We start from the raw sequence: 144179 nt of genomic DNA on the forward strand, positions 1-144179 counted from the left end.
GATCTCACGGTCATGAAATCTAACCCCCCATTGGACTCCATGCTGGGTGTGCAGCCTGCTTGGGATTCTCTCTCTCTCTCTCTCTCTCTCTCTCTCTTTCTTTCTATTTGCCCCTCCCTTGCTCTCATGCATGCTTGCTGTCTCTCAAAAAAAAAAAAAAAAAAAATAGGGAGATTATCCTGGATTATCTGAGTGGGCCTAAAGTAATCGCAAGAGTTCTTGAATATGGAAGAAGTCAGTGCCAGAGTGATGCAATGTAAGATTCAGTGGGCTCTTGCTGGCTTTGAGAAGGCACAGGGGCCACAAACCAAAGAGTGTGGGCAGCCTCTAGAAGCTGGAAAAGGCCAAAAACCTGATTCTCCCCTAGGATCTCCAGAAAGAACACAGTCCTGCCAACATCTTGATTTTAATCCAGCAAGACCCACATCAGGCCTCTGACCCACAAAACTGAAAAGTCAATGTGTGTTGTTTCAAGCCACTGAGTTTGTGCTACTTTGCTATAGGAACAATAGGAAACTCATTACAAGGAGATACTATTATTCCCCTGAATTTTAGATGAGAAATTTTGAGTCCCAACCAAGGGGCACTCATTACCTCAAAACAGAAATAATTTGTTGTAAGAGACCCTCACCATTTGGACCATGAAGAAGACAAAAAGTGAAACTTCTGTTTGTTTTCTTTAATCATATTATTCTTTCTGCCACCCCTCCCTAAAAATGGATGTGAATGACTGGTTGACTACATGTAATTGTCATATAACACAGGGTTTTAAAAACTAGAAAATTGGTCCGCACAGAATAAAGGAATGTGTCTGGAAAATCTTCTTCATCTCACCATCACAGGATGCATATTCCATATAACTCAGGTGGCAAAAGCATCCTGTTGGTTCTAGTACTATTTTCCATGCGAGAAGTCCAAGAACTAAAACAAACAAACAAACAAAGTCAGTAAAAAGGAGTTAGCCAAACAAAGACATCTATCAGAAAATGGCTTAAAACTGGGACCAGCATGTGGATGTTTTTAACTGAGCTAAGGTGATTTTTTTTGGGGGGGGCGGTCTGTGTATAAATCAAATAGTTGTGTCTCTTGAGGTGAACCACCTCATATTAGTGACTTTGGCATCACGTAGTGGAGCTTTAGTATTTGTGCCAAGTTCCTTAGGCATGTCGGACACATCACATGAGCCTATTTCATGATAAGCCCCGTGCCTGTTTTTACTAAATATTACTGTAAATCCTCACCTGCATACGTCTGAATAACATGTTTCTGTGGTAAATCCTTCACCAGGCGATAATCTATACCGAGACTAAAATCGCCTCAAGCACCTTCAGTTTTGGTATTTTGTTCCAGTGACTTTAATCTACAGCTTACTTCATGAGCAAAGTATACGCCAATATATCTAATGAGGCCTAAGCCCTAGTTGGCTTAAAATATCATTCTCTAGGGAAACGAGAGGTGGTTACTATGATGAAGTCAGCTAGTAACACAAAAAGTACAGTTTGGCAATTTATTAGTTTCATTTGTAAGGCTGCAGAGCTAAGAGCCGAGACAATTGCTTTAATCCTTTGTCCCTTATCCTATTTCTCCCTCTGACAGCATTCGCTTGGCTCCTGCAGCTAAGCTCAGGAGTCTGGCTGGGGAGCTGCTCTCACACTGGTGGGGCTCTCCTTCACCCTTCACCTGTTAGCTCTCCCCTGGTCATGCAAATCAACATGCGGGAACAGTTCTCACATGTGCTCGGGCCACATATTCAAGTCCCTTAGTCATGGCCCTTCATTTCTGACTTTCTGTCTTGTTGACTCAGAAAGAATTAAGATTAGGAAGAATATCTTTCTTCTTATGCACCTCTGGTAATTTTATGTGCACATGATGGCTATCTCAGTCAACTAGAGGCACAATACTGCTGCATAACAAATGATCCCTAAACTCGGTGGCTTACAGCAATAAGCGTTTATTCTTACACTTGCGGAAGATGTGGTCTGGCTAACCTAGCCTCTTTTCCGGGCTGTGGGCTGGCTGGCTTTGGTTCCCGGCTGCAGGTTCAGTTGAAGTCTATTCTAAGTGTCTGTGTGAGGAGGCTGGGCTGGCAGGGAAACAGCTCTCCAGGTAGAGCATGTTCTTCTCATGGGGGAAACTGGAGTACAAGAGGGCAGGCAGAACCATTCAGGTATGTTTCTGGTCTCTGCTTTTGTCACCACCATTGCATCACCAAAGCAGCTTACATGTCCAAGCCCAAAGTTGAAGAGTAGGAAAAACACACTTCACTCATATGGGAGCAATGCAAGGGAAGGAATGATATAAATCTGTCATGAGACGATAAAGAATTGAAACTCCAAATTCAGTCAACCACAATGGTCCATATGTATAGGATATGTTGAACTTCCTGGGGAAACATTTTCTAGCAAGACTGGGGTAGAGGAGGGTTAAAAAAGCAAACGTCCAGTGGGGCGTCTGGGTGGCTCAGTCAGTTGAGCGACCAACTCTTGATTTCGGTGCGGGTCATGATCTCCCAGTCTGTGAGTCTGAGCCCCACGTCAGGCTTTGCCCTGATAGCTCAGATCCTGCTTGGGATTCTCTCTCTCTCTCTGTCTCTCTCTCCCTTCCCCACTTCTCTCTGTCTCAAAATAAATAAGTAAACTTTAAAAAAAAAAAGCAAACTGGGGGCACCTAGGTGGCTCAGTTGGTTGAGCATCTGACTTTGGCTTAGGTCATGATCTTACCGTTCATTAAGTTCAAGCCCCCCATCAGGCTCACTGCTGCCAGCCTGTCAGTGCAGAGACCCCTTCAGATCTTCTGTCCCCCTCTCGTTCCCCCTACCCCACTTGTGCTTTCCCAATAAATAAATAAATACCCCTCTCGTTCCCCCTACCCCACTTGTGCTTTCCCAATGAATAAATAAATAAATAAATAAATAAATATTTGGAAAAAAAAAATAAAGCAAACTGCAGTGAGAATAGCAATAAAGCAAATCTGGCAGTTATAAAGTTATACATTTTATTTGCTAGCATCCCTAATTCTTGCATTTTTTGGATAATTACAAAAGATCCACAACTTCTACGGTTACTCTCCTTTTTCCTCCCTGTGTAGATATTCTGCTACTAGCACGGAAGTATTTAAAAACAACCCTAGCTCTGGAGTTTGAAAGACCTGAATTTTAATCATAGATCTACTGTGTAATTGCTAAGTATCCCTGAATGATTCCTTCTGCGTTTCTTGACCCAAGTTTTCTCATCGTTAAGTTATGATAGTATCTTCTGTGTTGCTTGTGTTTCTTGACCCAAGTTTTCTCATCATTAAGTTATGATAGTATCTGTGCTGCAGAGTTCTTATGAGGATCAGGCATAGAACGTGGCATGTAGTAGGGATCTAAAAAGGGGGAACTGGGGCACCTGGATGGCTCGGTCCATTAAGCATCCGACTTCGGCTCAGGTCATGATCTCACGGCTTGTGGGTTCGAACCCGCATCAGGCTCTATGCTGACAGCTCAGAGCCTGGAGCCTGCTTTAGATTCTGTACCTCACTTTTTCTCTCTCTCTACCTCTCCCCCGCTCATGCTCTGTCTCTCTCTGTCTCTCAAAAATAATAAATAAACGTTTAAAAAATTAAAAAAGAAAAAAGGAGCTGATGTTCTTATCATTTGTCCTTACTCTCGCCCCCTCTCTCTGTCCTATTATCCAGCATCTACCACAGAAATGTGTTTATTGGTTCAGAATGATCAGTGGACATTTGACCATTTGTCATAAGACAAATAACAATTTGGGACCATAACATGGTGGGGCGGGGGGTATTAGAAGCACACCACTTGGGGGTTGGTAAATGTCTGCTTTGCTCTCATTCCTGTGGTATATCTTGTGGATAATGTAAGCACGGAATTTCAGGCATGTCAGTGACTAATTGTACAATCAGTTTTCATCTAGGCTACAAAGAAAAACAGATTTTACCCCCTGGCCAGGTGCTTTAGGTAAATAGGGTTTAGAAGCTTTAAACACTTCTTTAGAAGAAAGGATCCCTTGAGATCCTATACTTCACCTCAAACTTAATGTTCAGCCCCACTTCAACTCCCTAATATGTATCATACTTATGACTCACTGATAAATTGTGCAACCAGTTGACTAATGCACAGTCTATTTCAAGAAGATATGGTTCATCTCTTTTTCACCACTGTATTCTTAGCACTTGGCACAGTAGATGCTCTATAAATACTTGTCAAATCAACAGATAAAAGAAGTAATGACTAAATCTGAATTTTAAACAAGGAGAAAGACTTCCTAATTAAGTACAAACCAAGCCCATTAATTTTATTTTTCAACAAAATGCATTTGTATTACTCGTTTCTGTATTGTCTTTAAACTGTTATTTCAAATCATTTTCAGTCCTAGGCCTTAATATTTGAATTATAATAAACTACTCTTTGAGATTTACTATGTAATAGCTCCATTTCCTACTTTGCATGCATGTAGCATTTAGGGGTTAAAGACGAGGTCATTATCACCTACCAAGGATATATTGGAATTTATGAAATGAATAATAATGTTAAAATAAAGCTCTCATTATCCCACAGTGCAATCTTTAAACAACTGGACTTTAACTTTTTCATTCTCATATAAGGATATAATTATACTCAGACTTATTTTTATTTATTGTACTCTCTTTAGAATAAAAACCAAATGCTTGGCAGTCATTTAAAGGAATTATCATCAAATCAAGGAATTCACTATTCTATGAAGTTATATGTGTGTGTATGTGTGTAAAACACAATATATGCAATATATTCTAACCTGGTAGGTGACATAAATACTATGTAACACAGAGCTATATATAATATTTTATTCCTATAGTTTTATATATAATGCAAAAAAAATATAGTTTCAAACAATGCACTAAATCTCAGTGTGTTCTTTTTGTGGAAAGGTTTCTAAGTAATGTGGCTTTTTATCATAATTAATTTAATTCGAAAAAGTTCATAAAACTATAAAGACAAAAATAAAATCATGCATAATGAGGATATTCCCATAATCTTCATTGGCACCATCCAGGAAAAGGGAAGCCCTATTAAATATTTGGTATATTTCTTTTCTTTTTCTTGTGAAGATATAGATAGAAAGATAGATTAGACAGATAGATAGATAGATGTAAAGGTGTGTGTGTGTGTGTGTATATATATATGGAGAGAGAGAGAGAGAGATGGGAGAGATTAACAAAATTGAAGTCATACAGCATAAACCGCTTTGCTCCCTGCTTCTTTCACTCAACAATACACCATATATAGTAAGCATCTTTCAAAGGTTTTTATTTGTATCATTTTAATGACTGTATAACATTCTATACTGCGTAAGTACCCAGTCCTCTAATATTAGACATTCAAGGTATTCTACATTTTCTAACATTATAAACGAGACAGCAATGATTTGCCGGCAATCACTTTATGCTACCCGGCAGCAGGTTTCAACCTAAGTAGTAATGCTTTTGATCAGGTTTGCAAACCAGGCTAACTAGTTGGTCAGTAATCACACAGTAGATCCGTAGTTCTTTAGCCAGGGACCCACCCCTGGTTGAACCAGCCAGGGTCAGCAGAGGTCATACGTTCAGTTCGCAAGTTAGATAATAATGCTATTCAAAGTATGGTGGCTGCAATGTTATTTAAAAGTAGGCGAAAAGCATAAGAGACTGTTAAAAACTGAGAACAAACTGAGGGTTGATGGGGGGTGGGAGGGAGAGGAGGGTGGGTGATGGGTATTGAGGAGGGCACCTTTTGGGATGAGCACTGGGTGTTGTATGGAAACCAATTTGACAATAAATTTCATATATTAAAAAAAAAAAGTAGGTGAGATGGGTTTAGGCGGTACAGAAACGCACGAGTAGTTATTTGTTTTTAATGAGTAATAAAGTAATATCAATAAGGTAACCTCTTGGCATAAATATTTAAGTCTGTTTTAGTGATGATTTACGCCTTCCATTCATTCATCAAACAAATGCTTCTTGAGAATCTCCCAGACCCCAGGCTGTGTTTCCACACATTGGGGATGCCACTATAAACAAGACAGGTAAGATTTCGACCCTCAAGAGGCTTATTCTAGCAAGAGAAACACATAATAAAAAAAAGTAAACATAAATATTTGAATTCAGGTAGTGATCAGTAATATGGAGGATATAAAGGAAAGTGAGAGAAGGAAGACAAGGAGGTCTAGGTATTGCTACTCACAGAAGCATTCATTTCTATGAAATGAGAAACTGAGCAGGTGTGAAGATACAGGGGCGCAGCATTCTCTGCAAAATGAACAAAAGTACATTCCACATACTGCATACTGCATTCTGCATACTACATACCGCAGAATGAACAAAATGAACGACCTGAAAGAGCAAGCTTCGTGCATTCCAGAAAGCAATGCCAGACCGTTTGACTTAAGCAGACCGAGCAAGGGGTACTGGTAAAGAGGTCAGGAAGGTGATTCAGAAGGCAGGTCACAGAGGGCCTTGTCAGACCCCGCAAGGATTTACCTTGCTCACAGTGGAGTGGCAAACACAGGATAGTTTTATCAGACAAATTTATGTTCCGGAAACATATTCTGCTGCTGTGTGGAGAACCAGTTGGTAAAAAGCAGGAGCAAAAATAGGAAGATGAGTTAGGAATTTAATTAATACCACAGTCAGGTGTAAGACTCCCTTGGACCAAAATAAGAGAGGTGGATGTGGTGAGAACTGTCAGATTCAACGTCATGTTTTGAAGGTGCCGCTGACAACACTTGGAGGAAGAGAAGTAAAGTGTGTGAAGATTTGGGATGACACCTACACATTTGACTGTGTGATTCAGGCAATGGTGATGCCCTATACTAAAAAAGAGAATCCGTGCAAAGGGCGGATTTGAGACGAAAAAAATTAATAATTTTGGTTTTAACGTGATGGTTTTCAAACCTGAAGCTTCGGGGGCAGGAGGGAAAAGGATTCTCACTGGATGCTATTTAAAGCCACGCGCCTGGATGGGATCAGCTAGGGAGCCTGTGAGGAGGGCGGGGCCCAGAGCTTGCAGCCGGAACTGGGAAGCAAAAGAGGTGAGGTGGGAGGATACCCAGGAGAGTATGTGCAGGTGTGCAGGGAGGACCCACAAGACCGTGCTTCCGAGGGGATATCTGTGCTCAGTCTGCCGCGAGGTTGCAGAACATGGAGATTGAAAATTGGCTGCTAGCGGTTGCCAGACGTGGAGGGGTGGGGGGGGGGGGGGGGCAACATGGGAGAAGGGGAGCTGGAGATCCAAGCTTCCAGTTATGGATTGAGCAAGTCACGGAATAAAAGGCACAGCACAGGGAATAGAGTCAATGATACTATACTAGTGCTGTGTGGCGACAGAAGGTGGCTATACTTGTGATCACAGCCTGACGTGGAGAGAAGTCAAACCACTATGTTGTGCATCTAACGTACTGCGGTGTGTCAACCATACTCAAATTTAAAGACCATAAAAAGCAGAAGAAAACCGCTGCTTTTAGCAACATGGAGATTGCTGGTGATTTTCACAGAGCAATTTCAGAGTAGTGAGGGCAAATCCCCGCTGAAGCGAGTCAGCGCGCTGCGCGAGGTGAGACAGTGCGACAGCGAACACAGTCAAGTCTGTTAAGTCTTGCCCAGAAGCTGAGTCAATGTGGGAGTAGGTCTAGGAAAGGCTTGCCTCTACTTTGCTGAGATGAAAAGTCTAATTGCATGCTGATATCCAGTGAGACCGAAGAGTGGAAGTGCCGGGGACGGGCTCAGGGTGGAGAGACTGTCCTTAGAGAGAGCAGGAGCTGCTCATCCTTTGTGACCAAAGGGAAGACATTGCATGAGGGTGTGGCGAAAGGAGGCTGGTAGATTTGGGACGGGGGAAAGGAAGCAATTCTCATCTGCTTGCTTTGTTGTTGTTGTTGTTGTTGTTGTTGTTGTTAATTATAAGCTGAGAGTGGTGACCGGGAGGAAGCATTGGAGGTTGGAAAAGAGAGACGATCTAGAACAGTCCTCTGAAAAAGTGGACAGGAAACTGAACAGAGAATTCGAGCAGAATTCTCCTGCAGTCTGGGCCCCCAGTTGAGATCTGTGGCAATGCATGTAAAGCAAATGTCTTTTCCTCACGTCCCATCCATCTGGCTGCTAGAATGCAGGTGTGGGATAGGCAGGGTTGAATTATCACCAGCGTTTGGGTTTTGTCAGGAACAGTACAATGGAAATAGAGGCAGACAAAAGAGTTGAGGGCGTGTCTAAGGACGTTGTAGTGACACTATGAAATCTAGGCTGGGTAAGGAAAGAAGTGAGCCAAGAGGAGAGAATTGGACAGGGAAGAGGTCATGGGGTGGATCCCTGATCTACCGGAATGGTGTCATTTTTGAGTGATATCACAGTGGAGATCACAAAGTGGGGTGACGGAAAACAAGATTTTGGAGCTTGCTGATAATAACAAGATCTAGGCTATCATTGTGGGAACAAGTGAGCATGATGGGGAGGTGGGTGGAGGGGAGATGTTGGAGTGAGATTGAGGAATTGGACTTGATGTCCCAAGTAAAGGGGTTCTGAATCCCGCCTGCATGTTCAGATCAACCTACGGGTTGAGAAAAAAAAATACCCAATGCCTGGATTTTATCTTGACCAATTAAATCAGCCTCTCTAGGGTTTGGGGAGGTGGGCCCAGGTAATCTTGAAAGACATCATCCTGTGATGCAAATGTGTAGGTAAATTTGGAGACCAACCATCTATATAGTGTTGAAGTCACCAAGAATGATATCAGGAGCAGTAACAGAAGGAAATGTAGTGAGCTGGTTGCTCAAATCTGCCATGCCTGAAGCAGAATGACTGGGTGGATAGGAAATAAAAGCAGTTTAGTGTCACCTCAAGGCAGCAGGGGTTTCTGAAAAAGAAGCACTGATGAGAAACAAGGAGAGCACCTGTTTTCCTATTCTCACCTCTAGGACCCAGAAATGTGGGACGGGGAAGCAAACACAGCCACCAACTGGAAGGGCTGCCGGTAAGCAGGATGCAGGGGGCAGATCCGGGTCTGAGGGCAAGAACGTGAAGGTATTCAGAAGAGAGTCTGGGAAGAGGATTCAGAGAAGAGCGTGAAGGTAAAAGAGGTGTTGCTATTCAAGCTCTGAGTTCCAAAGGCCACACTGGAAAGGACTGCAGTTTGGGAAGGAACGGGAGGGTGGCTCAAATAATGGGCTGCACAGCAACGTATGGACTAGAGTGCCTGTGTTGACCTGAGAGGCTTGGACTTGTGGTGACTAAGGCCATTGAGAGTGTGAGACATGAGGATTAGTCCCATGGCCTCTTAGGGAAAGGCGGAAATGAATTCTGAGTACAGCTTCCTTCCTGGGATAGGGGGCTAAGGTAGTAGGTGATGACGAAACAGGTGGAGGAATTAGGTTGGTGGAGTTGTGGAAGGAAGGCTGTGTGTCTCTAAAGCCTTTTATGTTGAACTGGAGACAGCGTCAAAGAGGGTGGGAGAGTGGCGTCTGGGTGACCCAGTCAGTTAAGCATCTAATAGCTGGGAACCTGCTTGGGATTCTCTCTTGCTCACTCTCTCTCTCTCTCTCTGCTCCTCCCCTGAGCTTCTCTCTCTTTCTCTCCCTCCTTCTCTCAAAAATAAACTTAAAATAAAACCAGGTAGGAGAATAATCCTACAAAGCGTAAAGTATCAACCTCTCTTAAAATCTTTGACATAAACAGCTAAATGCTCTGAACCTCAGGACTTGAATTATATTGCAATGATCTGTTTATGTGCCTGTCTACAAGTAGGCTTTAAATTGCCCCAGCAAGATCTTTTTCTTATTTATCTTTTTACCTCCAGCACCTTAGCATAGTGCCTAGTACAGAAGAGGTACTTAATAAATGTTTGATGTACCGAAATGAAACGCTTAAAAAGCCAAAGACCAGGTCTTTCTGTGTCTAGAGTCAAGTAATCAAGTGAGACACAATATTTTGTTAGAATTTCTGGTTTGTAACCTTACCAAACTGGACCTCTTGCTAAGTACACTTACTTGTTTTTTTAAGTTTGTTTATTTATTTTTTGAGAGAGAGGGTGAGCAGGGAAAGGGCAGAGAGAGAGAAAAAGAGAGAGAGAGAGAAAGACAGAGAATCCCAAGCAGGTTCCATGCTGTCAGCACAGAGCCCGTCGCGGTGCTTGAACTCACGAACGCTGAGATCATGACCTGAGCTGATGTCAAGAGTCAGATGTTTAACTGACCGAGCCACCCAGGCGTCCCAATACACTTATATTTCTAACCACAAACAGCACTTTTATTTTTTTACTCATTAAAAGAATTAAATTAAAGTAGTTTCTGCCAGGAATTGGTGTCATGAAATATGTGTTTAAGTATTACATTAAGAAATCAATATTTCTAGCTTGCACTAAGTACATTAAGCATCCCTTAATTCAGGAGCATGAGCAGTGTGTGCACTTAAGATTAATTTTATGAAAAGAGAAGATAAAGTAGATCAGCCAAGCCAAAGAGACAGTGAGTCCTCAACATGGTCTTTAGTACTCAACTTTTTGCTGTATTTGGGGCACGGGTTTCTCCCTTTGTTTGGAGTTTGTGTCTGGAATCAGGACAAGCTAACACAGAGCAAAAGCAAAGAGACTCTACTCAAAGAATTAGCTATCTGTTCTCAGCTTCTTGTAGAATCCTGTTGTATTTCTCCCTTACTTGTAATATTGTATCTCAGAAATACAAATACTAGCTGTTTCATATAATGTGGTAATTTACTCGAATGTTATTTTTTTCTTTCTTTTTTTTTAGAGAGAGAGAAAGAGAAAATGAACGGGGAGAGAGGGCAATAGGGAAAGAGAAAGAGAGAGAGAATCTTAAACTGAGCGTGGAGCCCGTGGTGGGGTTTGATCCCACGACCCTGGGATCATGACCTGAGGCAAAGTCAAGAGTCGGATGCTCAACCAACTGAGCCACCCACGTGTCCCTAGAATACCATTGTTTTAAAAATCTTTCTTATGCTGTATGTCAAAATAAATCCCAAAGAATTTATGTGTGAGGGGAAAAAAAAGAAGAAAAATAGAAGAACAAGATAATTCTATCTTGATGCAACCCAGATGCAATAAAAAAAGATTCAAAGGAGGTGCGCCTGAGTGGCTCAGTCAGTTAAGCGTCCAACTTCAGCTCAGGCCATGATTTCGTGGTTCATGAGTTCGAGCCCTGCATTGAGCTCTATGCTGACAGCTCAGAGCTTGGAGTCTGCTTTGGATTCTGTGTCTCCCTCTCTCTTTCTGGCCCTTCCCTGCTCATGCTGTGTATGTGTATGTGTGCGTTTCTCTCTCTCAAAAATAAATACATTTTTAAAAAAAATTTTAGAAAGATTCAAAGGAAAATATTCAAATATACAAAACTTTATGAAATCGCAAATATGTAAATCACAAAACAATAATAAAAAGGAAATTGTTTCTCATTAAATGTGAAGAAAAGAATTAATGTCCATATTCAAGCATATAAGAAAAATAATCCCAGCGTGCCTAAGTGGCTCAGTCAGTTGGGTATCTGACTTTTGATTTCTGCTCAGGTCATGATCCCAGGGTCATGGGATTGAGCCCCATGTCCTACTTTGCACTGAGCATACAGCCTGTTTAGGATTCTCTCTCTCTCTCTTTCTCTGTCTCTCTCCTCCCTCTACCCCTCTCCCCTGTTTGCATTCTCTCTCTCTAAAAAAAGAAAAGAAAAGAAGAGAAAATAATCCCAATAGTTAAGTGTTCAAAGGATACAAGCAATGACCACATAGTAAGAGATATAAATTCTAAAAAAATAAACAGAAGATAACAATAAAAATATTAGTTTAATCCTATCAAATGAGCCAAACTGGATTAATAACAATCCACATCTAGTGAAGATGTGATACAAAGCATTCATACAGCATTTGCAATATTGTAATTTAGGGCAACCATTTTGGAGAGTTATATTAAAATGTCGTTATTTTAGGGGCGCCTGGGTGGCTCACTTGGTCAAGCGTCCAAGTTTGGCTCAGGTCATGATCTCAACAGTTCATGAGCTACAGCCCCATGTCAGGCTCTATGCTGACAGCTCAGAACCTGGAGCCTGCTTCAGATTTTGCGTGCCTCTCTCTCTGCCCCTCCCCTACTCATGCTGTCTCAGTCTCTGTAAAAATAAATAAATAAACTTTAAAAATAAATAAATAAACACTTTTTAAAAAATATGTAGAATTTGGACTAAGATTAAAAAGGATGAATATTTTAATGTAATTATTTCCAAATTAATAATAATAGTGACTAATATTTACAAAAGACTTCTTGGTGCCAAACACTGTTCTAAGTGCTTTATATATATTCTATCTAACATAATCCTCAAACTGCTCAATTAAGTGAGTACTATCAATATCTCCATCTTATGGGTGAGGAATTTGAAGCAAAAGAGGCTTAATAACTTTTTTCAAGGTCAGTCATCTACAAAGGGACATGGTCAGAATTCAACTTGAGAATCTGGCCTCAGGATGACAAAACTATGAATTATTCTTCTTTTTCAAGTTGTCCTATACTATGGTTGAGATATTGCTTGTATGATTAACAGAGAAGGAGTTTTCCATAAACTTTTCCACCTAGAGAAAGCTAAAGGTATAGAAGGCAGATGTCTTTAGCTCTTTGCCAAACTCCATGGAGATTTCTCTCACTCTTTAATTATTATGTATTTAAAAGAAGCTGGGAAAACAAGGGCTCCATTCTTACTATCATTCCCAAAAGCCCAGTCTCTGTCCACTACAGCTTGATCCAGGGAGAGTTAATATAGCTGGCTCTCTGCTTTCTGGAACAATCAGCTCCCCTGTGCATGCTGGGGTAAAAATTACGTTCATGTGTTCGCATTTACTTTGAACACTGCACTCGATTACAGGTGAATGGTTCCATGCTGGAGAAAGGGCAGCAATTAAATGATAGAAAATCATGTTTCCTGTGTGAAGAAATGCAGAGGAACAGGCTAGGAAAAAAGAAAAAAAGCATTACAACAATCGGTAATTTTTTTTTCACTTATCATGAATAAAATCCTGCAGGAAATTCTGCCTTGAGCCTTTTTGCCAGATGTCATAGCATTCTCTTTCTGCTTTCACCCAACGACCAAAGGTAAATCTGAGTGCCATCCTGCACACATACAGTTTAGATTCTTTTTGAGTGTATAATCCAGTGATTCCCCTTGCATAGTGTGAGACATGCAGGATGCGGTGAATTTTCAGCAGATTCAAAGTATGGATTCATCACTCGAAACTAGTCCTCTTCTCCAGCTCATTCAATATGAATCAGTATTATTATTATTATTATTATTATTATTATTATTATTTACTTTTAATATATTAAGGCTTAAATATTTCAGGGATTTTTCCTACAAGTCTTGGGCAATAACGAAAGGGATCTGAGACAGAAGAAGAAGGAAACAACAAAGACATAAGATTAATTTTCAGCTAAAATAAGCTCCACTCAATTACCTTTGGGGCAGAAATTGCTTTTATTCTCTGGGAGTGCTTGCAGCTGTTTGAACTTTGCTGATTTTTTTCCCCTGAGATTCTCATCTCGGCTACCTGGATAGTGCACAACATGTTCAGCAAGTTGTTCAGTAGGTAGGAGGAAGTCACTGATCTATCCTTCCTACTTTCCCAACTACCAAGCAAATCCACTTCAAGGTGAGACTCCAGAAATACCTTCTGCATGAGTGACCAGCAGTTAGACAATGTGGCTTCTGGGATGGGATGATGTCACCAGCCAGGGTCTAAGCTTTGCAAATGCTTCTCAACTCTGCATAAGTCATTTCAACTATCGGTCTTGCTCTCTCCTAGTGGCCAGATGAGGGAAAAACAGTGATTAAAATCTACTCTGGGGCTTGATTGTAAACCATTTTAAGATTCTCCTAATGTAGAATCTTTTTTTTTTTTTTCCTACGGAGGGCAAAACACTTAATTACATTAACTACCTTTAATGCTATACTGAGGGGGAAATTTTTATATATATGAAAAACTTTTATGTATATGTATTTAAAGAGGCCTCGCTGTGTTGTGAGAGAAATGTATACGTAATATGCATGGCATATATTATTTGATGCTGGTTGAGACTTCCCTTAAAAATTGCATCTTAAACTTATTTTTTAAAAAGTAAGTCTCTTTAGAAAGGGCATAAAGAAAAGATTCATTGAGGTGGAAGATATTTTATTTAAAAAAGTGTGATTTGGTATAAAATATATAACTGAATTTGTTCAAAGGTATAGGGAGGATTTCACAGCCATCAGTTTTAACAGCTGAAAATGCATTTTCTTTCGTCAGTGTGTTTGTTTTTCTTTTAAATGATCACGAAGTGAAATGAATGAGTGTCTCCTGCCTGGCACAGGAATGAAAATTTGCTTCTTTCAAGCTATGAGAGTTTCGCTAGGATTTAATTTCTTTGTAAAGTCGAAGGTTAGAATGTATTCACCTCTAGCTTCTCCTGTCCAGCTGTAAGATTCTATTAGTATCTCTTTTCTAGGAATGATTTCAAGGGCATTCTCAAAGAAAATTTTGGGGGAAAATGTACTCTTAGTTCCTTCCTTTCAAAGACTTGATTGTTTGAACCTACCCACAAGTCAGAATTCATTGCTGCTGCTTCTGGGCTTGTCACTCTGCTCCGAATTACAGTCATTTACTTGCAGATTGATTTTCTCTACCAGGTTATAAACCTACTTGAAGGCCAAAACTTGTGTCTTATTCATTCAAGTGTCCCCTTCCTCCAAGTATTTACAACAGCAATAGACTCCCTAAAAGCAGAGTAGAATTAGCAAGAACCTTGCACCTAATGGGTTTCCTACATTTGTTCAGTGACTATTGGATGTAACTGAGAAGCTGCAACTCAGTTTCACAGAGCTGGGCATAACTCAGTAGCACAGTTTCCTTCTTGTCTCCAGCCCATGATACCCAGACCAGCCCGTGTCCTGGTGCGGCAGTCAGATTGTTGTCTTACCCATTTATTTTCTCAGCACTTCATGAGTGCCGGGTACACCATTATCATCATTAACACACATAGTTCTCACTGCATTCCTAGTGCTTTACAAGTACTAACTGGAACTCTCACCCCACCTGCTATTCTCTTCATTTTACAGCTAAGGAAACTGAGGCACAGAATGTGACAATATTCAAATATTCAACACCAAATAGTCTAGGGTCAGAGGCCACTTTTCTAGATCACAGTTCCTCCCACATGGAGTAGTGTTACTCTTTGGAAACAAAATTAAATCTAAGGGTCATTTCCTGGGTAATTGACCATTCTTCAGGATTCCTAATCCCTTTTGATGTATCTTTCAGTTGCTAATCAAATAGAAGAGCTCAGAGCCTGTTTTGCCAAGAAGGCAAAACGTTATTAAAACAGCGGTGTTCAAAGAATCTAAACCCGCCTAGCTTTCTGAATTCATTTTCCCTTGATTCAGCCTTGGTGAAAAACAGAGTGCAGCCTGACCCAGCGATAACCCCATTAGGGAGTTTCTTTCGGTGCAAACAACAATTTAAGCAAATATGCCCTTCTGTTTTTTTCTAGTGCTCTTTGTTATTGTAGTAAAATCCAAGTTGGGCTTCATGTGGAATCGCAAAGAGCCACAAGGGGACTTTTCATTATATGCAGAAATGCAACAGAATGGTTTTTATGCCCCTCCAAGCAGTTATTATTTATCTGCATGGCTAAGGATAGAAGATCTAAAAAGAAGCCAAGTGCTAGACGGGTCTCTGCTCCTTCACCCGATGGAAGTTTCAGGTCCTGTGTGCAGTGTCTGGGCAAGTGCAGTCACTCTCAAAGCCAGGGGATCTGCCATTTCCTTTGCAGTTCAAGTACTCCAACTACAGACATTCCTACTTTTAATCTGATTATTAAAAGCCAACTAAAGTAGTTAAATGTTTAAAAAGGGTGAAGACCTGATAATACGTAAGACGCTCTGAGTACTCTGTTGACACTTAAATACTGTAGCCAAGGACAACGCAGGAAGTCATTTACTGCTATTAATCAGTAATCTAAAAGCTTTGTGTAGGTGTGCAAGTGTCTCTCCCTTGGCTAACATCTGTGAATTGATCACTGAAAAATCTGATAAAGGAACATTCTAAAAGTACACAGTGAAATCCAAATGATTGCCATCAATTACAGCTTACCTTTTGTCAGTCTCAAACTTGACATTTTAAAACGTTTTCGTTATCACCTTGCTTCAAAACCAACAATGCACCTACGGTTAAAATTCTACCTTTCTTTCATCAAGACATTTGAGACCTATAAGACTTAAACTTCTATTTCATACTGACTTTACTTCTATAGTTTTTAAAATAAAGATTTCATGCCCTCTGTATGCTTCATTTTTTCCTCAAGATCTTGTTTCGTAATCCTGACCCATGAAAAGTACTGCCATCTGCTGGCCATTGGTATTTAACTCTGTATGAACAGTTTGGGGTCCTTGAAAGGACTGTGAAATAGCACACACCAACCCATTTGTGGGTACATTTGTGACTTTAAAGTTGACCTTTAAATGATGACACCTCTGTGTGTATCTGTGTGTTTCTCTCTTTCCCGTCCAAAGTGAGCGCGACAAATGTTAGACAATATTGACTGGCAAGGTTAAAAAAAAAAAAAAAAAAAAAAAAGGCTAAGTTTTGCTGCCCCCTGCTGTTCAAGTTTCTTAGCATATCTGAGCTTTCATTCTTGCTAAAACTAAAAACAGAATGTGTTTGTTCCTGCTTTTATTTATTCACATAGTTGTTCACTCAGTTATTTACTCAATGAATGAATACAAGCCGTACTACCTACCTATGAGCCATGCTGTACAAGGTGACTGAGACAAGGAAAGAAAACCTGAGACAAGGAAAGCAAAATGAAGAATTCCAAGGTAAAATGACATGAAAATCTGTTTTAAAATGCCCCTAGAGGGGCGCCTGGGTGGCTCGGTCGGTTAAGCGTCTGACTCTTCATTTCAGCTTGGGTAATTATCTCACAGTTGGTGGGGTTGAGCCCCACTTCAGGCTCTGCCTTGACTGAGCCGAGTCTGCTTGGAATTCTCTCCCTTTCTCTCGCTGTCCCTCACCTGCTTGTACTCTCTCTCTAAATTAATTAATTAATTAATTAAAATAATGTCCCTAGAGTCTATAAATTCAGTTGTATCAAATCAGTGATGTTTGCCTTAATAATAGTCTGAGGCAGAGTGGGGAAGAGAAGGGAAGGGGGCAGAAAGGGAGGACAGGCAAGGAGAAGGAGGGGAGGAGAGAGTGGACAGGACGGTGAACAGAGTGTAATCCAGTCATGGCAGCACCAGGAGGATAGCCACTTGTTTCCTTTTTACTTTAAGTCCATTTTAAGCATAAAACTTTTTTTTAATGTTTATTTATTTTTGAGACAGAGAGACAGAGCTTGAGTGGGGGAGCGGCAGAGAGAGAGGGAGACACAGAATGTGAAGCGGGCTCCAGGCTCTGAGCTGGCAGCACAGAGCCAGATTTGGGGCTCGAACACACAAACTAATGTTTTAATTTAATTCTGAAATATCTTGTCAGATGATCTAGAATAAAATATTGCATCTGGTATAAGATCTCTGGGGAGGCCTGTGGAATTCTCAGCAATACCGTGCTTCCTTTTACTAACCTTTGCTCCATTTGGCCAAAAAGCGATAATTTCCGTTTGATCAGAAGCTACCTCAGCGATGGCCAATCACTTACTCTTCAATTCAGCCTCTTGGAACCTATGGCAATACCACAGGAGTGCCATTTCTCCGTGAAATATCGCCCATTGGCTTGAAACTTGGCACCTACCTCCCCGCTTTACGTAGCTAACTAGGGGCTGTCTTTTAGGAGCCCCATCACATATCGCCACCTCTGGGAAGTTTTTCCTGATTCTTCCTGAGCTACCAGTCTGATTAAGAACTCCTCTCTCCCATTTTCCCTCAGCACTTTATAAATACATTTTCCACTGCACTCCGTGAAATGACTGTTTAATTATTAATAAGCTCCCCTACAACCTCACCCTCCTTCTCGATCACTCTTTCCACCTCCTTGCCTTTATTGAAGCCTAGTCAACCATTTCCCTCCACAACTTTCTCCAGGAGAGGCCAAATGTTCTAGCGTTCCTCATGCATCATGGGACTGCCAGTCCCTCAACTGCCAACTCCAGATTGGTTTGCTTCCTGATGTCTATAAAACTAATACTATATTGAGGTCTCTGACCAGCCTTGTAGTTCTCTCTTGCCAGCTTCTCCAGCATTTGGATCCTGGCTCCCTGCCTTCCCCTTTCCCCAAGTTCTGTTATAGACCATGGAGCTACAGTATGATCTCAGACCATGCACACAGACAATATCTTCTGTCCTATCTAATGATCTGATTTAGCTGTACACTTTTTGGATCTTGCCATAACCTGGGGTGACTATTTTTCTAAAACCTTGAGCTTCAATATCTCCCTTCAGGACCTCCCCTCCTTCCATCTTTCATACCCTTTCATCCTACCACCACTGCGCCGAGCCTTTTTTTGCGACCTTCAGTTCCTTTTACCATCACCCAGCTCCTTCTTGGCCTCTGCTCCCTAGAAGGTTGGACTCGCATGACTGATGATATAAACTCACCTTCCCAATTCCGCCCATTCCTTGAGACCCTAGCAAGTCAGACAATAGAGGCCTACGAGGGAAAATTATACACCATTGTAGATTGGTACCATTTCAAATTTATGGTCCTTAATCTGACATAGTCCCACAACCATGCCAAAAGTATGCCATTTATCTTCAAAGCCATTCTGCAACCTCATCTCTCACTTTGTTGAGAATATTAGGCCATCAGGAACCTTCTATTAAGTTTATCTCGAGCTCCCATTCTTACCTCCTTTTTCCAGACCCACAGCTCCTTCCTCTGATACAGGACCATTCTCTTCATCAGTACTTCTGATCCCATCCCTCTGGGAAACTCTGAGATCCTGCCCCATTAGCCATCCCTCTCTATCAGTATCTTCCATTTTTCCTTCTGTGTGAACTTCTTCCCCTCTGCTTACAAATGTATTCAAAACTCTTTCATCGTTAAAGGGAAAGAAAACCAACATTGACTTCCTCTCCTCTTATCGTGTTTCAGTGTCGCCTCCTTTCACTTCCAAACTTCAGGAGGGAGGTATCTCTTGTCTCTTCCTCACTTCCAGACCATTCCTTTTGCTCTTCAGTCTAGTCAGTTTCCACTCTTGGTGGAATAATCAATGTGAGGGCTTTGTTTTTATGTTTAATATTCTGGAGTCAGATGGAGTAGAGAGCTCTGCATATATATAAAGAAGTGTTCAAAACTATTTGGTTTTAACATTAATATTCAATTTATTAATTTATTAATTAAATATTTATTAACATTCAATTTATTAATTAAATAAAAAACAAGTTGTAAGTATTCCTTCAGTAATTACATTCAGTTTACAAATTGTCCTATTCTATTTTTACATTGGGTACAATGAGAAATATCTTCACTTTTTTACTGATTATTGTATTAACTATTATTGGTAACATTTCTATATTAAACAGAATAATTTTCCTCAGCTCTCTTTTGTCATTAGATTCAATTAAATATTTTAAATTTTTCAAAAATTTTACATATTTCACTTTATATTGAAGCATTTCACATTTCTAACAAGACACATTTAAGATACCTATAAGCAAAGCATTTCCAATAACTCAAATATTTTTTAAATGGAATTATTTATATGCTTATAGAATTACCTATAATACTCAGAAATATAGCAAATCAACTTTTTTGTTTTGGGGTTGGCTTTTTCTCTTTTCTTTTCTTTTCTTTTCTTTTCTTTTCTTTTCTTTTTTTACTCACAGCTTACTATTGTCAGGCCAGAAAGGAAATGCAAAGATTTCAATAACAGTAATTTCTTTTACACTCAGATATTTCCCAATTTTATATATCCATCCCATCAGAAAACTTATTATGTATGCACCATGAATAGTTGTAAGAACCACTGAGCTATTTCTAATTTATAACCAGCTAATCACAAAGGCTCATATGGCATTCTTTAAGTTTGTCCCAGGAAGAAAGTTAATCATGGCTAATCCTACTCGAGATTATTTCTTACGAAATCTGATTAGCTGATTAAGTTGTCAAAAATAGCATGGTCATTGTCACCACTGAAGAGTTTGGGCTCTCAACCAATTTAATGCAACAGCCCCAGGGTGATGCCAACACAAAGGGCAATCAACTTGGTTGTGATTGGAAAACCAAATATTTATGTAAAGCACTCTGTCAACATTTTGTGAAAACTGTGGAGTCTTGCCATTTGAATTGTAAATTACCACAGTTAAAGTTAAGGATCAAGTGATTTGGTCACTAGTTTATTGCTTAGATCTGGGCATGTCCAACCTACAAAACCTTTCTCTTAGGAGCCAATGACACTAAGACAGACTCAAGAAGTGACTTGGCGCTCCGTTCCTCTGATCATCACTCTCCTCCCCAAGTCCTGCTTATCAAGCTCCCCATCCCTGTATTGCAAACTCACTAGTCTGAAGTATATCACTTGGTAAAAAAAATTAAGAAGCATCAGAGAACGTTCAGGTTTTTCATGTAGGTATGAAGTCGAATTTCACCATTTTAAGAAGACACACTAAGGAATTTGAATGTTGAAAGTTGAAAATCCTAGCCCCATCATCATATATGTATACATATAAACATGTATATGTGTATGCATCATATGTATATACATGTATGCACATGTATATCATCATATATACGTATATATAAATCTTGTCATGTCCCAATGTCTCATCCTTGTAGAAGATGGATATTGACCTGACATTCCTTAATCCTGAGTTTTCCTCTTTCTAAAGTGGGAATAATAATTTCTATCTTATAGATTTTTTTAGGAGATTAAATTGTTAAATGTAATTGACATGTAACTGTAATATAATTGACATGTAGGTATTTTTTCAATAAATGTCCTTTCAGATAGCAAGTTTTCTTTTTAGTTCAAGTTAGAAAGTATAGCTGACTATTTCTGTAGAATTAGGACATAAAATTGGGGTTTAGAAAGAAAGTATTTATACATGTATCTATTTAATATATTTTTTAATTCAGGATATGGATCAAGACAAAACACTTGAAATGTGAATGGCTAATAATATATGAGAAAAAGCTCAGATGTACAAGGAGTTAAATACAAATTAACCACAAAATGGATTTATATTTATAAATATAATGCTTATTATTGGTGAGTATGTGGGAAACAATTTCATTTTCTTCCCAGGAGTGCAAGGTGGTGGTAGCTTTCTGTAAGATAATTGGACCCTATTGGGTGCTTGCAAAATGTTCATTCCTTTTGATTCTCCAGCCCCACTCCTAGAAATTTATCCTTAGGAAAAAAAATAATATTTAAACAAGTATTTGTAGGGGCAACGGAGTGGCTCAGTCAGTTAAGCATCCAACTCTTGATTTGGGCTCAGGTCATGCTCAAGATGTGATCTGGACAGCTATTAGCAACACCCTCTCAGTATGTTGTTGGCTGGGAGCTGGACGTTGGGAAGGTATGTATGAGGGATTACCCGAAAAAAGAAGAAGCTATTGAAATACCTGTACAGTGTCATGATCAGAATTGTTATAAGGTGACCTGGGTACTTCTTTAGAATTTCTTAGAAAAAAACAGGTGTACAGGTGAACAGAGAGAATTTATAGGGCAAGAACAGAAGGATAGAACAAGATGTTATTTTCACATACAGACTCTTGAGATACCTCTTGTGAATTCCCCATACCAATCAAAAAGAGAGACCACTAACTATTAAAAATGCTGCCCTCTGTTGATTTGAGGGCTTACTAAGGAAAAAAAAAAATATCTAAAACTTGGAAATAAGCCAAAAAGGTTACTGTCTGTCTTTTCAAAGACACATGAAGTCATTATCCAACAAGTCTGCCCAAGGGTCATCTGCTTCCAGGGGTGAATGGCAAACAATGGCCCTCACCCTTAGCCAAACCAGCTCTCTACCTGTTTTTACATAGATTCAAACTAAGAATGGTTTTTATAATCTTAAGTGGGAGATGAAAAACTCTAAAGAAGAGTTATAGTTTGTCATATGTAAACACTATATAAAATTCAAATTGTAGTGTCCATAAAGTTGTACTGGAATATAGCCATGCTCATTCAATTAGACATTGTCTACATTTTCAAGCTTCACATACTCCTTGATTTTTGCCTCTTAATAGGTAAGGTTTACAGACCTTACCTAAGGGGCTGTAACTTTGTTTTATTGTTTCTTATTGATAAGTGTTTAGACTCAGGTGGTAGATTTCTTGTTTGTTATGGTTGATAAGTTACTTTTTTTTTTTGGCAAAGCTGCAAATAGGATTGTTGGTAGATAAGAAAACTCCAAAGGCTACAGTTTTATTGTTTTGCAAAAACAGTTTTGTATCTAATTTTGCCATCTTCTAACATACTATTTTCTGCTGTTTCAGCTTCTTACTCTCCTCCTTTGAATCAGCTTTGCCACTCCACTAGATCCTTTACTAACGACTAAGAGATTTTTTAGAGACTAAGTACATCTCTGACATAGGCGGACTATATATTCATTTGAATATTATGTTTTTAATTATCTGAAAACTTATTTTGACACATTCTTCTAAAATTGGATTTTTATATTAAGAGAACCCTATAGTGGCTGCTGTGAGTTCAAATCACCTAGAGTTTGCCAGTCCAATCCTTCTCAGTATTTGCCTGCTTTTTTCTCATAATGCATTGTGATAAAAACTAATACAGTTCCCTTGGAAGGTGGGTCCATTTGTCTTGAACTACATGCCACACACACACACACACATAAATAGTGCATGACAATCAGCTGGGGGGGGGGGGCAGGGGAAGTGACTGGTTTCCTACAAGAGGTTAGAAAATTGCTTAAATTTTGTCTAGAAGTGCTAATTTCCTCCTATTGATGGTTTGTGAATTATATCACTCAAAAACCCAGACCAGATTTGGGACAATTTTCCCTTCACAGACATCACATGTTCAAGAGCACATGTTTGAAGATGTTGGTGAGGATGCGGACAAAGAGGATCTCTTTTGCACTGCTGGTGGGAATGCAAGCTGGTGCAGCCACTCTGGAAAACAGTATGGAGGTTCCTTGAAAAACTAAAAATAGAACTACCCTACCACCCAGCAATTGCATTACTAGGTATTTATCCAAGGGATACAGGTGTGCTGTTTGAAAGGGACACATGCACCCCAATGTTTATAGCAGCACTATCAACAATAGCCGAAGTCTGGAAAGAGCCCAATGTCCATCAATGGATGAATGGATACAGAAGATGTGGTATATATGTATACAATGGAGTATTACTTGGCAATCAACAAGAATGAAATTTTGCCATTTGCAACTACGTGGATGGAACTGGAGGCTATCATGCTAAGTGAAATTAGTCAGTCAGAGAAAGACAAATACCATATGACTTCACTCATATGAGGAGACAAAACAGATGAACATAGGGAAGGGAAACAAAAATAATATAAAAACAGGGAGGGGGACAAAACAGAAGAGACTCATAAATATGGAGAACAAACAGAGGGTTACTGGAGGGGTTGTGGGAGGGGGGATGGGCTAAATGGGTAAGGGGCACTAAGGAATCTACTCCTGAAATCATTGTTGCACTGCATGCTAATTTGGATGTAAATTTTTAAAAATATAAATAAAATTAAAAAATTTTTAAAAAGAGCACGTTTGAGCCCTGACCTGCAAGTTACAGTACAAAAGTCCAGAAGTCCAGTTTAACCCCTTCCAAGTTTCCAACTCTTTCTCTGAGAGTCTTCTAATGCTTACAGGATCCATTCTATTCACAGGGTCTAACTTTGGGCAGAGAGGCAGCACAGAACAGAAATTGGACTTGCTGGTCACATTAAAGCACAGAAGTTGGTCAAGATCCCCCAATTACAAAGCAATCATACCCAGGGTATCTTCCTTCCCACAATGGTTCCCTTCTGATCACTGGGCTTCCTGCTCCCCAGTAGAGAAATCAGCAGACTCCCAGAAAACTACATCTTTGAGGGACTCCCAGCCTTCTGCCTTTTCAAAGGAACACCCCCGTCTTCTACATTTATTCTTTAGCCATTTCATTTTATAACTTAAAATAAACAAACAACCTTTACATTGTAAGAAAGGGTAGACCTAGAGCAAAAAGTAACAAAGAGTGGAAGTCTTTACTATTTCAGTAAACAGCTTACATGGGCAGCACCCCCACAGTGATATTTTAAATGAAAGTGTACTTGTGTCTTGTTTCAGTGCTTTGCTGCTGTAGGGAAAGAGGAAAGTGTATTCTTTCACAGCCATCCTCCCAACCCCTAGGTTTATGTGCAGTATTTTTGTATCTCAGAACATTACTGCCACCCAGCATTTAGTTTAGGAGAGTTTAATCCATCAAGGGAGGTTCAAGTAGATTATCCCAGCAGGGAAGGGATGGGGACTTTGAGAGGAAAGGATCATCCCAGTGGAGGGCTGGTGCTCTGCCTTGGGGATGGTTGGGGAGGGGGGCATGCAGCAGGGGGATGCGGGAGTGGTCAGTCGGTGTCGAACAATGAAGACCATGAGTCTGGATTCTGAATCTCGGTGTATTGGACATTGGCTGGGGTGGGAGAGGTTAAAGATGGCCTTGGCCTGCATCAAGCCAAACTGGGGGTTGGCAGTGTCTCATCCCTTCAAAAGCCTCCCCTCAAATTTAAGATGAGTATAGTATGCACATCAGAAAGGTCATCCGGTAGCCGGTTACTCTGTTTATTTCCTTTTTGTTACCTCGGAGTCTTGCGTCAACCTCATCCCTACTTAGTCCTTCAGGAATTCAGGGACAGGAGCACACCCCCGATCGGGTCGCGGGAGTAGGAAGAGCAAGGCTCGGCAGCCGGGTGTTAGCAGTTGGGCAGAATGTCTGTGAACAGCCAGTTTCCTCCAGAGGAGTCTCCCTCCCGCGAGAACTTCTGGAACAGCGACCAGCCTGATTTTACAGAGGAGGCCGAGGTTGCAGCTACCAGTGGGCAGAGCAGGGAGTGGCGCTCTTCCTCGTAGGGATCTTGCGAAAGGTAACAGATCTGATTAAAGGGCAAAGGCACAGAATCTGGGGCAGTGCAACGGCTCAACTAACGGCCTCCATTATTATTATCATAACTGTGAACCCCTTACTTAGAACTGGGGTGAGAAAGAAACCGCGGAGAACCGGAAAGGTCTGCCAAAAGGACCGGACGCGAGAACCTCCAATTGAGGAGGGGGGTGGCGGGGGCGATTCCCACACCAGCAGCCAATCCAGCTGTCCCGGGGAGGAAGAGGAGGAGCCAGGGCCTCCCCCGGGACTCCGCACTGCTCCGCGCGGTGCCACCGCTACAACTCGCTCGGCTCCCGGACTCAGCGCGTCCGCCACCGCAGCAGCTTCCCCGCGCAGATATGGCCTCAGGTGCCACCCCCGCGGCGGTGAAGGTGAGATGAGCCGTCTCGGCGGCTGCAGTCCGCCCTGCTCCCGCTGGGTGGGTGGGGGACCGCGCCTTCGGGCCACGCGCCGGGCCTGTGCGCCCTAGCCACGGCCGGCAGGGTCTGGGGCCCGGCCCCGGGGGCGCTGGCCCAGCGGCGTGGGTTGGGGGAGAGAGAATGCTTGCAGTCTCGCTCCTCTCCCCCCACACCTTGGGCTCAGAGGCACCTGCGCCGCGCCAGGAGTGGGCAAGTGGAGAAGGGCGGTGGGTGGAGGCTGCGCTTGCTCCCCACACTCCCCCCCCCCCCCCCAACGCTTCCCCAGCTCCACTCCTTTCCGGCGGGCAGCTGCTGGACTAGCAGTGTGGGCGCCCGCAACTGCTGAGACCCGCCCCCGGTGCCGGCAGTACTCACGCTTCCGCTCCAACTCGGCTCGCTGCCCGCGGCCCACGTGGGAGAACTGGGTGCTTGAACTTGTGCGAGCTTCCGGTTTTTTTCTTATGCTTTCAAACGTAGGGCTTTTCTGTCCTGAAGTTTTCCCTGCAGCGCAATGCTTGGGGAATTTTGAGACTTTTTGACCTCACCGAAATGGAGTACCGGGCCGCTCCCTGTTTGGAGGCCTCTGGCTTTAAGCTGCTTTGTTTGCAACCTTGAAACAGTTAGAGATCGGTTTTCTTGTACCCTCGGACCTCACAGGTCTCCATACAAGGGATCTTTGTTCGGTGGAAGCTTTGGCCAGGGGAGGGCCCGAGTTCTGAAGGGTGCCTCGAGCTTCCCTGGGGCTTTTTAAACACATCCTGGTTGTAGTCTCGGGAGAAGAGTGTAGAATTACAGAGCAATGGAAATATTGATGATGAAACTTCAGATCTCTTCTAGGTTGTTTATGATTGGCTAAGAACTCAGTAAATTTGTTTGACTTTAGAAATTCTTGGCGGATGGGATAGGAAGGTCTGGGATAGATCCCTCTTCGGTTATCTCCTGATTCCCGCCTTTGTGTTCAGTTCTTTTGGGAGAAGGCAAATCTCTGCGGTGTGTATTCAGCCAGAGTGATGAGTTTATTAGCCCTTGAAGCTCTTAATGAGACACTTAGAATGAGAAGGGGTAGGGTAGAGAGTGTTGCATTCATACTCAGACATGAAACTCAGCTTTGACATTTTGAAAAGAATCTTGCGCTTAACAAACATTTGTAGAAGGCCTCTCCCTTGTCAGTAGCAGAGGACAAGCAGAAAATGTTTACCACGCTTATGAGCAAAGTAGGTGAGTTCTTTAGGTGTCCGTCTTTTAAGTGGGGATTTTCCTGCAGGGTTTGCTGGGATGGTGACAATTAATCTGTCTAGCACATGGTTGAAACTTATTAGATGTTAGTGCTTATTAGTGAGGGAGCTGAAATAAATTTTACAAGTCTTTTCTCCAACAGTTATTTTGCTAGGTCTTATTAGATGACAGCTTTCAGTGGCTAAGCAGCGGAAGTGATCACCTTTCCCTTATAGGAGTACACTTAAAGTGACATTAGGAGCAGAGAGGGATGGTTATGGAAACAGCCTCCCTTCAGTCTTGTTTGACATTCTCCAGTCACACAATCCCTGTGAAATTAGTGCAGTACACTTAAGTGCAGAACGGGCATTGACTAGAGCCCTGATGTAAATACTGAATGACGTATATCTTTGGTCTTGGCGAGCTGCTGAATATAAAATTAAGAGGGACAAATAGTGCTAGGCCTGCTGGCTGATTGCTCTTTGAGCTTAGAAGGGTGACTGCTGTGCTTTGAGAAACCATGATGGCAACGCCAAATCCCTCAGACTGCTGAGGCTACGTCCTATGCAGGAGACACAAGGTGCCAGCGTGCAGAGCAAAATGGGCTCCTAAAAACCATACCCTGTCTCCAGATTGTGAAATGTAGAGCTGGAACATTTCTTAAGACCACATAGCCACACAGACCCTTTTTGTGGACATAAAGCTGAGGCCTGGAAAGGTCGACTAAGGTGTCCAGGACTATACAGCTGGACCTAGATAGTGATAGAATTGGGCCCAGAGCCTGGTGTGCCCCCAGCTGGATGTGAGGCAGTTCCGAAATACGACATGTCCTGTTTTATTGTGTGAGTAGAGAGATCATGCAGCCTGCACCCCCCTCCCCATGCCCACTGGCTACTCTCCCATGTTATTAAGGATAGCTGTTGTCTGGGAGGACCTCAGGGAGACATCATCCTCCAACATCAGTCACGGGCAGGTGGTACGTATGACCATGCAGAGGGCTAAACTGGTTTTTGGCACCCGGACAGAACATTCTAAAGGGCTCTTTCAGCTGGCTATGGTTCCCCCAGGCAGCTGCTCTGGGGGATTAAAAATAAGCCTTATTAATCACGGTTGTTATCACAAGGAGGAAATACGGTTCCATCATAAGTGTGCAGTGAGCTGTCAACAAAATGGTATGGAGAGAGACAGGCAAGTCACGGAGTCTAGACTGTGATGAATGGGCCTTTTGAGCTCTCCTTGTGGCTGCCTGAGTGTGGCTGGCAGAGGCCTTCAGACTGAGAGTCCTTGAGCGACTCTCCGAAACCAGGCCTCAACTGGAAGCTGGAGGCCAGGGAGGCTTCATTTTTTGCCTGGGGTCACAGTGGCATTTTGGACAGGACGCTTCCTCCTTTTGTAGGGCTGCCCTGAGCATTGCCAGGCATATAGTGCATCCTGGACGCCTCCCCACAAAATGCCCGTGGCGCTCCTGCCCCCTTGTTGTGGCAGCCAGAAGTGTCCCCATGGGTTTCCCGACACTCCCAGGAGAGCCAGTACACGCTGGGTTGAGGGACCTGGGCCAGATCCCTGAGACAGAGACTACCTGGTGAGGAGATGCGGGAGCAGCCCAGTTTGCATTCCGACCAGCAGAGAAAGACCAAGCAATAGGGGGCTTTTTGTTGTTGCTTCGAGGGATGTTCATTTTTGTTTTGTTGTTGCTGGAAGTGGGAAGATATACAGAAACGGTGACAGATATTAATGCATTATTTCACTTGATTCTCATCATTCTATAAATTAAGGATCTCCTTTTCAGTACCGATGAGCAAACAGGTGATATAAATTTTTGTGTCCAATGGACTCTAATCCCTAATTGTGATTGTGATCATGGTATTCTATTTTTTAAATTTTTTTTAATGTTTATTTATTTTTGAGAGAGAGAAAGCGTGAGCAGGGGAGGGGCAGAGAGAGAGAGAGAGAGAGAGAGAGAGAGAGAGACACAGAATCTAAAGCAGGCTCCAGGCTCTGAGCTGTCAGCACAGAGCCCAGCGCGGGCCTCGAACCCTTGAACTGCGAGATCATGACCTGAGCCTAAGTCAGGACGCTTACTGACTGAACCACCCAGGTGCCCCATGATCATGGTATTCTAGTCTGTGCCTCAGAAACATCTAAAGCAATCGTTTCCAAAGTGTATGATGCATCTGCACCCACCTTGGGGATTTGTTAGAAAGGCACGTTATCAGGCCTACCCCAGGCCTGCGGAATCAGAACCTCTGGGGGTTGGGGGTGTCCAGCAATCTGGGTTTTAAACAGCCTCAGTGTATTCAGAAGCCCACTAGAGTGTGATAGCTGCTGACCCAGGGAGCTTTGAAAAGGCCAGGTTTCTGCACTCAGAACAAGCTCTTCAGATGCTTCTTGGTGTTCTAGTTTCCCATGGCTGCTATAACCATCACCACAGACTGGATGGCTTAAAACAATGCAGATGTATTTTCTCGCAGTTCTGGAGGTTAGAAGTGCAAGAATGAGTCCTAACTGGGCTAAAATGGGAGTGTCAGTAGAGTGGCTCCTCTTGGAAGAGCCAAGGGGGAGTCCCGGTCCCTTGCTTTTCCAGCATCTAGAGATCACCAGTGTTCCTTGGCTCATGGCCCCGGATCACGTCACCTTCTTTCCCATTTGACCGTCTTATAAGGACATTTAGGGCCTACCCAGATAATCCAGGATAATCTCCCTGTCTCGAGATTTGTAACTTAATCCAGTAAGGTAACATTCACAGGTTCTGGGGCTTAGGACACAGACAGGATCTCTTTCAGGAGCGTTATTTATTTAGCCTCAGCTAGTCCAGATTTTGGCAATTCGTGGTCTGGGCCATAGGGTGGGGGTGCTCATTTCTGGCTGCACATTAGAACTACCTGAGGAGCTTTAAGAACACAAACCTTGCCTTGCCTGGTTAATCAGAGTCTCTGGAATCTTGGACCTGAGCTTCAGTATTGAAAGTTCCCCACAGGATTCTCGTATCCCGGAGCTGACCCAGGGGGAACACCGGGAACATTCCTGCTGCTGTGCCACAAGGGAAGGAAAGCTCTACAGAATACAATTAGCATTGAGGAAAATCCTTCTCAAAAAAGAAAAAAAAGTTGGCCATTTCAGTAAAAGGCGAAAGATTTATGCGATCTGAAGAGAAACCAGAGTATAAAAAAATTGGCCATTTCAGGAGGTGAATTATATCTTCAAGGGGGGTGTCTACCCATTAGAATAAACATCCTGACTTTGCAAGAGGTGGTTGGTTAAGTAAAGCTACAGATGTTCTGAGCCCCAAGGTTATCTCTGATCAGAATATCACATGACCAGATTAGTTTCCCAGTGCCGCCATAGCAAAGTACCGCAAACTGTTACTTAGGCAACAGACATTTATTCTTTGTCTGGAGGCTGGGAGGCCAAGATCCAGGTGTCAGCACGGTTGGTTGCTTCTGAGGCCTCTCCTTGGCTTGCAGTCAGCCAGCTTCCTGTGCCTCACATGGTCTTCCCTCTGTGTGTTTGTGTTCCTAATCTTGTTTTATAGGGATACCAGTCATATTGGATTAGGGCCCTTCCTGTGACTTCATTTAACTTTAATTACCTCAACAAAGATCCTATTTCCGAAAAGAGTTGCATTCTGAGATATTAGATATTAGTGCTTCAAAATACGGATTTGGGGGGAACCAGTTCAGCCAATAACCATCACCTACAAGGGTGGCTTACGGAGAAGGGCATCTTGTCCGAGATGGAGCCACCAGCTATCTGGACCGTATTGCAGGTTTTCAACAGGCCACCCAGACTGAGACATTTGGCCACTCTGTCCCCATACAGCTGGGCTTCTGGGATTTTGCAAGGCCCTGGGAGGCTCAAAGCCAGGTTGGCTCAATTAAGGGAGAACTTTTGTCTCTTGTGCTTGCCAAATAGGTCAACGGCAGCCGGGGCTGCAGGACTGAAATGCTCAGATAAGGGATTGCTGCCAGCTTGAGCTCTGGCCTTCTTGCCTCCTTGTGAGCTTGAAGCGCTCAGAGGAAGCCCACCTCTCTGGCATGAGCTAGTCTCAACTGCTTGGGGTTACGGTGTTTTGAGAATGCCGTCGTGGAGTGCTAGGTTCCTTCAGGTAGTGTATCTGGGCCTCAGAGTGATGGTGAGTGGTTCTTGAAACCAAGTGGGATATGTGAAATCTCCTAGGTCTAGGTACCAGGGGAAAAGGACGCAGGATAGGGGGTTAGTGTGAGCCCTTTTAGCATTGCTGGAAATAACCATTGTGGCCAGGTAAGCCAACATTTAGATAAAATGCTTTTGCACTCTCAGGAAGTCAAACTCTCTTCTCTTTTGAAGGAAGTTGACTCGGTGGTCTGTCGGTGGGAAAGTATGGAATGAACCCAGTAGCTGTTATAATTTGGCAGTGACCATGACTGACCAGGTTGGGGGGGGGTCTCTATTTTAGAACTTTATCTGGTGTAAAGTGACCTAGGAATTCCATCCTTGTCTCCAAACATATTTATTTCTAGCAGTCTAGGGTTTCCTGGATGGAGGGCTGATGCTTCTGACCCAGAAGGCCTGGTAAGGTCCTGTCGTTGCTTCCTGAGTGTGGATGAAGTCACTGATGGAGAGTCCCCTCCCTTCTTAGGTGTTTGCGTAGATGCCAGAGTCATTATTTCTGTTCGCTCTGTGACCCCGGTCCAGAATCTGACCTCTCTGGACATCAGTTTCCTTAATACACGGAGACAGAAAAACTTTCCCAGTACGGTACGATGCTGTAAAGGACTCCAGGGGATATTGGAAGGTAGTAGTACATCGTTGTAGTTGAGCGTGAAAGACCTAGGTTCCTATTCCAGCTTTGCTCCTTACTTCTTGGACAAGTTTCTTAATCTGATGCTTTTTTTTTTTTTGTCTTTGGTAAAGTGACTGTGACACTGTGGGGCCTGTCTTGCAGGGTGGTTGTGAAGATCAGTTGAGGTAAGGCATCTGAAGCACTCAGCCTAGTGCCTGTGACTTGTAAGTACTCAGACACAATTACTTCATCACTAAGGCATTACCAAGGCAAGTACTAGATGGACTGTTGAATTGAGAGGCTCCACGTGACACCCTATTAGGTAGGCCATGGGTGCTTGAGAGAGTTCCCTCCTAGTTGTACTTTGCTGTGGAGCCAGCAGGTGGCAACATTGCCCCATTCTGGCACTGCTGGCCTCCCTCCACAGCAGAAAAATGGTTAGAGGTCTATTTCCCCGATATGGCAGTATGCAGTTTGCTACATGTGTTCTGTATCCCTTTTGAGATGTGGTTTTCCATGAACAATTGGAGCCGGTTAGATGACTGGATGTGTTCACCTATAGATAATTCCAGTGCCCGAGACCCTGTTCCAACCTTCTGGGGAGCGGTAGCAGCTCTTGCTTTCATGCCCAGTGAAACTACGTGTTCTTCTCTGAGGGCTGAGTTACCAGCTACCTAATGCAGTCATGCAGCCAGGGTGCTGCGGACTGAAGCTTGGGGCTGCTGATAGCGGGCCCAGGGGCTCCAGACTGCAGCAGGATCCCTGGTTGGCATTTCTTCATCGCTGCTGCGAGGCTGGGCTAGCTTCCCCCAAACCGAGGTGGTTTCACAACAAAGTCTGTGTTGTCTTGTATGTACAAGTCTGAGAATCCAGTATTGAATCCGGATGTGAGATGCCCTGGCCCAGCGAAAGGAAGGGTTAGGATTATATAAAACCAAATTAAAAAAAATTTTTTTCTATCAAAATTGTCATGGTTTAAATGTACTGACTTAAATGAACATTTCTGTTGATTTCAAAACTGCAATGTGGGTTTTGTCTTACGTGGTAGCAAGATACGAGAGAAATGTGGGGTCCGCATCGAATGTGTAACCTGCTGTGGTTTTAACATACCACAAGGTGGCACCAACTTCAAAAACTGGTTTAGCCACTTGAGGACGTTGGGGGGATATTTTTAAAGGTCTGAATCCTGTAACTAGCAGTTCTTCAGTAAAATCTCACTAAATTACCTGTGTTGTTTTATTCTGTTTGGTTTTCCTTCCAGAAAACCGCGGGCCAGAGAGGTGGCCATTTTCCCACATATTAAATAGAAGTCAACTTGTGTCACTTGATCTGAAAATCACTCAGATGTTCAGTTAATTCTTAACTCTGGAATTTTTTCTCAAGGAGCTGCTTTCTTTCATTTAGTAGAAATTTTACTCCAGTGACAATAGATTTAAAGCTTTTTGTTGAAAAAAAGGAAAACGTGCAGGTCACTTTCCATTCAGTTTCTAATAAAGTGTCCTCTCTTTTAACCTGTCATCAGTAATTTAAATCCTGTTTCTCTTTGAGGAACTGTCAGCCCAGGGAACCTGAATGATTTCAGTCATTGAAGTTTTAGTTAACTGTTCAGTTAATATTTAGTTGTCTTTGTAATTATTCTTGTTTGTGTTTCTTAGTCATCAAATTAACTCTGGAATTGCAGTATCAGGTTCCTGTAACTCCGATTAGCACCTGGAGACAAGGACTAATAAGTTCATCTCTGGAAAATGCAATACAACACTTGAACTTAAAAAATTTAGAACTTGTTGGGGTGCCTGGGTGGCCCAGTCAGTTAAGCGTCTGACTTCAGCTCAGGTCATGATCTCACAGTTTACAAGTTCGAGCCCCTCATCAGGCTCTGTGCTGACAGCTCAGAGACTGGAGCCTCCTTTGGATTCTGTATCTCCCTCTTTCTGTCCCTCCCCCTCTCTTTCTCTCTCAAAAATAAATAAACATTAAAAAAATTTTAGGGGCTCCTGGGTGGCTCAGTCAGTTAAGCGTCCAACTTCTGCTCAGGTCATGATCTCGCCAGTATTGAGTTTGAGCCCCGCATTGGGCTCTATGCTAACAGTTCGGGGCCTGGAGCCTCCTTCGGATTCTGTGTCTCCCCCTCTCTCTGCCCCTCCCATGTTCATGCTCTGTCTCTCTCTCTCTCTCTCTCTCTCAATAATAAATAAACGTTAAAAAAACTTTAAAAAATTTTTTTTAATTTAGAACTTGCATTACTTATTTATATTTACATATATATGAAGGATAGTTTGATTTTATAAATATACATGAAGCTAACTTTTTATGCTTTTTCAGACTCTTCTATCATGATCTCTTACAGCTCTGTGATTTCAGTGGCCTAGGAAAGAAAATCTTTCTTGTTTCTTTATCAAATGGCATAATGAAGAGAAATCATTTCTGGATGGGGATACAGAATATTTTCTGTCCTGGCCGTCTTTTGAGCATTTCTTACTCCATAACCCATTTAGTAGAGAAAACAAGATTGGTTAGAACCACATGCCTCATTTTTAGGTTTGCTTTTCTAAGTTAGGCTAGTTAAAGTATTTTTCTATGCTACCTTTGTTATTTCCATAGTCAGAAACAAATGTCATATAGTCCAAAATATGTCCCATGCATTGGTTATTTCTGGAATATAGAAGGCTCTCAAATGTGTATTGAATGAGTGATTGTTTTTCTGTGATGTTCAGTTGTTGTTTTTTTTAATTTTTTTTTTCAATGTTTATTTATTTTTGAGACAGAAAGAGACAGAGCATGAACGCGGGAGGGGCAGAGACAGGGAGACACAGAATCTGAAACAGGCTCCAGGGTCTGAGCTGTCAGCACAGAGCCCGACGTGGGGCTCGAACTCACGGACTGCGAGATCATGACCTGGGCCGAAGTCGGACGCTCAACCGACTGAGCCACCCAGGCGCCCCTGTGATGTTCAGTTTTTTAAAAATAACTAGGACTTAGCAGGAATGGTGAAGAGCATATATGTATGAATAAATGAACTTGCATGAAATAATGGTCTTGTTTACAATGAAAAATGACCAAATATGTTGTTTTCTTATTGTCTCCTTTAGATTGGAATAATTGGTGGAACAGGCCTGGATGATCCTGAGATCTTGGAAGGACGAACAGAAAAATACGTGGATACTCCATTTGGCAAGGTTCATATCCAGTTAGCAGAGACATACCAGCCTCTTCCTTTCTTCTTGCTGGCTAGGTTTTTAAGTTAAAAAGAACTTTTTTTAAATTGCTTTTGTCGTGGCAGCACAGGGCTCTCTGCCCCCGGCTGAGAGGGGCCAGTATTCCTGTCACTGGGCTCTGCCAGCTGAGACCGTGTCCCTAAGAGTGCCTTGGACTTCACACGATTGAGAACATGGCTTTTGAACGTGCACACACAACTTCTCAATTTTTATCTCTAGAAGCCAGACACTCATTTCAGAGACCGCAACTGCACTTCTTCAGATCTCTGCATTCAAATCAGCTTCTAATTGGGGCCTGTGTGTCTTCCATACTAATTTTGGAGACAGACTGATGACACACGGTAGCAAATAATGCAAAGTGGCCTCTTCTCAGTAAGCCCTGGCCCAAAGGGGGGATTTCCTGAGGATGCAGAACACAATAGCATAACTAAACTGGAAATAAAACACTCCTTTTCTGTTGCATGGAGGCTATTTGTTCTTCCAGCTCTTGTGTCAGCCAGCTAGGATGAGGTGTCTGCCTTCTAATTCCATAGTGTTGCTTCCAAACTCGATGGTTCTCCTGGTCCTGTAAGATCCCTGCATCTGGCAGTCTCAACCCAGTCCTCCTTTTCATCCAAGGCTATAGATTGACCTTGTGTTCTCTAAGTCCTGCTTTCGCCTTGGCTCACTTCACGGTCTCCTGTTTTCTTAACCCTCCCCACCCCCCCGCCCCCTTCAAGTTGTCGGGACCTTCCTCTCCATTATCTCAGGTCGTCCCATGACCATCTAAGACCTGGTTAACATGGCAAACTGTTCCAGTGCGGAGTCCTTAAATTCTGTGACAGTGAACTCCTTTCTGCACCTGTTCTTGTACCCGCCCAATACCCTTGACACATCTCTCTTTGATCAGTGTTAGTGACATCAGAATCCCCGGGGCGCTTGGCTACAAATAGTTCTTGCTAAGTGTGGTCTACCCCATGCACCCAGGGCAGCTCTCCAGGTCCTGTGACTTTCTGTGCTTGTAGAAGGCTCAGTATTAGTGACTAAGTTAATCAAATATAGACTCTTGTACTTCTTTAAAAGCATATCTTCCAAGTTCTCATGAATCCTTTTGTGGTTGAACAATGGAAGTGGCAGTTTTTAAATTGTTTATATATGAGTGTATCCACGTCACTGGGTTGTAACCATTTTTCATTATGTTCAGCCTTCTGATGCCTTAATTTTGGGGAAGATAAAGAATGTTGACTGCGTCCTCCTCGCAAGGTAAGATATTCTAAGCTTTTTGAATGTTGGTACCAAAGGAAGATTTAAATTTGACCTGAATTCTGGAGAGAGTAATGACACAGGAATGAGTTTTTATGTGCTGGTGGAGCCAGAGCTTCTCGGTCACCTTTATTTACTACTTATGGTTTTGGGGTAAATTATCTGGACTCTGGAGAACAGAGATCTCACCCCACCCCCCTTAGACTAGACAAGTGGTTAGAGTAATTAATGAGCAGTACAGCAAGTCCGACAAAAATTGAAGCTTCTGGTTTCAGTTCTAACTTCAAGAGGAGAGAGGCTTTCTCATGTCCGTTGTTTTTCTTCTTTTTTAAAAAATTTATTTTAGAGAGTAAGAGTGTATTTGTAAGCAGGGGAGAGGGGCAGAGGGAGCGGGGGGGGGAGAGAGAGAGAGAGAGAGAGAATATCTCAAGCAGGCTCCATGCTCAGCTTTGAGCCTGAGGCAGGACTTGATCCCACAACCCTGGGATCATGACCTGAGCTGAAATCAAAAGAGTTAGTCGCTCAACTGACTGAGCCACCCAGGCACCCCCATTGTTTTTCTTCTAATAAGGCAGACTGCTTCATTCACGACCCCTGGTGCAGTAACAGTTCTAGGTTTGCAGGGAATGGGTTCCCTTTGGTATCCACACTCTGTTTTCTTGACCAGGCTAGGACTATTCCATTATTACAGAGGGAGCAAATCATTTTTATCACAAGGTTGGAAATTAGACTACATAGATTAGTTTTCTGTTGCTGTAGAACAAATTAGCACAAATTTAGCAGCTTAAAACAATACACACTTTCTGAGCCCCAGGAGTGTGGGTGCAGCTTAGCTGACTCCTGTGTTCAGGGTCACACAAGGTCACACAAGGTACACTCAGGACTTGTTCTCATTTGGAGCTCCGGGTCCTCATTCAGGCTTAAGTGCTTGTTGGCAGAATTCAGTTCCGGGGGCGTAGGTCATAGGATAGCGGCCTGCTTCCTCAGGGCCAGAAGGAGGGGGTGCTCTAGTACATGCTGGCCAGGTGAAACCTAGTCAGGAGAGTGACCCCAACACCTCTGGTGTAGCCCATTGGCTGGAAGCAAATCTCACATCCACCTGCAGTGGAGGGAGGAGGGAATTAGATGGAGCGTGAAAACGGGGATCACCCTAGAGTCTGTTTGCCACACCCCTTTTTAAAAAAAATATTTTTAATGTTTATTTATTTTTGAGAGAGAGACCTTGAGAGCCAGGGAGGGGCAGAGAGAGAGAGACAGACAGACAGACACAGAATCCAAAACAGGCTCCAGGCTCTGAGCTCTCAGCACACAGCCAGCCCAATGAGGGGCTCAAACTCCCGAACCGTGAGATCATGACGTGAGCTGAAGTCAGACGCCCAACTGATTGAGCCACCCAGGTGCCCCTGTCTGCCACACCACATTTTTAAAACAGAAGTGACTTTGCTGAATTCAGTAAAACTAAATTTAGGTTTAGATGGTTACATGGGTTGATTTCAGGCAAAATTCTTTGTTGGTCTGTGGTCATTGCGGGAGGATTGATTAATTTTTTCCAGGCTCTAAGAGAAAACAGCTAGTGGTGTGGCCCCATGGTGAGGCTTTTATACTACTGCCAATTGAACTGAATTGTGTTGGACTGTGAACTATTTGTCCCTCTAATGTAGTGTTTCTTTTTTTTTTTTAAGATTTTATTTTATTTTATTTTACTTTTTTTAAATTTTTTTTTTTTTTCAACGTTTTTTTTTTTTTTATTTATTTTTGGGACAGAGAGAGACAGAGCATGAACGGGGGAGGGGCAGAGAGAGAGGGAGACACAGAATCGGAAACAGGCTCCAGGCTCCGAGCTGTCAGCACAGAGCCTGACGCGGGGCTCGAACTCACGGACCGCGAGATCGTGACCTGGCTGAAGTCGGACGCTTAACCGACTGCGCCACCCAGGCGCCCCTAAATTTTTTTTTTTTTAATTTGAGAGTGAGAGGGCACGAGTGAGCTAGGGGCAGAGAAAGAGAGAGAGAGAAGCAAGGCTCACCCAAAGCAGGGCTCAAGCTCACCTGATGTGGGGCTCAAACTCAAGAACCGTGAATCATGACCTGAGCCGAAGTCAGATGCTTAAGGACTGAGCCACCCAGGCACCCCTAACGATTTTACTTTTGAGTAATCCCTACATCCAACATGGGCTCGAACTCACAACCCTGAGATCAAGAGTTGTATGCTTACCAACTAAGCCACCCTCGTGCATGTCTAGTGCAGTGTTTCTTAACTGCTTTTTTTTTTTTTAAATGTTTATTCATTTTTGAGAGAGAGACAGAGAGACAGAGAGCAAGCGGGGGAGGGGCAGAGAAGGAAGACACAGAATCCGAAGCAGGTTCCAGGCTCAGAGCTGTCAGCACAGAGCCCCTATGTGGGGCTCGAACTCATGGACCATGAGATCATGACCTGACCCGAAATCAGACACTTAACTGACTGAGCCACCCACCCCTCTTGCCTACTTTTGGTTTTTGATTTTCTTTTGAAAATCTTTTTAGTGTTTTGAAGACCAGTCTTAGGAAAATGCATATACTTTCTGGGCATTCATGAACCTCTACCTTCTGAGAAGTCATCTGTCAACTCAGGATAAAAACCCTGATAAGCTAATCCCTGATAAGTCTGAAATTATGTACAGAGCATTTTGATGTTTTACATAATTCTGTTGGTAAAGATTAGAGTTTTTTTTTTTAATATAAATATGGGATGATACAAGGGATATTTAATAACAATCTATGGTGCAGTAATATCCATTTTACAGATGAAAAAAACTGGGCTGAGAGAGCTGAGTGGCTGTGATGAGATCACCCCAGTAGTAAATGGCAATGCTAGGATTTGGACCCAGGCAGTTTTACTCCAAAGCTCAAACTTAATCGTCATTCTAGAAAGAGATTTGTGTGTGTTCGGTTACTTCCTTGAAAGCTTACCTCTGTATTACCACATGTAAAGGACACTGGACTTGACACTTTGCCTTTCTGTGGTGGAACATTCCATGTAGTATTGGTAGTTTTTCAAGCAGCCCAGAATAATTTTAACTCTATGAAATACTGCTTCTATTCTGACAGTATTCGAGTGCCCTGCTCACTCATCTGCTGTATTCTTCCCACAGGCATGGGAGACAGCACAGCATCATGCCTTCCAAAGTCAACTACCAGGCGAACATCTGGGCTCTGAAGGAGGAGGGCTGTACACATGTCATAGTGACCACAGCTTGCGGTTCTTTGAGGGAAGAGATTCAACCTGGTGATATCGTCATTATCGATCAGTTCATCGACAGGTGAGCAGATCATTGAAGATGCTTTAGGCTCATGTAAGATCATTCCCAGCTCAAATGGACATTTGGTGGGTACCTGGGAGAGATGCGGAGGGCAGGCCCACAGACTTGCTCTAAGCTTTTCATTGTGGGAGTTTTAAACATCTGCAAAACAGAATAAGAATCTCTCCGGTTACCAGTTCCCAGCTTTGCCATATATCAGTTCACTACAGCCTGTAACTTGAAAAGATAAGGACTCTGTTAGAAACAAGCAAATCACTTAATATTTCCTTAGTATTAGCAGTCTAGACAGTGCTCCCCTCTTCTCTACCATCTTAGAGACTTTTGTTAAGTTGGTTTGTTCAAATACGGGTCCAGAGGGGGGGTCCACTCATACATGCAAGAGCTAATAATGTTTCATCCACCTCCTTTTTTCATTTTTCTTGTTATTCTGTAGTGTCCCCAGTCTGGATTTTACTGACTGCATCCTTAAGTGTCACTTAGGGTGTTCCCCTGTGTCCTGTGTTTGTTGTAAACCAGTGGGTAGCTCTGGAGGCCTGATAAGAACCAGGTTCAAATTCTTGGCAAGAACCCTCCCTTCCGCGTTGTACCAGCAGGCACGTGATATCTGCTTGTCTTTACACGGTGTTGATTGATCAGTTGGTTCAGGAACTACGGACTTCTTTGTTACTTAATTGCACAAGTAATTTATAACTGTCCTTTACCAAAAAAATTCAGTAGTAATAGACTGCCAAGCTCCTGGGCTTTTTCTGGACTTAGAAATAGTTAAAGAGGTCACAAGGGAGAATGGGTGGTCTCCTAGGGATTCCTGCCTGCTGCACCCTGCCCCCCTACAATTCGTGGTGAAAAGAACCACCTCCCAAGGTGTTTTGGATGGAGACAGGTGGCTGTGCTCTGCGCCTTGAGTCAATAATGGGGAGAAGTAGCAGAGTGGAAGCCACTTGGTGGCTCCTACTGGAGTCCCCAGACCATAACCTATGTCTGTCACTCCCTTCCCATCTGCTCTGTCTGAGTTTACTACACCCAGACACCTCTCATACCTCTTCTATGCAAGGAAAGTTTATTCAGTCTGGTTCTCTGTGCCTTCTGCCTGTCAGGGATCTGTTCTATTTAGAGTCCATCAGAAGCATTCTTGATTATTCCCTGATGGAGTGAAACTGTTAGGTTGAACTACATGAAATTGACCATTCTCTAGGTCAGAAATGGTTGAATATCAGCAGTTTCATGTGGCTCCACCTAACAAATAATGGGGGTAGACGAAAATCATTACATGACCTTCATGTATCATTTTTCCTACCATTTTTTCAGCACCTGACACCATATGTTTATTATTCATCTTTCCCTCTAGAATATAGGCCATGTGAGGGTAAAGACCCTATCTGCCACTTTATCCCTAACACTCACAACAGTGCATGGCCCGTAGTTGCTCCGTCAGTATTTATTTTTAAAGTTTCTTTTCTTTATTTTGAGAGAGAGAGCGAGAGCATGAGTGCATGAATAGGGGAGGGGCAGAGAGGGAGAGAGAATCTCAAGCAGGCTCCACTGTCAGCGCAGAGCTGGACACGGGGCTCGATATCACAAACTGTGAGATCATGACCTGAGTTGCAATCTAGAGTCGGACACTTAACCGGCTGAACCAGCCAGTCAGTATTGTTTAGCAATTGCATGAACGTGATCGTTCAAAGGAAGAGAGAGGTTGGAATTCTTGATCAAAATCTCTATGGTTGTCAAGAGTCCCTGTGCTTGGAGGTAATGACTTGAGAAAATGGCTGTAATATGCTTGTGTTTGATAAAGCAGAGTACATGGGATGCCTGACTAGCTCAGTCAGTAGAGAGCGCATGGAACTCTTGACTTCAGGGTGGTGAGTTCAAGTCCCACATTGGGTGTGGGGCCTACTTAAAAAAAAAAAGTATAGCAGAGTATAAAACTCCGTATTCAGACTAATCCAAATTTATTAAGTATCAAAGATGGTGCTGGAAAGAAATGTCTGACTTGGGCGTTAAGCCTTGGATTAATTTGTTACTTAGATGGTGTAACTGTGGTGTTTGCCAGATATTTTCCTTACATATATATAGCAAATGTAGATGTTTCCCATACTGGCTCTTTCAAGAAAGCAGTTGGGGTGATGGAGAAGAGAAAGAGAACAAGCGTTGCCCTTCTATGTGGTTTCATTCCGTCGTAGCACTCCTTAGCTGTGTAACCTTAACGCCTTCTGATACCTGTTTTCTTTTATGTGAAGTGGGGATAACCTGACTCCTTGCTCTTACCTTGGAAATTCAGAGTCTAGCAAGTGCCTTTTATCTAGCACGTACTACCTTCCCAGTACTTGGGTGCCATTATTGTGCTTGTGGCATGTTGGTTGGGTGGGTCTGTAGTTAACATTATTTGGTAACAATAGAAGAGACTTTCTCTTAAGGGAATATCATTTAGAAGAAATCTGAAGTTTTATGTTGATGACATATTGCAATGATGACATTTTGGATTTATTGGGCTAGATAAGATACTAAAGCTAATTTTACTTATTTCTTTTACTTTTTTTTAATGTGTTAGAAAACGTAAAATGACTAAGTGGCTTGTATTATACTGCTATTGGACAGTGTTTCTGAATAATGCTGCCACTAGCTGGGCCAGTTAACCAAGCTTGGGTATGTACCTGAGTCACTGTGAGTAGGTTTATGTCATAGGAGAGGAGAATCGGTACTTTTTACCTTATGAGTAATGGCCTTCGTGTATTTAAGGTAAACCTTGGTGTGTTCAGGCAGGCACCTGATGCGTTCTCTGGGTGATGGCCTCAGACACAGAATGGTGAGTGAGTGACTGTGCTGTTTGTAGCTTGAGGTTCCCATAGCCACCCACCCAGCCTCAGCTTGGGTGACAAAATTGCAACACTCTGCAAAGCCACCCAGTGGGTGATAGCCACGGGGACAGGAGCCCTGGATTATGAGGTTTTCTCTTGGCTCTGTTTATCCTCAGCCAAATCAGCAGCCCGTTGCCCTCTCTTAAATCCAGGTTGAGCCCCACCATTACTTAGGCTCTTTCTCTCTGCACTACATACGGATTCTTCTACAGGGACTGATCTAGAAACATATTTTTGCTTACTGCTGTCACTTTGTCGGCACATTATCTTAGAAAAAATATCCTTGTCCTAAAGTGGTCATCAGAGGATTAAGTAGGATTGTTTTAATATCCCTAACAGAAACTTGTGATAAAGAATCAGGAAGGAGTAGTGTGGCTATTCTTACTTAATAGATGGCAGAACTAAAACACGTCATTTTCTCTGCCGTCCATAGAAAAAGTGCCCAGCATAGAGAAAACCACCACCAGCCTGGCTTATCAGCCATGCCTACCTTAGAGGCCATTAAGGTTAAGAGTGACAGCAGGCTCTGATTTTATGGTGGTTTTTAAAATGTTAGATTTCTACCCTAAAAATGGAATACACCCTTAAAGGAGTATGATGGACTAGAAGCTCTTTTAAGAAAATAAGCTCATTGTCCTCTTTTTTTTTTTAAGTTTATTTATTTATTTTGAGAGAGACAGCATGAGTTAGGGAAGGGCAGAGAGAGAAGAAGAGAGAGAGAGAATCCCAAGCAGGCTCCACACTGTCACCGCAGAGCCCCGTGTGGGGGTTGAACTCACAAGCTGTGAGATTGTGACCTGAGCTGAAACCAAGAGTTGGACGCTTAACTGACCGAGCCACCCAGGTGCCCCAAGCTCATTGTCTTCTGAAAGTAATTTTTTTCTCTCCAGCTGTGTTCCAGCCTGTGAAAAGTTGAAAGCCTGGGCCTGAGAGAAGGGGAATCCTGGGTGTGGCTGACATGGAGAGAGCAGGACAGCAGACAGGTGGGGAGGGGAGTGGCTCCAAGTATTTTTGGGGTGTGTGCAGTCATGCATCTCTTTCTCAGACATGCAAAGAAATGCCTTAGCAAATATTTAAAGTGAAAATAATATCTTGTGCTTATGATTAGGGCAGCTGTGGAAAGCAAAATGGATGGTCTAGAATTTACATACCAGAAGAATGTGTTGGTTTTGTCATTTTCCTATTCTTCCTACACGGTGACAGGTTTCTTCACTCTTCCCTTGCCCTGGGTCCTGGGCTTCAGGCACAACGCTCTTCACAAACCAGTTACAAATGGCGTTCTACAAGTACTGAGAACTTGTGGGAGGTTCGTCCACAGTAAGTTTTTTCAGTGCCTCATGCCTTCTGATGGAACTGGGTTTGATTGATCCATTTCTTCTACCTTGATGGAGGTTCTTGTTGTCAGAGCCACAGGTCATTTGACAGTTCGGGATAAAACATGGTTAAGAATGGGACTTGTTTCACTCCTTGACGGTCATTCCGTGGTCCCTTTGAACTAGGGAAGGAATTTGATCTTTCTGTCTGTCTTAAGAGACTGTTGAGAGGCTGTTTATACTTTAAAAGGATCTCACAAGGGAGATGCTCCGAGATTCATAATTTGGGGGTTCTTCTGTGATGCAAACTCTTGTGTGTGTAGCGTATACCTGTCACCCCGAACTACTGACTCTCCATGTCGTGCCTGGTACACATGGGTAGAGGACTCCAACAGTTCCATACATGACTCTTCTCTTCACCATCAATCCTGATAGTTACTGAAAGGAATTGAATTCTCTATATGTGGGTACGCTATTTGGAAAGATGCCCACGTTCTATTAAGTTTTTGTTTGTTTTTTTGTTTGTTTGTTTTTTAAGATGCAGATTAGTAGGACCCATTAAACTGCTATAGCTATCGGAACTATCTCGAGCTGGGGCTAGCAAACATCTGTGAAGGACAAAGATGAGATTCTTACTTTCTAATAGTGGCTTTTATCAGGAATGTTATGCAGATAAGGATTTTTTTTTTTTAAACAATTAAGAAAAATACAATAAAAAATTTGAGATGAAAAACAGGGTGTGATTCCTACTGCCAGATGTTTTCTGCAAAATGCCGTTAACATGTTAGCCTGTTACGTTTGAGGCCCCCAGTTAGGTTCTGGTGGAGAATGCAGTGGGAGAAGCCCCGGCTTAGAAGTGAGAACGTCCAGAATTGTTCCCTGGCTTTGCCCCCAAACTCTTTTGTCACTGAGTGTCCTCATCTGCAAAATGAGGGTGCTGGATTGGTTCTTGAGTTGATAGCCTCCCTCTTCTTAGCGTTCTTTTTTCACTACGTCAGGGAAAGGTTTGAGTAATGTGGCTGTGATGCTTGCTTGCTTACTCATCAGGAAAGTCCCGCTGTAAACACAGTGGTAAGGGATTATGTCAGTTTATTTCCCCCTCCCAAAGCCCTGGGCTTCCCCCCTTGAGGTCATGGTGTAATATTGTTTGAACGGGCCCCTGCCAAGGACTGACCCGGAGGTTGAGGTGTGCTCTGCTGTCCATTATATCACCAGTCTTTGAACTTCTGGGGCATGGCGTGGATTTTTATCGGTACTAACGGGGCTTCTGGTAAAGGATTTCACAGGAAGCCCTCCCTTAGCCCTTTTTCCATGCCCGTGAGCAGCTATTTCAAACCCTGACTGCTTCCTGCCCCTCTCCTTCACTCTTAGTTGAGAGTATTACTTCTTTATGAAAAAAACAGAAGCTATTAGGCATAACTTACCATGTTCCTTCCCCCTCCCTCTCATCAGTTACTTGTGTGCCCAGCCTTTACCGTCTTCCTGCCCACCTGTCCAGGAAGCAGGGGCAGCTATACCCATGTTCCCGAGAGTTTCCTCATTCTGCTCCGCAACCTAGTTCCCTTATTACTGCCTCGCTTCATATCCCTTCTCTTATTAAAAATGCTGATAAGCTTCCAATTTGGGGGTTATTACCAAGTGCCACAAATCCCTTAATCCTGTTCATCACGTACAAGTGTAATTTTCTCAGTTTATGGTTGAAGAGACTTAAAACTCAAAGATATTGGTCATTACTCTCTAGTAAGTGGGATCCATGGAGTTTGAAGTCCAGTTAGCATCCAGAGCCTGTGACCTCACCCACCCTTCACACACAGACTTCCCAGCTGTGCCTTCCCCCTTCAGATCCCACTGGCCACTAGATACAGGACAGGGTCCCAGAGATACCTCACACTTTGTAATTCAAGATTAAATTACCCCCCTTGGATGTCTTCTAACCCCACACTCTCACCCCACCTCAGCTCTTCCTTCCCTGCTTGGAAAATTCCTAAGTTGATCATACCCATGGTACTGCCTCAACCTGGCAGTCAGTGCCATGGCTCTGGGTCACCCCTGCATGGAGAGTCCATCCTCAGGTCATACCTGTGTGTGCTTTGAACCACCCTCTGTTCTCTGTCAACCACTTCCCTCACATCCCTCCTTCTCTCCAGTGTGTCTCCTGCAAAGCTGGTTTCCAGACGACTCCCAGAAAATAGAACAGAAACAAAGACATGATCAGAAAAGTGCTGGAAACAAAGCATCCACTACTCTCTGGGAGCACTCGCTTAGGGTTGTCACACAGTGGTGATTAGTACCAGCTCAGACCCACAAGGCTGAGTTAACAATACAGCCTGGGGAGAAGGAATGTCCTAATAAGCTCTTTGTTTGGGAGGGGCCAAGATGGCAGAGCAGCATGGAAGGTTTTTTTGCCTCTCTCATCCCTGAAATGCAGCTAGATCAACACCAAACTATTTTGCACACCTAAAAACTGATCTGAGGATTAACACAACAGGCTGCACAACTTGAAGCACAGAACTTGGCAGTTGCATGGCACACAGAAGTGAACTAGGGGAGAGAGAAGCCGTAGAGGGTAGAGAGCTGATTTTGCTTGCGGAGAGATGATGGAGACTGGGGTGGGGGAGAGAATACAGGAAAAGCAGTCCCCCCGAAAGCAGCTGGAGAGAAAGAGAAAGAGTGGAAACACCTCTAAGGGGCTTAACAAGAAAGGGAGAAAGGAGAAAATACAAAGAAGAGGGTTTAAATACCGTTAAGACACTATAAACAGGGGAGTGCAGAGTCTGAAACTCCGCAGCTTGATACCTGTTGGAGCTGTAGTGGGAAAGGTGAATTCCTAGGAGCAGACAGCAGGGTCTGAGGGGTCCTCAGGCCACATGAGGAGAAGTGGTTCCCTTGTTGAGAGGACATTTGGTAGAGGTTGTGCGGCCTCCCCGCAGGCAAAGGTCCCAGTGGACCCCGGAGAACAGCTACATTTGCTGGTGTTGGAACAAGGATGTTAAAGGTGAAGCCTGGCACCGGATGTGTGTTGTGATTTACCATAATCCCTGGAATGCTGCTGCTACACGATCTGAAGTTTTTCTGGGGCAGGCTGGCACCTGGCCATTGCTCGGTGAGACCCTCCCCCAGAGGATTGGAGTGGGTCAAAGCCACAGGGCCCTCAGAAGTGAGGGGTTTGGAAACACAGCTCCATTTGAGATAAAGCTCAGGAGGGAGGTGCCACCTGGCAGGCTGATTGACGGCTTGGTCACGGACAGTGTAGAAGAGGGGAGTGGACGGAAGCTGGAGACAAAGGAGGGGCGCTTGATTGCCTGTTGGGGAGAGCACAGAGTTCTGATACTAGAGACTGGGTAGCTGGGTGACACCATTTTCACCCTTCCTGTGCATGCACCACAAATGATCCACCCTGGTAAACTCAGCACCATCTAGTGGAGAACAGAGCCATTATACCAAACCCCATCCAACTGTGCCAACTGTGCTCTAGAGGAACACCACACGTCTCTGCCTGCTTAGTTTAAGACCATAAAGTGCTTCATAGTTTGACTTCCAAGAGAAACTGGACATAATTCCAATCATATTTCATTCTGTTGGTCCGTCTATTGAATTTTTTTCTTCTCTTGTTCTTGAATACATAAAGAGAAAAATTTATTTTTATTTTCCATATTAATAAAAATTTTTCTTTAATTTTTTCTACTATACTTTTACTTTTTTGTAAATTTTTTACTTCTATTTTACTTCGTCATTCCATTTTATTCTTTTTTATTGTATTTATGTTTTTAAATTTTCAAACGTTTTCCTTTTTTCCTTTTTTTTCTTTTCCTCCCTTTTTTCTCTATTCTGTCCAGCTTCTTTCAACAACTAGACCAAAACACACCTAGGATCTTCAGTTCTTTATTTGATTTTGTGGTGTTTTTAATTTTTCAATTTTTATTTTATTAATTCTTTTTCTTCCTCCAAAATGACAAAATTCACCCCAAAAGAAAGACCAGGAAGAAATGACAGTCAGGGACTTAATCAGCACAGATACAAGCAAGATGTCTGAACCAGAATTTAGAATCATAATAATAAGAATGCTAGCTAGGGTTGAAAAAAGCATAGAATCCCTTTCTGCAGAGACAAAAGAAGTAACATCTAGTCAGGACAAAATTAGAAATGCTATAACTGAGATGCAATCTCGAATTGATGTCACAAGGGCAAGGATGAAAGAAGCAGAACAGCGTATCAGCGATATAGAAGACAAATTTATGTAGAATAATGAAGCAGAACAAAAGAGGGAAACTAAGGCAAAAGAGCATGATATAAGAATTAGAGAACTCAGTGACTCATTAAAAAGGAGTAACATCCAAATCATAGGGGTACTAGAAGATGAAGAGAGAGAAAAAGGGGTAGAAGGCTTATGTGAGCAAATCATAGCAGAAAACTTTACTAACCTGGGGAAAGACATAGACATCCAAATCCAGGAAGCACAGAGAACCCCCTTTAGATTCAACAAAACCCAATCATCAACAAGGCATATCATAGTCAAATTCACAAAATACACAGACAAGGAAAGAATCATGAAAGCAGCAAGGGAAAAAGAGTCCTTAACCTACAAGGAAAGACAGATCAGATTTGTAACGGACCTATCTACAGAACTTGGCAGGCCATAAAGGAGTGGCAGGATATATTTATTGTGCTGAATCAGAAAAATATGTAGCCAAGAATTCTTTATCCATCAAGGCTGTCATTCAAAATAGAAGGAGAGATAAAAAAAAATTCCCAAACAAAAACTAAAGGAGTTTGTTACCACTAAACCGGCCCTGTAAGAAATTTTAGGGGGGAACTCTCTGAGGGGAGAAAAGATGAAACAAAACAAAACAAAAAAGCAACAAAGACTAGAAATGACCTGAGATCACCACCAGAAACTCCCAACTCTACAGGCAACATAATGGCAATAAATTCATATCTTTCAGTACTCACTCTAAATATCAATGGACTGAATGCTCCAATCAAAAGACATAGGGTAACAGAATGGATAAGAAAAGAAAATCCATCTATATGTTGTTTATAAGCAACCCATTTTAGACCTAAAGACACCTGCAGATTGAAAGTAAGGGGATGGAGAATCATCTATCATGCTAGTGGTTGCCGAAAGAAAGCCATAGTAGCCATACTTATATCAGACAATCTAGATTTTAAAATGAAGACTAACAAGATAAAGAAGGGCATTTTATCATGATTAAGGAGTCTATCCACCAAGAAGATCTAACCACTGTAAACATTTGTGCTCCAAATGTTGGAGCCCCCAAATTTATAAATCAGTTAATCAGAAACATACAGAAACTCATTGATAATAATACCATAATAGTAGGGGACTTCAATACCCTACTTACAGCAACGGACAGATCACCTAAACAGAAAATCAGCAAGGAAGCAACAGCTTTGAATGACACACTGGACCAGATGGACTTAGCAGATATTATTCAGAACATTGCATCCTGAAGCAGCAGAATATACATTCTTCTCGAGTATTCTCCAGAATATGTCACATATTAGAACACAAATCAGCCCTCAACAAGTACAAAAAGACTGAGATCATACCATGCATATTTTAGACCACAACACTATGAAACTTGAAATCAACCACAAGAAAAAATCTGGAAGACAACAAATACTTGGAGACTAAAGAACATCCTAGTAAAGAATGAATGGGCTAACCAAGAAGTTCAAAAGGAAATTAAAAAGTACATGGAAGCCAATGAAAATGATAACACCACAACTCAAAACCTGTGGGATGCAGCAAAGGCAGTCATAAGAGGGAAGTATATCCAGGAAGCAATCCAGGCCTTCCTAAAGAAGGAAGAAGGGTGTCAGATACACAAGTTAACCTTAAACCTTGAAGAGCTGGAAAAAGAACAGCTAATAAAACCCCAAACCAGCAGAAGATGGGAAATAATAAAGATTAGAACAGAAATCAATGCTAACAAAACCAAAAGAAACCGTAGAACAGGTCAGTGAAACCAGGAGCTGGTTCTTTGAGAGAATTAAAAAAATTGATAACCCCCTAGCCACTTTGATCAAAAAGAAAAAAGGACCCAAATAAATGAAATCAAGAATGAAAGAGGAGATATCACAACCAACACCGCAGAAATACAAACAATAAGAGAATATTGTGAGCAATTATACATCAAGAAATTGGGCAATGTGAAAGAAATGAACAAATTCCTAGAAACATAAGCTACCAAAACTGAAACAAGAAGAAATAGAAAATTTGAACAGACCCGTAACCAGTAAAGAAATCAAATTAGTAATCAAAAGTTTTCCAAAAACAAGAGTCCACGTCTTTCCAGGGGAATTCTCCCAAACATTTAAAGAAGAGTTAACACCTATTTTTTTGAAGTTGTTCCACAAAATAGAAATGGAAGGAAAACTTCCAAACTCATTCTATGAAGCCATCATTACCTTGATTCCAAAACCAAACAAAGATTCCACTAAAAAGTAGAACTACAGACTAATTTCCCTGATGAAGCATGGATGCAAAAATTCTCAACAAGATACTAGCCAACCAGATCCAACAATACATTAAAAAAATTATTCATCATGAGCAAGTGGGATTTATACCTGAGATGCAGGGCTGTTTCAATATCTGCAAAACAAGCAATGTGATATATCCTATCAATAAAAGGACAAGAACAATATAATCCTCTCAATAGATGCAGAGATAGCATTTGACAAAGTGTAGCATCCTTTCTTGATAAAAAAAACCTCAGGAAGGTAGGGATAAAGGGATCATACCTCAAGATCTTAAAAGCCATATATGAAAGACCCACCACTAATATCATTCTCAATGGGGAAAAACTGAGCACTTTCCCCCTAAGGTCAGAGAAGGACAGATATGTCCACTCTCACCACTGTTATTCAACATAGTATTTGGAAGTCCTAGCCTCAACAATCAGACAACACAAAAGAATAAAAGGCATCTGATACAGCAAGGAGGAAGTCAAACTTTCACTCTTTGCAGACAACATAATACTCTATATGGAAAACCCAAAAGATTCCACCAAAAACTGCTAGAACTGATCCATGAATTCAGCAGTCGCAGGATATAAAATCAATGCACAGAAATTGGTTTCATTTCTATACATCAATAATGAAGCAACAAAAAGAAATTAAGGAATCAATCCCATTTACAATTGCACCAAAACCCATAAAATACCTAGAAATAAACCTAACCAAGGAGGTAAAAAATCTATACACTGAAAACTATAGCAAGCTTATGAAAGAAATTGAAGACACAAAAAAATGGAAAAATATTCCATGCTTATGGATTGGAAGAACAAATAGTGTTAAAATATCAATACTATCCAAAGCAATCTACATATTTAACACAATTGCTATCAAAATAACACTGGCATTCTTCACAGAGCTAGAACAATCTTAAAATTTGTATGGAACCAGAAAAGTCCCTGAATAGCCAAAGCAATCCTGAAAACCAAAGCTGGAGGCATCACAATCCCGCACTTCAAGATGTATTACAAAGCTGTAATCATCAAGACAGTATGGTACTGGCACAAAAACAGACACTCAGATCAATAGAACAGAATAGAGAACGCAGAAGTGGACCCACAGATGTGTATGGCTGCCTAATCTTTGACAAAGCAGAAATAATATTCAGTGGAATGTAGACAGTCTCTTCAGCAAGTGGTGCTGGGAAAACTGGACAGTGACATGTAGAAAAATGAACCTGGACCACTTTCTTACACCATACACAAAAATTAACTCAAAATGGATGAAAGACCTAAACGTAAGACAGGAAGCCATCAAAATCCTTGAAGAAACCAGGCAAAAACCTCTGACCTTGGCTGCAGCAACTTCTTACTTAACACGTCTCTGGAGGCAAGGGGAACAAAAGCAAAAATGAACTATTGGGACCTCATCAAGATAAAAAGCTTCTGCACAGGGAAGGAAACAATCAGCAAAACTAAAAGGCAACCAAGGGAATGGGAGAAGATATTTACAAATGACATATCAGATAAAGGGTTAGTATCCAAAATCTCCAAAGAATTGATCCCAACTCAAAACCCAAGAAATAATCCAGTGAAGAAATGGGCAAAAGACATGAATAGACACTTTTCCAAAGAAGATATCCAGATGGCTAAGAGACACATGAAAAAATGCTCAACATCACTCATCATCAAGGAAATACAAATTAAAACTACAATGAGATACCACCTCACACCAGTCAGAATGGCTAATATTAACAACCCAGGCAACAACACATGTTGGCGAGGACCTGGAGAAAGAGGAACCCTTTTGTACTGCTGGTGGGAATGCAAACTGGTACAGCCTCTCTGGAAAAGAGTAAGGATGTTCCTCAAAAAATTAAAGATAGGGGCACCTGGGTGGCTCAGTCGGTTAAGTGTCTGACTTCGGCTCAGGTCATGATCTCGCTGTCTGTGAGTTCTAGCCCCGCGTCAGGCTCTGTGCTGACAGCTCAGAGCCCAGAACCTCCTTCAGATTCTGTCTCCTCCTCTCGCTGCCCCTCCCATGCTCATGCTCTCTGTCTCTCAAATGTTAAAAAAAATTAAAAAAAAATTAAAGATAGAACTACCCTATGACCCAGCATTACACTACTAGGTATTTATCCAAAGGATACAGTTGTGCTATTTTGAAGGGGCCACATGTGCCCCCAAAGTTTATAGCAGCACTTTTGACAATAGCCAAAGTATGCAAAGAGCCCAAATGTCCTTTGACAGATGAATGGATAAAGAAGAAGTGGTATATATGTACAATGGAGTATTACTTGGCAGTCAAAAAGAATGAAATCTTGCCGTTTGCAGTTACACGGATCGAACTAGAGGGTATTATGCTAAGTGAAGTCATAGAAAGACAAATATATGATTCTGCTCATATGTGGAATTTAAGATACAGAACAGATGAACATAAGGGAAGGGAAGCAAAAATAATGTAAAAATAGGGAGAGGGACAAAGAGACTGTTATATACAGAGAACAAACTGAAGGTTGCCAGAGGGGCTGTGGGTCAGGGAATGGGCTAAATGGGCAAGGGGCATTAAGGATGACATTTGTGATGAGCACTGGGTGTTATACATAGGGGATGAATCACTGGAATCTACTCCTGATATCATTATTGCACTATATGCTAACTAACTTGGATGTAAATTAAAAAAAAATAAATAAAATTAAAAAAAAAAAAAAAGCTCTTGTAGAAGACCTCAGCTCTTCCTGTAATTTGATGTAATTTTTTCCTAGTTCCTTTTGTCATCGATGCCAATGATCTTTGACATATATCTGGTCACCTTTGTGGTAGTTTCTTCCATTGCCTTTGTGCTTAGTATCCCTGCCCATTTCCCTCTCCCCAGTGAGTTATTACACTTGATCTTAGCCAAAAGGCCAAGAAGCGATTCCCCAGTGAGTTATTAATGTTTATAAATGATTATAAACATGAAGTTGTTATTTCTGTGTAATTCTGAAGTGAAATAAAATATTAAGCTCCTCCCACATGTTAGGTGCTGTTAGGTCCTGGATAATTAACTCACATAGTTATTGCTGGTAGAGATTGTTAGAACTCTTCTTAAAAGGCAGTCTGACTTCTTATTAAGGTTTAAAGTATGCATGTCTTTCCAACCAGCCTTTCCCTTTTGCAGTTTGCAGTCCTAAGAATAAAAGCACCAAATTTTTCTAGACACATACCAGGATATATGTATATTGTTTCCTGAGTGAGCAGCCTAAAGCAGTGGTTGACAGCCATCCTGTGGAATGTCGTGAAGTTGCAAACAGGATCTTGTAAAGCTACATACGTTGACCTAGAGTGGTGTCCATGATACTTTACAGCAAAACAAAGCTGCTTTTATAGTCGTAACATGTTCCTAGTATTGCTAATTATCACAGCACTGGAAAGCATCTCATACAGATGAGAAAACTGAGACCCAAAGAGATTGTTACTCACCACCTGTGTCGGAGTCGAGATTTTGTTCTTGGGCTACTGCTCTGCATCCTCTGTTTAGCAAGACCTCATGAAAAGTCCAGAATAAGAAGGGAAACTGTTAGCTATTTATTGAGCAGTATTGCCTCCTCATTGGGATATAAACATCATTGGGTTTTCTCCTTTTCTGTAGCACCATAAGCACTCATTAGATCAGAGCAATGGTGGGATCTTAATGACCTTTGTCCAAATTTAGAAGGTTTCAGTTTCTTTTGATTAATAGAGCAGACTCCGTCGTGGCATAATTTGTTGCCATTCACATCAGAATTTCCTCTACTTCTACCCACTGCAGTTTTAAATACTATCTTGCTTTCCCCGTGTGCCCTACCTTTCTTTTCCAGATAAGAACCCTTGACCCAAGTCTTCTAGGATTTGATCCTTCACTTATAAACATGCTCATGACAGTGCTGTTCACAAATATGTGTGTGTACACCTACACACATATATACTCCTAGAAATTTAGAAGGTTCATTCTTAATCCTGTTGATCTTAAAATTATGCATGTTTCCTAGGATATAAATAACCCTTCTGATTTAATCAGTTGGTGACTTGGCCCTTTTTTTTTTTTTTTTTTTTTTTTTTGCCATCTTCACCTGTTTGTATACTTTTCAGATTTTTAATTTAAATTGTCTCTGGTGTTGTAATATGTGCTAAAACTAAAATGCTATCCAACAGTCTTGTGTTTTAAAGCATTTAAAGAGTAATGCATGTTTGTAATGGAATAAAATGAAAATGGTGGAGGAGAGCATATGGTAGAAAGTGACACCCTCCTATGTTTCCAGTGGGTGTATGCCTTGCTATAGCCCTTTGAAAAGCAGATCTATTGTTGTTGTTATCTTGGTAAGATCTATTAAACTTCAAAAGTGCGTGGCCTTTGACCGAAACAGTTCCTTTTCTTGTTTTTTTGAGAACTGTGTACAAGGTAGCTCATGCAGAGATACTGGTTGTACCCTTTTTAATTACCCATTTTTTGTATAATAAATATACTGGCCTACCTGTGGCTTTCTATTTAGCACTTTAAACAAATAGATTTTTATGTCCTGATCTAGAAAAATCGTCGAGATGTACCATTAACTAAAAAAAAGAGATATTATTAACTAAATCAAGCATTTTGTGAGTCCATATTATATACATTTATATATTCTTTAACACAAAGAAAATACGTTTGTATGACTGTAGGAATTCTAGAAAAAGAACAGTTTTTCTTTTTATTCTATTCTAGTTCACAACATGCGGTTTTCCCTTTTCACCATCTCTCTCTTAGCTTTCCATACGTGTAGTCAGATACCATCACTTTCTTCCTAACAGCTATACGCTCTTCCATTGTTGGGTATGTGATTTATTTAAGTTGCCTTCTAAGTGAGAAATTTGTTTTCAGTTTCCTGTTTGTATTAACTGGTTCAGTTAACACTGGTGTGTCCAGTTGTCTTTGTATTTGTGTGAACATCCCTGTAGGATAAATTGCTAGCACAGCTTCTGGGCGTCAAGGTGGCTGTGACAGACCTACATAGAACACCTCCACTTTCCCTCAGAGCCCAGGCTGTAATGAAAAGAGGGACTGGGAGGTTTTTTTGTTTGAATTTGGTTTCTCAGAAACTGAGTTTGTCTCTTCCCATGCACATTATTGTTTGGATATCTTTTAAGTTATGTGGGTGGAATCATTTCCCCAAAGCCATGCTCCTTATGAGTAGCCGTTGGCCCTGCTTTGCCAGTATATTCATTGACTCATGTTCCTGCATGCTGAGGCCTGTTGGGGACATGTGCCTCCTCAGAGATGTGCAGTTAGGTTTGCTTCTGCTGTAGGACAAGTTGTTTGCAACTCAGCGTTTCTTCAAAAGAAAATTAACAAATGACTGTCCTACGGCTGATTTAAGAGTCTTGATTCAGAAACAACCTACCAGTCCATCTTTTTCTAGGCTTTTCCCTATTCTGTGTGTGAAAGTGCCTTGGCAGTCTTGAAGTCATTTTTCTTGCCAGTACACAACACAATTTTGCCTCCTTCACTCTACCATGGGCAGTTTTTTGTTTGTATGTACACATAACGTCTCTTAGCATGTATTCGGGTTTGATAGCCTCACACAGTTTTTTGTGCACCTTTGCCTTGAGGTCCACACACACGTCAGGCTCTGAGGTTGGCACGTGGCAAGTACAGAAGTAGATTTTCCCTGAACAGTAGTTGCTAGTGCTGAGCACTTGCTTCATGTGTCTCATTCAGTCTTCACATCAACCTTGGAAGGCAGGTTGTATTACTTACTTCTCATTCTGAATATGAGAAAACAGATAAAAACTGAGGTGCATAGACATCAGATTGACTTTCCTAGAGGCATAGAGTTCTTGAGTAAGCGGTAAAGCCAGCCAGATCAGTCACTTCAAGAGTCTTTCTGCCAGGTGGGGTCCTAAGCTAGTGGGGAAGTGAAATGATAATCCTCTTGCCTAGCTGGGAAGGTTTGCTAACTGTAGCAAGAGTTGGGACAGCCTTCAGCGTCATTTCTTTATTACTTGCAGAAACCAGAACTCAGTTGACTGTATCTTAAACCATGTGAGCATATGTATTAGTGTCCTGTTGATGCTGTAACAAATTACAGTTGACCCTTAAACAACATGGGGGCTAGGAGTGCTGACTCCTGTTGAGTTGAAAGCCCATGTATAATTTTTAACCTCCCCAAAACTTAACTACTAATAGTCTACTGTTGACCAGAAGCCTTTGATAACAGTCATTTAACGTGAATTTTATCTGGTATATGTATTATGTACTATAGTCTTACCATAAAGTAAGCTACAGAAAAGAAGGTGTCATTAAGAAAATTCTAAGGAAGGGGCGCCTGGGTGGCTTAGTCTGTTGAGGATCTGACTCTTGATTGTGGCTCAGGTCATGATCTCACAGTTTACAAGCGTAAGCCCCATGTGCTTATAGCGTGGAGCCTGCTTAGGATTCTCTGTCGCGCGCGTGCACATTCTCTCTCTCTCTCTCTCTCTCTCTCTCTCTCTGTCAAAAATAAATAAATAAAAACATTTAAAAAAAAGAAAATCATAAAGAAAATACACTTATATACTTTACTGTACTTATCAAAGAAAATGTACTCCACTCTTGTCCCCTATGATTGTAAACCCCCATTGCCCTTGGTCAGCATTTCCTTCAGCATTAATCATGCCTTATTTTATGCTGGACAGGAGTATTGCTATTTATAGCAATTGAAGTTTAGGTCATTAAATGTTTCATTGAATGTACTGACACTTAAGTTATATGAAACACCACGGATAGGTGGGCAGGTGTGTGAAGCAAGGTATTTCTCATTTGCTCCTTTCTTTGCTGGATCTCGACAGCCTAGCCCTGAAACCATTGGAAATATTAGTATTAAAGTCTTCATTGCCTCCTCAGGGCTGTCCCCTTCACTTGCCCCTGCAGGCTTGAGTGCTCTGAGGCTCCAGCCTCAACCACAGCTTCTCCTTGGTGCTGGCTCTCTGTTCCATCTCCAGCCCAGACCTCACTTCCGAGCTGCTGGCATTTGTCTGGACATCTTGATTGACTTAATCCTCATAATACCTGTATAAATGGGTGGATAAACTACATTTTATGATTGGAAATGGAAAATCAAAAAGATACGGCAGTTTGCTCTAAGCCATATAGCTAGTGGTTAAAGAGCTTTATTTAAAGTGAAAAATGTAAAATCTTCCACTTGACAGAGGAAATGAAAACTATAGTTAATAATATCACATGTATATGACATAACATAAAGCATAACTAATACATGTTTTGTCTTAAGATAGAAGTTCAGAACAGAGAGGAGTGATTAGGCAAAGAAGGGGTAGAAATAGAAGAGAGGGGGACAGAGATACGGTGTGGGTTCTATTGCGTGGACATTGGGGTATAGCTGCTAGAGGTTTTTGTGGCCCTGTTTTTGTACTCGATCATGGTTGTAAATGGGGATATTGCTAATACTTGACTCATGGAAGGCAGATACCAAGCCAGAGCTGGAGTACGTGGCACCATTTTATTGGTTAGTTTTACAAAAAGAGAAAAGCCTCTGCTTATATGGGCTGGAACAGTCATTTGACCTGTTCTTCAACCCCATCTGGAATTGCTTTGGAGTTAACTTAGCCTTCCCCTGAGACACATGACAAAAGGTTGGGAGGAGTACAGGCTAGGTTTTCATCCCTGCAAAGCACGGAGGCCTCCTTACTGAGCCAGGTGGCTTTGGTGCCAGCTAGTGTCCCTGTTTGGTATGTGACAGGATGAAAGTAACATTAATTTTGGTAGGCGGATCCACCAGCTGTATAAACTGAACTAGTATATTCTCCATGCCGTTTCCTTCTCTCCCGTCCCCGGAAGTAGACATTAAGTGATCTACCTTCCCCTGTTTTCCCTTGGTCTGGCCCTCTCCAGCCCTCCCCTCTGTAGGAAAGATGAAGAGTCTCTTTCCTGTATTACTCATGAGTTCAAGTTGAGAACAATATAAAGGACATAGAAAGTGCTTTATTCTGAAAACTTTGGGTGAAAATTGCAGGGTGATTTGGCTCTGGCTCTGGGTTAATTTTAACCTCTTCTTTGTGGATTCAAAAATGTTTTACCAAAAAGTTGAACTAAGAGAGTTCAGAACTAATTATGATGGGTAGAGCAACAAGCTAAATGGGGTGGCAAAGAGATTCCCAAAAGTGGAGCAGGACAAATGGCTGCTTTTTCAGTGGGCCAAAGGCATGAAAAAATAAGATTGGGGGTAGAGGGCAGAAATTACTTTCATTAGAGACAGGTCAATCAAATGCAAGTTTAGGACCTCATCTGGAACTTGAAACTAAAAAAGCATTTGTTTAAAAAAAAAAAAAAAGGGCCTGGGTGGCGCAGTCGGTTAGGCGTCCGACTTCGGCCGGGTCACGATCTCGCGGTCCGTGAGTTCGAGCCCCGCGTCGGGCTCTGGGCTGATGGCTCGGAGCCTGGAGCCTGTTTCCGATTCTGTGTCTCTCTCTCTCTCTGCCCCTCCCCCGTTCATGCTCTGTCTCTCTCTGTCCCAAAAATAAATAAAAAACGTTGGAAAAAAAAAATTAAAAAAAAAAAAGGGACATTTTTGAGGGCATCAAGGAAATTTGCATGTGGTCTGTGTATTAGTTGGTGCTGAGGAATTAATTTTAATCAGATGTGATAATGACATTGCAGTGAAAAGTACACATATTTTGGTCCATCTAATGAGGGGTAAAATGACAAAGTCTGAGATTTGCAATCATGGAAAAGCTAACAGATGAGGCAAGCTTGACAACATTTGAATTGTTGAATCCAGGTGATGGATATATATGGGGTTCACTGTACAGTCCTCTACATCTATAATGATTGGGGATTTTATAGTGACTTCTTAAGTGGTTTACCCAGCCTCCTGAGCCCAAAGTTGAGCTGTGCCTACAGTCCACTTTGGTTGTCCTGTCATAGTCACCAGACCTGGTGGGAAGCATTTTGCCACCAACCCAGAGCCAAAAAAGCCAAATACCATTCCAGAGTGGCTTTTCCAATAGTTGCCTTCACCATATCCAGAGCTATTGATTCTGGAGCAGGCACCAAGATGCTGACCTAGATAAAGTTGATTCACCAGCCGCCAGAGGATGGAGTGATGGCTTTTAAAAAAGATTTTTTTTCACTTTATTTTATAGGACCACCATAAGGCCTCAGACCTTCTATGATGGAAGTCACTCCTGTGCCAGAGGAGTATGCCATATTCCCATGGCTGAGCCGTTCTGCCCCAAAACGAGAGAGGTTTGTAGTCTTTCTAGAAGGTGCGCTAAAATAAGTTGTAAGGGCTTGGGGTGGCATCTAGAGTTAGACTAATTGGCTAAGCACATGGTCCCTCTTCCACCTCTCAAGCTTGCTTCTTGGGCAAGGTTTCACGAAGAGTTTCTCTGTGTCAGTAATGCCTCTCAGTCATTTATAAGCTGAATCACTCAAAGTTGTAAGCTACTTTTTATAGGACTTGATTTTGCTGTCAGAAAACCTTTTTTTAAGTTTATTTTGAGAGAGAGGGTGCATGTGCACACAAGCAGGGAAGAAGCAGAAAGAGGGAGAGAGAGAATCCCAAGCAGGCCCTGAGCTGTCCGCATGGAGCCCGACTCAGGGCATGACCCCATGAACCATGAGATCATGACCTGAGCTGAAACCATGAGTCGGATACTTAACTGACTGAGCCACCCTGGTGGCCCAGAATACCTTTTAAATAATTTAGTGTAGGACAGCGTATTAGTCAAGGATGTATAGTCTAGAACAAGATTACCTTGGTTCTGGGATCAAACCTCTGCTCTTCTGCTTAGTTGTGTTTTGTTGGACAACTTCTTAATGCCTCTGAGCCTCAGTTTCCCCACTTGGAAAATGAAGATAATGATAACATGTACCTGATAGAAATGTGTGAGGGATAGATAGGTTATCACTCATAAAGTGCTTTGAACTATACCTGTTATGAGACATCCAATGAGTGGTAACTGCTTTTATGAATTAAGTTATTAGTGATAATCTGTAAATTTTCAGAATGGCATCATTGACTTTTAAGATGAGTTTGGCTATTACTGTCCAGCCTCCTTTCCAGGATTGTAGTAAAATCTCAGAACTACGGGGATAGCCCTACAAATGCCAGTGGAAGTACCTAACCATGCCACTCATTCAGATAATTTCAACACCTACATACGGAAAGTAAAAGAACTTTTATGTTCAACCCTGCATAATTGTGTAAAAATAGGTTCCGTGTGGTTAACAGCAAGGGCATCTTAACCTCACTGTGATCTCAAAATTCTAGAATCTGAAACCAGGAGTTGCGGGGGATCGGGGGGCAGGGAAGCCATTTCAGATATACCACTGCTTGTTGGTTCCCTCTGATTTCTGTGAAAGTAATTTTTTATTTGTTTTTAAAAAATGGAAGGTTAAGTTTGTATTTTTGTATTTGGATGTATATGTTTCTGGGTAGTTAGCAGCAGAATATATCAAAATGTTGGTGCTAGTCTTCCCTCTGAAACACAGATCTGTCCACATAATGAATTTGTTTTCCAGGGTTAATTAGATGTATATAAAATTCTCATCCATTTCCAAATGGGGGCAGCTTGGGAAGAAATAGACTAGGGAGAGATACGCTTGAGATCTTGTCCCATAGAGAAAACACTGATTTACAGTACTAGGAGTAGAGGTGTAGGGTAAGGGAAATACTAATGATGTCTTCAGAACTCATGCAAATGTGGTGGCTTGGTGATAGTTTCCAGTAACAGAGTTTGGCCTCCCTTGAGACCACATTAACTCAGCAGTTATTGGTCTAGCCAAGTCAAGGGACCCCCCCAACATTTAGAGTGCTAGGAAAGGCAGTTTAAGAAAATGGGAAAGGGGTGCCTAGGTGGTTCAGGCAGATGAGCGTCCAATTCTTCATTTCAACTCAGGTCATGATCCCAGAGTTGTGGGATGGAGCCCCCACGTTAGGCTCCACACTGAATGTTGAGCCTGCTTGGGATATTCTCTCTCTCCCTCTGTCCCACTCTCTCCCTCTCCCCATTCCCAACCCCCTCCTCCTCTTGTGTGTGTTCTCTAACTAAAAAAAAGAAAAAAGAAAAATAAACCTTTGGAATATAACTTTATTCCTACATACTCTGAGAGATTTGTAAATATTGTCCAGAAATGTAAAGAGTAGATGGTGCTGCCCCTTGGTAATTATTACTTTAACTTTGAACATTCACATGACTTTTCATGTACTGATGAGGAAGAATTGTCAAGTGGCAAACAAGGTGTGGACAATGGTTGTACTGCTCTACCACTTGTGTTATATATAAAGAGGTAAATATGAAAATATTTACATGCAAATAGAGTCTTTTTGGAAAACTGACCCAAAAAACTGGTGATTTCCCTTGGGGAGGTGAATTGGTTCACTAGGACATGGGTGGAAAAAATACTCGTCACAGAATAATATCCTTTTGTAGTGTTTATCTTTTGTCCCATGTCACTTGTACCCCCAAAATATTTTCACTTCATGTCGTTTTAGGAGGTAATCTGAAGACACAGTCTTTGCAAGTTCTAACACATAAAATATATTTAGCTTGGTGATCTAATATTGCTGATAATATTTGAAGGATGGTGGTAGGTTCAGGAATTCCATCATGATTGCTCAAAACATGTAAATGAAAGCATCTTGACCTCAGACCCAGAGATCTCTCAGTCAGCCTGTGGTTTGTATCTCTGGTACATAGTGTTGAAGTTCTCTGTTCTTGTGGGGGGTGCAAAGTGACGAGACCCCAGGGTCTGTCACTGTAGCTGGTCCACACCCAAAGAAGCCTTCTCTTCTTCCTCCTCACCATCATGCACCCACCTCCCAGAGTGACGTGAGAACTTAACACGCCATAATCCAGTGTACCAAGTGGTTGTGCTATTCCTTCACTCATCTCTAGAGGTGCTCAAGTTTGGCCAGACATACAGCTTAGTTATTCAGGATTTTAAAAGACATTTAATGAAGACAGGACTGGGCTGGCTATATCTTTTAAAAACAATTTTTTAAATGTTCATTCATTTTTGAGAGAGACACAGAGCACCAGCGGGGGAGGGACAGAGAGAGAGAGAGAAAAACAGAATCTGAAGCAGCCTCCAGTCTCTGAGCTGTCAGCACAGAGCCTGACGCAGGGCTTGAATTCACGAACTGGGAGATCATGACCTGAGCCGAAGTTGGATGCTCAACCAACAGAGCCACCCAGGCACCCCTAGGCTGGGTATATTCTTAATTTGGAGGTGGCGGGGGTAGGTAGGGGAAAGAGGAGTGATTTAGGCCTTTGAATTTATAACCTGTACTCTAGGGAAAAGTTTTTATTAAGCATACTCTTATTTTCAACATAATCTGGGATAAATAAACATGATATAACATCAACTGTTCACTGTCCTATGACTTGTCACGCTTCTAAATTTGGAGTTGCCAAGGCTCTTGCCAAAATTATTTAAGAAATAGGTTAATTTGCTTATGTGGTTCCGACACATGCAGGCTAGACATACTTTGGCCTAAATTGGAGACTTTATTGACATTGAGTCTCTCATTTTATATTTAAAGCACCCCAGGAACCTTTGTCAATTATTTGGCAAACGTGTGTAGAAGGTGCCAAAATTAACAATTGTTAGAAGACCGGTTTGGCTTTTTACACAGTGTTTACAATATGCCCAACACAGTTCTGTAATGTATACTCCTTAGCTCCTTTAACCTGCACAACACTTCTATAATACAATCTTATTACCATTTTACAGATGAGAAAACAACATACAAAGATTAAGTGAATTTCTGGCAGTGCTTAAGTAGGTTAACAGTTAAGTTTAAAAGACTTAATTTTTTTTTTTTAGGACTTCATTTTTGTTTTTAATTAAAAAGGAATGTTGAAGCACAGGCTAGAAATTAATAACCTAAAGGTTAGATGTGCATTATTAATTAGATACTGGAAAAACTGATCAGGCTTTTAAATAATGTTTTTAGGGGCGCCTGGGTGGCTCAGTCGGTTAAGCGGTCGACTTCGGCTCAGGTCATGATCTCACAGTCCGTGGGTTTGAGCCCCGCGTGGGGCTCTGTGCTGACAGCTCAGAGCCTGGAGCCTGTTTCCGATTCTGTGTCTCCCTCTCTCTGACCCTCCCCCGTTCATGCTCTATCTCTCTCTGTCTCAAAAATAAATAAACGTTAAAAATAAATAATGTTTTTAAAATCCATGCATAGCCTTACCATTGAAAGAGATGCCATGATAAATTTATCCCTAGAGAGAAAAAACCTGCACAGCCTCATTCTGTTTCTGTATGTTTGTGGAAGAGGCAACAGGCAAAAGAGATTATGAAGAAATCATCTTCTAGCCAAGAAAAGCTTTTACAATGGTCTTTAGATTGTGTATGAAAGACCTTTCAGGAGCTTGGAAACTGTTCCTAGCATGTCTTTGAGATGTGACTAGAATCAGAACCTTAGCTCAGCCTCTGGGGTGAAGAGCTCAGACTCAAATCCATATTCACAACCCAGCTTAGTCTCTTCAAGCTGTTAATAAATGAAATTAAAGTATAAAAACAAATGCCTAGTGTATAGAAAAAGCTCACTGTTTGCTTTTGTTGCTGTAAGCCATATGTGCAAGGCGCTGGGAACAGGATTATGTAAGGAAGGTGAGGATCCAGGAAACACATTTCCGTGATCTCCCAGGCTCTGTTTGAGGGCCTCCAGGTACTAGCCATTTATAGAAAAATACTTAAGTAATTAACTTGTTCAACATTGGGGGGAAAAAAACCAATATTAAACTGTTACTTACATTTGTATGTTTTGAGTTTGTGACTCTGTGTTTTCTAGGTCCTCATAGAGACTGCTAAAAAGTTAGGGCTCCGGTGCCACTCAAAAGGGACAATGGTCACAATTGAGGGACCTCGCTTTAGCTCCCGGGCAGAAAGCTTCATGTTCCGCACCTGGGGGGCGGATGTTATCAACATGACCACGGTTCCCGAGGTGGTTCTTGCTAAGGAGGCTGGAATTTGCTATGCAAGTATCGCCATGGCGACAGATTATGATTGCTGGAAGGAGCATGAGGAAGCGGTAGGTGGAATTTCCTTCTGAATATATACGACCTGGGTTTCCGGGTGCCACGAGAGCCATTGAGAGGGTGCCTTAACCATTTGTTTCTACTGTATTAGTTCCAGAAAGCACCTTTCTACCAGGTCTTAAAGTCAGCTTTTTATATATGGTCAAATATTTTCTATATAGTTCTCATTGGAAGATACAAAATAGGTCTCCAGAGAGAAGAACAAGACACTTCTTTCCAAGGATCAACAGTAAACAGTACATTGTAGACATGTAGGTGCAGTGGGAATTCATTTTGAGACTTGTGCCTTATTTTTTATTTTTTTAATGTTTATTTTTGAGAGAGAGAATACAAGCAGGGGAGGGGCAGAAAGAGAGACACAGAATCCGGAGCAGGCTCTAGGCTCTGAACAGTCAGCACAGAGCCCGACCCAGAGCTCAAACCCACGAACCATGAGATCATGACCTGAGCAGAAGTCAGACGCTTACCCAACTGAGCCACCCAGGCACCCTGAGACTTGGGCCTTATTTTAAAGATGAAAGTGTGTTTTGGTTGTAATTTCCTTATCCTGCGCTACAGGTTGTTTGTTTTCAAAGGGAAAGACCTATTACCTCTTCCTGGTAAGAGGACTCTGTGTTCATATCTGTTTAACCTGCCATGACTGGATGGATGATGCTTGGTGCAGGAATATGACAGCAGACAGTCAAGCCTGTAAGGGTCTAACATTCTGAGTTTTTTGGGGGCTTAGGGAGGAAGTACAGAGGTTAAGCAGACCAATGTAAGAAAGCTCAGGCTTATAAAGAAATAGTATGGTGAGAAGTATATATCCAGTTGACTCAACCAAGCATTTGAAGTCTGGGAAGCCTTTCTGGTGTATGTGCGGTGGGAAAGGCAGGCATGCGTGGGTGGAGTGGAGAGGAGGGAGGGAGGCAGGCAGCGCCATGTAGGCTATATAAGGATTTCAGCGGGGAGGTTAGTAAGGAGTTCTAGGCAGGAAAGACGGCAAGGTCCAACTGGTATCTGAAGACACTGGACCACTTCAGTCAGGCTTCCAAAATAAATATTCTCATTGTGAAAAACTTCAAACAGCTACAAAAGTAGAGAGTCTAGTATAATGAACCCCCGGTTACCCATCACCCACCTTTCCAGTTACCAGCTATGGCCAGTCTTGGGTCATATAAATATACCCCTACCCGCTTCTCTCTCCCCTGCCCTCATTATTTTGAGTAAATATTTTTCGAAAAGGAGTCTCTTTTATTTTTTTAAATAAAATAACAAAATAACCACAATACCATTATTGTACCCCAAAATACTGATATGAATTCCTAGTGTAATCAAATATCTAGACTGTTTACATTTTCCTTCCAGTCTTCTACAACCATTCACATCAGGGTCCCTTATAACCCATACATTGCATTTGAATGATATGCCTTTTTTTGTTTTGTTTTGTTTTGTTTTGTTTTGAGAGAGAGCATGCAAGCTTGTGTGGGAAGGGCAAAGGGAGAGGGAGAGAGAATCTTAAGTAGACTCCACACTCAGCACAGAGCCCAACACGGGGCTCGATCTCACAACCGTGAGATCATGTGCTGAGCTGAAATCAAGAGTCAGACACTTAACCAACTGAGCCACCCGGGTGCCCCTGGAATGATACACCTCTTATATCTCTTTCAATCTAATATTCCCCTGTCTTTTCACTCCTTGGATTTTACTTGAAGAAACTGGATCATTTGTCTTGTCCTCTATCTCATTTTAAAATAGAGAAAGGGAGTGCTTGCTTCAGCAGCACATAGACTAAAATAGAGAAAGGGACAAAAGTACAGTCAAGGAGTTTTGAAGTAAAGAACAAGTACAGGGCTGGCTGTTCTGAGCACATGTAGGGGAACTGACATCTTCTCCAAGGTGACCCTTCCCACTACGTCAGAACTGCTTGTTTCACCGTCCATTTTCATACAAAACCGAATAAGATATTCTTGCTGTCTGTCCATCTGTGTATATGGGGTTTGGGTTATACTTGAACACAGGTTCCTTGTTTTGCATCAGTAGCTTGGTGTGTAAGAGACTTCCAGATCCTGACACAGCATAATCTCTGACTTGGCAGCTCTGGTCACCTAAGGGACAGCTCAGACTTGTGGTGTTGAGAAGCTGCCTCCAATTAGCAGGAGGCTCCAGCCCCTGCCACTACCCAAGAGCAGATTGCTTCCTGCCTGTGGCTTTCTGCTCAGTCTGGTAATATCGGTCTCCTCTGCAGAGCAAATGGTGCTTTCCTTTACTACATGAGGTTTGGAAAGCAGTCAGTTGGAGTCGCTTGAGTTGAAAGCAGAGAAACTGAGCTGGGTGTAAGTGGTAAGGCATGAAGGCAGATAATGCTGAATGCCACAAGAAAAGCATAGATGAAGTTCGCCGCATCGTCAACCAGCCATGTGTGTCACTGTGCTTTAGACCAGATGTGCAGCCTGGCGTGGTGTGAAGATCTGGGAGTTGCCTAAACCTGCTGTCAAATTCCTGTTGCTCCATTTACTTGTAAGATGGGGCAGGTTATTTGATCCATTTACTCTTCTTTTTTTTTTTTTTTTTTTTTTTTCAACGTTTTTTTATTTATTTTTGGGACAGAGAGAGACAGAGCATGAACGGGGGAGGGGCAGAGAGAGAGGGAGACACAGAATCGGAAACAGGCTCCAGGCTCTGAGCCATCAGCCCAGAGCCTGACGCGGGGCTCGAACTCACGGACCGCGAGATCGTGACCTGGCTGAAGTCGGACGCTTAACCGACTGCGCCACCCAGGCGCCCCGATCCATTTACTCTTCTGTGGGATGGAGCCAAAGGTGAGAGGGAGGCGTATATAGTTTTGACCTTGCAGGATTTCTGGGAGAATTAAACCAAATGATATATGTTGAGCAAGTACCATAGTGCTGGCTCCTATGCAGGGGTGGTCATCGGATGGCAGCTATGACGGAGGGGGGTGCAGAAGTGTGAAGAAAACTTGACATTTGAGCTAGACATTAAACAGAGGATTTAGAGGGGCGCCTGGGTGGCTCAGTCGGTTAAGCATCTGACTTCGGCTCAGGTTGTGATCTCATGGTTCATAAGATCGAACCCCACATTGGGCTTTGCAGGGCCTGTTTGGGATCCTCTCTTTCTCTCCCTCTCTGCCCCTCCCTTGCTCTAGCTCTCACTTGCTCTTTCTCAAAAATAAATAATAAACTTTAAACAGAGGGTTAGATTTTATTATGAGGAGGTTAGTAGAGTGGGCATTTTAGGTAGAACCCAACATTAGGAACAAAGAAAAGAGAGGTCAGAGTCTATATAGAAATATCAGTCAAAAGGAAAAGCGTAAGGAAAAAAAAAGCAAATATAAGGTAAATCCCTTGGGTGCTTCATGAGCCTGCCCTGGAAGACTCTGCTTAAAATATGCCTCTCCATGTACCTGGCAGCACCCAGCCCGTCACTGCTTCGTATCCCCGCAGTGAACGGTGCCCATCATTTTTTTCCAAAACACACCTCAGTGTTTGTGGGAGGGATTTGGACTTTATATAAACACCAGGAAATAAGTAGTAAAGTATTACAGTCCTTGTGTCCCTGAACCTCAGATACGTTCTGAAGTATAGTGAGGTGTGACAAATATTCCACCTCTAATTATCCATTTTACATTCACAGTTTTCAACTTCCTTATGAAGCAATTTCAGTCATATACAAAAGTAGATAATAGTATGAGCTTTTGTAAATCAACACCCAGCTTCATCTGTGAACATACCAACTTAATGGCCAACCATATTTCATCTGTACTCTGATCCATAATTTTATCCATAGACACCTAACATACATTATCATCACTTTCCAACAATAATTCCTTAACCTATCGAGGCAGAGTTCACGTTTCTAGTGATCTCTAATACCACAGTTTTTTACTTCCAAGTGTTCTGAGAAGAAACCAGGTCTTTTGACCTATAGAGTTTCCCACCAGAGTTTCCCACCATCTGGATCACTGAAATCATCTCCTTGGGGTAGTTTGAAAGATTTCTCTGTCTGCTGTATTATTTTCTGTAAATTGACAGCTGGTTCTAAAGATTTTTTGATCCAGTTCAGGCCTCAGATGTAGTGTTTAGTTTTCCCATCAGGAAGCTCATTAAAGTGGACTATTTGTTTGGTTTGGGATTTTTTTGTTGTTGTTTCTGTGATATTAGCAGCTCATCCATTAATTCATTGGGAGCTATAAAAATGATGAGACTCTGATTCGTCTTGAAGACGTCTCTAAAGGGAAACGTGCTGGAGCATCTGGGTGGCTCAGTCTGTTAAATGTCAGACTCAGGTCATGATCTTGCAGTTCATGGGTTTGAGCCCCTGCATCAGGCCCTCTGCTGACAGCCTGGAGTCTACTTCAGATTCTGTGTCTCCCTTGCTCTCTACCCCTCCCCCACTCATGCACTCGCTCTCTCTCAAAAAATGAATAAACATTAAAAAAGATTTTTTTTTTTTAAATTTACATCCAAGTTAGTTAGCATATAGTGCAACAGTGATTTCAGGAGTAGATTCCTTAAAGCCCCTTACCCATTTAGCCCATCCCCCCTCCCATAACCCCTCCAGTAACCCTCTGTTTGTTCTCCATATTCAAGAGTCTCTTATGTTTTATCCCTCTCCCTGTTTTTATATTATTTTTGCTTCCCTTGTGTTCATCTGTTCTGTGTCTTAAAGTCCTCGTATGAGTGAAGTCCTATGATATTTGTCTTTCTCTGACTAATTTAGCATAATACTCTCTAGTTCCATCCACATAGTTGCGAATGGCAAGATTTCATTCTTTTTGATTGCCGAGTAATAAATACTCCATTGTATATATATACCACATCTTCTTTATCCATTCATCCATCGATGGACATTTGGGCTCTTTCCATACTTTGGCTATTGTTGATAGTGCTGCTATAAACATTGGGGGGCATGTGCCCCTTCGAAACAGCATGTATCCCTTGGATAAATACCTGATAGTGCAATTGCTGGATCATAAGGTAGTTCTATTAAAAAAAAAAAATTTTTTTAAGAGAAATGTGCTCATCTTCTGATTGGTTAGCCAGTGTAGCAATGGTTTTAAGACTGGGATCCATTTTACTGTGGATGTGAGGAGAATTAGCCACATCTTTCTAGACCATGCTAACACATACTTCTGAGATGGTTTCTCAGACATTATATTGAGAACCAGTGGTGCTTTTCAGAGATGTCATTAGGTTTCTCCAAGACCTTCCCCCTGGAAGCAAGACTGCCTTGAAAAATGCAGAGCTGGTGCTCAGGGGATTGGAATTGGAGTAAACTGACTTCACAGATGAGGTAGAAACTCAGGAAAATGGTCTGCGAAAAGCAGTGGAATTCTAAATTGCTAGTAACATCCTGTGCTGTTGTTTCTCTAGGTTTCAGTGGACCGGGTCTTAAAGACCCTGAAAGAAAATGCCAATAAAGCCAAAAGTTTACTCCTCACTACCATACCTCAGATAGGGTCCATGGAATGGTCAGAAACCCTCCAGAACCTGAAGGTAAGTATCCTTAGCTATCTTCAAGCAGACCCTTCCATAGACCTTCAGCTGCCTTTTTCTCTTATTTTCACTTCACCTTGATTTAGCCCGTCATGTATTTTATACTAGTCTAGAATTTCTCTACAAGTTTTCATGCTCTTTACTATCATACTAAAATTGAGTAGTTTTATATTTTGGCTAATAATGCAAGACTGTTGAAAGTCGAGGTGGTGAGAGTTTTATTACCTAGTCCGCCAGGTTCTTAACATTGTCATGCTTTGCAAGGTATCACTAAGTCATACTTTAAAGAAGATTGATTGTGCTTATTGTGCACATGGCTTACATTGTTGACAAAGCTATTTGCTGTTTGGCAGATCCATGCAAAATTTAAAGCCAAAACACTTAAGATAGCAATACCAAAACGGTGCCAAGGAATGTCTACCTAGGGCTGATGTTGTATCAAATTAAGACAGTGATTAATTATAAACATGGGATGGGTTGTAGATTGGTAGCTTTTCAACTCTAGTAGTCATTCCCAGAATATAATTTAAACAGACTGCTAAACTCAGAGACTCATGATTTTTACTTGGACATTTTGTGACTCTCATGATTAACCCCATTGGATAAGGAATTGCCTCAAATTGATTGGATATTATATTCCCCTACTATCCAGAGAAGATAACTAGCATGTTCTAAGGTCTAGAACACACCTGTACTCTTGGATCTTATGACAGGTAGTTGAGAGAGGATTTGAAAAGTTGGTAAAAGCCCTCCCTACCTGAACTGCTACTACCAAGGAGCCCTGGAATGAGAGCCACGATTTCAGTGTGATGAAGACACCGTGTGGTGGTCAGTGATGGACAACTGCTGGGCTTAGAGGAACCATGATTTGGAGTGGATGCTGACTGCATGGTGTAAATGCTCCAGCACAGCTGATTTCAAGCTGTCCACACAAAGCCATTGATAGATACACAGAGCTGGTTCTTGCAAACTGATATAGCAGGCTGCAGCACACCCTATAACAAGATGTCTGTCAGCCTTAAGGACTGGCAAAGTCAAGAATATTGGAATTTGTATTCTGTTTTCCCACTAGACTTCAAGTCCATAAGGGACAGGAAATACATGTGTTGGTTTCAACCTGTATACCTAGGAGATACATGTTCTTAAGTAAGTAAACGATAGCCCTTTTCCCCCATCATAATTGAATGCAGGCAATCCTTACTATAATTGAGAAGGAAAGGGAAACAATAATTTCTAAGAATAGGGAGTGTTATAACCAGAAACCGTTATATTTCCCTGAGTGTGGTGCAGTAGGAGCAGCATAACGTTAGCTTGTCTAAACAAGCACACTATTGATTGTGGGAAATATGACTCATACCTTTGCAGCTGCTGAGGCTAATGTCACCTGCAAAATATGATGGGTTGTTTTTTTTTTTTAGGTTTTCCAACTGACCGTATTTTGACCATGGTCTTTTAAATTTGAAGATAATTTCCCAAGCAATAAATTATTTCAGCCTCATTTTTAAGTAAAAAATGCTTGAATGGTAGAAATTCATGTGTTCCTTTCCTTCTGAGAAACTTCTGAAAGTATGTAAAAATAGTGTATTTCTGTATATATGCATTTTTAAAGAGGGTTAATATGTGTAGCTTTCATCAGATTCTCAGGAAAGAAATTGATCATCAGATTCTAAAGAAAATTAAGAATTGCTGCTCTAGACAAAACTAAGAATCATGACCTCCATTCTGTCACATTAAGGGACACCCTACTAATAACCGCTTATTCTTTTGGGGTTTTCTGGGGTAGCATGTTCAGACCTCTACACTGAAATGTGTATCATCCATTCACTCATGCATTTCAGAAACACTTAGTACCTGTTATGTGTCCAGCTGTGGTTTATAAAGATATATAAGACTTGCTGTGATAAAGAAGATCCTATTATGTTTGGAGATACCAGTATGTTAAAATTTCAAGGATTTTTTCCAGTGGGATAAGGTGAATGACAGAGATTGCGTTAAATTAATCGAGGCTGGAGGTTGGTGCATAAAATGTGTCCTAGTGGATGTGAAAGGGAATAGAGATCTGAGAGAATCTGAACAACCTTCTTGAAATAAACACACTTTACAGGAAAGGAGAGAGAGAGACAGAGGAACAAAGAGTTATGAGCTATGTCCCAAGTCCCACCTCTGGTTGGTTGTTTTTAAGCTTTGGTGAACATGAGAATTTTCTGAGGAGTGTACACCATGAGTCCTCACTCTCTGAAATCAAAATCTGGTTTGGGGCACCTGGGTGGCTTAGTCGGTTAAGCATCCGACTTTGGCTCAGGTCACTGTCTTGAGGTCTGTCAGTTCAAGCCCTGTGTTGGGCCCTGTGCTGATAGCTCAGAGCTGGAGCCTGTTTCAGACCCTGTCTCCTTCTCTTGGCCTCCCCTTCTCGTGCTCTCTCTCTCTCAAAAATAAACATTAAAATCAAAATCTGGTTTGTAATAAGTACTCCAGGTGATTATCCTGATCCTAAGAATCAATACCTACAGCAAGTGCTTGGTTAACTGTAATCTATGCCTGCTTTCTTCCTTTTAGAATACAGCCCAGTTTTCTGTTTTATTACCAAGACATTAAAAGAGCGTGGCTGCCTAGAAGACCAGAAGACTTTCTAATTCCAGTCATTTGGGAAATTTCTGCCTAGTTAATGGAAAAAACATGGAAAGACATGCAGCTCTCATGCCCCTGCCTGCTAAGGAAGAACATGACAAGACATGCACATATCAGAAATGCCTTCTAGAAGGCTTGGACTGCTTCAGAAAACAGAAGGAAAGCAAATCACCAGTTAAACACGTGGAAAAATTCTTAAAAAGACAAGACCCCATTTGCCCTTCCCCCAGTAAGTTTGTAATAATACAGGGTAGGAGATAACATCCAGCTTCCTATGTTACCAAGGAAATATGAAGAAGAACTGGAATTCTTAGACTATTTATTGGTGTAACTGTAAATTCATACAGTCTTTCTGGAGGGCAGTTTGGTAAAATTCCTACAGTTTTAAAAAGTTTTAAAAATACTTACACCCTATGTGCTGGCTACTCTAGTCCTAGGACTTTATCTTTATAAAATTATCAGAGATACAAAGAATTATGTATAAAGAAGGATGTCTAATATAGTTTTAGTTATAATAACAAATATACAAAACAATCTGAATATCCAACAGCTGGAGGTAAATTATGACCTAGCTCTAATTAGATTGTGAAGCAGCCAAGTAAAGATCATGTTTTCACATATTTAATGTCCTAAAGAAATGACTGCTCTGTAATATGAAATGACAAAAGGATATGCGTAAGCATTTTACATTGCTAATTTTGTCTTTAAATTCTGCATTGATGTATAAAAAGACTAGAAATGAATATATTATAATCTTTTGTTACCATATTTGGGGGAGGGAAACAATTTAATTTTCTTTATATTTTTCTGTGTCTTCACATTTTTCTACAGTGAATATACTCAAATGGTAAAGCTGTCTTAAAAATAAAAAAGACCCAGTTCTTGAAAAAATACAGGTGTAATGATACAAAATTTAAGATGGTAATTCTAAGAAGAGTTCTGTTTGAGTTCGATCTTCATGAGTGACTGTACAGTCAGAACGATATTTGGGCCTGCCACAACTTGAGAAAAACTGGGTGTTTAATACTCAGATAGTCTTAAACCATGTAAGAGACTATATACACACATTATAGTGTGTCAGGTATTTTTAAAATTAATATTTGATCTTTGTTTCTACTTTTTGAGTTGATGAATTACTTTACATGAGTTAGTGGTTTAGATTTTTTCATAAAATAGAAGCTTGCTTCTTACACTGCTTTTTGTTAATTTTATAGGAATGTGTTTTGTTCTGTCACAGGGAGATCTTTTTTTTTTTCCTCAGAATTATTACTTTTCACTGTGGGCTGTTACTGGATCCTTTAGTGATATATCCTGTTTAAAGAGTCTGTAAAGTCCATGTGTTTGTGTCTAGGAGATTGGCTTCAAGATAATCTGCTAATTATAAACAATAAAATAAACCAGTTACCCCCAGCATTAAAACATGGAGCTGTTTGGGTTACATGTGATTATGACTCTCGCATTCTCCAATACAGTGATTCAACTCTGGTTGCACATTAGAGATGCACAGATGGCCTAATGAATCTGAACCCAGGGTTGTCTGGGTCTGTAAACCCTGATTCACTACTCTGTAATACTATGCCTTCCTTTCCTTCATTCTTAGAAGTCTGAGGATATCAAGGCAAAAACGTGGGCATTTTTCTTGCTGCCTTCAGAAAGCACAGTTTTCCCCCAATGACTTATGTACTTTTCTTGATTCAGTAGCCTTTTCTAGCAACCTCATTTTCAGAGTTCTCATTTGGCATATACTCCTGTCTTTTTGTTGTTACCCATCAGTCAGTCTTTTTTTTTTTTTTTTTTTTTTTTTCATTTTTTTAAAATGTTTATTTTTGAGAAAGAGCATGAGCAAAGGGGGGGCATTTTAAGTTTATTTATTTTGGGGCACCTGGGTGGCTCCGTTGGTTAAGCGTCCGACTTCAGCTTAGGTCATGATCTCATGGTTTTAGGGATTCAAGCTTCACATAGGGCTCTGTGCAGACAGCTGGAGCCTGGAGCCTGCTTCAGATCCTGTGTCTCCCTCTCTCTCTCTCTGCCCTTCCCCTGCTCGCTCGCTCGCTCTCAAAAAATAAACATTAAAAAAATTAAAGTTTACTTATTTTGAGAAATAGCACGCACATGCACGAGCAGGAGAGGGGCAGAGAGAGGTAGAGCTAGAATCCCAAGCAGGCTCCTAGCCATCAGCGCAGAGGCAGATTCAGGGCTGAAACTCAGGAACAATGAGATCATGACCTGAGTTGAGATCAAAAGTCAGATGCTTAACCACATGAGCCACCCACGTGCCCCAGCTGATACCTTATTCTTAAGGACTATGTAGACTTTCTTCCTGGGATGCTTTTTACATGATCTTTCACTTTTTTTTTTTTTTTTTTTTTTTTAGCTACAAAATTAAGGGAACGCATTGGTCAGTTTTGAAATATTTTCATTTTCCCTAGTGAAGGTTATGGGCGTAATGGAAAAGTTGTAGCATAGTGACTTAACCCTCTGGAAGAGTGCCAAGTTACTGATTTGTGCATTTGCATCTACTTAAAAACTTTATTGATAATGCATTGTTTTGCATTGTTTTTCATGATTTTGTGGATAAACCAGAATCCTTCATATGTAGAGTGTTAACCAAAAAAGGAGAAGGCTGGAATACCAGGGTTATATTTGAAACCTGACATGTTTTGCAAGTTAGCCTGAGTGCATTCTGGAGTTGTTTATAGTAGGCGAAAGCTTAGGAATGGCTAAAATTCTCAAAGGAGTGGGAGCATCTAAATAAGATACATCAGCTCAAATAAATGATGTGTATCTTTATGCACCAGAATGGAATGATGTCTGTTACAAGTGGAAGTCAGAAAAATACTGGATGTGTGGATAGTGTATTTATGCTTTATGTTCATAGAAAGTTTCTGGTAAGAAGCTTGGTGATAACCTCTGAGGTATGAATCAAGAGATCTACTGTGTACTTCATGTCTTTCTGCACTGTTTGAGCTTTTTACTGTAAGCATCTACTCTCTTAAATTGATACCTTTAAAAAAAAAGTTTATTTGAGAGAGAGCATGTGCAGGAGGGGCAGAGGGAAGGGGGGGGGGGTGGGGAGAGAATCCTAAGCAGGCTCCACACGGTCAGTCTGAAACCCCAATGCGGGACTTAAACTCCCAAACTGTGAGGTCATGACTTGAGCCAAAATCAAGAGTTGGATAGTTTAACCCACTGAATCACCCAGGTGCCCCTTAAATTGATACCTTTTAAGGAGTGGACTCTAGAGGAGACCTGGCTTTGTAAAATAAAATAATCTCTCTTAGTTTGACATTGAATTCTGTTAAATCATGTCTGGAACACTATCCAGTTCTGGGCACAACATTTTTAGAACACTGACCATCTAAAAAGCACCAGTTTAGGAAGGTGTGAGGATTGGGAAGACCATGCCACATAAGTAGTGGTTAAAGGAATTGAGAATTTCTAACCATTGAAGGGAAAACTTTTGAGAATTTCCAATATATAAAGGGCTATCATTCAGTTAAGGACTTCCCTATCTCCCTCACTCTTTGATAAACCTCCATAAAAGCAGGAACTGTGTCTTTTTCACTGGAATCCTCAGTTCCTTGTGCTTGGCACAAGTTCAGTGAATATTTGCATCTATGAAAATCTGATCATTCCTGTGTAATTCTGACCTGGTCAAAGACCTCACTCTAGTGGTTGCCCATCTCTCCATGCTCAAATTTTCCCTCTTTGCATCATTTCTCTCTGCACACAAATAATGCTGTTACTTTCTCCCATTAAAAAAGAATTCTTGGCCACAATCCAGTATGCTGTTTGTCTTACTGCTTTGCCTTTCATTGGAATATAACCCCCAAAGATCTATTCTGTCTCCAATTCCTCCGCCTTTCTTCAGCTCACTCCAATCTAGCTTTTCCAGCACTCTACTTTCAGCACCACCACTACCACCATTTTCAAGGTCACCTCCTTACTAAATCAGTCAGTTCTAAGATTTCATCTTTCTTTTTCTATCAGACACATTTGATAGTTTTCATCTGTCCCTCCTCCTTGATAAATATTCCTCACATGGCTTCCAAGGATGCTACAGTCAGTTTTCCTTCTACGTCAATGGTTGCTACTCAATCTTCTTTTCTGATTCCTGCTGTTCTCTCAGATCTTTTAATGTTACCTGCCCCAGGGCTCAATTCTTGGACTTCTCTATCTTCACTCATTCCTCAGTGACTGTTTCCCATCTCCACCCCCACCCTTGCCGCCACCAAATCTCTGCCATTTCTTGGTAGTTGGCAGTTTTATGGTTCTGGTCCCTCAGACCAAAATCATGGAGTTATCCTGGACTTTTCAAAACCCACATTCACACCAGGAAGAGGTTTATTCATTCTATCATCCAAAATATATCCAGAAACTGACACCCTCACAGCAGCTACTACCTCTACCCTGGTCTGAGCCACTCACCTCTCACCTGGGTGCTGTGATATTCTAACTGGTCCTCTTTTCTTCTTCTCCAGTCCCATACAGCAACCCAGGATCCAAAATGATCCTTGTAAAACATGAGTCATTCCTTTGCTCAAACTCTCTTTCACTCAGAATAAGAGCCTAAATCCTCACAATAGTCCATGAGTCCTCATGGAATCTGCACATGTCCCTCATCTCTGACTTCCTACCAACCATCCTCTGTACCACCGGCCTTGCTTTTCCTGGAGCAGATCAGGCCCTATCCTGCCTTTAATACCAGAGTATTTGCTTTATATTCCTTCTACTTGGAAAACTTCTCCTAGATAACCACGTGGTTCACTCTATCACCTTCCAATCTCTGCTCAAAAATCACAGTGCATCAACCCAACATCCTATTTTAATGGAGGGCAATGATTCTCACTCCACAGCCCCTGCCCTCCTGCCCATTCCCACATGACTCAATTTTTTTCTTCCATAAGCTATTAACACCTCCCAACAAATCTAATATTTATTTGTGTTTGCTTGTTTGATTTTTGATAACTTCCACCCCCATTCCCTAGAAATGTACACACTGTGAAGGCAGAAATCTTGTTCACTGATAGATATCCCAAGGGACCAGGAAGTGGCACTTGGTAGGCTTAGAAGCCAATACTATTTTGAATGTACGGCTTCTTATTGATTATCACAATTTGCAAAGCCCTGCATGTCCTGACATATTCTGGCTTACTCCAGCCTCTTCTATCTCCCACACCTGACAGCACTACAGACTAGTGCTATCCCTAGAAATATAATGTGAGCCAATATGTAATTTTAAATCTAGGAGTCACATTTTTTAAAAGCCAATTAATTATAATAATATATTTACTTACTCTATCCAAAATATGTCAACATGTAATCAGTAGTGAAAAGTCAAAAAATTTTACACACCTTTGCAAATACTAAATCTTTGGAATCAGATGTGTATTTTACACTTACCAGCACATCTCAAATCTGATGCTAAACTTTCATTAGAAGTAATTTGATGTTATTAAATTTTATAAATTTTACTATGAAAAAGTAGATCCACATACCCATCATTGCAAGTATATTGAAACATCAGTTTTTAACTGAGGGTTGATGGGGGGCGGGACGGAGGGGAGGGTGGGTGATGGGTATTGAGGAGGGCACCTTTTGGGATGAGCACTGGGTGTTGTATGGAAACCAATTTGACAATAAATTTCATATACTGAAAAAAAAATAAAAAATAATAAGAGTAAAAAAAAAACATCAGTTTTTAAATTTAAGTTATGTGCTAAAATTACAAATTGTTTCTCAGTCAAGTAAATTTATTTCAAGTGTTCGACAGCCACATGTGTCTAATGGCCGCCATATCAGAGCAGCTCTTAGACTTCTGGTCCAAGCAGGATACCCCCCTCTTACTTCTGCCTTTTGTTGTCTCTCCACCTGACTGCTCCACCACCACCCTCTTTCATCTGCCTCACTTGGCTGGCTGTCCTTCCTTTTGTGTTCCCCAAACACCCTGTTCACACTGTATTAAATTGCCTGATTGTCCAGTTAGCATAGTGACTGACACATAAGCATTACTATATATATTTGTGAAATGTATACACCCATTATGCTTCTGCCTATTGAAATTTTAGTGATGCTTCCATTTCCATTTCAAATCACTTCTCCCTAGGACTAGAGTCTGGCTCCTTGTAACAGTTCAATTCAGGATAAAGATCATAGTGTCCTGGCATGGCAGAAACCAAAAGTCCATGTTTTTCAAGAAGGGAAAGAATATATTTACAGATAGTATGTTGGTGCCCTAATTAACGTTACTAGAGCCCTTTACCCATTCTATTTTGCCCATTTATATCCCCTTGTTATCTCAGCAGAGGTGGGGGTGAATCAAGGTTTAATACAGTTAAAAAATACTTACGATGGAGGGAATTAGGAATTCTGGGTACTGAATTCTGAGTTGACAAAAAATACATATATGTAATTTATTCTGTTGCCTTGACAATTATTTTTACACATTTCTCTTGTTCATCTTGTCATGTAATCTGTCTTCCCAAGGAGACTGTAGGTTTCTATAAATTATGGATTGATTTAGATGCCATTCCCAAGGTGCCCATGTCTTATTACATTTAATGAGCAACAAATAAAAAGTTGTTGGTTTTGCCTCAATCAGTAGTGTAAACTGAACACTCACATAAACTGAACAGCTTGTGATATCAATAGGATCCTGAAAAAATGATTTTTGAAAAAGTACAGACACTGAAATATTTTAAGTGTTTCAGAACCGAAAAAAGAGATGTGTGCTTGATTCCATAAGTATTTTGTAGCAAAGCACATTTTTTTCAGAATAAAAACAAATGCATTTGATGATTTCATTTAGGGAAAATTAACAGGAAATTGTCAGTGTTTTCAAATGATGCCCTCAGCTTTACAGATGATTCAGGTTTAAAAAGTCTACACATCGGAATGTGATGATGCATTTGTTAACTGCTCTTTCTGACCTCATTTTAGCAAAATTCCTTCCCTGTAAGAATCAAGATTACAAGGTTAAAGCAGTAAGTAATAGCAAAGTCAATTCCAAATGTGTAAGAGAATACAAAGAATAGTAATGAACCTTTATCTATTACCTGGCTTCAAGAATTATCTCATAGCCTATATGTTTCTTCTATACTATACTCCTCACATGTTATTTTGAAGCATTTTACATACATTATATAATTTCAACCATGAGTATTTCAATGTTACATCTAAAAGATCACTATTTTTAAGATAGGCACAATGCCATTGGCACACATTTGAAAATAAATTAAAATTCCTTAGTGACATCAAATATGCAGTGAATATTCAAAACTTCACATATCTCCTGAATGCCACTTTTTTTTTTTTTTACATATTCTTTATTTGAATCAGGATCCAGTTAAATTCCACACATAGCAATTGGTTTGTATGTATTTTATGTTCCTTTTAATCTCTGAGTTCACTCTCCCATTCTTGCTGGCTCTTTTGCTTTCCCTTTCCCTCCCCATCTTTCATGTGTTCTCTCCTGCTCTCTCTCCTTACAGTTTACTTGGTGAGGAAAGCCAGTTGTTTGTCCTGGAGAGTTTCATATAATCCAGATTCTATTAACTGCATCTCCATAGTGTAGTTTAACATAATCCTTGGTCTTCTGATTTCCTCTAAGTTGATTAGTTGAATCTAGATAGATTTTTTTCTCAAGGCTACTTCAGAGGAGGTGGTATGTTCTTTCATCAGGAGGCACATAATGTCTCATCTCTCTTGGATGTTAGTAGCCATCAGCTTTTAATGTCTCTACCCATTAATTTACTTTTAAAATTTTTTTAGAGTGTGTGAGGAGGGAAGAGGTGCAGAAGGAGGGAGGGAGAGAAGATAGATAGGAAGAGAGAGAGAATCTTAAGCAGGCTCCACTGCTTAGTGCAGAGCCGGACATGGGGCTCAATCCCATGACCTTGAGATCATGACCTGAGCTGAAATCAAGAGTCCAGTTGGACAGCTCAACCAACTGAGCCACCCAGATGACCCATCTATCCATTAATTTAAATTGGGTTGCAAAAAAATGATATTCTGATTCAAAGTTACCTCCATTTAAACACATGAAATGTAAGGTGACAGCCTCCCTGTTTAAGATTAAAAATATCTTAATATATATACAGAAAGAGCATTTCATAAAATTTAAGTCATTCATGGCAAAAAAGCTTAGTAAACAAGAAACAGAAATTCCTTAGAATTTAAGAATGGATCAGATATATACTATGAAATACATATTGGATAAATGATTAGAAACAAAGCCATAGGAGGAGAAAATATAAGAAATCAATGAGACCCTATCTTAAAATACCAGGCAGATTTTTAAAAGAACTAAATAGTACTAAAGAAAATTTAAAATATAAAATTTTAATAAAATTAAAATTAAATTCAATAAAACTGAATTAAAATCAAAATGAAATTACTCAAATAAAATTAAAAATTCAAGAGTAACTCAGAATATTAGACAGAGTTGGAGAGAAAATTGGTTAGATGGATTATGAACTAAAGAAAATAAACTCAGAATGTACAGAGAAACAGGGGTGCCTGGCTGGCTCAGTTGGCATAGCATGTGACTCCTGATCTCCGGGTTGTGAGTTGAATTCTAGCCTCGCATTGGGTGTAGAGCTCACACAGAAAAGAATATAACAGAAATAAAGAGATGGAAAATATGACAGCTTGAAATGTAAAGCATAGCAGAAGTTCCAATGTAAATCTTACTGAAGAGAATACATGTTCCAGAAAGAGGAAATAAAGATGGGTAGCATTCCTCAGACTCTCAGCATGACAGCCTGAGGAACTCCGTAGTCTCAGTCACCAGCAAACCCAGTGAAAACAATTTTAAAACAACCAGCTAAAATTGCTCAGTATGGTTAAGTACACACATCTGAATAAACACACATTCAAGAGAATTTATTAAAATGTGTGAAGAACCATGACAGTCTGTGGTATTTGAACTGAGAAATCTGCTTCCCCTTCCTCCCAATTCAGCAAGATGGAAACTTCACTCTAGGCTGGCTCAGGCAAGAGCACAGTTTCATCTCCTCTAGTTCCCAGTTAGAAAGCTATCATCCCAGGAGGGGCAGGAAGTCAGTATTTCTCATCTTTCCCCCACCGATCTGCTACTGAGGCTAAGTTATAGGCAAGCATAGAGATGGAGTTTTTCTTCTACCCAGTCCCTAAGGAGCTCTACCCTGGGTGTGGTGTTGCTGAGAATATTGGGACCCCAATCATCTTTCCACCAGTCTGTTGACTACATGCTGGGAGAATCAAGCAAAACAAAACAAAACAAAACAAAAACAAAAAGCAGAAGATACTGCCCACCCCACCTTAACCACCACTACTGAGCACTCAGCTCCTAAACTGGGAATGTCATTTAGAGAGAAGCTTGCCATTGTCCTCGCTTCCAGGTCCATAGCCATAACTCCAAGACTTTTCCTGGAGGGAGAGTAGGCAATAAAGCTTTTCCTAAAGGAAATGACTTTATTTGCAAGAGAGTGTGGAGAAGTTCAAGCCTAAAGGTGCCCCCCAAAACTACTCTCACTATTAGTGAAAGAAGTACTGAAGGGCAATTGGGATGATATGGGTAGAATCATTGGACATATAAGGTAAATTGTGAGCCAGCTAGTGTGCAGGAGAGAACCTGGAAGAACATAGCTACAGGAAACTGTCTAGGGTCAGAACAAATATTAATAACTGCCTTCCAGAACTATCCCTTCAAAGGAGTTTGAATTTCTTTGGTTTAGTTGATGAGCAATTTATACCCCAGGGTACTGATTGAAAGCCATAAAGAAATCACCCAGCGATTAGAGTTTAACAACTGGGTATGATCAGGAAAAGAGACAACCAAAGAGAACCTTGAAAAAAACCACCATTAACCCAGGGTGACTGTGCATATAACCCAAGGATATGCTCCCTGAAGAGCAATATCAGAAGCTTATCAGTGCAAGAAACAGACTCTATTAAAATAATGTTACTAAACAAATAAACAAGCAAACAACAAAAGGGGAGGCACCAGTACCCAGAGTTGCCAAAATATATTATCTAAAATGTCCAGATTCCAACAAAAATGATTAGTCATGCAAGGAAACAGGAAAGTATGACCCGCACCCTGGGGGGAAAAAAAAAGGCAGACGACAGAAAGTGCCTAACTGCCTACAGAGTAACCAGATGTCAAATTTAACAAAGTCTTCAAAGTAGTCATTATAAACATGTTCAAAGAACTAAAGGGAGTCATGACTAAAGAGTTAAAAAGGAATGATGAACATGTTCAGCAAATACAGAATATCAATAAAGAGATAGAAATTATAAAAAAGAATCAAATGGAAATTCTAGACTAGAAAAGTACAATGACTAAAGTGAAAACTTCACTGAAGAGGCTCAACAGTAGATGTGATTAAGAAATAATTAGTAGTGGGGCCCTGGGCGGCTTAATCAGTTGAGTGTCCAACTCTTGACTCTGCTCAGGTCATGACCTCATGGTTCCTGAGCTGAAGCCTCTGCATCAAGCTCTGAGCTGACAGCACCGAGCCTGCTTGGAAATCTCACTCCCTCTCTCTCTACCCCTATCCCATTCATGCTCTCGCAAAATAAATAAATAAAATTTTAAAAAGAGAAATAATTAGCAAATGTGAATAAAGATAATAGAGATTATGCAACCTGAAGAGCAGAGAGAGAAACTAATGAAGAAAAATGAACAGAGCTTCAGAGAAATATGGACAGTATTAAGCGCAGCAATATTTGAAGAAATAATGGATGAACAACATCTCAAATTTACTGAAAAACAATAATCTACACATATAGGTAGCTCAACAAACTCCAGGTAGGAAAACACAAAGTTCCACAAATAAAAACATAGTAAAAATTCTGAAAGAACCATGGGTGCCTGGATGGCTCAGTGGGTTAAGCATTGATTCTTGATTTTGGCTCAGGTCATGATCTCATGGTTTGTGAGTCTGAGCCCTGCATTGAGCTCTGCATTGATAGTGAGGAAACTGTCACCCTCTCTCTCACCATCTCTCTCCCTCTCTCTCTGCCCCCCCCCCTGCTCGTACGTGCTCTCTCTCTCTCTCTCTCTCTAAATAAATAAACTTAAAAAAATTCTGAAAGAACAAAACACAGGGAGAAAATTGACAGGAGTAAGAAAATGACTCATTTTCAAGGGAACCTCAAAATTATTAAAATATGACATCTGCAGCAGAAACAATGGAGACCAGGAAACGATGGGATAATATATTTGAAGTGCTCAAAGTAAGAAACTGTTAACCAAGAATCCTATATTCAGCAAATCTATCTTTAAAAAACAAAAGTAAATGAAAGATATTCCCAGATGAACAAAGAGAATCTGTTGTTAGCAGACCCTCCTTATAAGAAATTCTAAAGGAAGTTAGTCAGACTGAAAGTAAGTGACCCCCAATGGTAATTAAATTCTTATTAAAAAACAAAGAGCACTGGTAATGATAATTATGTCATAAAAAAGACAACATAAATCCATTTTTCTCCTTTCTTCTCCTACCCAATTTAAAAAGCAACTGTGTAAATCAATATGTATGTAATGTATTCTTGGACCTATGATACATACAAATGTAATACGTTTGCTAATAACAGCACAAAAGGTATGGGGGGGGGGGAGTTATATTGGGCTAAGGAAATAACGCCAAATGGTTACTTGATTCTCCAAGAATAAATAAAGAGAATCAGAAATGATAAATAAGAAGGTTAATATAAGAAAAGCTATAAATATGTACTTGCTCTCCTTTCTTCTCTTAACTAGTCTAAAAGACATAGTATTATATAATTATAATCATGCATTGGGTTTGTAACGTACAGATATAATATGTATACCAATAATAACAGAAAACGGAGGAAAGGGAATGGAGCTATTTACCAGTAATGTTTCTAAATCTCACTGGAATTAAATTAATATTAATATAAATATAAATATAAAGCTGATTCTGATAAGTTAAGATGTATATCGTAAGCCTAGAGCAATCAGTAAGAAACTTACTCAAAAAATATATAGTATATGATGAGCACCAGGGATTGTATGGAAGTGACGAATCACTATATTATACACCTGAAATTAACATTATACTACATGTTAACTAACTGTAATTTAAATAAAAATTGAAAAAATATAGTATAAAAGACGATTAAAAATTAAAATGGTACATCAGATAATATTAGTTTAATGCAAAAGAGAGCAGTAAAGAAGAAATAAAGGAACTAAAAAGATGTAAGACATACAAAAACATAAAGAAAATGGCAGATATAAATCCAAATATATCAATAACATTAAATGTGACTATATTAAATAATTTGATTAAAAGGCAGAGATTGTCAGTGCATTAAAGATCCACTCTATGCTGTCTACGGGAGACACATTTTAGATTCAAAATACAAAGACTTGAAGCAAATGAACGGAAAGCGGTGCATTATGCAAAGAGCAACAACAAATAAGCTGGAGTGGCTATAACATCAGAAAAAGCAGACATTAAAAAGGTTCTAAACGGGGCTTCTGGGTGGCTCAGGCGGTTGAGCATCCGACTTCAGCTCTGGTCATGATCTCATGGTTCGTAAATTCATGCCCTGCGTCAGGCTGTGCTGACAGCGCAGGGCCTGGAGCCCACTTTGAGTTCTGTGTCTCCCTCTCTCTCTTCCCTTCCCCTGCTCATGCTCTGTCTCTCTCTCTCAAAAACAAATAAACACTAAAAATGTTCTGGAGGGATAGGTGGAATAAGTGAAGGGGAATAGAGTACACTTACCATGATGAGCACTGAGTAATGTATAGAATTGTTGAATCACTATTTGTATACCTGAAACTAATATAACATTGTATGTTAACTGTACTGGAATTAAAATAAAGAACTTAATAATAGTTTAATAATAAGAACTTAATAATAGTTTAATATTTCAATACCCCACTTCCAATAATAGATAGAACAATTAAACTATCCAGAAGATCAACAAGGAAATAGAGGATTTGGGCAACACTATAAATCAACCATTTATACGATGGTCCTCAAAACAGGAACAGAATACATACTCTTCCCAAGTGTATATGAGCTATTCTCCAGAATAGATCATAGACCATAATACAAAACTCAATGAATTTAAAGTATAGTAGAAATAATTAAAGGATTGTTTTAATAAAGTATACAGAATAGAAATCATTAAAAAATTAAAAGGATAGAAATGATATAAAGATATGTTTTTCAACATTATGAATCAACCGCAGACAGGAAACTGAAAAATTCAGAAACATAAGATATCAAACAACACACTTCTAAATAATCAATGGGTCAAAGAAAAAATCAAAAGGGAACTTTAAAAATCTCAAAAACATCTCAAAGTTGAGATGAATAAAAATGGAGACACACACCAAAACTTAAGGGATGTAGCAAAAGCAGTGTTCACAGAAACATTTCAAGAAGAAAGAAAGATCCCAAACCAATAACCTAACTTTCCACTTTAAAATACTGGAAAAAGAAGAGCAAAATAAACCTAAAGCAAGAAGAAGAAAGTAAATAGCAAATCAGAGTGGAAATTCATAAAACAAAATTTAAAAATATAGAAAATCAATTAAAAAGCTTATTTTCTTAAAGAGCAACAAAATTGATAAAACTTTAGCTTGATTAACAAAGACAAAAGAGATGGCATTCAAACTGCTGGAATTATTAATGAAAGATGAGACACCCCTACTCTTCTTATAGAAATAAAAAGGATTATAAAAGGATACTATGAGCAATTGTATGAGCAAATTAGATAGCCTAAATAAAGTAGGCAAAGTCCTGGAAACACACAAATTTCTAACATGACGCAAGCAGAAGATAATCTGAACAGACCTACAATAAAAGATTAAATTAGTAACAAAAACACTATCCACAGTAATTATTTCAATAGATAACAGACCAAACATTTGACAAAATTCAACATCTTTTCATGATAAAACAGTCAATAAAGTAGGAACTGAAAGAAATTACCCTAACATAATAATGACCATATACGAAAAGCCTGCAATTAACATCATACTGAACAGTGAAAAATGGAAAGCTGTTCTTGAAACTGAAAAATCAGCAGGGATGCCTATTCTTTCCACTTCAGTTCAACGTAGTACTGGAAGTCCTAGCCATTGCAATTAGACAAGAAAATAAAGTAAAAGGCAACCAAATTAGAAAGGAAGAAGTAAAATTATCTCTGCGAATGGCATAATCTTACATGTAGAAAACTCTAAAGACTTAAAAAAAAACCTGTAAGAACTAATACATTAATTCAGTAAAGTGTTATAATACAAAATCAATATAAAAAATCAATTGTGTTTCTATACACTAACAATGAACTATGCAGAAATAAAAGTCCCATTTGCAATAGCATTAAACATAACAAAATGCTTTGAAATAAACTTAACTAATGAGGTGAAAGACTTGTATACCGAATGCTTCAAAACTTCAATAAATGAGGGGTGCCTGGCTGGCTCAGCCAGTAGAGCATACAGCCCTTGATCTCAGGGTCATTAGTTTAAGCCCCACACTGGGCATGGAGCCTACTTTAAAAAGTTGATAAATGACATTAAAGAAGACATAAATTAATGGAAAGACATCCTATGTTCATGGATTGGAAGAACTGATATTATTAAAATATCCACACAGTGGATAAAAGGTCCACAAAGTGACCTACCATTTCAAAGCATTCCCTATCAAAATCCTATGGCTTTTTTTTTTTCAGAAACAGAAAAAAAAATCCTAAAATTCATATAGAATCCCAAAGGACACAGAATAGCCAAACAATCTTGAGAAAGAACAAAGCTAAAGGCATCACAGTGAAGTGGGACTGCATCAAACTAAAAAGCTTCTGTACAGCAATGAAAACAATTAGCAGAGTGAAAAGGGAAATTGTGGAATGTGAGAAAATATGTGCAAACCATATATCTGGTAAGGGGTTAATATCCAAAATATATAAGGAACTCCTACAGCTCAATAGCAAAAAAACCAAAACCTGATTTAAAAATGAGCTAAGGAGTTACCAGACATTTCTCAAAAAAAGAAATATAAATAAATGGCTATCGGGTACATGAAAAATGCTCCAACAGCACTAATTATTAGGGAATGCAAATCAAAAAACAATAAAATATGACTTCACATTTTTTCAAAGGTTTTTTTTTTTTTTTTTTTTTTTGGGACAGAGAGAGACAGAGCATGAACGGGGGAGGGGCAGAGAGAGAGGGAGACACAGAATCGGAAACAGGCTCCAGGCTCCGAGCCATCAGCCCAGAGCCTGACGCGGGGCTCGAACTCACGGACCATGAGATCGTGACCTGGCTGAAGTCGGTCGCTTAACCGACTGCGCCACCCAGGCGCCCCTATGACTTCACATTTTTAAGAATGGCTATTGTAAAAACAAAAAAAACAAAAAACCTACAAATGTTGGTGAGGATATAGAGAAATTGGAACCCTTGTGCACTGCTGGTGGGAATGCAAAATTGTGTAACCACTATGGTAAACAGAATGGAGATTAAAATTTTAAATAAAAATATGATCCAGCAATCCCACTTCTGGATATTTATCCAAAAAAATTGAAAGAGAATCTTAAAAAAATATTAGCATTCCCATGTTCATTACAGAACCATTCACAATTGCCAAGATGTGAAAACAATATAAATGTTCATCGACAGATGAATAAAGAAATTGTGGTATACACATACAATGGAAAAGAAGCCTTAAAAAAGAAGAAAATTCTGTCATATGCAACAACATGGATGAACCTTGAAGACATTATGCTAAGTGGAATGAACCAGTCACAGAAAGACAAAAATCACATGATTTCACATTACATGAGGTATCTAAAAAAGTCAAATTCATAGAATCAAAATATGTAATGTGGTTTCCAGGGGCTGGAGAAAGGGGGAAATGTGAATTATTATTTTTAAAAAATTTTGTAATTTTTTTTCAGTTTTGAGAGACAGAGCATGAGTGGGGAGGGGCAGAGACAGAGGGAGACACAGAATCCAAAGCAGTCTCCAGGTTCTGAGCTGTTAGCATAGAGCCCGATGCAGGGCTCAAACCCATGAGCCATGAGATAATGACCTGAGCCAAAGTTGGACACCCAACCAAGCCACCCAAGTACCCTGAAAATGTAAGTTATTAATCAATATCCATAAAGTTTCAGTTAAGCAAGATGAATAAATTCTAGAGATCTGCTGTACAACATTATACCTATAGTTAACAATACTGCATTGTATACTTAAAATTTTGTTAAGAGGGTAAATTTCATGTTAAATGTTCTTACTAAAATTAAGGTTTTTTAAAAAAACTTCTAAGATGGGTCTTACTGGGTTAGAATTAATGTGTTAACATGGCTATGGAGGCACTAGGGGATAATTGTTTCTTGCCTTTTCCACTCTCTAGAGGTCACCCACATTCCTTGGTTTATTACACCCTCCTTCTATCTTGAAAGCCAGCAACATCAGGCTGTGTCTTTTTCACAATGCTATGTCTCAGGCTCTCTTTGTTCTGCCTCCCTCTTTTATTTATAAGAATTGTGATACTTTGGGCCCATCTGGATAATCCAAAATAATCACTCTATATATGGCAGACTGAATAATGTCCCCCAAAATATCTGGGCCTGAGTTCCTGGAACCTATGATTGTTACTTTATATGGAAAAAGGGACTTTGCATACATAATTAAGGATCTTGAAATGAGGAAATTATCCTGGATTATCCGGATGAGCCCTAAATATAATCACAAGTGTCCTTATAAGTGTGTCAGAGATTTGACAACAGGAAGGTGAAGGAGATATGATGACAGAAGCAGAGATTAGAGAGACAGGCTTTGAAGGTAGAAGAGAGGGCTGCATGTCAAGGAATACAAGTGGCCACTACAAGATGAAAAAAAGAAGGTATCAGACTTTCCCCTCAGAGCCTCCAGAAAGAATCAGCCCTACATTTTCACTCCAGCCCAGTGAAACTTATTTCATTTGGCCTTCTGACTTTCAGAAGAAGACTTCTGACTTTCAGGAGAAATTTGTGTTGTTTTAAAGTTACTAAATTTATGGTGGTTTGTCATAGCAGCAATAGGAAACTAATACATCATCGCAAGGTCTGCTGATTACCACCTTAATTCCATCTCCAACCTTAATTTCATTTTGCATACTGTATCCTAACATATTCACAGGTTCTGGAGATTGGGACACGGCCATCTTGTGTGGAGGAGCACTATACTGCCTACTACAACTTGACATACACTGAAAATAAATTCCAGGTTGATAAAATATGTAAATTTCAAATAATAACAGAATATATAGGAGAATATGTGCATATAATCTTGGGTGTGTAAAAGACCTTAAACAAGAAAACAAAGTTGTAAGAAAAACATCTTTTTAAAATAATGGTTGGTACATTTATTTCCATCAAAAAATTTAATTCTGTAGGTTGAATGATACCATATACAAAGTAATAATACAAGCAACAAGCTGGCAGACATTTGTAATGTTTATAACCAAGATTAATAGCCTCAGAGGAAAAAGAAAGAAAGAAAAAAATATGGGTTTGAATATACGAAACAGATATATGTATAACCATGCTCTTTTGGGCATTTTATACTAGTAAAAATTGAAAACAACTTCAATGTCCATCAACAGGTAAATGATTAAATAAATGGCACATTTATCCATACACTAGGCTACCTGCAGCAGTTTAAAAGAATAGGGAAGAATCTTTATGACCTGCGAAAAACCTCTAAGACATATTGATATTTTAGCCAGTGTATACTTTATGATGCTAATGAAGGGGGGAAACAACATGCATCAAACAAAACCGTAAGTCATAAAGGATCTCCCTCACCTTTACGACGATATCAGCAATTAATCTCTGCGGAGAAGAGTAACAGCAAAGGGAAATACTAGTTTTGTTCTCTATTATTTGAGTGCAAATCCACTTATGTATAAACTGCATAATACTGTTGAAAGCACAGAGTTTTGTCTTGGTCATCATGGTATCCAGGGATCCATTTTCCCATTTAGTAAATGAAATCCAAGGGGATGGGACTTACTACTAGTGCTAAATCCTGTGCTGGTGAGAAAATAAATTCTTCCTGTTTCAGGTCCAGCTTGATCTTTTTCTGGGAATTACACTGGGGAAACTGAAGGCCTGAGTCAGAGGAGTGTGTGTGTGTGTGTGTGTGTGTACTACTATTATAATAATTCATAGCCTTTATGTCTAATCCAGACAACAACTCTGCAAAATAGTTACCCTTGTACCCATTTTACAAATGAGGAAACTAAGGCTTAGATGAGGCCTAACTGAATCACTTATCCTGATGGTTTCTTTTCTCTCTTCCTGTTAACGCAATTTTGACAGTTGCAGAATTCTTACGAAATAGAATGTGGTAAGTTCTAGAAAAACTTCCTGCTACCAGTGCTTGGCTTATTTTATTAGTTATTTATTTGTATTAGATAGTTCAAACACTTGTTTTTAAAACTGGTAGCAAATTGTGTTCTGTACAAAATAAATTTCCCTCCACACAGCCCTCGGATACCTACATCCTTCCCTTGAGGCAACAGTCAACAACATTTTGCATGTCTTTCCAGAAATATTCTATGTATACACAAATATTTTTAAAATTTAAGTTGAATTATTTTACACACATTATCCTATACCCTTTTTTCCCCTCAACAACGTATCTTGAAAATCACTATATTTCTGCCAGATCTGCTGCATTGTTTAATAGCTATATATTATTAATTTTAGGGAAGCCTCATAATTTAATTGATCCCTCTCCATTTATAGCCATTGAAATAGTCTCATCTCTTGTGTCATTACAAAACTACAGTTACTATTCTTACACATGGGCCATTTTGCACATGTGCAAATATATCTGCAGAATCGTTTCTAGAGGTGGAATTAATTGAAGAGATGTCCCTTTAAATTTTTCATCGATATTGCTAATTTTTCTCTGTGGATTTTATGTAATTTTACTCCCCTCAGCAATATTTATCCACGCCCTTTTCAACATTATGGAAACACTTTGCACAAGAGGAAAAGAAAGAAAAGGAAAAAGGAAAATTGGTCTTATTTACATACACTCGTCACCCAAATTTAGGTTTTTTTAGCCTTGTTCAGGGGTTGGTTTCCTGTAACGGTACTACCTTCTAACTGAAACTGTGAAATCAATTCCCTTCTCTTTTGGTTTCTACATGATTGATCTACTTCATATAGGGCAGACATGGAAATTATTAACTCTGCTTTGGAGCTGACTGGCCCCTCACAACCCTGACTCACTTTCTGATGGTACCTCTGGTTCTACGGTGGGCCCAGTGGACAAGTGTCCCTTTCTAAGAACTATTTACTTCAGGGACTTTTTCTGTCAAAAAGAGAGACATTCCCCATTTCTCTCTTCCCTCCTCTCATCAATCTCATCTCAAGGGTCCTTAGGGAAACATTTTATTTGATTATTGTTTAGCTTCCTGCAAAGTCATTTTCTCAGCTTCCTATCTATAGAGATTCCTTGATTTGTAAAAACCAAACCTATTTTGCCTTGCTGTTCCTATCTAAAGCTTAAGTGTATGGCAACCAATATATATATATTTTTTTTACATGTTAAAACAGCTTTAAAATCATGTAGCAATTTATCAGACTTGGTTACTTTAGAAGCTGATAGGTAGAAGGACTCAAGATTTACTTCCCAGGTTGCTAACTTCAAATTTCATCTGTAGCAACAGTTTTCACACGTGAGTCATTGACAACAACAAAAATCATTCCATTAAATGATTTATAATGAGAGGAACGCTATTTCTCTCTCTCCCTTTCTCCCTCCTCACCTCCAATAAAGAAAAAATACCATCACTAGCTTCTTCTAGGTAGACTAATATGGTGAATTGTTCTCTTATTTAAAAATATTTTTGGGGCGCCTGGGTGGCTCAGTCCGTTAAGCGTCCAACTTTGGCTCAGGTCATGATCTTGCCCCCGCTTCAGACTCTGTGCTGACAGCTCAGAGCCTGGAGCCTGTTTCAGATTCTGTGTCTCCCTCTCTCTCTGACCCTCCCCCGTTCATGCTGTCTCTCCCTGTCTCAAAAATAAATAAACATTAAAAAAAATTAAAAAAAAATATTTTTGGTGCTCTTTACCGAATCAAGAAAGACTGGCTTGGTTGGGGAACAGGTATGGTTTTAGTCAGTTAATATTGTTCTCCTCCTGCCATGGAAAGGAAGGACTCCCTCAGGAGATAACTAGAACAAAACATGGAAAGATTTAAGAACACCTACAGTACCTCCTGTTTTGTTATTTTTTTTTTTTCTTTCGGGATGATGAGCCCTTTACTTCTATTGCCTAGCACAGTGCCTGGCGTACAAGAAGTGCTCAGTGATTATTGATTGAATGAATTAGGGAATGGTAAGCTTACTTACAGAGTTAGAACTCCTCGCTTTACCGCCTCCACAGATCTCCCATCCATTTTTCCAGTAAACAAGAGTGCAAGTAGGAAGTGGGGCAGCTACATCATCCATCTAAATGGAGACAAAGGTTAGGAGCTGATTATTCTCAAAATGTTCAGAAATACTTTAAAGAGAACTTAATCTCAGAGAGTAGTCGGTAGACAGAAAACGTTTAAGAGCGACTTTCTCAGTCTCGTTCCTTGGCTGCAGCCTCTCGAAAAAGTCCTCTTATCGACGGATAGGGCTGCGGCAACACCGAATTACTGAGTCCGCTATCTGATGAAAAGACACTTGAGAATTCAGAAAACTACTAAACCGTTTCAAGACCATTCAAAGCAGCTCAACTCCGGAAAAAGTGAGGTCATAATAATATTCACTTAAAAATATATATGCTTATTTGCTTATTACTTGAACGCTGTTGCCTAAATCACGTATGCGAGGCCTGACAGGAGGTGCAAGAGGTGGGGTGCAAGCCCTTCCCGACGGCCGGCCCGGGGGTGCGCGGGGCCCAGGGAGGCTCACGGCAGCTTTCCGTCTCGCGACGCGGCAGCGTCCACTACCGCCTTCCCGGTTCCCAGTTCGCGGGACCTGGGCTGCGCTCCAACCCAAGCTTGAAAATGCTGCAGTCTAGCGGCGCCTTTTCTATTTTTTATCGTTATTCCTTACCCCTCACCACCATACAGCCCACGGCTGCTTGACTCGGTCGTTTGGTCCGTTACCAAGGGAAAACCCCTGTCGCGGAGCTGAGCGGCCGTCCTACCCCCTCGCCGCGCTCGGACCGTCTTGATGATACCCCTCCCTCTCTCTTCTTCCGCTCCAGTTCTCGCACCCTCCCTTTTCTCTTTCTCCCTTACTCTTTCTAACCACTGAAAGCCGTTTCGCGTCCGGCCCAAGCACCTGTGCGACCCGCGCCCGGCCCGGCGCTTCACTCCCAGATCCCTCCGCGAAGGCGCTGGCGGGCAGGCGTGCGCGCGCTCGGCGTGGGGGGAGACGCTCACGTGGAGCCTCCGCGAGCCCGGGGCCCCGCCGAGCCCCGGAGGGAAGCGCCGTCTTGCCAGAGAGAGGCTCTGGGGCCTTCGAGTCGGCGCCAGTGCAGTCTCTGAGGCGCCCTCACCACAGCGGAGCCTGCTGGCTAAGGGTAAGAGAGTGACACGTGTGTGTGTGTGTGTGTGTGTGTGTGTGTGTGTGTGTGTGTGTGTGTGTTGTGCGCGTGCGCGCGCGCGGGAGGGTTAAACAATGAAGGGCGAGCTCCTACAATCAGAAGGAGCGGGGGTTTGGGTGGTGCTGGTGGGGAGCGTGAGGAGGAGGGAGGGTGGAAAACATTTGGAGGGACATAGCTTAGTGCTAGAGCTAGAGAGCTTCAAAGAAATGGTGGAGGACAGATACCCAGATGGTGGGAAGGCCAGGAGTGGGGAACCGAATCCCAGTCAGGCGGGATGTACGGGGGAAGGAACTTCGCGTTTCAGAGGCAGTTGGCCATTCTACTCTAATAGAAAACAAAAAGTAGAAGTGCATCGGTGCAAATAACAGGGTAGGAAGCTCCAAGAGCCCATCCCTAAAAAGAAACGTCAAGAAGATAAGCGTCAGAATTGACTTTGTGGGAACGCTGGAAAGTAGTCACAGGTTTACAGCAACCAACTGAACTCTTGATCAAGAAAAAGATGACTTGAACACAGTATAATGGGGACATTACTAGCGACATTAAAGGAACAAAAGGGATTATAAGATAAAACTATGAATAATGTATGCTGACAAGCCTAAGTAAAATAGACAAATTCCCTGGAAACACATAACCTACCAAAACTGACTCAAGGGAAAAAAAGAAAATGTAAATAGACTTATAACAAGTAAATAAATTGAATCAGTAGTCAAAAACCTCCTGACAAAAGCCCAGGAGCAGATGGCTTCACTAGTGAATTGTATCAAATGTTTAAAGAAAAATTAACACCAGTCCTTCTCTCTTCTTAGAATGGTGAACACTTCCTAACTCATTCCATGGGGCCAACGTTATCCTGATGCCAAAACCAGGCAAAGACATTACAAGAAATTAAGTCAAAGATGAAAAAAAATCCTCAAGAAAGTCCTTGCACACCACCATGATCAAGTGAGATTTATCTCAGGAATGCAAGGGGTTCCACATACAAAAATGGATCAGTGTAATATATTAATAGAATCAAGGAAAACATACAATCTGTTGATGCAGAAAAAGAATTTGACAAAATCCAACACTTTTTCATGATAAAACATTCAACAAAGTAGGATTGAACAGAACTTCTTCAATCTGATTAATGGCACTTATGAAAAAATTACCACTAACATCATAATCATAATCAATGGTGAAAGACCAAAAGATTTCCTGCTGATATCAGGCACAAGAAAAGAATGCCAGCTTCTGCTTCTTCTATTCAAAATGGTATAAGCAACATTGTGCTGAAAAGTTTAACCTGAACGATTAGGCACAGAAAAAAAAAAAAAAAAAAAAAGGAATGAGGCATCCAAATTGGAAAGAAACAAGTAAAACTATTCCTCTTTGCAGATGATATAATTTCACATATAGGAAATCCTGGAGATTTTTAATTTACTTTTATTAGGGCTAATAAATTTAGTGAAGCTTCAATAAATGACTAATACACCAAAATCACTTGTATTTCTATACACTAGTAATGACCAAAAAAATTAAGAAAACAATTCAGTTTTCTGTATATTCAAAAATAATAAAATAGGACTAAATTTAACTGAATACATGCAATACTTGTGCACTGGAAATTTTTTTTAAATGCTATAATTAAAGACTAAATTAATGGAAAGACATCCTTTGTTTATGAATTAGAAGACTTAATATTCTCAGGGTGGCAGTAGGACCCAAAATGATCTACATATACAATGCAGTCCCCATGAAAATCCCAGTGGCCTTTTTTTTTTTTTTTTGGTAGAAATGGAAAAGCTGATCCATAAATGTATATGGAATTGCGAGGGACCCCAGACACAAGCTTAAAACAGATTAAAATTATTTTGAAAAAGAAAAAAGAGTACTCACATTTCCCAATTTCAAAACATAGTAACCACAAAGTTACAGTAATCAAAATAGTGTAGAATTGACATAAAGATAGACATATATCTCAATGGAATAGAATTGAGAGTCTAGAAATAAACTAATATCTGTATAGTCAATTGATTTTTGACACGGATCCCAGATCATTCAATTAGCAAAGAACAGCTGCTTTAACAAAGGATGCTGGGACAATTGGATACCCACATGAAAAAATGAAGTTAGAGCCCTACCTTATATGCAAAAAAAAAAAAAAAAAAAAAAAAAGACTCCAAGAAAACAAAACAAACAAAAACCAAAAATGGATCAAAGACCTAGATGCAAGATATAAAGCTGTACAAGTCATAGAAGAAAACATAGAGGTAAATCTTTATGACCTTGAATTTGTCCATGGATTCCTAGACATGGCACTAAAAGCACAACAAAAGAAAAACAAGGTTGATTACACTTAATCAAAATTAAAGTCTTTTGTGCATCAAAAGACACAAGAAAGTGTCAGCAGACAATGAGAGAAAATATTTATAAATGATATATTTTATAAAGGTCTAGTATCCATAATATACAAAGAACTCCTAGAACTTAACAAAAATTTAAAAACTCAATTTAAAAATGGGCAAAGGACTTGAATAGACATTTCTCCTAAGAAAATATGCAAATCGCCAATAAACACATGAAAAAGTGCTCAACATCTGTAGTCATTAAGGAAATGCAAATGAAATCTACAATTAGATACCACTTCGTACCCACTAGATGGCTTCTAAAAAATCCCAAAATAACAAGTGTTATTGAGGGTATGGAGATATTGGAACCCTTGTATATTGTTGTGGGAATGTTTAATGGTGCAGCTATTGTGGAAACAGTTTGTCAGTTCCTCAAAAAGGTAAACATAGAATTATATGATCCAACAATTCCACTCCTAGGTATATACCCAAAATAATTGAAAACAAGTATTTGAACAAATACTTATATGTGAATATAGCACTGTTTGCTATAGCTAAAAGGTGGAAACAACCCAAACATTCATTATGAGATGGCATAAGCAGTGGGATACTATTCAGCTATAAAAAGGAATGAAGTACTGGTATGTGCTACAACATGCATGAACTGCAAACACTTATGCTAAATGAAAGAAACCAGGCACAAAAGGCAACATATTGTATGCTTCCACTTACATGAAATGTCCAAAATAGGTAAATCCATAGACAAAAGGAGATTAGTGGTTGTCAGGGCCTGGGGACAGGGAGTATTTAATGAGTATGCCTAATAGATACAGGGTTTCCTTTGGAGGTGATGGAAACGTTTCTGAACTAGATAAATGGTGATGGCTGCACAACGTTGTGAGTTGACTAAATGACACCAAATTGTACGGTTTAAATTTGTTAATTTTGGGGCACCTTGGTGGCTCGGTCAGTTGAGCATCCAACTCTTGATGTCAGCTCAGGTCCTGATCTGGAGGTGGTGGGATACAGGCCCATGTGGAGCCCCACACTCAGTATGGAGCCTGTTTGGGATCCTCTCTCTCTCTCTCTGCTTCTCTCCTTTCTCTCTTCAGTGCATGCCCTTTTTCTTTCTCTCAAATAAACATTAAAATAAAATACACATAAAATTATTAATTTTATATGAATTGCACCTCAAAAAAATAAGTAATGAAGGTATGATACCTCTACTGCAGAGGAGGCAGCATGGCCTCCTGGCGTCTGCTGAAGTTGAAGCCACATTCCTCCTTCTGCCATGGCAGAGAAGCTGGAGCTGCTTTTGGTTTGAGTGACGGTCAGTAGCTACTTCACAGCCCTCTGGAACCACTGTGGGAGGGTTTCAGGAAGCTGCGCTGGGCATGGTTGGGGGCAGCTCAGTCAGGCCCCCAGCAGACTGCAGAACCAGGCTCTGTGGTTGTAGACCACACTTTGCTGGCTCAGTCACACGCTTGCTTTGAAGATTTGGGCAAAATGCCCCAAACCTTGAGGGGCTCAACTCCTGCAGCCAGGTAAGTAGGGGAAGGCCAGCCGTGAGTCTGTCAATCTGAGGTCTCCCTGGAGTTTCTGTTCATCACTTTTTTATCCCATTTCATTGATCTTAAGACCCAGTTCTTGACATTTTATCATCTGAAATTCAGATGTCTTACAATCCATGCTATATACTCTTACTGCAGTGTACATTTATCTTTTGGAAACAATACTACCTTCTAGTCAATAAAATCGGCATAAAAATTTCTAGTCATGCGTTTGTGGGTTCATTAATTGATATCTGTCTCCATTTCCCATGCCCATGGCAAGATGCCATAATAGGTACTCAGTAAATGTTGACTGAATAAATGAGTAAACAAAAGAACACTTTTTAAAAAGTGAGCTTTGGCACTGCCACTTAATGGCTGCTGGACACAGGAAAGGCCATGTAACCCGTTTAAGTTTGGTATCTTTAGTTCACAAGTGTCTGTAAAAACAACAGTGCCCTTTGAGGTGCCAGGCTGGAAAGAGGAAGTGCCCACATAGATGTGTTTTCAGGGCCTAAGAACTTGCTCCAGAAAACTCTAACCCAGTAATAAAAAGGCAGAAACAGTGTTGCTTTTTAGCTTTTATAACAATGTATAAATGGAAATACAAATGTAAATTTAGGGGAAGGGGAAGGCAGATTTAAAAAGCGCTATTTGATATATGGCAACTAAGAAAGCAGGGAAGAGCTGGGTGGGATGGGGTTATTTCTCTTGGGTGACGGAAGATCAAAACCATATTGAGGGGTCTTCAGATCTCAATGATTCTTTAAGTCCGGCTGTCTGCAGGCGGTAGAAAGAGAAAAAGACATTAGAAACCAGAAGTCAAGAATGCGCGACCGATCCCTCCTCTCTCGTAATCTCCCACCTAATATTCAGACATTTATGGACAAGATTCTCAAACGGCTTCCCTGGCATGTACACCTCCTCTCAATATCCACCAACCCTCGGCACAGGGTCTGTCCACCAAGGCTAGACCCTGCCAGCAGGTACGCTCCTCAGCCTCTCTGATATCGCATCGCGTCCACTGCGCGGCTGGCTGCTCGGGCTCGCCAGCAGCTCCGGGCCCGCCAGGCGAGGGCAGAGAGCGCGCGGTCACTCCGCCTCGCAGGCTTGCAACAGGAAAATCCCGGTATATAACGCGTGCTGCGGCCGTGCCGCGCACAGCGCCTAGCGCAGGGCGTGAAAATACCGCCTTGCTCTTGGCGCGTCTGCAGGCTATTCGGCGAACACGGGTAAGCAGAGGGCATCTGAGGCTTAGGAGCGGCTGGGCAATCTAGAAACTTCAGTTCCAGCCCTGTCCTCTTTCTCCCTAGGCTCCCTCTCCCAAACCCACTAATGGCATCCTAAAGTTTCTCAAAATCCACGTTTCGACCCAACATCCTTTCTTTGACCTACAAGCTGGTACATTATCTGGCCTTTGCCCTCCTCCCTGATCTCCTTGTGTGCGCGCTCCAGTGCCCGCCTGTCTGTCCTCCTAACCCGCCACATTCATTCCTGCCACAGTCTTTGCGACTTGAATGTGTCTCTGCCTCCAGTGGCTAATCTCTTCTCATCAGGCTCCCTGAGCACTCTAATCCTGTCTCCCTATTTACAACTAAATTGGTTTTACAAACTAACTCTGAAAATATATTGTTTAAAGTCTGTTTCCCAGAATATAAGCTCTATGAGGGCAAGTCTCCTGTTTTGTCTCGTTCATTTTTGTGCCCCATCTAAAATGGAGGTCGTGTAGTAGGATAAAGAGAAGGGAGGCAGGGAGAGAGGGAGGGACTTGTGTGCTTGGTCAAATCTCTTAGTTTTGCTTATAAAGGGTTACAATATGTATTTGTGACTCGATTCAATCACCTAATCCTTCTCTTCGGTGCCGCTCAGCAGCCCTATGATTGGACCCTCGTCCTACGCTGTGTCCGGATACAAGCTTCAATGGGAGGAGAGGGTGGGCAGACTAAAAGAGATCTTCTTGCTTCTTGTCAAAGGCACATCACTCGCTGCATCACCGGTCTAGGACCCAGAGGGAGCCTCTCCTCTCTGTCCTCCTAGGTTCCCCTAAGGCCCAGAGGGCCTAGTGCCCCAATTCTGAGCCAAAATAGAGTAGATCTCAGTATCTTCAAAGTCATGGTTTACCTTAAATAATCGTGTTAATGTCATGTATATATAATGGTTCTCCCTTCAGGAAAAAAAAATCAGGAAAATTGGTACTTCAGGCAGGCTGGAGTGGAGGTGGAGAAACAGGGCCACGAGAGAAGGCTTGTGGTTGTAGGAGAAGGCAAGGTGGACCATATAGCCATCTCCCTCTCAGTGATCTCTCTCACAAAGAAAAAAAGGCTTGAGAAAGAAAAGCTTAAGAGAGGGTCTCTGTTTCTCAGAGAGTGCAGCAAATCCCCGTACGCAGACTGCCAGGGTTGGAGAGGTCACTCTCCCTTGGACAGCTCTGGAAAACAACACCTCACAGAGCTGAGGGTCAGATTTAGTTGAATTTTGCAATAGAGCTGGGAGTGATAGATTTCTGTCAGATGATGCCACGTGCAAATGGTTGTAGAAATAGCAGGGCTGGTCCAGCTACCCATGCTAATGTGGACACAGAGCAGTTGAATGGATGCGGTTGCCAGCTAGTTTGGAGGAACTGGGGCTACTAGACCTCTAGCCTCCTGAGTCATCAATGCTCCTTAGTCAAGTCCTTGAGCTGTGGGGAGGGTGAGTATTTGGGGCGGAGGATAGGGGCACGGTTTATGGGATGGGTTTTAAAGTGCAGAAATCCTTCTAGGCTATTGCCTGTCCATAGCCCTGGCCAGGCAGCGAGACTGGACTCTTGGGGTTGTTATACAGGATGGCAGTGTGAGAGCTGACAAGGGACCCAAGATCCTGCTCTCCCGGCGCCAGCTTTCTTTTCTGAAAAAGGAGTGCAGTGGAATGCTGAAGCTCTTCGGGGTCCAACTCAAATCTTCCACCTCACCTGCGACACCTTCTGCACCGTCTGTACTGGTGTGGCTACCACTTCCGGTGCCCCCCGTGGCTGCGCGCAGGTACCGGACTATGTCGCGGTGGCCCCGCTCCTCAGCCAGGTCCACGGGCAGGCGGCCCCAGGCATCGCGCACATCCAGCCGCGCCCCGGCTCGGTGCAGCACCACCAGCGTGTCCAGGAACCCCTCCCGGGCGGCGTCGTGCACAGGTCGGGTGAGGGTGGCGGGATCCGCGCAGTTGGGGTCCGCGCCGTGGAGCAGCAGCAGCTCGGCCACGCGGGCGCTGCCCATCATCATGACCTGCCGGAGAGAGCAGAGTGGTCAGGGCGGTGACAGGTGGAAGGGGCAAGATTCATTTAGAGAAACTCTTTGTGAAGCCTCCTCCCCGCGCAGACTCCGGTACAAGCAACTGGTGTCTAGTTACTCTCTATTTGCATTCAGTTACCAACTCTCTTAGCTAGTTCTCCAGTATACTCATTCCATCTTCTGTACACATTGAATTCCATTATATTCTCCAAACTTCTGTGGGTTTCCAGCCACACACACAACACTGCCAGATGCACAGACAACAGCAAAATGGTGAGGGACAAAACTGGCTTAACAACAGCCTGATCTCTTGTATTTCCCCCCTCGTTTTGGTACAGTTATATAAGGCCCAGAGATTTTATATGCTTTTCTGCTGTATATCCAAGTACAGATAATCGTTAGAAAGCTAAAATGAAAACAACTAACCTTTAATTCTTATAAAACTTTTAATCTATACTTAAGCCTCCCGGAATATTGAAATTCACTTTCTTTAAGTATAAAATGAGGCTTGCCTAACCAGCCCCCAAATTCCTTCCTGTGATAAGCTAAATAATGCCTCCCAAAGATGTCCACTTGAAAGCTGTGAATATATTACCTGACATGGCAAGAGACTTTCCAGATGTGATTAAGTTAAGAATCTTGAGGGAGATTAACCTGGATTGCCAGGATGGGCCCAAGGTAATCATAAGTTTCCTTTAAAGAAGGTCACAGAGAAAAGATCTAAGAATGGAGGTCAGAGAAAAGATGCAGGGGCCATGAGCCAAGGAATGTTGATGGTCATTAGAAGTTGCAAAAGGCAACTTCTCCCCCTGGATTCTCCCCCTGGAACTTCCAAAAGGAATGCAGCCCTGTGGATCCATTTTAGATATCTAGATATCTAGATATCCATTTAGATATCCAGAATTAGAAGATAATAAATTTATGTTAGTTTGAGCCACTAAATTTGTGGCAATTTGTTATAGCAGAAATAGGAAACTAAGCAACTTTCCAAGTTTACACTCTGAGAGTTCATTAAATAGGAGGTGCTCCCGTCATTTGCTTCATAAATCATCTTTGAAACAAAGTCATCACCAAAGAGGAATTTTTAAATAGTATCCACAATCACAGCAACCTTATAATTTGAGTGTTGCATGGTGGATGGCAGTGATAGATAATTATTTTTTAGGGTAACCATTATTTGATTATATTAGCTAGACAACAGTGGCTTATAAGGAGGAATTACTTATTTTTAGTTACATTGTGTATTAAACATGAATTATTTAATTTCTCTAGACCAAGGAACCATAATAAGTTCTAGTGTGGTGGTTAATTCTTGTCCTAGAGAAAGTGAAACTGATTTGGAAAAAGAGAGAATATGTAAGTGAATCAAATTACAGCTACAAAAAGAAAAAAAAAAAACCTTGCAGTGCATTAGAACAATGCACTGTTTTTAGAAGAAAAACTGGAAAAGCTCTCACACTGTTAACTGCTTATTTACACAAGACTTCTAATAGATTATAGGGTCAACTACCAGAACAACGGGGCCACACCCAAGTATGCCAGAATCTTTTGGGAGCTCTAGTGCAAGTGCCAGAGCTAGGAAACACATGTCTAAAACCTGTTCTTAGAAGACATCAACCTCCATGTCTGTATATGATGCAAGTGAAAATATAACAGATGAAACGTTCTGTTTATCCAATGAAGTGCTTCATCATTTAATTGCTTTTAAGTGTTTTCATCATGTTAAAGTATGAAAGGAAACCTAACATTTAAATATAGCAATCCAAAGCAAAAAGAAAAAGAATCAATTAAATGAATATTTGTAGAGTGTTAAATCCATTTGATAAGACATGGAGTTCCATGAAGTAGTTAAAATTTTCTATAAACGAAATAGTTTTATATTAAACACAAGTTTGGTTAGGGTTCTAAACCAAAATCATGCCCCCTTTTCTCTATGTTTTTAGCCTCCCTATTTAAAAAATTGCTAAAACTAACTATCCAATTATTTTTTTCTTTTAGTATTTAAACAAATGAAGTCTCTTCTAACATGTTCCAGAACTTCAAGGCCAATTCAGTCTTCAGGTAAAATTTTCGAGATATCAAATTAGGAATCATGCATGCATTATTTTTAAAGGACTCATGCTTTTCTTCTATCACAAAACCTCTCTACTCACAAAATCTCTCCACACTACAAATCCCAAATAATCTCAAGTTTTAAGGCATTTTGGTTTTACTTTCATATCTGTATTTTATTTTATTTTTATTAAAAGATTTTTAATGTTATTTATTTTTGAGAGAGAGAGAGAGAGAGCACGGGGTAGGGGCAGAGAGAGAGGGAGACACAGAATTGGAAGTAGGGTCCAGGCTCCGGATGCAGGGCTCAACTCAAGAGCTCTGAGATTATGACCTGAGCCAAAATCGAGAGGAGGCTTAACCGACTGAGCCTCCCAGGCGCCCCTATTTTTATATCTGGATTTTAAAATGTGTAAAATTTGTTCGACGTAGCATAGTTTCAAGAAAGGAAGATGGACTCATGAAATCTGTGAAATTGCAAGTACAGTTACTTTCCTTTGTCTCGTTTCGCTGGAGTTTGTGCGAACCTTTCTTTCATATACATTTATTTTTCAGAATTAGAAATCACTGTCGACACTGGAAATAAAACTAGGGTGGGTGACTGCCAGGAAGAAATCGTTTTTTTGTTTTGTTTCGTTTTGTTTTAGCCTGGATTTAGGAAGTTAGTGAAGGCAAACAAAAACGACAAATACCTCTTCCCCCCGCCCCACCCCCCCCCCCAAACTGGAGAAGGGGAGAAACAACCTTTTTGAACAATGAGGAATTTAAAAGTCTGTCCCAAATAAGTTAATCTATAACAAATAAAGTTAAAAATAACAAAATAGGAGATACCCGCAAAAGAGTAAATTGACAACATTTCAGGCAAGGTCACACTAACGTTTTTCTTCATATATGTCTGTATTTTCTAAATTCTTACAACAAGCATATATTTTCTTTATTCGGTTAAAATAAAAAATAAACACAATATATAGTTGCTTCTGAATAATTTCAGCTGATATTTATTCAACAAAAACAGCAGAAAGTTTCCACTGCAACCCCCCCCCCCCCCAGCAAGGAAGATGGTCAGCTCCCTTCAGGTGTCTGTGAATTCCGAGCTAAGTGGGCCCAACAAACTTTACATTTCTTAAAAATCTTGCTTTTACCCCCAAGCGTTCGTAACTGTATATCTGATAGAGAACATACCTCGGACTATATTAACACAAATAGGCTCCCCCCGCCCGGATCTTCCCCACATTATACAGATCTGCACCCCAAAGGTCTCCTCATTCCTCCCGCGGCTTCCTAAGCCCCCAGGACTTGGACGAGGGGGGGCTCCCGCTCCAAACTCCACCAGAGAACTCACCAGGAAGTCTCCCCTTACCCGAGAATCGCAACGCTCACCGGTACCAACTCTCTTGCAAACCTTGTGCTCCAAAGGCGCCCGCCACCCCCTTCTCCCGCGGCTGGCAGGCCGGCTCACCCACCTGAATCGGGCTCCGACCGAGGCGGTTCGGCGCATTGGGCTGCGCCCCCGCCGCGAGCAGCGCCCGCACCTCTTCGGCCCGACCCCGTGCAGCCGCGGTCGCGAGCCTGTCGGCCAAGGGCTCCATGCTGCTCTCCAGCGCTCGCTGTCCCGTTCCCTCCCTTCTTCTGGGGCTGTCGGTCGCCAGCGGCCCGCCCCGGCCTCTCGTGATCAGCCCGCCCCTCCTCTCTCCTCCCCGGCCGGCGGAAGCGGCCCCCAGACTCTGCCCTTCCCCTCCTCCTGCAGGAGTCTCTCTCCCGGGGAGCGCCGTCCGCCCTTAACTCGCTGCGAATGTGACACCCGGTGGAGTCGCCCCGCGCGGGGCCTCTGCTGTCAAGGGGTCTGCGGCTGGCCGGGGGGACGGGCGCTAGGAGCGGGACGCGGCCCTGGGGGAGAGGGAGCCCGGGGCTCCTCCCCTGCTACCCCCCGCCCCCGCGTCCCCCGCCCGCCCTCCTCTCGGTGCTGCACTCCCCCCGCCCCCAGCGGAGGCACGCGGTCTCCGAGCGAGTTCCCGCGATTAAAGCGGTGCTTCTCCCCTGTTTCCCTTCCTCCCCTGTACTACTACCTCGCATTTGAAAGCCGCACAGGATTCCTAACTGCCAAGTTCGAACCAGGGTGTTTGATGTCTTAGGCAAAGTACTGCTTCCTCTTTTAATCAGAAGAAACATCTAACTCTTCTGGCAGTAGGAGCCCTGCCCAGCATTGGTATCACTGGTAGCACTGCGTGGCTTACCTACTTTAATTTTTTTTAAGTTTAAAAAAATGTTTGTTTATTTTTGAGGGGGGGAGGGGCAGAGAAAGAGGGAGATACAGAATCCGAAGGAGGCTCGAACCCACGAACTGTGAGATCATGACCCTAGCCTAGTCGGACCCGGTTTAACTGTATCCGGCCCCCTCCCCAGGCTGCCGGAGGCTTCCTAGTTTTAGATGACTCTTCCCCCTTCACCACTCAACACCTGGTTTTTGCGTGCTGGGCCCATTATGCCAGAAATCCTAGCTCAAACATTCATTTCGGAGAGTCGGCCGCCCGGCCAGCAGCCTGTCCTCACTACGTAACACGTGTAAAATGGATGTCGACAGCAAATCCTTTTTTCCAAGACTTGTGCAATGCCCGGTACTAGTGCCTTGAATAAGGGTTGGCTCCGAGAAGATGAGGTCTATTTAATAGGGATGATGGAGATTTCTGCCAACAAGCAGATAGGAAACTGGCAAGGGAGTCATTGGGCTGCTAGACTCTGTTCTAAATAAATAATTACTCCTAGACCTTAAAAAGTGCTCAGAGCTCTAGAAGCAGAGTTGCTTAGTGATTCAGAGACCAGGGTCACGCAATGTCCTGGGGCCGCTCCTCTCCCGCCCCCGCCCCTCCTTCCTACTAGAAAAAAAAAACCTTACAATTATCCTAGTTATAAATGGGAGGCTAAGAGTAGTCCCTACTTCATAAGGCTGTTGTGAGTTTTAAATGAATTGCTGAACATATAAGCATTTAGAACAGTGCAGCACATCTTAAGCTAATAATACCTTAGCTCTTAAATTTTCCATTTTGAGGATTCTTTTACAATCTTGTTGTGAGGCACAGAGACTAAAATGCTTTGGATAGAATTATCAATATTATATAAAAGGGAAGGCCAAGCAGACCTTACTCACTGAAAAGATAATGGATACCCTCCACCACCCACAAATTTAATAAACAGTTAAACAACTGAGAATATAGCAAGCAAAAGAAAATCCAGTGAGGTTCTCATTTTACCTGTGGTTGTTACTTTTTCCTGTGGCTAATATATTTTGCAATATATATTATTTTTAAAAGATTGCTCAGGCTTTGCTGATGCCTTAAAGCACATGCTTAATATCCCTAATAGATAATCCAGCTCTACTTGAATCCAGTTCTACTTATGTTTCAATCCGTAGGTGACTTTTCCTGAAGCTCCCAGAATACTTTCAGTTTCTGTTAGCTCAGGCAAAATATGAACGCCAATTAAGGAGCATCTGGCTGGTTCAGACAGTAGAGTATGTGAGTATTGATCTCTGGGTCATGAGTTTGAGTCCCACATTGGGCTTAGAGATTACTTAAAAAAATAAAATGATGCCAGTTAAAACACTTATGGAATGTTAAAATCTGTTATAAAAATGCATTACTGTGCTTTCTATATTTTCTTCTAGGCACCTATCAATTATCTCAGTAATATTGGTGTGGAAAATTCAAACTGTGGCTAAGAACATAAAGTTCTAAAAAACAAAACAAAAAAAGGACATAAAATTCTTTTAATGTGACTGAAGGTATTGTATGATAGGGAAGGGGAAAATAGTAGTTGTGGTAATGGGAATGAGGAACAGATTTCCCTTATAATGTATCTGGCTGTTACACCAGTATCAAAATTAGCTTCCATCACCAAAAAAAAAATGCTTCTTAATCTTGGCACAGGGGAAGTAGGCCTTTGAGAATCTGTTGAAGGCTATAGACCCTCTCCTCAAAAAATAAAGTATGCGGGGCGCCTGGGTGGCTCAGTTGGTTAAGTGTCTGACTTCAGCTCAGGTCATGATCTCACGGTTTGTGGCTTCGAGCCCCGCATCGGGCTCTGTGCTGACAGTTCAGAGCGTGGAGCCTGCTTTGGATTCTGTGTCCCCCTCTCTTTCTGCCTTTTCCCTACTTGCTCTCTCTCTCAAAAATAAATAAAAGGAAAATAAAATAAAATAAAATAAAATAAAATAAAATAAAAAAGTATGCAATACTTTTTTAAACTAGTGTGTTCATGGGGCGACTGGGTGGCTCAGTCACTTAAGCGTCTGATTCTTGATGTTGGCTCAGGTCATGATCTTACAGTCTTGTGAGTTCTAGCCCCACATTGGGTTCTGCGCTGACTCTGTGGAGCCTGCCTAAAATTCTCCCTCTCTCTCTGCCCCCACCCCACTCATGCTCTCTCTGTGTGTCTCAAAATAAATAAATAAACTTAAAAATATAAACTAGTGAGTTCATTTGCACATGTATTTCTGAATATAACTTTCAGGGAATTCAGAAATTCTTCTGAAACTCACCTATGGATTCCTACATCAAACTCATTAAAGGACTCCTGGGTAGCTCAGTTGGTTAAGTGTCTAACTTTGGCTCAGGTCATGATCTCGCCATTCTTAAGTTCAAGCCCCACATCGGGTTCTGTGCTGACAGCTCAGAGCCTGGAGCCTGTTTCAGATTGTATCTGTATCTCCCTCTCTCTCTGGTCCTACCCCACCCGAGCTATGTCTGTCTCTCTCTCTCTCTCTCTCTCTCTTTCTCTCAAAACTAAATAAACATTAAAAAAAGTTTTAAAAAGAACTCATTAAACTCATGCAATATACTGGACTGTTGTTTAAGGAAATGGGTAAAGGAACCATATTAAAACATCCACTGATGAATTGTAAACAGACATGGAGGTTGACTTTTTTTAGACAGGTATATCCTAACTCTGACACTTGCAGTGGAGCTCCCAAAAGATTATGGCATCCCTGGGTGTGGCCCTTTTGTTCTAGAAATTGATCCCCTACTCCATTAGAAATCTTGCATAAGTAAGTAGTTAATAATAGTGTAAAACTCTCCTAGTTTTTCTTTTAAAGAGCCTACATACTCCCAATTTACTCTTCCATATCAGTAAATACCTGAAGGCCAGTACTTCAGAAGACATAAAATGTAACCTGGTGCTGGTTGTTCCAGCCTCAGCCCACGTGTAAAATGGAATTGTAATATATTTCATAAGTTGATAAAATGAGATGATACACACCAAAGAGCTTTTTTAATCCTAAACTTATTACATATTATCTTTTTTTAAAGATTATTTATTTTGAGAGTGAGGGAGCAGCAGAGGGGCAGAGAGAGAGAGGGAGAGAGAGAATCCCAAGCAGGCTCCATGCTGACAGTGAAGAGCCCCATGTGGGGCTTGAACTCACCAACAGTGAGATCATGACCTGAGCCGAAATCAAGAATCAGACATTTAGCCCACTGAGCCATCCAGGTGCTGCTACATATTGTTATTATCATTCCCAAACTTACTTTTCTTCTTCCTTGAGAATATCATGGCCTTATTTAGGTCTGTGTTGCCTTGGCAGTTTTGAAAATCTATGCTATGAAATTTAAACTTGTTTAATTTTGATCAATTTTTTAAGAAAAAGACTCATGGGGTGCCTGGGTGGCTCAGTCGGTTAAGTGTCCAACTTTGGCTCTGGTCATGATCTCACGGGTTCATGGGTTCAAGCCCCGCATTAGGCTCTGTGCTGACAGCTCAGAGCCTGAAGCCTACTTCAAATTCTGTGTCTCCCTCTCTCTGCCCCTCCCCAACTCATGCTCTGTCTTTCTCTGTCTCTCAAAAATGAATAAATGTTAAAAAAAAAAAAACAAAAAGAAAAAGACTTGTTCATTCATTTGACAAACTTAAGAGGCTAATGGTGGAGCATGGAGGTGGGGGGGGGTGTTTAAACATAATGGTTCTAGAGTAGGACTGCCTGGGTTCAAACCTGTACTTTTCATTTAATGCTCCTATAACTTTGAACAAAGTTACTTAATGCATCTGGGTCTGTTTTCTCATCTGTTTAAGTGAGATACAGATGCCTCAAGGAGCTGCTGTAGGTATTAAATGTGGCATTGCATGTAATGTGTGTGGAAGCAAAAGGAAGCAGAGGATGACACAGGAAAGTGAAAAAGGAAAAAAACTTCTGGTGGCTCAGGCCCAGGCTGCACGGATGCTGAAAGCTGACTCTGGCTTTGGAGAATGGCGCAAGAGCTTAAAGACGTAAAAGGAGGAGCAAGATGTTCCAAGCAAAGGTGAGAGCATGTGAAAAGGCATAGAAGTTCAAGAACACTGAAAATAATTCACTGGGATGTATGGTGAGAAGCTGGAGAAATAAACTCCCCGAAGAAGAGCCTTCAGAGGAGGTGGGAAGGGCTGCGCAGATTGTCAGCTGGAAAACCCGGAGTGACTATTCTTTCCCAGCTTAGTGGTCACAGTTCACAGCAATGTAGGGTGAAGGGAGGCAGGGCTGGGAGGCTTGAGCACACACAAGGAAAGGTGCCAGGTGAAGAGAAGGACAGCCAGAAGAGAAAAAAGGGAAGTCGAGGACCCAGGCAAGATAAGGTATTTCTGAGAACCAGAGGTCCTTAAAAAGTCAGGAAGAAATAGAATACAAGGCACAGAGAGCAGTCATGAATTTGGACGCAGGAGGCACAGCTAGATTTGAGAAAGAAGAACAGGTTAAGGCAGGGAGGAAGTTGAAGCACTTCCTTTCATGAACAAAGTGGCTGGCTTGTTTGCAGTGAGGATAAGATGGTGGATTAGGAAGTGAGAGTGAATGCCATATCTGATAAAGGCTTAGTATCCAAAATATATAAAGAACTTACAAAACTCAACACCTCAAAACCAAATAATTCACTTAAAAATGCACAGAACACATGAATGGACATCTTTTTTCCAAAGAAGATACACGGATGGCCAACAGACACATGAAAAGATGCTCGACAGCAATCATCATCAAGGAACTACAAATCCAAACTACAATGAGATATCAACTCACACCTGTCAGAATGGCTAAAATTAAGAAAAAACAGGTGTTGGTGAGGATGCAGAGAAAGGGAAGCCCTCTTACACTGCTGGTGGGGATGCAAACTGGTGGAGCCACTCTGGAGAACAGTATGGAAGTTCCTCAAAAAGTTAAAAATAGAACTACTCTATGATCCAGCAATTGTACTACTAGGTGTTTACCCAAAGAATACAAAAAATACTAATTCGAAGGGATACATGCACCCTGATGTTTATGACAGTATTATCTACTATAGCCAATTATGGAAAGAGCCCAAATGTCCATCGACCGATGAATGGATAAAGAAGATGTGGTGTGTGTGTGTGTGTGTGTGTGTGTGTGTGTGTGGGCACACACACACACACACACACACACACATATAACGGAATTTATACTGGAATATATATAATGGAATATTACTCAGCCATCAAAAAGAATAAAACCTTGCCATTGGCAACAATGTGGATGGAACTAAGAGTATTATTCTAAGCAGAATAAGTCAATCGGAGAAATACAAATACCATTGTTATCTCACTCATGTGTAGAATTTAAGAAACAAAACAAATGATCATGGGGGGAAAAAAGAAAGAGAAAAACCAAGAAACAGACTCTTAACTATAGAGAACAAACTGATGGTTACCAGAGGAGACCTGGGGGGGGGGGAGGGAATGGGTTAAATAGGTGATGGGGATTAAGGAGGGCACTTGTATGTAAGTGATGAATCACTAAATTGTACATCTGAAACTAATAAAACACTGTATGTTAACTGGAATTTAAATAAAAATTTATATTTAAAAAAAGGAAGTGAGAGTGGTGAAGATTTAGAATATCTGTTACTAGGAGAAAGGGTTGGGCTGAGTAGGACTTAGAGAAGCATTTCATCAGCCTGGAGAACCCAGCTAGAATAAGAGACTGTGACATTGCAGGAGCATCTGACTATTTTATTTAAATTAAAGAAAGTCTTGCAATGGTGCTACCCCAGTAAACCTACAAATCAAAGAATAGTAATTCTAGATGTGACTATTAATTTAACACATCAGCAGAAGGAAATAGAAAGATAATTAAGAAGGTAGTATTCTGAAATTAGGTTCTGATTCTGACAAGGCACTGCAGGATTGGCAAGATTGATATGAATTGTGTGCAAACGTATCATATGAAAACATTTTATTGGGAAAATAAAAGGCGTTGGAGAAATCATTCTGAAATGGAACCGAATGACAGTCCTGATGTATCTAGTGAACTGCTGTTGGACTATGAACTCCTTTGAGACTATTTTTAGCTTTAATGTCCATATTTTTAAAATGAGATCTATCTTGCTCTATTTGTTATACTTCATGAGGTTATGATATCAAGTGAGATACACATAAAAGCTATTTTTAAAAGCATATATATCTTTACCATATTCAATATTAGCACTGTTATTAAACAATTGTTCAAAATATAGTTTGAGGTTAAAAATAAAATATACATAGAATATCTCTGGAAAGATATAGAAAAGTCTGTTAACTGTTGGGAGAGGAAATGAGGAACTGTGATGGACACGAGACTTTCTTTTTCACGTTCTGCAACTTGTAATGTTTGAATTTTGTACTATGTGCATACTGTAGCCATTCTAATTAATTAAACATAATAACTTTAGTAGGCAAATAAGAGTTACCTTTCTGAAAACCATCATTCATATCTTTGACAAAGAGTAACTGAATACAGACTGTAAGTCAGCTGCTTGGCTTTAAGCTGTGGGTCCAAAAAAAGAAGGGTCCTAGTCAAGAGAGAGTCCTAGTCAACATGCTTGCTTCTCTGAAGGAGGGAGGTGGTTTTGAAGTGGGATGGGCTCTTGAGGGGAGTCTGCATTAATAGTATAGGAGAAGGAAAATGAATTCTGATAACTGACATCCCAGACCTGTGTTACCAGGGAAAAGATGTTTCAGGGCGTGGAGAGGATCCCATAATTAAGGAGAGTTTCTTAGGAAATAGCTTATCAGAGGAAGCTATGCTGTGTAATAGAGCTTCTGGACATAGGTGGGTTAAGCCCGAATAGATGGGCTCTAGGATTGAATGCTGGGTGCAATAGAGGATTATTCAAAGACAAAGACAATGGGAGGATAATTTCATGTGCCCCTTTTCATTTAGAAGTTAATACTGTAAGGAAAAGAGAGCCTACTTCTGCCACCAATCACCTTGAACAAGTCATACTTTATTCTGCTTAAATATCCCCATCTACAAAGCAAGTATATTAATGACTGTGCCTCAAAAGATTATTGTTGATCCAAGAAACATGCTCCTCCATTAAAGTGCCCCTGGGTAAGAATTCTGAGGGTTCAGTGTCCAATCTGTGTATTTTAAATGGGAAAGAAGGATTTCCTTAGGTGAAAAATGGCAAAGAAAATTAAAGACAAGGTTTCCCTTTATTTACTTTCCCACAAGAAGAAAATACCTTTAACATGAAAGGGAGACCCCTGAGAAAACAGAGCAGACCTCTGAACAAGTTTGCTGAGAAAGGGATCCAGGATTAGCTCTATGGAAAATTCAAGGTGGAGGATGTTTCCTTCTCCCTCTCAATATTCTCTAATCAAATTCAATATAGCACAATTGCCGAGTGCCTGCTATAGGTAAGGTGCTCTTTTAGGGACCCTATGACATCTCTGTTCACTCGGAATTACTGTAAATTTTCTCTTCTTGTTCAGACAGGACTTTGGCAAGGAACATGAAACTCAAAATGCCTTCACTTATTATACACTTGATGCATTATTATAGGTAAGTCACAATTTTCCAATTTTAGTTTCCAAAGTATTAACTGGGCACAGAATCTGCAGTCGCTATCATCTTCCCAAGATCATTTTGAGAAAAATTTAGAAGTGCATTATTTGTTATATAGCAGATATCATTTCTAAATTTTGTGCAAAACAAATATGATTTTAAATCTATGTAAGGAGCTTACTATAATGTATTTATAGAGTGGGTTCTTATGAAATGAGGAATCTTTGCAGCTCATGAAAACCATCATTCCCAAATTCAACTGTAAATGTCTGCTTTTGTGTATGGAGAAGTTTCTGAGGTGAATTACTTGTATTTATCTATTTGTAGCTATTTGGCCAGTTGAGAAAACTAAAATGTTAGCACAGTGTGTGTGTGTGTGTGTGTGTGTGTGTGTGTGTGTACATCTATCTATGTATCTATCTATATCTATCTAGAGTATGTATTTGTGTGCACGTGTACAATTTTTTTACCTGTAGAGATACTGAGAATTAGCCTCATCCTAAGGAACAAAATAAGTAATAAGGTATATAATTAGAGGAGGGATAAACAGACATAAATAAAGAATAGGAAATTCATTCAAAATTGCCAAGAAAATCATAATGGCTACCATTTATTGAACCCCAACTATGTGACAAACATTAAGCAGCTTTACATATGTCATGTCTAATCCCACAGCTGTCCTGTGGGGTGGACAGCATTATCCTTCCTTCATAGATCAAAACAGAAGCCCAGAGTGCTTCAGGAACAACACGCACAAGGAAATGGACTTCAAACTGCTAACTGTGTCAGCAGTTCTGTCTGAGAAGTCCACCCTCTCCCTGGTGCGTCTCCTGGTTGGCTGATTTGTACAGATCATGGGGGACAACTCAGCATTGCTCTTTTTTCTTTGAGAATTGAGAAGCAGGTGGCAGATCCTGACCAAGGTGTCAGGATCTCCACTTTCCGGAAGTACTGTGTTTCTCAGTGACGTACTGTTGGTTAAAACCACGCATAATGACAGAAATTTGGATCTTAAGGTCCTTTCAGAGTCACTTAACTCTATTATTTTTGAACGCTTTTTTCCGGATTATAGTTCACATGTGTAAAAAAATTTTTAAGGAATGAGATGCATAAAGAAAATGGAAAATGACACTGCAGAGAAGCAATGACTGTTAACATTTTGAAATACTTCCTTTCTTTTTCCTTGCTTAGTTCTTGTGGATATAACAGAATTCTGAAATAAGATTTTTCTCTCACTTATCATTAAAACATTTCTATAAATTCTCCCCAAAAAATCACTTTATAAACACTACTTTTAACAGCTGCACCTCATTCCACTGAAACAATGTTACAGTTTACTTAATGATGCCCTGTTGTCAGATATTTAAGGTGTTTCCAATTGCTATAATAAATAGTATTGCAGTTTTTCACAAAGTATAAGGCTCTTGACACATACTGCAAAATTGCTTTTCAAAAAGCTACCCCCCTGACTTATAGATAAGAAAATGGAGGGGTGATATATTGCCATGGTTACACAGTTAATAAATATTCGCTGCGGGTTTTGAATCAATTGTCTCTCCATAATCTTTCTATGTTTACAGCTGTTTACTCTGACTTGGACAGGTGTGGTTGGTGAGATTGTCAACCATATCCTTCCTAATCTTGGAGGAGACACAAATGCAGCATGGTAATGGGACAATCCCAGTCTGGAAAGCCTGATAGACCTGATCCCTCATTTAACTAGCTCTGTGGGATTGAAGAAATTATGGAAACTTTCTGAGTCTACATTTCCCCACCTCTCAAGGTGGGGAAAATAAAGCTTACCTTATAGGGTTTTTATAAAGAATAAAGAATGTCAGATATATAAAAATCTAAGCACACAGTAGGCTCAATAAATAGAACTTACTTTTTTGGAGAATAGACATGGCATTTACTATCATGTTAATCATTTAGGCCATCAAAGTCAATTTCCTCTGGGGTATTTTTTTGTTCATTACTATACATTCTGGCTGGTATCTGCAGTTTGAACAAGCAAACTCCCTTCCAAAAGGTGTGATTAATTTTGTCTTTGAATTGTAAAGTCTGGAAAACAAAGCTTCTTTGTAATAAAGTTGGCTGTGTAAAACAAAAGAATTTACACAAAAACCTTCATTAAATCATGGAAAGTAACAATGAAGTATGTCAGTGTTCAAAGTTTTCTCTGCATTCATTGCCACCCCCCACCACTCCTGGTGTGCAGTTCAAATACCAGGTACAATGGGGAAACTACAGGCAAAACTGAGGGATTATAAAGTTTACCTCCTCTAAACCTCTATTCCCAACCTTCTTCTTTTTCTTCCTGATGGGACAGATTTTCTCCTTTCAAACACATGTTGCCCTCTTCATTGCTAAACATGAACTTCGGGTGGAAAATGGAAACTTTGGAAATGATAGGAACGCTTGGTATCTTGACTTTGTGTGCATGTGTGTGTATGTATGTATATTGCAAACTTCTGTGAACACATCAAATTGTATACTTTAAATATACATAGTCTATTGTATGCAAAATCGACCTCAAGAAAGTAGTGAAAAGAAAAGCATATATACCAAACTAAGAAAATGAAGCATGAAACGAAGAGCCAATTGAGCTGTGAGGCATATAGGAATTTAGTGGAAGCCCCCACTATCCTGAGTTGAGCCCCTTATACCTACAGAAGCTTATCACAAAGTCAGACAAGGTTCCCAAGTAAAACCTATCTTAAAAGGCCTGTTTGCCCCAGGTTCTTCCCCAACCCGGGCACATTGGTATCTAAAATTCCTACTGGTATTGTCACTCTTTCCCCACCTCTGGAGACAGGGCCTTTTCAGCTGAATGTGTGTGCACATCATGCTACATCATTGGCTAATGCCTTGCTTTATTTCCACTAGTGACTCCTAACCTTTCCCCCCAGGAACCCTAAATTGCATACCAGGGAGATTCTGTGACTCTACGCTTCAAAAGTAGCTTTACTATTTTTCAGGTGATAAGTTTGCATGTTGGCATAATTAGCAGAACTCCCAAACTATTAAACCTTGGGCATCACTTACTCCTTGCCCAGTCCTTCTATCCCTAATGCCCTACCCTGTCTTCTCACCCACTCATATGGAAGGAAAGATGGATCATCATGACTCTCTCTGATTGATGCCTTTGACCCTGGCATCATGTTGCTTGTGACCACAGGGCTGAATTTTCCTTCCAGTTCATGCCTATTCCTTCCCCATCCATATCCTTTACCCTACCTTTTTTTTTTTTTTTTTTTTTTTTTTTGCTAATAAGTCACTCAAATGGTTCTTTATGATCTTCTGTGTAAATCCTTAGAAGTGCTGCTTTCCATGCTGACCTGGGGTTGCAGACCAGTCAGCTGGGTAGCATTGCAGAGTGAGTTGTTGAGTGATTTACCTCTGTGGGCCAACACATTGGGCCAAGTTTGGTGTGTAGGGATAACATATGGGACTGGTAAATGTAGAACGTACGGAGGACATGGGGATGAAATCAGGAACAAGATGGCGCCAGGTCCTGGTGGGGGTGCTGATAGGCTAGAGTGCAGAGTTCTGGAGGTTGTATGGAGACCTTACCTACATCCCAGGGCTGCAGGGCTTCCTCCCTGTCCTCTGTCTCAGTGGTTCAGAAACATGGCATGAGGCTCTAGACACCCCTCTTCCAGGCACACTATCCTCCCAGGAGCCCGGAATCCCCACATGTCTTATTTCTACTCAGAGGAAGCAATTCAGATTTAAGTTAAGCTTTTAACTTAATGATGAGCTAGCCCGTGCACCTTGAAGAGAACAGCGTAGAGCCTTGCCTTTGTTCTAGGATCTATAGGCTGGTGCAGTCGCACACAAGGCCCATTTGTGAAGATGTCTCTGAAATGTATTCACTGAAGATAACTATAGAGGTTTAACACTACTGCTCTTCAGTTAATGATATAAAATTCATGGTCCTTCATTTTTACATCCTGTACAAATGATAGTGTCATCTCCAACTACAAGCCTCTCTGCTTGAATGCTGAATATGATTAGTGTCCCTTTAAGTTGAATGAGAGCATGTGATCTTCAGGGGTATGACGAGGTGAAACTCTGCGTGCTATTTCCAAGGTTTCATTATGGTATGCTCTTAAAAAGCAGAATTTCAGAGTTAACACCAAAACATGTTTCAGTGACTGATCTTTTGGGGTTGTGGCCACAGGAGAGGGCAGACAGGAACTGGAGGACAGCTCATAAACTCCTGTTTTCAGCCTGAGGTTTACCAGGCTCCACAATCAGCACATTTCCAAACAAAGGACAGACAGATTCCTGTAAGATAATGAGGCAGGTATAATGGAAATGCAGTGGTACTCAAATATTGTACCCAATAGAACACTTTTTGCAAATAGACCCAGGGGGATGCTTGGCCAGGGAGTAGATGTATTTTCTTGGCAAGAAGTTCTGAGAACTACCAAAAATGGCTGACTCAGTGGCTTAGAGTGGGAAAAACTGATGTTATGATCTCTTATTTCAAAGACTAAAGTAACAGAAACTTAGGACTTGGTGGCTTCTGACAAGGATGGTGACATCCTTGCAGGACTCACTGTGTGCACATGTCCATTCCATAAGAGGTGTTCCTGCACTGCAGAAAGCTTACAGGAGTTGAATATATTGGACAGTTTGAGTGCCCTCACACTGACAGTATCTTTACTCTCATTTGGGGAGTTATTGTCAAATAATGGGATACCATCTGGTATTTGAGTCCTAATGGGAGTGTGTAATTGAAGAGGACTGGGGACTAAGGAACATGACAGAAGGGACATGAAAGAAGGAAAACATCAAGAGCCTTAACAGGAGGAATTGGGTCCTAGGCTGATGAATTCTGAGGTCTCTGGCAGCCAGGATCACTTGGATTGATGGACACACTTCTGAAGCCAAATTCAAAGATGAGGCGCCTGGGTGGCTCAGTCGGTTGAGCGGCCGACTTCGGCTCAGGTCATGATCTCTCAGTCCGTGAGTTCAAATCCCGTGTCGGGCTCTGTGCTGACGGCTCAGAGCCTGGAGCCCGCTTCTGTTTCTGTGTCTCCCTCTCTCTCTGCCCCTCCCCCGTTCATACTCTCTCTCTGCCTTTCAAAAATGAATAAATGTTAAAAAAAAAATTTAAACAAAGAGAGCGTGCCTGTTTATCATTTGTGATCTGCTGAACTGCATGAGACACAAATATTCAGAGAATTTTTTTCTCTGTGGCAAGAGAGAATTCCTTGCTGCAGGAACACTGTGAGCTGAGAAAACTCAGAAGTCTGGAAGAGTCAGGTTTGAAGAGTCTGCCTACAGCCACAAATTTGCGGGGCGGGTAACGAGAATTGCACATGGGGAAACTGCTGAGCTTTTGCACGGGAGGAGTGTTGCATCTCACTGAAATAAAGACTTGTAGTGCGCGTGGCATCACTTTGCACAACCATGTTGCTGATCCCTGTCCAGCTGGAGCTGCACCAGGCAGGCAGCCTTCCTGGTGTCCTACCCCATTACAGGAAGGCATTCAGGGGGATGCTCCAACACAAGGTTATGGATATATAGGATGAACACGGGGGCTGGATCAGAAGTAGGAGCTGATTTCTGCATACATAATGAGGGAGAGAAAATCATATTCACCAGCATTCCTCTTAGAGAGAGCTCTGAATATATTTGGGTGAAGAAATACTTTAATAAACCATTTGGGGCAGAGGGTGAGACCCAAGGGTATCATCAAGCTAGAGAAGTTATTAGTAAACTGCTCTGCATGTGATAAGGAGAGGCATTTGTCATAATCATAAGAGGGAAGAGGAAAGAAAAGAAAGTCAGGGAAAGTGGTGGTGGTGCTGAGAAGAGGGGTGTGAGAAGAATGCCTCTCCATGGCTCTGGCTCCAGCCCCAACTCTTTTTTTTTTTTTTTTTTTAAGTTTATTTCTTTTGAGAGAGACAGAGCACGCATGAGTGCACAAACAGGGGAAGGGCAGAGAGACACAAAGAGAAAGAGAGAGAGAGAGAGAGAGAGAGAGAGAGAGAGAGAGAGAGAGAATCCCAAGCAGGCTCTGCACTGTCAGCACAGAGCCCAATGGGGGGTTCAAACTCCAGAACCTCGAGATCATGACCTGAGCCAAGTCAGACACTTAACTGACTGAGCCACGCAGGCGCCCCACCAGCCCCAACTCTTAAATAAAGTGAGGAAGCTCATTATGGGGTTTTGTGAAGATCCCCGAAGGAGCTGAATTAACGGTCTGGTTAAGGGGGGTGAAATAGAGGCAGCACCCATGAGTGTGATCATCAGTGGGGAGGAGCCCACAAGCACATTAGCCATGGACAATCCCAGGATCACAGCACAACCTTTGGATCTTAATGGGTGGTAGAACTGGTTTTGAATCAAGTTTTTCTTATTCACCCAAAGGCAGGGGTAGTGGAGGTGTGGGCACCTGAAATCCAGGTTATTTATGTATAACTATAAAGCAACTGGAATCCCTGAAGATGGCAGTTATCAGTATATTTTGATGAGACATGCTATCTAAAATTAAAGGAAGTTATTATAGAATCTAATGAATTTGGAGATAGGGCCTCTATGGAGAAATTAAGGTAAAATGAGGTCATATGGGTAGACCCTAATCCATGTAAATTACTTGGGAGATAGGGCTTTCAAAACAGTAATTTAGTTAATCTAAGGCAATTAGAGTGGCTCCTTGATCCTGTATCACCCATGTCCTTATAAGAGAGATGCCAGGGTCAGAGGAAAAGACCATGTGAAGAGGCAGCAAGAAGGTGCCTGTCTGCAAGACTAGGAGAGAGTCCTCACAGGAAACCAATGCTGCTGGCTGGCATCTTGATCTTGAACTTCCAGCCTCCAGAACTGTGAGAAAATAAATGTCTGTTGTTGATGGCAAAAAAAAAAAAAAAAAAAAAAAAGGGAAATATTCCATTTTTGCTTATGCTGCTGATGCATGTACGTGCTATTAGAATGCAAAGAAACTATTGAAACTCACAGAGAAATAATTAAGTTTTTACTCTTGGGGGTAGGGGTTGAATGTTCATGGTTGATTGGGTTAACAGTGACATAGGATACTCTAATTTCAGGGTCATCATCTAAGTTGAAGCTTTCCTCTTCAAATGGAGAAATGATTGCCCTCCTCCCAACAATTACCCTTTAAGAGTAGCCTGCCTTCTTGGGGCTCTGTGGTCTTACTGTTATGTTCAATTTTTTTTTTTTTTTGGCTTTTCCTGGACTTCTGAAACCAAATTATCATCTGATATTATAAAAGACCTTTAAAAATAGTTCTTGTTTTGGACTGCTTTTCCTCAAGTCACATTCTTCACCTAATATGTGATTAAACTTCTCTGGAAGGAATCAACTTCATAATAATATGTATCAACTCTGAATAAATGAGGAAATGCTTCTTATTCATGTTTAGCACCTTTTATTCACAGATATAACATCTCCATTCATGTTTTCTTTTGAGTCTCTGGGTTGAAGGTATAGCTTTATATATTTTTTCTTATGGTTAAGATGATAACTGCCATACATCATTTTTAAAAAGGCAATGATAACAATACATTTTATGCTTACTCTGCAACAATTTTATACACCTAAGTCAATTTTGCCTTAAGGAAGTTTACATAATATATTTCATATTTTTGTAAATAAATGTAAACAATACATTTTATTTTTTTGATATCCTAATAAACGTAAATATCCTAATAAATCGCAAGCCACCTTCCAAGGCAGAGATTCTGAAGATTTTTAGGATGACTTTAATGTTTCTAGTCCTCTTTCGTTGCATTCTCTCTCTCTCATACACACACAACTTTTTATTTATTTATTTATTTATTTTTAAAATGTTTTTATTTATTTTTGAGACAGAGAGAGACAAAGTATGAGCAGGGGAGGGGCAGAGAGAGAGGGAGACAGAATCTGAAGCAGGCTCCAGGCTCTGAGCTGTCAGCACAGAGCCCGATGCGGGGCTTGAACTCATGGACTGTGAGATCGTGACCTGAGCTGAAGTCAGACACCCAACAGACTGAGCCACCCAGGCGTCCCCACACACAACTTTTTACACTAAAATTTTTTTTACAAAATTCTGTGCCAAAACTATTGATTCAGATATTCAGACCATGGCAACCATTCTGGAGGAATTAAGAGTCCACTATTTCAGTGTTCCCTCCAGAAATTATTATTCTGGGTTACTGAGTTTTTTGATCAATTGAAGGCAAGTCAGTAACTTTTTTCCAGCTTTCTAAAAGTCATTTGATTTTTCATCTTAGAAAATAGAGGTTAATGAATATTTAATATTGACATAATGATTATGAATACTAGAGTTCAGAGTCATTCTGTAAAGGACATCATACAGGGCTTCTGTATAAACGTGGGTTAAAAAAGTAGGCAAATTTACACTGATTTGACATCACACTTGGAAGGTGGCAGGGATTTGAATTGATAAATACATTTTTATTATGATATGTATGTATTTTAACATGGAGTTCAGGAATTTTCAGCTAGTCCGAATAATTAAGGTCAAATTAAGTAGGCATTTAACTGCAAAAGTAAACTAATGTGCTTTTAAGGGCATAGTTTAATTTGGCACTTTAACAACAACTGAAAAATGTATGCCAAATTAAAATTTACAGTATATCTTTACATAGACTATTTTATGGAGTTTTTATTAGATGAATATAATAGGCTACTGTCTCATGCTTACAGACTAGAAAATGTTTCAAATGCTTAGTCCTAATACTACATAGCTAGTAAGTAAAGGAAACAATCTAATCACAAGTAATGTATTCCAAGAAAGTTACTTTTCTACTTTGTGCTTTAAGTGATTCTTATGCTTGTGCATAGGTTTCCCACTTATGGCTCTTGAATCAAAGTGGGAATAAGTAATTTACACTTAATTTACAAGGGGGGTTTGGATTAATTTTACTCTGGGCAAGAAACAAATTCTGAAAGAAATTAATCTCCCTGTTTTATTATGAGCTGCAATGGCTTTTTGAGCCCATAAGGACACTTCAGTTATTATTATACTGACTTGTTTTTCAGAACTTTTCCATTCACCTGATCAATGTATATTAACTGGAACACATGTGGCTGATGCTGAGTAAAACAGAGATCCAAGGGAGTTAAGTAACTTATGAAGCAACAATGAACTAGAAGAGATAGAACTGAAACAATACAGATATAGATATAGACATAGAAATAGAAATAGATATAGATAGATATAAAGATAGGTGATATATGGATATATATATATATATATATATATATATATATATATATCTGGAAATTATAAAGTGGTTCGTCAGGGCACTTGAGGCAAGAAGCACACCTAGTTCAATTATATATGAATTACTGGTGAATTTTGGCAGACCATGCAACATCTTATCTGAACCTCAGTCTCCAGTCTATAAAATGAGAAAATAAAATCTCTAAAACAGACAATGTGACAATTAAATGAGATGCTGTGAGTTGATGTGCACTATTACTGTTAAGGTCCTTGTAATTATTTTGAAGGAAAAGAGAAAGCAAACTTGACCCTGTGCTCTTGGAACAAAGTTTCAATAAGCTTCTTTTAAAAATCATATATTACACAAAATATATTCAACTTCAATTATTCAGCATGTAAACTGAATGAGTTCCAAGTGCCCCATGTTGTATGGACATTTAACAATTGTTTCAAAGTTAAAATTTGGTACTTATTCTACAGGTGAGAAAGATTTGCAACTGGGAGGACTCATTGTTCTTTGGATGGCTGCTGTTTCTTTAAATTGGGTGAAAAAACTGTACAGTTGCTGAGTCAGATGATCTGGCAGCCTCGGAGATTCAGAGCAAGAAAATGGTGGCACTCATAAAAAAAGAAAAGAAAAGAAAGCAAAACATAAGCTTCCTTAATACATCTGCAAAGTAGGTATAACATTAGACAAATTGTACTTTAAAGGCAGAAAAATTGTAATTTGGAAGGCATAATATTTTAGTTTTTCTTATAATGGCTAATTATTTTTTTAGCTTATATTATATATATATGTGTGTATATATATATATATGTATATATATTGTGTGTCAGTGTGCCTTTAGAAAGATACAAAGTCCCATCGTTTTGTCCATAAATGCTTTATTCTCTTATGGCTACATTTTATTGCAATTTTGCCTTTATTAATAAATATAATTTAAACCTGTAAAACACTTCTTTGTTTTGTTTTTCCTCTCTTACGTAATTTTAGATGGTCATGTTTACCAGGCTCGTTTCTGGTTTGGATAATAAAATGAAATGAAAGAAACCTCTTATCGATCTGTCTGTCTATCTATCTATCTATCTATCTAGAACCATTCATCCTATGTAAGCAGGAGTTAAGTTTGTATAGTGTTTCAAAAAGATATCACAAATGTTTTCTGTGGAAAATTTCTGTTTGGTGCTACGAGCTTTAACACACAAGTATATCATGTTATATCCTTCCCCCCTAAAATATGTTCTGATAGTAAAAATCTGGGATCTAAGAGATCATCTTTTTCAATTTAGATGAAGGATCACATAATAATAAAGAGTTTTCCTTTGCTTAGTAAAATAGCTTCTCCACTGATTATTCAGACTCTCCTGGGGCCCAAAGCATGACTGATTCTAAAATCTAAATCTTACTTAAAAGCCTGGGCCTTGATTTAAAAATAAAAAAGCAAACATAAGATTAGTTAAAAAGCAACATTGGCCATATGTGCCAAATGATGTTGCAGAAATCCACGTGTAACAGAATCCCCTCCAAGTGCTTATTTAAAATGCAGATTCTTGGAATAAAATAAAATAAAATGCAGATTCTTGGCACCTGCAGCAAGTATGCTGAATTAGATTTTCTGTGAGGAAGGCCAGAAATGTGTATTTTTAAACAGCATTCCAGGTAATGATGTTGCTGATAACCTTTGCCTCAGTTCTTCGACTTCTCATTACTCTCATGCTTAAATTAAGAAAGTAAAGGCATATTTGTTTATACCACTCTGATTGCACAATTTTATTAGTTTCAGTTTGTTTAAGAGATTACATATCTTTGCTCATATAGTTCTGAACCTCTACAAAACCTTTCTTCCTACTGGCTTTGAAACCATTTAAATAAATTGAGTTTTTTTGGTTTTTTTTTTTGAGGTGAAGGGAAAAAGTGAGATCTTGTTGAAGAAGAATTAAAAAGTCATTTGTGATAGAATTTTTATATTATCATGAACAAAGCCATTATGTTACTTACAATATAAAAAATAAAAATCAACTTATTATTTTTCAACGGACCTCTGAGGCACTGGAACTTGAAGTCTTGTAGTTGACGGTTTCGTTGTTTCCCTTCTATTACTTCTTTATGATTATGTAGGTCTGCCCAGTTGCAGCCATTATTCTAGGGCTCCTGAAATAAATAACTGCACTGACAAGCAGAGATTGTCTTCAATTTTCCCTTCTTTAAAATATAAATGCTGACACTTAGCAAGTTCAACAGTTGTCAATATACGTGGTTTTGCTGAATACACACCGACATAGCATGGCTCAGGATATGGTAAACCAGTGCAGGTCCCAAGTTGGGCATTTTCTAGGATGGGGGAGAGCCTTACAAAGAGACCTTCCTTCCCCTACTGAACAAAGCCTTCATTTATTCCCAAGGTTATCTCCATTGGTTGGCTTACTGTCATAGAAATTGATCTTATTTTAACGCTTAGTGATTTTTTTTTTCATTCTAATAAATGAATGTTTTAACGTAAGGCAAGTGTTCAAACACAAGGAAAGCTGCAGTATGGGAAGAAAACAATTGAGAGAACAATTTGAGGCAAATTCTTCATCACTGGAAAAACTTCTTATTCCATCCTCCATTCCGTCTTGTACCCCAGAAAGAGGAACAAAGAGAAGGAGGCCTTTCAACACTCGCTGGCGGCCAACTGGCGCGGAAGGGATTGGCTGCCGAGTTTTGGACACTTTCCTCGCATGAACCTGACCCATTCCGCTCCACCCCTCCAGAAAAAAGGCCTGGCCAGTTCCAAGCTGGGGAGATGACCAAGAGACGTCCTCATCATTCCTTGCACCCCTCCTGAATCCGAGAGGCCCCCACTTCGTCCTCCACTTAGTTGGGCCCCAATCCCGCTCTAGGCGTCAGTCACTGTTAACGCAGATCACATCTTACCCGAGGAAACAGTTGGGGTGTGGGGCGAGGCCCGGGGCGGTTAACAACAGAAGGGGTGCATTCGCGGAGTGGGGTGATCAGTGGGCTATGCCTCTAAACTCTTGCTACGGGGTCCTACCCCAGCTGCCAGTTAAATCTCTGGGATCCGCAGCGTCTCTAGAAATTGAGAGGGTGGGGAGATGGGGTCGAGGAGGGTGGTCGCAGCTAGGAGGTGGGGGAGGCTAGGTCGGTGCAGCTTTGAGTCTCGCTTCCTACGGTAGACTCTCTCTGTGGTCCTGGGGAGGCCCTTTGCAACCCCAGCCAGGCTGTGGGAGGCGGTGAGCCCCAGTTTGAAATCGTCCTGAGAGGACTAGCGAGAGGGATTCCTAGAAGGGGGCAAGTTATGTGACCAGAGGCCTAACACCCAAGCTCTTTGGAAATAGACATAGCTATGCGTTTATAGTCTATGTAAAAACGAACTAGGTTGTGAATAGGCACAGCGAGCATTGGTCTGAAGTCACAACTGTCTCGTGCTTTCTCCAGACCTTACCAGAACCTTGTTATTTATGACCCTTGCACAACTCAGTTTCCTCACTGCCCAGCCCCAACCCCCCCCCCCCACCAACAACCTAAGGCTAAGCAAGCTCTCAGTTCATCCTTAATGCACGATCATTTCAGGGTTTGAAAATGACTATATATATATATTTATATATATTTACTGGTGATGGTCATAACTTCTTGTAAAACTCAAAAGTATAACGAAGAAATTAAAGATCACCAATCCCAATCCCCTCATCCTGAGGAAAACACTATAAAAATTTTTGTACAAAAACAGAGTGTATGTGTGTGTCCAGAGAGAGGAAAGGAGGAAAAGTGAGAATAAGAATTGTTTACTGTTTTGAATCTTGAAAAATCACCTAACTTTATAATGTAATCATTTCACACTCTACTAAATATTCTTCAAAGACACGATGATTGTCTAGTATTCCAGAGTGCAGAATATTCCAGACCATTATTCCAGAGCATAGTTTTGTACCACAATTTAACATCTTGTTGCTAGAATGTAAGGCAATTTTCAATTTCTTGCTACTATTTGTCTGTATTAACCTTTGTCAGAATCTTTCTTTCACTGGATGATGCCCACACAGAGAATACAAATGTATGGATGTTTTTTCTGATTAAAAAATTTTTTTTCAAGTCAGCTCTATGCCCAACATGGGGCTTGAACTTGCAAGTCACATGCTCTGTGGACTGAGCCAACCAGGTGCCCCCAAAAATGTATGGATATTTTAAAAGTTCTTCATACCTACAGTAAAAATATCCTTGCCAGTGAGGGGTTTAAGAAGTGCATTAATAGCTATCATTATGTGACAATGAGAATTTAGAGAATTGTAGCTTTTTTTAAAAGTTAGCAAATAACTATAATTTTACATTTATAAAGTGAAAGAATATCCATTGTTTACATAATTTAAACTGTAGAAATAAAGCACCACAACTTTTTTTTTAATCAGGTTAGATTTTGCAGCAGACAGAAGGATTCTCTGGCCCAAGGTGTTTTAGTGTGGAGGGGATGAGTGAGATTGTTATGCTTCTCAAAAAGGAAGAAAAATTGTGAAGAATAAAAATACTGGATCAAATGTTCAGCTAAGAAAGTATTTTTGAGATGATTTGGATCATTTTACTAACAGGGGTCACTCACATGTTGGGAAAATGGTTTAGATTAACCCTACCATGGTAGTTACTAGCGATGAATTAACGTGTATTAACAGACATATAAAATATTATGGACGTAGACAAGGTTATGTCCTTGCTACCTGAGGATGACAATGGACTTTTTAAAATTCAAGAGACCCCAAAGAAGTAAATAAATATTGAGTTTGGTTAAGTGTTATTGTTTCTTTACATAATACAACCTGGGGATCATGTACGCATTGCGAATTATGGTTTATGCTAACTGTATAGAGCTTACCTTGAGAGAATGCTATTCTGTCAAAGGGGATAAAAAATCCTAAGGGTTCCCAAATAGCAGTAAACAAATAAACACTTACTGTTATATAAATATGACTATTTTGTAAACACACCAAGGTAGAAATAACAACAAATCAATTAATGTAATTCATCAGGCATGTGTGAATAAGAAACTAGTAATGTGGAATTTTATTATATACATTTTCCAGTCATATAAAAATAAAAAGTCATAATGAACATAGTTGCAGAAACTTTAAAAACAAAAAATAACACCTTCTATACTTATATTAATAATATTAAGTAATTCATACAAGAATTTTTTTAAGCATTGTGGCTCATAAGAAATTGTATGGGTCCCAACATAATTACCATCCATTCTATATACGTTCTTAAATCAATATAACCATAGGCATAATATATATTTATGTGAACTATATAATTATATGTCATTTATAATTAATACTTCCATAAGTTTATATATGTGTATAACTTAAAAAATGAAGTTGGAGAATTGCACGTATATTTAAGAAATAGTCTATTCTACCTAAGTCATGTGTTCTGCCTTCAGATATTTACTAAAAATTGGGCTTTTCAAATAGTCAATACATTTTTAAATAACTTTACATATTATTCCTGAAAATTGATTTATACCTAAATAACAAGGAGTAAATGGCTACTTTCAAAGAACTACCATTTTTGTATTTTTAACATTTCATAAAATATATAAAATATGTCTTTAACTTAAAGTTAATTGCACTATTACATTGTGTATTCCTAAAATAGAAAACACATAATTATAATATTTACACAGATTAAAACTTTCTACTTTGTTACTATAGATTTCCAGAAGCAACCTAATACTTTAAATAAAATAGCTTTAAGTAGAGAGTAATAGTAACCACTCTGATATTCAAAAATATATGATGGCTAAACATTTGCTGGCCAGAATAAAGCACCATAAAACAAACAGGGTCTTGTTAATGTTGTTTAAAATGAAGGAAAGTTAAGTCCAGCAACATGCCATGAAATCTTTTACAAGCTCTTACTAATTCTTTAAAAATACTGAACTTTCATAATTATATGAAAAAGAAAATGTGTATTTACCCTATACATTGTAAGTTTTTTTAAGATTTTATTTTTAAGTAATCTCTACACCCAAAGTGGGGCTCGGACTTACAATTCGGAGATCAAGACGTGCTTGCTCTACCGACTGAGCCAGCCATGCGCCCCTGCTTGTAAATTTTTGGCATTAGAAATGGAGGTACCTAACTAAACACCTATAGTTTAACAGTTTTACATTTACGTGTTAAAGGCCTATTAACGTTGGGGAGAAAAAAATTCCCCCTCCCCCCGCATTTGTTTTTTTAAAACGTCTATTGGTGGAAATGGATGCCTTACTTGTGTAAGGTCACAAAAATTAAGTCTCATTAAATTGCTTTTAGATTTATTATCCAAGTTCTAATTAGGATTCTGCATATTGTAGCAATGTGTATTTTTCAATTATTCGGGTCATAGGAAATTACACCGTGTAAAGATTTGTCTGTTGTGAAGACAAAACTACCCAGGATTTTGTTTTTCAAGAAGTAGGCCTCATTTTTAAACAAGTGCTCATTGTGGCCTGAGAGGATTAAAGTATGATTAATAGTGATTTCTCAGACTCACCAGTGTAGGTCTATTTTTTGCTAAACATTTGATGGTAAGCATCATTCGGAGCAGTTTGAATCTGTCAAGATTTCAAATAAGAAGTCTGCGCCTCACTACGAAAGCCCAACTCTCTCTATAGACTGCAAAAGCAAATGTTTGCTTCTTCGATCAGTGTTACTATTTCGGGAAGTCAAACCACGTGCCAGCCCCCAACCTCTAACATCCCCCACTACTGTAAGGAGAGAGAGTTGACCTGGCAGAGGAGACAACAGGTGGCCCCCTTAAAACTAAGACCTTTGGTAATACTTTCCTCCAGGGCGAAATAAAGTGCCCTAGAAATACACCTTCACAGAGTGTGTGTGTGCGTGTGTGTGTGTTTGCATGTGTGTGCGCGCCCGAGTGTTTACTGGCTCTCACCCAGGAAATTCAGGAGTGACTGACTTCTAAGGTGGGTTTGGGATCTCCCGGTTCCCCCCAGAGTTTCACCGGATTGAGGAGGTGTGTGAAAGGAGCTCCGGGCTCAATACATTGGGAGCACCACACCTCTAAGCAACTGTAACCCGAACCGGGAAAGAGGTTCCACCCCTAGAAACCTCCTCCTCCTATCCTGGTCTAGAAGATGGTTTATCTGTATTAAATCATACCAAACAAAGTCTTCCAAAGGCCGACTGCGCCCGGGACTTTTCGAGGCCTTTCTTACCTGCTCTTCTAGGATGCGGCTGCTGCGCTCTGCGACGGCTCCTCACTAGCTTTAGCACCAGGGCCGCAGCGGCCCGCACACCCGGAGCTGCCCACTCACCCGCTGGCCGCGCGATCCGCACAACAAAAGCCCTCACTCGTGGAGGGCCACCAGCGCGCCGAATCCGCACTGTGATCAAAAACGCGCGCACCATACTTCAGCAGCCGCCACCACCGCTGTGCTCCGAGGCCGCTGCGCCGCCCTTTGGCACCAGAGGTAGGTAGCGCCGCGCCCGCCCCCCGATCTCAGACTGAGACCCACGCACCGCCCCCCGCCCATCCCCGCCCCGCAGGCGCGCCCCCGCGTTCCCTGCGCGCGCTCGCGCGCCCCCGACCTCCCCAGGTCTCAGAACCGTTCTGCGCCCGGCGCGCGCGGGAAAGGCCGGCGGAGAAGCTCGGAGTGCTGCGCGCGCGCGGGCCGCTAGCACCCAAGGTTCTCCTCCCTTCCCCCACGACTTCTTTCCCGCCCGATCCGCGCGGGCGCCCCACGCAGTGACAGCTCAAGGGCCTGTCGCCAGAACGCATCTCCAGGCCCCCGCCCCCTCGCAACATTTGTCACCTGACACGGCCGTAAGCAGGAACCGCCGCGTTGCCATGCGGCAGCTTCCAGTCCTGCTCGCTCGCGCCCCAGTTCCCCTGCCCCCCCCCCCCCACTTCTTTTATTCTTCGCGCTCCTCGCTAGAGATCTTCCACTCCTCCAAACCGGATTATTTAAAAGAGGAAAAAGAAAGGAAAAGCAAGGTCATCTCAGCGCTCGATCAGCCACTCAGGAGGCTGGATGTCAGTTTTGAAAGAAATGGCGCTACGCTCCACTTCTAGATTTGGGAAACGAGCGAAATTAAAGGAAACCGCTGCCTGCAGCCGACGCGACATGTGGACACTGAGTGGCGCTGGCGCCGCCGGAGCGGCGGGCCTGGCGCCCCAGCAGGTAGGTGGAGCCGAACCCCAACCCCGGCTTCCTTGCTGGGTCGGGGTACCTCTTCCCCTCTGTGCTCCAGCGTCGCGGAGAGCGCGGGACTGGGCGGAGAAGCCCGGCAGTTTTTATTTTCGGTTTTAACCTTCGAGAAGCGGCGCAACATCTGAACGCTTCTTCCTCTTTCCTCCGCCCGCGGCACTCCCCTCCCCCCCAGGGGCTGCTCCCCGCTTTTCCCGGTTTCCTCGCGGTCAGTGATTCCCGGCGGAGAGCCCTCCTCCCTCTCCTCCCTCCCGGCGCTCTGACACCCTCGGCTTTCGCTGCCCGACTCCTCAGCGCGGTCGCTGTCCGCTCTCCCGCGCTCCCGGCTTCCTTCCCCTGCCCTCCGGTTTCTTCCACACCACTGATCTTTTATTGCCGGCCACCCTCCCTCCCCCTTCCCCTCAGTGGTCCCCTCAGCACAGGAAAAGCGGGGGAAGGAAAGGAAGCGGCAGCATAAAGGAGGGGTGAGTCGAGGATACGGAGGCGGCCTAAGGACACGGAGCCCAGTTCCAGAGCGCAGCAGGGCAGGTCCCCGCTCCGGGGCTGGATGGAGCTCGGACGCCGGCTCGCTGGCTCCCCAAAGGCGGGAAGTCCAGCCCAGGACGCAGCTTTCAGGCGGGTGGCGCTGACCCGGTTCCCCAACCTCCAGGGCCTGTAGTCAGTAGCGATCGATCTACAGCCTCTCGGGCTGGAGGCGCGGCCTGGCCGGCCGTGCGTGTAACAGAGGATGTGGGACTAGGCCCAGCCTTCGCGGAACCCTAAAGGTGGCCTGCCGCGCGGTGGTTTCTTCTATGTGCCCGGGGTGGTGGCTTAGCTGCCGAAGAGGACCCACAGCGTGAGAGCTGACAGAGCCTTACAGATCAGGTGCCAAGCCCCTCACTACGTGGAGAAAGCGAGGCTTGCCTTGCCCAAGCAGTGTACCGAGAGGCCGGGTCTGGCGGCAGATGTCTTCCCGTTCTCCATCCCTCCCCTCATCCCGAGACCGAGCCGCCGACCAGGCCGGTTAGAAGAAGCGAGACTTAGGTACCAGTCTTAAGTAGCTACTCTAAATGTCTAGGTCTTCACAAACGCACCTCTCCCGGAACCTGTAGGATTCACTCAATTTACTGAGCACTGTGTTCCGTGCTGGGGCTACGTGCTACTTCTCCGACTAGACTGAATTCTCTTTCTCGGTCTTCACGAGGCTAGCTCTTTCTCCTTCAGATCTCTTCTCAAGTTTCCCTGCTCACAGACTCTTCCTCTTTCAGGCCCCATCTTATCACCATGTTGATGTGGTGGTTGTTTTTTTTTTTTTTTTTTTTTTTTTTTCTTTCTTTCCTCCCTGCATAGCATTTAGCATACAGAAATTATCCTATGTGATTGTTTACTTGTTTGTGGTTTGTCTCTTACAGTGGTAGGTAAACTCCATGGGAGCCAGATTCTGTTCTGTCTTACACTTACACCCATGACCCCCCCCCCCCCCAGACACTTCATGGGTGAGATGGATTATAATGAGTGGATTTCATTTTATGGCCAATAGAGGAGGGGCACATTAGAGGGTGGGTAGAGAAAGCATCCTGGAGGGAAAATGCTGCCCAATTCCAGGAAGGTATTTTTTTTTTTCACGTATACATTACTTTTACTATGAATGTAATTATTAAGAGTAATACTTTCCATTTGTCCTTGGGTATATTGAATATAGTTTGATCATCAAATCCTCAAAGCCAGTCGAAACTCAAACACCACCTCCCTGGGAGATTCTCCCTAAGCTGTCACCAATGATGCTAATGATAGTAATAATAACAACAATACAAAAATCATGTAGCAGAGGGATATTGAATTTGAAGTTCAGTCCGTCTTAGGGAAGCGACTTTGCACACCATTAGAGAACAGTGTAATATCCAGTATGGTATTCTAGAAGAACCCTGGACAAGTGGTAGAGTGAAGGGTTTCCAGGAAGGGGGGATTAGCTGTGACAGTAAACCATAGTGGGTGAGGTCAAGAAGACCTGTATGGCACATCTCTTGAAATTATTAGGGTTCTTCAGAGAAATGGAACCGATAGGACATGTGTGCATGTGTTTCTGTGCGTGATTTATTTTAAGGAACTGGCTTACTTGATTATGGGGGCTGGCAAGTCTGAAATTTGCAAGACACGTAGATGAGGTTGGAGACGCAGGGAAGAACAGAGGAGGCAGCTTTGAGTCAAAAGACAGCCTGAAGACAGAGTTCCTTTTTCTTCCGAAAGCCTGTCTTTTCACTTACGGCCTTGGTGAGGCCCACATGCATTGTGGAGGATAATCTGCTCCCCCCCCCCCCCACAAAGTCTTTGGATTTAAATGTTAATCATACCTAAAAAATGCCTTTGCAGCAACATCTTGACTGGTGTTTGAAAAGACATCTAGGTACTCTAGCCTAGCCAAGTTGACACCTAATTAGCTATCACATTATCCCATTATGTCTGAGGGGTTTACTGAGCCTCAGTTTTCCAGACAAGTTTAAATTCAGGAATCTGTCTGTATTGATGCGGTCTGTATAGCTTAACGTATAGCCATTTCATCTCCACCCAAACTTGGTCTGGGGATAAGGGAAGTTGCCCACTTCAGAGGAATGCCATTTGAGTAAGAACATTAAGGTCATTATATAGTAAGCTCTGTGTCCAATGAATATAAATTTTAACATTTAAACTTCAATTCCATCTTGGTTTTCCCCTGCTGCCGAACACCTGTGTTTTGTACGTTGTGGTATGCAGGGGGAATTCTATGCAATTTTAATAGTAGACTAAGCAAAATATAATTATGAAGCTGAATCTTTAGCAAAACAACTAATTTGTGGCATTACAAAGACTTTTGGAATCCCAAATGGCTTTTGGCTATGTGATCTTTAAAAAATGCATCCTTAAGAACTGGGTAGTATTATGTGTACGCACTTTCACATGTATTACTTATTATATCCTCACAGTGGCCCTTTGAATTTGGGATTTCTACTTCTACTTTACAGGTGAGAAAACAGGCCCAGAGAGGCTCAAATCTTGGACAGTCTATGGCCAGCAAGTGTAAGGGCTGTAATCATCAAGGAGGTCGTTAGACTACAAGCCCCGTGCTCTTTCTGTTGTACTAAAGGCTGGTGTCAGTAGGGAGTGAGCTATCAGTGGGTCATTTGTGCAGAATCACTGAATGTGATTTCTTTTCATTGCTCTCTTCCTTTGGCCTAAAAAACTGATCTCTCAGATCTCTCTGAGTTTTCGAACGGAGGCAGAGGATTTTCTATTTTGGATCAGAAAGTTCATCCCACGGGCAGAGATAGAAGAGAGCATTTTACTTAACTTATGTTGTACCACCTGCCCGTCTCCTCCCATGATGTCCCAGGATACTAGTTTCTTCCCTCTGGTAACTCTTGATGATGAGAATTCCATGAGAAACTTCTCTAATATAGCACATGTTCAAACTGAAAACCCCAAAGGTATAAGACCAAAGTCACCATAAGCAAGATTTAAAAACTATCATCTGAACATATATGACAAAAGAGTAACTTTTAGAATATGTAAGTAAATACATATATGAAAAGATAAACTTGTAGAAATATGAGCAAAGAATACAATGGGTAGTTTATAGTAGAGCATATACAAATGGTCAAATGGGCAGAAAAATATATGGAAAGATACTCAGTTTTACTCATTAGTGAAGAAGGATAACAGAAACAATGACCAGTATCTATGGATGTGGCAAAAATAAAAAAAGGAATGGTAGTGTTGGTAAAGTTGTCAGGAAACAATCACACACACTATTGTAACTTGGTGTATTGTTTTGGAAGGCAACTTTATTTTTTTTTAAATGTTTATTTATTTTTGAGACAGAGAGAGACGCAGCATGAACGGGGGCAGGTCAGAGAGAGAGGGAGACACAGAATCTAAAGCAGGCTCCAGGCTCTGAGCTGTCAGCACAGAGCCCGATGCGGGGCTCGAACTCACGGACCGTGAGATCATGACCTGACCTGAAGTCGGACGCTTAACCAACTGAGCCACCCAGGCGCCCCATGGAAGGCAACTTTATAGTATTTATAAAAATTGAACATGCATATGTATCCCTTTGGCTTAGCAATTCCTCTCCCATAACTCATGTACGTATGCAAAGATACACACATACATAAATATAAGTATGGAAATATATATATGCTATATGCAATATACATGTATGTAAAGAGGTGTATGTTATGCATGCATGCATATATTTGTATTTATGATATTATTTGTATTTTTATATATACAGACATGTTTATATACATATATAAAGATATGCAGTCCCACTCCTATAACTCATACAAGTATGAAAAAATACATAATTCTATGTGTGCATATATACACACTCACTTAATATTTAAGATATACATACACATAATATATATATATATGTATATATAAGTATGGAAAGGTTTTACATACGACACATGTATGCACACACACTTTGTGTGCGTGTGTGTGAGAGAGAAAGAGAGATGTATTCTTAACCCTATGAATTTCTCTCTATAAGTTTCTGCAGATAATTCACTTAAGGATGCAAAAAAGATTCTTTATAGCATCATATGTAGTAGCACAAAAAAAATCAAGAAAGGAAAAAGGAGATAATTTGTTTATCAATAGGTTTCTTTTTAAAACTGTGTTTAATCCATAAAACACAATACTATTCGCAAGATGCCTGGGTGGCTCAGTCTGGGACTTCAGCTCAAGTCATGGTCTCACTATTTGTGGGTTTGAGCTCCACAACGGGCTGTGTGCTGACAGCTCAGATTCTGTGTTTCCCTCTCTCTCTGCCCCTCCCATGCTCACGCTCTGTCTCTCTCTCTCTCTCAAAAGTGAATAAACGTTAAAAAACATTTTAAACCACAATACTATACAGCCATAAAAAAATGAAGTGTATCTCTGTGTCCTGATAAGGAAAGTTGTCAAAGATCTATTACTAATCAGAGAAAACAAGTTGTAGAATAGTATGATCCCATTTACGTTTTCCAAGTGTGATTATTGGGGAGAGGTGTTTACAATTATATGTACCTATATTTCTGGAAGGTCAGTTAAAATTTTTTAAAAATCATGGTTACCCCTGGGTAGTGAGAATGGGGAGGGGTAGCAAGGTTTTAGGAGATTTTCACTTAATTTTGTTTATTATTTGTACTGTTTGAAAGTTTATCATGAACAAGAATTTTAAAGTAACCACCAGAGACACTTGGAGCCTCAAACCTAGGGATTCTAATTCTTGAGACTGGATGTTGGTCAATAAACCTAAATTCTAGAACATCTCTCTATATAGGTGATTCTAATATGGAGCCAAGATAGAGAACTGCATCCTTATATGTTGGTCGCAAATGACTGCTGGGGATAGCACTATCATTGTAAAGATATAATAAATACCTAAGGTGAATGTAAAATGAAGTATCATTCAATTTTTCCCTAGAAAGGATGATAGTAAGTTCTTTTGTTTATGGTGAGATTTAAGCAGATAAAAGGCTCCTGCAATATTGAATAGATCCTTATGTGATAACTCTATCAAAGGCGATCCAGACAATCGAGAGTAGTAGATGACAAAATATTTTAGGCAAGATTAGTATTTATAACTCTAGGTGACATGTTGGGAGGGGGTACAGGGATAAAGGGTTCTTCTGTGCCCTAGGAAAGGTGGTAAAGCTCAGCAACTCATACCCACAGGTACTGAAGGTCTCATGGAGGGGTGTGGGTGGGGGAGGGGGGCCTCTGAGTGGGAAGGGGATTCATAGGTGTTTGGAGTTCCTTTGTAAACTTTCACTGTAATGTAGATGGCTGTGAGATAGCACATTATCTTCACACATCTCTAATGTTTTTTTTTTTTCCCCAGTAAAATCTTTGGTTTATATTTATTTCAAACTTCAAATTAGTAAATCAGAGTTGGTTGCTCAGTTTTGATGTACATGTTGATTTATATTACTGTGCCTAATATGTAATCCATGCTAGTTACATAGTATTTCATTAGCTGCACTGGTTTTGAAGGAAATTTGTGGTAAAATTAGTAATGGGATTATAAATATATAAATTAGATAACTACATATAGTATACATTATACCTATATTATACATAATTATATAATTATAAATTATAAACATAAGTGATATATAAAAGTTACCATATCTAAAAGTAATTTTTTTCCTTATGCAAGGAGTGATATTAAAATCTTCTGAGTGGGGGATTCAAGAGGCAAGAAAGGAGCTATCCCATTTGTAGTAGCTGAACTTGAGAAAGTTTTATAGAAAATCAGGGTAGTAGGGAATGAGCAGATTCGAATTATTTTAGGCCTCAGAATATTTCACAAATCCCATAAATATGTAGACCATATAAGTTTGTTTTGGTTTGATTTGATGAATTCTGTTGAGTTGTTGACCCTCCTTCCACAAAACACCACCAAGCTGCTCCTCGTTTTTCTTTTGTTGCTTTCCTCTTCTCTGTCCTCCTGACAGAGTACTGACACGAACTCTGAGGCTGACATGTACATATTTAGGTGATACAGAAGGTCTTCCCTAACCAGATGGTTTCTGCTACCACCCAGACAAAATTTAAGGATTCCAGTAGAAACAAATGAGAAAGTACAGACACTTAGAAATGGGTCTGTAAAATCCATGACAGCTGTTTACAGAGTTACTTATCTCCTGTTGACTATGTATTTTAGCATTTTCTTCCCTTTGCACTTTGATATCCCCAGCCTTCTCTCTTTCTCTTTTTTTCTTCTAAACTAAGCTCTACAGTCCAACAGAGAGTTGGGCTTGAACTCATAACACCAAGATCAAGACCCTCAAATAAAGACTTGCATACTCTACCCACTAAGCCAGCTAGGTACTCCAGCCCAACTTTTTCTCTTGGTTCTAAATCCTACACCAACCCATTCTAGGTCAGAATCCCTTCTTATATGCCAATAAATCTATTGGGTCTACTTGCTTATCTCACTTTAAGAAACCAATCCCTCTAGTGACTCCAGGTGGCATAAGAGAAATGCAAACAGCAACAGGAAAAATGAGAAGTAAAATGAAGTGAGAAAGACCTTAATGCTAAACTATTGATTTTGCAAAGCATCCTTTCTGTTCCTACTTCTCACAAATTTGTCGTGTCATTTTTCAACTAACTGGTGGAGGTGGTGCTTATAAAGATTTTTTTCCTTCCCAGGGCTCCAGGATTTTAAAACATGTTGTTCCTCTCTATTCTACATAATCCTTCCTGGATTCATACTATGGCACAATTATTACTAATAAAATATAAGACACCACTACAGTCAGGTGTGAGACAAATTCATAAAGGGTAAAACTTTAGTGATGGTAGGGAACTTAGGAGTAATCTGGTCCAATTCCCACCTTTTAAAGATGAGGGAAATTGAGGCTCATCAAAGTTATATGACTCAGTACATCATGTAGTTGAAGAACCAATACTGGGACCCTGGTCTTCTATTTTCCAGTCAGACCCTAACTTCTCTTTCCTTCATCCTCTCCTGCTTCCCTGGCATTATAAATAGAACAGGAAAAGATCATGGAAAGTTTTGTGAAAAACTGTTCTTGCTCCAACTAATTTTTAAAATTAAAATTTTAGGGGTGCCTGGGTAGCTCAGTTGGTTAAGCACCTGTTTTTCGGCTCAGTTCATGATCTCACAGTTTGTGAGTTCCAGCCCTGCGTTAGGCTCTGTGCTGACAGCTCAGAGCCTGGAGCCTGCTCCAGATTCTGTGTCTCCCTCTCTCTTTGCCCCTCCCCAGCTTGCACTCTGTCTCCCTCTCTCAACAATAAACATTGAACAAATTTTAAACAAAAATTTTATTTTCTTACATACGTTCTGTCATCTATGATCTCCATGTCCATATCTACTTGTAGCTTAGTAATTGGACACTATGAAATTATACCAAGCCAAAAATTATTCAGGTTTTCACAAAAGAACTCAATAGGTTGTTAGTAATGAAAACTTAGTAAGTACTGTATGTCAGAATTTGGTTATGATTAGCTGCTGACATATACATGAAAGCAGATCTCTTGTATTTTTAAGATATTTATTTAATTACTTAAGTAATCTCTGCACTTAAGTAATCCCTACAGTGTGGGGCTCGAATTCAGGACCTCTAGATTAAGAGTCACATGCTTTAACCAACTGAGCCAGCTGGGAGCCCCAGACCTTTTGTATTTTAGATGGCACTGACTTTTGCGTTTTCTTCAGAAGCCAGTCCATAGAAGTGCTTCTTTTGATGATTTCTGTTCTTTTTCAGATCACTAATTCTACTTTTCTTTTGGTAGAGTGGCAATGTCTTGAACATTGGAAAAATTATACCCTATTATAAAAATAATCAATATTTCTCTGTCTTGTTCTCATCTGGGAAACGGTACCTATCTCTCAGGTTTAAGTATTAAATTCACAAATGTATTTTAAAGCATGTCTGGCCTAAGTTATGTGTCGATAAGTGCTTACATATCATTTCCAGTAAGAAATGCTCTGATTCTCAACTACCTTTCCCCAGTAATATATTCATTTGAGGCATAAAGAATTGATGGGGAAGTAAAGATTTTTTAGTCAGTTCAAAGAAACCCCTTCCTTTGGTCTCCCAAGTTAGTTTTTTTTTCCTGTCTCTTTTTCTCTCATACACACACACCATGTATAAATCTTTTCCTAGTATGGGTAGCAGGTTTTTTTTTTTTTTAAATGAATTGTTGTTGGTATCATTTATCAATAATCATTACAAAGAGTGAGAGAAATGACCGTCTTTGAGTCTTTAACATTTCTCAGGAGTTAGTGGTAAATCCATGATCATACATTCTTAAAACAAATTAGCCAGACGTGGAGTCCAATCTATTGCTTTTTTTTTTCTTTATTAAAGTATTGAAGTATCAGTTGTTCCAATGCTGTAATGAATCAAGCAGCACTGGAAATTAAATCCCCAAAGCAGTGCCCCTTTAGTTTGTTCAGCGGATATTAAGACATTCCGTGAGCCATCATCATACATTTTCAACAGTTTGATACCCAGTTTACTCTTTCAGCAGCCCTCTGGGAAATACCCCGTGATAATTTACTGGGTGGGTGCATCGGTTTTCTAAAAGACATTTGGAATATTTCATAGTTTGACCCCCTGAGACACTCTAGTAAAGGAACCGGTCAGAAAACTTAAAGAAATAAATAGGTTATGGATAAATGGGTCTAGGGTTTGGCAGCGTGCCAAGGCTTCATTTAAAAGCTGCAGTTCTTCACTTCTTTACCAAGGAGTTACTTTCTTCCTTAAAGCCTCCCCGGTAAGTTAAGAACACCCCGAAAGTTCAAAACATCTCCAAATCTTTTCCGACTTCCGGGGGGGGGGTGTATCCCGTCGTACACAGATGAAGCAAATGGTTAATGGAGGCGGTTGCCCTCCCTGCAATCCACCACTTCATCCGGATCGCTGACTTCTGGAACTCCCGAAGAGTCTCCCCTCCTCTGAGGAACACACGGCAGGCTACAGCCCTCTTCCGAGAGCCGTTCTGAGTCATCTTGGCTCAGGGATTTTCGAACCTGTGGAAAAATTCCCCGCGCTCTCGTGTCCTCCGGTCCCTGGCGGTGGAGCTCGGCGCGTCTGCGGGGCTTCCGGGAAGCAGCGCTTCGCAGGTGAGTGCTTTGTAGCGCAACACACAGCGTGGAAAGCCTTGGGCGCCTGGTGGCGCCCAGGTCTGCGGTCCTCCTCGTCGTCCTCCGTCTCCTCGGCCTTCCGGTTTCCCCTCCAGCCTCCGGGGGCCCAACGCCTTACAGTAGGGGCTTCCGGGGCGCTCCCTTAAGGTCAGAGGGGCGAACGGATCACCCGCCCCCCCACTCACATGCCAGTGGCCGCCGCCTGCCCCTCTTGCCACCAGCATCTTTCTTGTGAAGTTTCGCAGGCACCTCGGATCATTAGAGACCCTACAGGCCACTTTTTTGCCAGAAAAGCCTGAAAAGTCAACAACACCAGGGGGCTTCACGTTCAGCTCCTAAATCTCTCTGGGAAGTCCGCTTGCTTCACGGTGAGCGTGAGGACCGGATCCAGAGAAAAAGAAAAAGGAAAAAAAAAATTTTATTCACGGTCTGCTTCTCCTCCCCCACGGTGAGTCAAGGCTCCTGGAAGGCTTTCAGGCTTTGCGCCGCTCCACGTTCGTAGCCTTCCTTGAACTAAGTTGGGCGTGGGGCACAGGGGAGAAAAGAAATGTCCTGGTGGGCGGCTGGCTGGACCGGCCATCAATCTCCCGCGGCTGCGCGCAGGTACCGGACTATGTCGCGGTGGCCCCGCTCCTCAGCCAGGTCCACGGGCAGGCGGCCCCAGGCATCGCGCACATCCAGCCGCGCCCCGGCTCGGTGCAGCACCACCAGCGTGTCCAGGAACCCCTCCCGGGCGGCGTCGTGCACAGGTCGGGTGAGGGTGGCGGGATCCGCGCAGTTGGGGTCCGCGCCGTGGAGCAGCAGCAGCTCGGCCACGCGGGCGCTGCCCATCATCATGACCTGCCGGAGAGAGCAGAGTGGTCAGGGCGGCAGCGGGAGCAGCGACACGCAGGCGTGGCCACCAGAGGTAGAACCATTTCAAAGAAATACCTATTCATGAAGTTTCTCACTAACGCAAAGGGGCTAGGAGCCTCAAGATCGTCTGGCTACGCTTCATTGGCTGATGCACTCACCGTCCCCCACCCCCCTGTCCCGTTTTACACTTTACTCAGCCCTGCTTGAGTTCCATTTCATTCTCCAAACAAGGGGACACAAGAAAGAGCTGATAATAAAGCACTAATCCTCGTTGTGCAGAAAAAGAAAAAATTTTGATTTTCGTTGGAACATGGGAATCTAGTTTGTTAAATGATTTATGGGCAGAGTTGAGTTTAAAAGCCTTTAAAGTCTTAAATTATTTCCCTTGATGTCTTTCCTACCTCAGCCATAATCCACCTCTACAAATATTTATTAGGCAGTCAGCTGATATTTTTAAGAGTTAGAGTCATGCTTTAGAGGAGAAATAGGTTGTTTAGTTCTCATAGTAAATCCCTTGTCAGAGTTTTTACTTTTCACTGGCCTGCATGTCTGTTGTCATAAACTGAATATGGTCTGATAATTTGGGTCAAATTGGAGATAGAGGGGAAAAAGAAAATAAGATGATGAAAACAAGTTTTTTTTTAACAAATGATTTACCAGTTTTAATATTTTTAAGTTAATGTTACAGGTAAGGGATAAAGTTTAAAGGGTAATATATTTAATGTAACATAAGCATGTAAAATAAACACTGTATTTACATTGTACAGGATTTTATAATGTAATAGGATTTTATAATGTTAGATGGTAAATAATTTGCTATATAAAAAAGAGCTTGGATGTTAGTCAAATCAGAACAATGCATAACTTAGAAAAAAGATGTTTTAGAGCAGTAATCCTGTAGCAGCCATTTGTGTATATGTACATTATGCAAGCATTTACTTTCTTGTAATTAACAATAAAAGTTTTTGATACTTAAATATCCAAAACGGAGTTACTTGTTCTTGCCAGTTCATGTATTTTAAAATGTACCATGTAACTGAAAGATAGCATACTACTTTTTTGTTTCATGAATATTAGAGGCATCCATTTCCTCCCTTAAAAACCATGATATGTTATCATTATCACTATTAATGTAAGGTATTTCATACATAGAGGGAAAAAAGGTTTTTTGTTATCTCAGGAAATGGTGAATTAAAACTATAATTAAAATCTTTTTACAATTATTAATATTATTTGAAGTCTAAGAACTACTTTATCAGATTTTTGCTGCTTCTTAGAACACTTTTCCAAGAATGCAAAAGGAATGGACACGTATTTTCTTTAAAAATCTATACAGTTCACAAGACTCCTTAATAATAGTTTGGTTCTAGAATGTGACATTGAGATGAATACTAATTGTGACCATTATAGTCAACAATAAAGCACAAGATACTGGATTTTAAAGGAATGAAAAAATACATATGTACTCATTAAAGCGAGATTAATAAACATATTGAACAAAAGAACTTTATCAATGAAGAGGCTAATTATTCATGTAGAACCTCTGCCATTTAAAAAGGACCTAACAGTTGCTATAAGCATGCTTTTGTAATCCAATCATTTTGTATGATAATTAAGCAAAAATCCATAAAAGCATTTTTTTTCTTATGTAATAATCAAGAGACTCTTCTAACATAAAAGGAATTAAATACTTTGATGGAGGAATCCTGGCTCATCTCTTTGTATTCAGTTTGCCTCTATGAGGAAAAAATACAAAGAATTTTATATCACAACCTAGAAGTTCACGGTGAATTTTTTCATGTAATGTGATTCTGCATGATTCCTCAAATTTAATCCGGACTGTGTAACTTGTAATTTAATTATCATTGAAAGTTGATAGATATTTGTTTAAAGACAGACAAGACAAAAGTTTTTCTCCCCAAATAACCTCTCCTTTTCTTCCCAACTGAATCTATCCGTTGTATCTGTGATCATGAGACGGAAGAGAGATTATTGACATTTTTTCCACCACTAAAAAGAAAACCAAACTGAAGTAATGTTTTTTTCCAATCCCGTTCTTTAGGATCTTTGGGGCGGGAGAACCTGTTTTACACCTAGGCTCCACACCTCCAGGAAGAGAGAAAAAGGGACGTCGGTGAAGATCTCAGTCCCAGTCGCGTCCCACGGAGGCCGCTCCCCTGCACTCCTGCGCCCCCTGCCGGCGAGGCCCCAGGGCCCCAGCTACCTGGATTGGGCGCCTCCCGAAGCGGTTGACTCCGTTGGGATCCGCACCGGCTTCCAAGAGCTGCTGCACAGTGTCCACTTGCCCCCGCGCGGAGGCGTTGGCCAGGCCCGCGCCGTCGCCGCCACCACGGAGCATGCCCTTGTCCTCCTCGCGCATTTCGCAGTCCACAGACGCAGACTGGCCCGGATAATCCACCACTGGCTGTGAGCTTCGCCACACTCCTCCCTTCTTCCCCACCTCGCCCTGGCGCGCTCACCCCTACGTGGGAGAGCTCAGGTTAGCTTCAGCTCTCTTTCACCGTCCTCCTGTGGCTTAGGCGGCCCGTGCAATGGCCGAGCCACTCGTGGCTAAACCGGGCTTTTCCCAGCTCGCTCCCGGGAAAAAGCGCCTCGCTTGGTCGCAATGGTCCGGCTAGGTAGAGAGCCTGCAAGGGAATGAGTCCGTTTTCAGCTGGGCGGCCGGACAGGGTATTCCCCACCCCCTTAGGCTCCGCCCCCTGTCCGTCTGGCCGGGCCGGGCAAGTCCCCACTTTGCAGGCTGCGAGGCCCGGCCCTCGGATGACGTTACAGCCGACGAGATAGGGGCGGGGCGCGGGAGGGGGGCGGTGCTGGGAAGCCAGCCCAGACTCTGCTGGGACGCATGCGCCAGACACCAAGCGCGCAGAGCCTGTTGTCCTGCTCGCCGAGTGTCCTGCAAGGCCTTAACTAAGGTTTGGAAAAGTTGAATCCATGCACTCAGCTCCTAATCCCCTTCCTCCAGCAGGCGGAGCAGAGGATTTCTATTCCTCAGTCCCGTGCCAGCTGCTTTCACTTTGGGGACGTTAGTCCTTCCTTGTATAATTGAATGGCTGGCTGAGAGAAAGGCATTTAAAATAACTCTGTCTCTCCCAAGATTTCTGAAAGTGACAGCTTTGCACCTGTCATGCAGGTTAAATTCACCCCCAGGCAGTACTTGAACTTCACTAGCTTTTCATCTTGCATCAACCTTAGCAATTTTCTTTTGGGTGTGTCTTCCTATTTGAATCGGTCAAAAATCAGTTACAGTGAAAAATCCTGAGAATCCTGTTTTGAATGTGATTTTTATTCTTTTCATCTTTGAATAATAGATACACACACAGCTCCAAAAAACAAACCTAGTTTGAGATTGACAATGGCAAACTGGTGCACGTGAGACATTTAAAAAATATAAATATATATTTTAAGAATCTGAAATTCCAGTTTCATGATATTTGAACAGTATTATTTTTGTTTGCACGCTTACCTATTTAAACCCACTTCGCAAGTATTTGATTTTTATTTATCCTGAGTAATAAAGGAAATTTATGCAGTAATAATGAAACATAATAAAACAGGGGTGTGGTGCTGGGCCTGTCATTAAACAGGCTGAACCTGTCATTAAATCCTCTTCTGAAGATTTAAAGGCCAGTTGCTTTTCTTTTCTTCCCAATCTTCCTAGGTGAGTTTGAATTAACATATGCATTGCTCTGAAGATTTAAGAAATTACAGCTGATGTTTGATTGAAATAGGAAGAGAACCACAAGTTATGTATCTGTTGTCTGAA

General features: G+C 41.1%; 3 protein-coding genes and 2 long non-coding RNA genes across 8 annotated transcripts; 1 reads left to right on the forward strand and 4 right to left on the reverse strand.

Moving 5' to 3' along the window:
- The first annotated feature begins 24938 nt into the window (after positions 1-24938).
- On the forward strand, positions 24939-73389 carry MTAP (methylthioadenosine phosphorylase). Of its 2 annotated transcripts, none has more exons than XM_060609672.3 (8): positions 24939-25400; positions 34494-34580; positions 35803-35861; positions 38992-39159; positions 58936-59038; positions 63597-63836; positions 69216-69338; positions 70757-70866. In XM_060609672.3, the coding sequence occupies exons 1-8, from the start codon at positions 25368-25370 to the stop codon at positions 70778-70780; spliced, it is 837 nt and encodes a 278-aa protein (XP_060465655.1). In that variant the 5' UTR covers positions 24939-25367; the 3' UTR covers positions 70781-70866. The 2 variants fall into 2 exon arrangements, with proteins under 2 accessions (XP_060465655.1, XP_060465654.1); XM_060609671.3 differs by lacking the exon at positions 70757-70866 and adding an exon at positions 71895-73389 and having other exon boundaries at positions 24941-25400.
- Positions 42654-54113, reverse strand: LOC145713025 (uncharacterized). Its single transcript, XR_014135953.1, has 2 exons — positions 53266-54113; positions 42654-44384 (listed from the first exon to the last, which is right to left on the reverse strand). It is a non-coding gene; the product is annotated as an uncharacterized LOC145713025 (long non-coding RNA).
- LOC132663444 (uncharacterized) lies at positions 56342-93514 on the reverse strand. Of its 3 annotated transcripts, none has more exons than XR_009603051.3 (4): positions 93260-93514; positions 92336-92434; positions 59550-59667; positions 56342-56845 (listed from the first exon to the last, which is right to left on the reverse strand). It is a non-coding gene; the product is annotated as an uncharacterized LOC132663444 (long non-coding RNA). The 3 variants fall into 3 exon arrangements; XR_013551756.2 differs by having other exon boundaries at positions 93217-93514; XR_009603050.3 differs by lacking the exon at positions 93260-93514 and adding an exon at positions 93029-93210.
- Positions 93515-97969: 4455 nt separating this feature from the next.
- On the reverse strand, positions 97970-104345 carry LOC132663442 (cyclin-dependent kinase inhibitor 2A-like). Its single transcript, XM_060609670.3, has 3 exons — positions 104180-104345; positions 100352-100658; positions 97970-98181 (listed from the first exon to the last, which is right to left on the reverse strand). The coding sequence occupies exons 1-3, from the start codon at positions 104303-104305 to the stop codon at positions 98168-98170; spliced, it is 447 nt and encodes a 148-aa protein (XP_060465653.2). The 5' UTR covers positions 104306-104345; the 3' UTR covers positions 97970-98167.
- A 34387-nt stretch (positions 104346-138732) lies between these two features.
- Positions 138733-143109, reverse strand: LOC132663439 (cyclin-dependent kinase 4 inhibitor B). The gene is made up of 2 exons (XM_060609669.3): positions 142620-143109; positions 138733-140380 (listed from the first exon to the last, which is right to left on the reverse strand). Exons 1-2 carry the CDS (start codon positions 142773-142775, stop codon positions 140120-140122), a joined length of 417 nt encoding a protein of 138 aa, XP_060465652.1. The 5' UTR covers positions 142776-143109; the 3' UTR covers positions 138733-140119.
- Positions 143110-144179: the final 1070 nt, after the last annotated feature.

This window comes from Panthera onca, chromosome D4 (genome assembly GCF_046562875.1).
Source record: "Panthera onca isolate mPanOnc1 chromosome D4, mPanOnc1 haplotype 2, whole genome shotgun sequence".
Classification (NCBI taxonomy): Eukaryota; Metazoa; Chordata; class Mammalia; order Carnivora; family Felidae; genus Panthera; species Panthera onca.

Bases quoted from the DNA above. Each gene is read 5' to 3' on its own strand.
- LOC132663439 (XM_060609669.3), bottom strand. From the start codon at position 142,775: ATGCGCGAGGAGGACAAGGGCATGCTCCGTGGTGGCGGCGACGGCGCG. The intron at 140,381-142,619 runs GTAGCTGGGGCC...TCTCTCCGGCAG, and splicing joins TCGGGAGGCGCCCAATCCAG to GTCATGATGATGGGCAGCGC.
- MTAP (XM_060609671.3), top strand. From the start codon at position 25,368: ATGGCCTCAGGTGCCACCCCCGCGGCGGTGAAG. The intron at 25,401-34,493 runs GTGAGATGAGCC...TGTCTCCTTTAG, and splicing joins CCACCCCCGCGGCGGTGAAG to ATTGGAATAATTGGTGGAAC. The intron at 39,160-58,935 runs GTGAGCAGATCA...TTTATTTTATAG, and splicing joins ATCGATCAGTTCATCGACAG to GACCACCATAAGGCCTCAGA.
- LOC132663442 (XM_060609670.3), bottom strand. From the start codon at position 104,305: ATGGAGCCCTTGGCCGACAGGCTCGCGACCGCGGCTGCACGGGGTCGG. The intron at 100,659-104,179 runs GTGGGTGAGCCG...TCTCTCCGGCAG, and splicing joins TCGGTCGGAGCCCGATTCAG to GTCATGATGATGGGCAGCGC.